The 131,334-nt window shown below is 57.8% G+C and overlaps 41 protein-coding genes across 41 annotated transcripts in view; 16 read left to right on the forward strand and 25 right to left on the reverse strand.

Annotated features, from left to right (window-relative positions):
* Nucleotides 1–2,895: 2,895 nt before the first annotated feature.
* Nucleotides 2,896–8,348, reverse strand: BKCO1_4200024 (chitin synthase; the record flags this gene model as incomplete). The annotated part of the gene is made up of 3 exons (XM_020275879.1): nucleotides 2,896–4,264; nucleotides 4,315–7,992; nucleotides 8,047–8,348. The coding sequence occupies 3 exons, from the start codon at nucleotides 8,346–8,348 to the stop codon at nucleotides 2,896–2,898; spliced, it is 5,349 nt and encodes a 1,782-aa protein (XP_020128273.1).
* Nucleotides 8,349–9,827: 1,479 nt separating this feature from the next.
* Nucleotides 9,828–15,519, forward strand: BKCO1_4200025 (chitin synthase; the record flags this gene model as incomplete). The annotated part of the gene is made up of 3 exons (XM_020275880.1): nucleotides 9,828–10,126; nucleotides 10,185–15,424; nucleotides 15,485–15,519. The coding sequence occupies 3 exons, from the start codon at nucleotides 9,828–9,830 to the stop codon at nucleotides 15,517–15,519; spliced, it is 5,574 nt and encodes a 1,857-aa protein (XP_020128272.1).
* Nucleotides 15,520–17,979: 2,460 nt separating this feature from the next.
* On the reverse strand, nucleotides 17,980–21,284 carry BKCO1_4200026 (eukaryotic translation initiation factor 5b; the record flags this gene model as incomplete). Its single annotated transcript, XM_020275881.1, has 2 exons — nucleotides 17,980–18,765; nucleotides 18,825–21,284. 2 exons carry the CDS (start codon nucleotides 21,282–21,284, stop codon nucleotides 17,980–17,982), a joined length of 3,246 nt encoding a protein of 1,081 aa, XP_020128271.1.
* A 1,454-nt stretch (nucleotides 21,285–22,738) lies between these two features.
* BKCO1_4200027 (mitochondrial 54s ribosomal protein 3) lies at nucleotides 22,739–23,971 on the reverse strand (the record flags this gene model as incomplete). Its single annotated transcript, XM_020275882.1, has 1 exon — nucleotides 22,739–23,971. The coding sequence occupies one exon, from the start codon at nucleotides 23,969–23,971 to the stop codon at nucleotides 22,739–22,741; it is 1,233 nt and encodes a 410-aa protein (XP_020128270.1).
* Nucleotides 23,972–24,351: 380 nt separating this feature from the next.
* Nucleotides 24,352–24,761, forward strand: BKCO1_4200028 (uncharacterized protein; the record flags this gene model as incomplete). The annotated part of the gene is made up of 3 exons (XM_020275883.1): nucleotides 24,352–24,374; nucleotides 24,468–24,650; nucleotides 24,710–24,761. 3 exons carry the CDS (start codon nucleotides 24,352–24,354, stop codon nucleotides 24,759–24,761), a joined length of 258 nt encoding a protein of 85 aa, XP_020128278.1.
* Nucleotides 24,762–25,047: 286 nt separating this feature from the next.
* BKCO1_4200029 (family carbohydrate kinase) lies at nucleotides 25,048–26,662 on the reverse strand (the record flags this gene model as incomplete). The annotated part of the gene is made up of 3 exons (XM_020275884.1): nucleotides 25,048–25,799; nucleotides 26,169–26,429; nucleotides 26,494–26,662. The coding sequence occupies 3 exons, from the start codon at nucleotides 26,660–26,662 to the stop codon at nucleotides 25,048–25,050; spliced, it is 1,182 nt and encodes a 393-aa protein (XP_020128277.1).
* Nucleotides 26,663–27,128: 466 nt separating this feature from the next.
* BKCO1_4200030 (adenylyl cyclase-associated protein) lies at nucleotides 27,129–29,040 on the forward strand (the record flags this gene model as incomplete). Its single annotated transcript, XM_020275886.1, has 5 exons — nucleotides 27,129–27,172; nucleotides 27,225–27,567; nucleotides 27,621–27,934; nucleotides 27,987–28,527; nucleotides 28,600–29,040. 5 exons carry the CDS (start codon nucleotides 27,129–27,131, stop codon nucleotides 29,038–29,040), a joined length of 1,683 nt encoding a protein of 560 aa, XP_020128315.1.
* Nucleotides 29,041–30,168: 1,128 nt separating this feature from the next.
* BKCO1_4200031 (glycoside hydrolase family 3 protein) lies at nucleotides 30,169–33,062 on the reverse strand (the record flags this gene model as incomplete). Its single annotated transcript, XM_020275887.1, has 7 exons — nucleotides 30,169–31,576; nucleotides 31,641–31,857; nucleotides 31,916–31,960; nucleotides 32,013–32,244; nucleotides 32,311–32,375; nucleotides 32,495–32,809; nucleotides 32,888–33,062. The coding sequence occupies 7 exons, from the start codon at nucleotides 33,060–33,062 to the stop codon at nucleotides 30,169–30,171; spliced, it is 2,457 nt and encodes an 818-aa protein (XP_020128316.1).
* Nucleotides 33,063–34,573: 1,511 nt separating this feature from the next.
* On the reverse strand, nucleotides 34,574–35,851 carry BKCO1_4200032 (gpi anchored cell wall protein; the record flags this gene model as incomplete). Its single annotated transcript, XM_020275888.1, has 1 exon — nucleotides 34,574–35,851. One exon carries the CDS (start codon nucleotides 35,849–35,851, stop codon nucleotides 34,574–34,576), a length of 1,278 nt encoding a protein of 425 aa, XP_020128317.1.
* A 1,154-nt stretch (nucleotides 35,852–37,005) lies between these two features.
* BKCO1_4200033 (cytochrome p450) lies at nucleotides 37,006–39,345 on the reverse strand (the record flags this gene model as incomplete). The annotated part of the gene is made up of 9 exons (XM_020275889.1): nucleotides 37,006–37,090; nucleotides 37,336–37,930; nucleotides 38,019–38,211; nucleotides 38,265–38,319; nucleotides 38,380–38,735; nucleotides 38,801–38,810; nucleotides 38,861–38,978; nucleotides 39,057–39,136; nucleotides 39,185–39,345. The coding sequence occupies 9 exons, from the start codon at nucleotides 39,343–39,345 to the stop codon at nucleotides 37,006–37,008; spliced, it is 1,653 nt and encodes a 550-aa protein (XP_020128318.1).
* Nucleotides 39,346–40,256: 911 nt separating this feature from the next.
* Nucleotides 40,257–41,614, reverse strand: BKCO1_4200034 (fad binding domain protein; the record flags this gene model as incomplete). The annotated part of the gene is made up of 2 exons (XM_020275890.1): nucleotides 40,257–41,288; nucleotides 41,342–41,614. 2 exons carry the CDS (start codon nucleotides 41,612–41,614, stop codon nucleotides 40,257–40,259), a joined length of 1,305 nt encoding a protein of 434 aa, XP_020128311.1.
* Nucleotides 41,615–41,705: 91 nt separating this feature from the next.
* BKCO1_4200035 (uncharacterized protein) lies at nucleotides 41,706–42,179 on the reverse strand (the record flags this gene model as incomplete). Its single annotated transcript, XM_020275891.1, has 1 exon — nucleotides 41,706–42,179. The coding sequence occupies one exon, from the start codon at nucleotides 42,177–42,179 to the stop codon at nucleotides 41,706–41,708; it is 474 nt and encodes a 157-aa protein (XP_020128312.1).
* Nucleotides 42,180–44,347: 2,168 nt separating this feature from the next.
* BKCO1_4200036 (uncharacterized protein) lies at nucleotides 44,348–44,892 on the reverse strand (the record flags this gene model as incomplete). Its single annotated transcript, XM_020275892.1, has 2 exons — nucleotides 44,348–44,645; nucleotides 44,720–44,892. The coding sequence occupies 2 exons, from the start codon at nucleotides 44,890–44,892 to the stop codon at nucleotides 44,348–44,350; spliced, it is 471 nt and encodes a 156-aa protein (XP_020128313.1).
* Nucleotides 44,893–45,314: 422 nt separating this feature from the next.
* On the forward strand, nucleotides 45,315–47,824 carry BKCO1_4200037 (acyltransferase-domain-containing protein; the record flags this gene model as incomplete). Its single annotated transcript, XM_020275893.1, has 3 exons — nucleotides 45,315–45,496; nucleotides 45,564–46,223; nucleotides 46,270–47,824. The coding sequence occupies 3 exons, from the start codon at nucleotides 45,315–45,317 to the stop codon at nucleotides 47,822–47,824; spliced, it is 2,397 nt and encodes a 798-aa protein (XP_020128314.1).
* A 1,088-nt stretch (nucleotides 47,825–48,912) lies between these two features.
* Nucleotides 48,913–50,164, forward strand: BKCO1_4200038 (uncharacterized protein; the record flags this gene model as incomplete). The annotated part of the gene is made up of 2 exons (XM_020275894.1): nucleotides 48,913–49,069; nucleotides 49,152–50,164. The coding sequence occupies 2 exons, from the start codon at nucleotides 48,913–48,915 to the stop codon at nucleotides 50,162–50,164; spliced, it is 1,170 nt and encodes a 389-aa protein (XP_020128268.1).
* A 1,776-nt stretch (nucleotides 50,165–51,940) lies between these two features.
* BKCO1_4200039 (uncharacterized protein) lies at nucleotides 51,941–52,273 on the forward strand (the record flags this gene model as incomplete). Its single annotated transcript, XM_020275895.1, has 1 exon — nucleotides 51,941–52,273. One exon carries the CDS (start codon nucleotides 51,941–51,943, stop codon nucleotides 52,271–52,273), a length of 333 nt encoding a protein of 110 aa, XP_020128301.1.
* Nucleotides 52,274–54,355: 2,082 nt separating this feature from the next.
* BKCO1_4200040 (guanyl-nucleotide exchange factor) lies at nucleotides 54,356–60,489 on the reverse strand (the record flags this gene model as incomplete). Its single annotated transcript, XM_020275897.1, has 3 exons — nucleotides 54,356–55,769; nucleotides 55,820–56,183; nucleotides 56,235–60,489. 3 exons carry the CDS (start codon nucleotides 60,487–60,489, stop codon nucleotides 54,356–54,358), a joined length of 6,033 nt encoding a protein of 2,010 aa, XP_020128292.1.
* Nucleotides 60,490–60,938: 449 nt separating this feature from the next.
* BKCO1_4200041 (dihydrolipoamide acetyltransferase component of pyruvate dehydrogenase) lies at nucleotides 60,939–62,572 on the forward strand (the record flags this gene model as incomplete). Its single annotated transcript, XM_020275898.1, has 4 exons — nucleotides 60,939–61,027; nucleotides 61,095–61,144; nucleotides 61,211–61,434; nucleotides 61,496–62,572. 4 exons carry the CDS (start codon nucleotides 60,939–60,941, stop codon nucleotides 62,570–62,572), a joined length of 1,440 nt encoding a protein of 479 aa, XP_020128291.1.
* Nucleotides 62,573–63,714: 1,142 nt separating this feature from the next.
* Nucleotides 63,715–64,614, reverse strand: BKCO1_4200042 (uncharacterized protein; the record flags this gene model as incomplete). The annotated part of the gene is made up of 1 exon (XM_020275899.1): nucleotides 63,715–64,614. The coding sequence occupies one exon, from the start codon at nucleotides 64,612–64,614 to the stop codon at nucleotides 63,715–63,717; it is 900 nt and encodes a 299-aa protein (XP_020128294.1).
* Nucleotides 64,615–65,533: 919 nt separating this feature from the next.
* Nucleotides 65,534–67,261, reverse strand: BKCO1_4200043 (cytochrome p450; the record flags this gene model as incomplete). Its single annotated transcript, XM_020275900.1, has 3 exons — nucleotides 65,534–66,563; nucleotides 66,616–67,109; nucleotides 67,166–67,261. The coding sequence occupies 3 exons, from the start codon at nucleotides 67,259–67,261 to the stop codon at nucleotides 65,534–65,536; spliced, it is 1,620 nt and encodes a 539-aa protein (XP_020128293.1).
* Nucleotides 67,262–67,876: 615 nt separating this feature from the next.
* On the forward strand, nucleotides 67,877–68,976 carry BKCO1_4200044 (sir2 family histone; the record flags this gene model as incomplete). Its single annotated transcript, XM_020275901.1, has 2 exons — nucleotides 67,877–68,366; nucleotides 68,429–68,976. The coding sequence occupies 2 exons, from the start codon at nucleotides 67,877–67,879 to the stop codon at nucleotides 68,974–68,976; spliced, it is 1,038 nt and encodes a 345-aa protein (XP_020128296.1).
* A 325-nt stretch (nucleotides 68,977–69,301) lies between these two features.
* BKCO1_4200045 (calcium-independent phospholipase a2-gamma) lies at nucleotides 69,302–70,903 on the reverse strand (the record flags this gene model as incomplete). Its single annotated transcript, XM_020275902.1, has 4 exons — nucleotides 69,302–69,947; nucleotides 70,025–70,273; nucleotides 70,325–70,568; nucleotides 70,621–70,903. 4 exons carry the CDS (start codon nucleotides 70,901–70,903, stop codon nucleotides 69,302–69,304), a joined length of 1,422 nt encoding a protein of 473 aa, XP_020128295.1.
* Nucleotides 70,904–71,609: 706 nt separating this feature from the next.
* BKCO1_4200046 (serine threonine protein kinase) lies at nucleotides 71,610–73,795 on the reverse strand (the record flags this gene model as incomplete). Its single annotated transcript, XM_020275903.1, has 3 exons — nucleotides 71,610–71,809; nucleotides 71,870–72,476; nucleotides 72,536–73,795. The coding sequence occupies 3 exons, from the start codon at nucleotides 73,793–73,795 to the stop codon at nucleotides 71,610–71,612; spliced, it is 2,067 nt and encodes a 688-aa protein (XP_020128298.1).
* A 439-nt stretch (nucleotides 73,796–74,234) lies between these two features.
* Nucleotides 74,235–77,317, forward strand: BKCO1_4200047 (serine threonine protein kinase; the record flags this gene model as incomplete). Its single annotated transcript, XM_020275904.1, has 4 exons — nucleotides 74,235–74,316; nucleotides 74,369–76,124; nucleotides 76,285–76,430; nucleotides 76,479–77,317. 4 exons carry the CDS (start codon nucleotides 74,235–74,237, stop codon nucleotides 77,315–77,317), a joined length of 2,823 nt encoding a protein of 940 aa, XP_020128297.1.
* Nucleotides 77,318–77,808: 491 nt separating this feature from the next.
* BKCO1_4200048 (mfs general substrate transporter) lies at nucleotides 77,809–79,428 on the reverse strand (the record flags this gene model as incomplete). Its single annotated transcript, XM_020275905.1, has 2 exons — nucleotides 77,809–79,037; nucleotides 79,089–79,428. The coding sequence occupies 2 exons, from the start codon at nucleotides 79,426–79,428 to the stop codon at nucleotides 77,809–77,811; spliced, it is 1,569 nt and encodes a 522-aa protein (XP_020128300.1).
* Nucleotides 79,429–79,827: 399 nt separating this feature from the next.
* BKCO1_4200049 (metallopeptidase) lies at nucleotides 79,828–81,416 on the forward strand (the record flags this gene model as incomplete). The annotated part of the gene is made up of 3 exons (XM_020275906.1): nucleotides 79,828–80,140; nucleotides 80,189–80,332; nucleotides 80,545–81,416. The coding sequence occupies 3 exons, from the start codon at nucleotides 79,828–79,830 to the stop codon at nucleotides 81,414–81,416; spliced, it is 1,329 nt and encodes a 442-aa protein (XP_020128299.1).
* A 459-nt stretch (nucleotides 81,417–81,875) lies between these two features.
* On the reverse strand, nucleotides 81,876–85,016 carry BKCO1_4200050 (exocyst complex component sec5; the record flags this gene model as incomplete). The annotated part of the gene is made up of 3 exons (XM_020275908.1): nucleotides 81,876–82,505; nucleotides 82,556–84,645; nucleotides 84,698–85,016. 3 exons carry the CDS (start codon nucleotides 85,014–85,016, stop codon nucleotides 81,876–81,878), a joined length of 3,039 nt encoding a protein of 1,012 aa, XP_020128256.1.
* A 374-nt stretch (nucleotides 85,017–85,390) lies between these two features.
* BKCO1_4200051 (isocitrate dehydrogenase) lies at nucleotides 85,391–86,770 on the forward strand (the record flags this gene model as incomplete). Its single annotated transcript, XM_020275909.1, has 4 exons — nucleotides 85,391–85,624; nucleotides 85,684–85,806; nucleotides 85,873–86,592; nucleotides 86,699–86,770. The coding sequence occupies 4 exons, from the start codon at nucleotides 85,391–85,393 to the stop codon at nucleotides 86,768–86,770; spliced, it is 1,149 nt and encodes a 382-aa protein (XP_020128257.1).
* Nucleotides 86,771–87,418: 648 nt separating this feature from the next.
* On the reverse strand, nucleotides 87,419–89,152 carry BKCO1_4200052 (siroheme synthase; the record flags this gene model as incomplete). Its single annotated transcript, XM_020275910.1, has 1 exon — nucleotides 87,419–89,152. The coding sequence occupies one exon, from the start codon at nucleotides 89,150–89,152 to the stop codon at nucleotides 87,419–87,421; it is 1,734 nt and encodes a 577-aa protein (XP_020128254.1).
* A 549-nt stretch (nucleotides 89,153–89,701) lies between these two features.
* Nucleotides 89,702–90,842, reverse strand: BKCO1_4200053 (nad-binding protein; the record flags this gene model as incomplete). The annotated part of the gene is made up of 4 exons (XM_020275911.1): nucleotides 89,702–89,964; nucleotides 90,062–90,215; nucleotides 90,317–90,726; nucleotides 90,815–90,842. The coding sequence occupies 4 exons, from the start codon at nucleotides 90,840–90,842 to the stop codon at nucleotides 89,702–89,704; spliced, it is 855 nt and encodes a 284-aa protein (XP_020128255.1).
* A 344-nt stretch (nucleotides 90,843–91,186) lies between these two features.
* BKCO1_4200054 (zinc-binding oxidoreductase) lies at nucleotides 91,187–92,304 on the reverse strand (the record flags this gene model as incomplete). Its single annotated transcript, XM_020275912.1, has 2 exons — nucleotides 91,187–91,715; nucleotides 91,781–92,304. The coding sequence occupies 2 exons, from the start codon at nucleotides 92,302–92,304 to the stop codon at nucleotides 91,187–91,189; spliced, it is 1,053 nt and encodes a 350-aa protein (XP_020128289.1).
* A 724-nt stretch (nucleotides 92,305–93,028) lies between these two features.
* Nucleotides 93,029–95,339, reverse strand: BKCO1_4200055 (galactose-proton symport; the record flags this gene model as incomplete). The annotated part of the gene is made up of 7 exons (XM_020275913.1): nucleotides 93,029–93,290; nucleotides 93,396–93,561; nucleotides 93,666–94,211; nucleotides 94,263–94,645; nucleotides 94,707–94,841; nucleotides 94,895–95,179; nucleotides 95,254–95,339. The coding sequence occupies 7 exons, from the start codon at nucleotides 95,337–95,339 to the stop codon at nucleotides 93,029–93,031; spliced, it is 1,863 nt and encodes a 620-aa protein (XP_020128290.1).
* Nucleotides 95,340–99,333: 3,994 nt separating this feature from the next.
* Nucleotides 99,334–100,510, forward strand: BKCO1_4200056 (phosphotransferase enzyme family protein; the record flags this gene model as incomplete). Its single annotated transcript, XM_020275914.1, has 2 exons — nucleotides 99,334–99,581; nucleotides 99,655–100,510. 2 exons carry the CDS (start codon nucleotides 99,334–99,336, stop codon nucleotides 100,508–100,510), a joined length of 1,104 nt encoding a protein of 367 aa, XP_020128252.1.
* A 2,306-nt stretch (nucleotides 100,511–102,816) lies between these two features.
* On the reverse strand, nucleotides 102,817–104,763 carry BKCO1_4200057 (uncharacterized protein; the record flags this gene model as incomplete). The annotated part of the gene is made up of 1 exon (XM_020275915.1): nucleotides 102,817–104,763. One exon carries the CDS (start codon nucleotides 104,761–104,763, stop codon nucleotides 102,817–102,819), a length of 1,947 nt encoding a protein of 648 aa, XP_020128253.1.
* A 616-nt stretch (nucleotides 104,764–105,379) lies between these two features.
* BKCO1_4200058 (mannitol 1-phosphate dehydrogenase protein) lies at nucleotides 105,380–106,690 on the forward strand (the record flags this gene model as incomplete). The annotated part of the gene is made up of 1 exon (XM_020275916.1): nucleotides 105,380–106,690. One exon carries the CDS (start codon nucleotides 105,380–105,382, stop codon nucleotides 106,688–106,690), a length of 1,311 nt encoding a protein of 436 aa, XP_020128279.1.
* Nucleotides 106,691–107,240: 550 nt separating this feature from the next.
* BKCO1_4200059 (s-adenosyl-l-methionine-dependent methyltransferase) lies at nucleotides 107,241–108,029 on the forward strand (the record flags this gene model as incomplete). Its single annotated transcript, XM_020275917.1, has 2 exons — nucleotides 107,241–107,373; nucleotides 107,422–108,029. 2 exons carry the CDS (start codon nucleotides 107,241–107,243, stop codon nucleotides 108,027–108,029), a joined length of 741 nt encoding a protein of 246 aa, XP_020128280.1.
* Nucleotides 108,030–108,295: 266 nt separating this feature from the next.
* On the forward strand, nucleotides 108,296–114,873 carry BKCO1_4200060 (cell division-associated protein bimb; the record flags this gene model as incomplete). Its single annotated transcript, XM_020275919.1, has 2 exons — nucleotides 108,296–111,426; nucleotides 111,477–114,873. 2 exons carry the CDS (start codon nucleotides 108,296–108,298, stop codon nucleotides 114,871–114,873), a joined length of 6,528 nt encoding a protein of 2,175 aa, XP_020128285.1.
* A 1,261-nt stretch (nucleotides 114,874–116,134) lies between these two features.
* On the reverse strand, nucleotides 116,135–118,227 carry BKCO1_4200061 (sorting nexin 3; the record flags this gene model as incomplete). Its single annotated transcript, XM_020275920.1, has 5 exons — nucleotides 116,135–116,350; nucleotides 116,406–117,008; nucleotides 117,062–117,442; nucleotides 117,498–118,135; nucleotides 118,191–118,227. 5 exons carry the CDS (start codon nucleotides 118,225–118,227, stop codon nucleotides 116,135–116,137), a joined length of 1,875 nt encoding a protein of 624 aa, XP_020128284.1.
* Nucleotides 118,228–121,120: 2,893 nt separating this feature from the next.
* Nucleotides 121,121–121,666, forward strand: BKCO1_4200062 (uncharacterized protein; the record flags this gene model as incomplete). Its single annotated transcript, XM_020275921.1, has 1 exon — nucleotides 121,121–121,666. One exon carries the CDS (start codon nucleotides 121,121–121,123, stop codon nucleotides 121,664–121,666), a length of 546 nt encoding a protein of 181 aa, XP_020128283.1.
* Nucleotides 121,667–126,558: 4,892 nt separating this feature from the next.
* BKCO1_4200063 (zn 2cys6 transcription factor) lies at nucleotides 126,559–129,020 on the reverse strand (the record flags this gene model as incomplete). Its single annotated transcript, XM_020275922.1, has 4 exons — nucleotides 126,559–127,358; nucleotides 127,432–128,661; nucleotides 128,715–128,947; nucleotides 129,001–129,020. The coding sequence occupies 4 exons, from the start codon at nucleotides 129,018–129,020 to the stop codon at nucleotides 126,559–126,561; spliced, it is 2,283 nt and encodes a 760-aa protein (XP_020128282.1).
* A 424-nt stretch (nucleotides 129,021–129,444) lies between these two features.
* Nucleotides 129,445–131,334, reverse strand: part of BKCO1_4200064 (fact complex subunit pob3) — a gene marked incomplete at both ends in the record, with an annotated part of 1,982 nt that continues 92 nt past the window's right edge. The window contains 5 exons of the mRNA XM_020275923.1: nucleotides 129,445–129,726; nucleotides 129,776–129,848; nucleotides 129,904–130,512; nucleotides 130,563–131,074; nucleotides 131,127–131,334. The exon at nucleotides 131,127–131,334 is cut by the window's right edge and continues 92 nt beyond it. Coding sequence (XP_020128288.1) covers nucleotides 129,445–129,726; nucleotides 129,776–129,848; nucleotides 129,904–130,512; nucleotides 130,563–131,074; nucleotides 131,127–131,334 — 1,684 coding nt within the window. The remainder of the gene's footprint in view (nucleotides 129,727–129,775; nucleotides 129,849–129,903; nucleotides 130,513–130,562; nucleotides 131,075–131,126) is intronic.

The raw sequence follows: 131,334 nt of genomic DNA on the forward strand, positions 1-131,334 counted from the left end.
GTGCGGCAGATCAACAAGGACGCGTGTCCTGCATTCCTACTTGTGATTATTAGCCCCAACCAAGGGCGAGTGCCTCCCGTACCGAACCCATCTGACTTAGACAGCACGCTACAGGTTTCCACCTCTTTAGCGAGCCCGAGTTCGCAGCCATCGAATAATTGGCCGAGCAAGTAGGCAGCAGGGCGTCGGGAAACAGCCTTTGCAGTCGAGTGCGGCAAAAAGCAAAAAGCAAAAAGTAGAGCGAAGCTGTACCACGCCGCAACCCGCTTTAGCCGGCCCCTCCCTCGCCCCTTAACCCGATCCACCCTCGACTTGGCGGAAAGGCACGGGAGCGTGTGCGCGCCGCCTTCGCTTGGCTACCGTTCCCCGGGCCGTCCTTGTGCGCAGGCATCTTCTCAAGCAGCTAGCTGAACAGCTGTTGGGCACCCGCCAGGCCGTTCTCGGGAAGCCCCCTACAGTTGTCCGACCCGCAGCCTGCAGATATTGTTCAACAGCCGCCAACGGAAATGCTGAATACGAACACATGCCTGCCGCCAAGACGCACATTGCGGTGGACTCCCGACGGACAGCTTGTCATCGATTGATGAAGCTTATTGAGATCTGGTTGAAGGGAGGCTTGGCACCGAGGTTGCTACAAGCTCATATAAATCTCACATGCAAAAGCGTCCAGTGATTGGCTAAGTAGGAAGACGTGCATTCAGCTTTGGACTTGTTGTCTCCCACTTTGCTTGCTTTGCGGCGGTGTGGGTGCGCAAATGCACCAAGCACCAGCAAGGAAAGCTTAAACATCATTCATTACAGCTGCAGACGGTAAGAGCGAGAACATTACGGTAACAAACGGTGAGCCCGCATCCTAGCTACAAATCGATGGTTGGTCGGAGCGTTCGCCACCACCCGCATCACACGCTGGCATCCCACCAAATGGGAGGCCTCGCTGGCCTGGCGGCACCAAGGAAAACGGGAAGGCTGTGCAAGCCATGGCAAGCCCAAAAAGAAGAGCCTCATCGACGGCAACGGCAACGGCAAGCCCAAGCCACCGCCCATCGTGCGCTCCGGAGAAGCAGCCGCTGGTGACCTGGTGAGACACAAGGCGCCTCTTTGCTACCCCATCAGCCCCAGCCACGCACCATCCCCATGCTGTCATTGGCGACGGCCACGCCACTATAGCGGCGGTAGTCGGGTAGCATGCGACACGAGACACCGCAATCCATACGACGTCCTCGGTCCGGCCGGTCGGTCGGTCGGTTGCAGCAGTCGCCCTTCTCACAGCCACACCGTAATGTGCGCCCAATGCCTGCCCCTCCATCCAATCGAGCTGTAAGCCCCAGCCTCCTCAGCACCGGCCACACGTCTTCTTCTTCTACACAAACAGGGAGTAACCCAGATGCCACGGTGGGTAGAGGGAAAAAATCACCATCGCAGATGACCAAGGCGTTCCGCTCCGGACCGGACGATCGCCTGTCTTCCGACGGGGCGATGGTTAGTAGCATAGCTATACAATCAGGATTGGACTGGTGACCACCAGCGACCCTGCTTGTTAGACGTGTCCGAAAACCGGCGCTTTCTCATTCGTCACGTCTCGTCCATCAACAAGGAAAAATAGAGGGTCCGCTACCCCCACCCAAAAATAGCTCTCTCGCAGATCCCCACTCCCATTCGGACGTCGCGCATGAACAACAGCGCGGAGGAAAACAAAAAGACGAAATGTCGCCACCCATACATAGCATAGTCTATGATGACAGCACATCATCCCGACTGAAAGTCTTCGGCCCGGCCGCATCCACTTGCATTATTGTAATCAAGTCCCTCGTCAAGAATGCAGCCTCAGCGAAGGAAATGCCAAGGGCCAAGCATTGATTCTTGTCCGCGTCTGTACCACACGACATGCATCATGCTATCGCCAAGGGTATGTGCATGCAATCAATCTAGGAAGGGAGGGGGCATTATTGTTCATTCACCTCCCACTCCGAGCTTGCCAAACGAGCTTAAGAAAGGAATCACGTCATTGCGGCTCCTGCCGCATGTGCGTGCTCTCTCGCCCTTCTTATCATCGCTCTCGTGCACGTGAACGATGACGCTCCGATGAAATGAGGGAGTGAGGGGGGGGTGGAGGACGATGATCACTCCACTCCCGAGTGCGACAACCACCCCCTCAGGATGTGTGTGCGTGTGGGAGATCGGAATGCCAAGTCCGATCAAACAAAGGGAACCCGGTGCGCTGGTTCTGGAGTCATCGTACTTTGTATGCAGCCGAGCGTTCTTGGAATATTCGAGTCCACCCCCCCGCAACGGATTTCTCCTTGTGGATGACAATTTGCACATTCTTTTCGCGAGCGAGGAAAAAATAATAATGGATTACAGACCACATTGAAACAAATTCTTCTGAAAGTTCACATGCATGTGGAATGTTGAATCCCCCAGCAACTGACATTAAACTATCTTCCAGCCAGAACTGCCCCGTCTCGCATTCGCGGTAACCAGTGGTCTTGATCAAAAAGAGGGGACTAAATACAATAAGGCTTGAAATGTCGCTCTGTATACACGATACTTCCTCCAGATAAAGTAAAACCCGATACCAACGCCTCCAAGACGGAAAACCACGCCGAAATAAAAAATGTACGTGCATTAAACGAAAGGACCGACCACCTCCCTCCATCTTCCGTACCAGACATACAAACACCTGATGCTACACTACCCAGGAGACGTCAAGAAATTGAATTAATGCCATCCTCAGCCTGCGTACGTGCGTGCATACATGCATACTTTTTTTTTGCACTAAATGACCCTTAGAAAATGCAAGTGGGAAGCCGATCCTGAACATCATGACTTTTGGACTGGTTTCTCTGTAGACGTTTGAAATTATTGACGGGCCGTAGTGGGAAAGAAAAAAATCGTCTACATGTTCGCCAGCTCGTTATCGATCATATGGTCTAAGAAGACCCTCCTCTCACCGCTGAGCTGCGTCTGCAGCCTCTGCTCGGTGAGCGCCTTGAGTTGCTTCTTCGTCACGTTGTCCAGGTCGACGTCAGCCAAGCACTCGCGGATCGCGTGGACAATTTGATCATCCGACGGGCCACTGGCTGCGCTCCGGAAGTCCATGTTACTGGCAGGTCGACTCTGGGAGAGCGGGCTTCTTTGACGTGGCGCGTTGTACGGGGTGCCGAGCAGGTGGTCGCCAGCAGAGAGGGAGTGCATCGATTGGCGTGCCTGGTGCTGATTTGCGCCATAGGGAGATGCGTTGTAGCTGTCCGACTGGTTGCCCATCGACATCAGGCGGCTGTGCTGACCCTGAGGATGGTCCTGGTAGCCACCGAGGTTCGAGTATGAGCTCTGGCGGTTTTGCATGGCGGCATACGGTCCGGGCGACTGGGGAGGCATGTGCATGGCGCCACGGTTGAAGCCAGTCAAAACCGTCGAGGCAGGCTTGACGGACGAGTAGACCGATTGCATGTCGTTCATCTCATAAGCATCGTCTTCATACGGCATCATGCCCTTCTCGGGAGCAAGACCGCGGCGGCCAGGGAGACTGTTTGCAGCTGCGTAGTCGTCCCACCTCTGGAGCGGAATGCTGCGCGGGTCGAAACCTTCATCCTCTTCTATGGCGACGATCTGCTTCTTACCCGTCTCGCCAACGACCATACGAGTGTTACCCCAAGAGAAATCGTCTTGCTTCCAGAATGAGTACACCGGAAGGATGAGGGAGTAGATCGGGTAGGCCATGATGTAGATGATCATCCAACCAATGTGCTGCCACTGTCTCTTGATAATGAAGATGATGGCTTGCAGACCGTACACAGCTGCAAGCATAATGACCGAGATGATGGGGAACGCGCCATCATTGGCAGCAACCTTGTAGACCAGATAGACCAAGTAGGCGCAGGTGGCGGGCAGGATGATTGTGCCGAAGAGATCAATGAAGACAACGAAGCGCATCGAGAAACAACAGAATCCGCAAAGGTCCTTGAGCCAAACCAACTCGGCCAAATTGTGGATTGTGGAGTTGATCCAACGACGTCTTTGCGACAGCAAGACACTAAAAGTCTCGGGCGCAGCTGTTTGGGCGTAGGCGTCCGGAACGAATTTGAACGACATGCTCGGAAAGTGCTTGGTCATGATGGTTGTGAGATAACGATCCTCGCCGAGGGACAGGAGGTTCTTCTTGTGAAGCGTGTCGACGTCGCAATCGGCATAGTCGTCGATGACCTTGTCCGAAATGATCAAAGGTTTGCCCTTGTCCGCTGTTCGCAACCGGTACATGCAGAAACTGGCAAGTGGTTAGCTACTGCAAACTACAGCATCGCGCGAGGGACTTACCATCCGGGCAAACAGGTGACGCTGCCGAACAAACTTTCGAAAGCCTTCGCCAAGTGATGGGAAATGTAGTACTCGTAGACCTGAATCATCGTCCACCAACTGCGCTCTTCGTTCTCCAAGCTGGTCTCACCGCAGATACCGACAATCTTGGAATCGTTGGAGCAGGAGGCCACCAAACGGTTAAGTGAATCTTCTCTGACCATAGTATCGGCGTCGACCATGAGGAGGTACTCGTAAAGCTCTGGATCTACACCAATGATGTTGTTGATTTGATGGAACATCTCCAACTCAAGCGGCGACATCGGAGCGCGGTGGTGGACCCGGTTGAGGAATTGCATGAGAAGAATCTGGGAGTCACGCTTGCCTCTGTTTCCAGGCTTGGACTTCTTCTGCTCAGATTCCTTCCCAACCTTGACGACGACGATATAAGGCACGACATTACCCTCGTATTCGTAAAGACCAGAGTAGACTTTTCCGTAGTTGAGCTGCTCGGCACCGCGACCGACCGATTTGAAGGGGAGAGCGGGTGGATCAATCTTGGGATCAACACCAAGAATATCAAGAACAATCTTGGGCGTAGGCCTATCGTTGCCACCACCGACGATCATACCGTCACAGATAACGCAGATGAGCTTCCGTTTATTGTCATATGCCAGAGCAGTCAGTGAGTCGAGACCCTTCCGAATCTGGTCCTCACCCTCGGTGTAAGCAGGCACCTGACAGATGACGAACTTGTCTTGGGCGGCAGGCCGTCTTTTGGAGCCCAGCTGGAGAGCAGACAAGAACTTGATCAAAATGACGGCGCAGAGAATAATGGTGAAGGCCAAAAGGATGTAGTTGTTGACTTGGCAACGAGCCGACTTTCGGAAATCCGTCTCGCCAACGTAGAACATGTTGTCGATGCATTGGAAATTGGGTAGACGGATGCTTTCGTCGAGCTCGTTCCAATCATCCGTGATGTCTCCGCCAGGGCTGTTTTTGAAGAGGTTCTCAACCTTGCTGTCGAGGAATTCGTAGGTCGAGTCGCCATTAAACGTGTCCTGGGTGTAGAAATAATCTGTCAAGTCGTACACCTTGTCGTCAATGATGGCCCACTGGCGTCCGAGGTTGTCGCCTTGCTTCTTAATCTTGTCCCTCGTCCACACGAGAGAACCCTTGTAGTATTCCTTCATTCTTGGGAGGAATTTCGCCGTGTACCAGTCGTCTTCGTGCAGTGCGGTGTCAACGTCAGCCTGGTTTCGCTCACCAGAGGTGTGAACAGCCTGAGGACTGTCCGTTGTGGCGGATGTGTCGTTGAATTGAAGAGTTCCAATGGTGCTGTTGATCTTGAGGTTGGGGCAAGCAAGTGCGAACGGTGGGACAATGTAGGCGTCGAGGTTCTTGCCCATCAGAGGCTCCATATTGGAAGTGGTGACGTCGTAACCAGTGCGGTCACTGTGCTGAATCTTCCAAAATTTCGAGATGTCGTAGACTTTACCGTGATGGCTGACATAGAAGTCATTGCTGGCTTGGTGGGTGCTAACTTCCTTCTCGTTCCAAGCTTTATCGTAATTCGGGCACAGAAGTTTACCAAATGCGATAATGTAGAAGACGACAGTGGCGTTCAGAATCAGGATGATGAAGACAAGGACGAGCTTTTCTCTCCAAGCCTGTCGCACATCGGGACGCTTCATTCGGCCAACATGTGCCAGGAGGAAAGATGGTATCCAGAAAGTCATGGCCCAACAGAAAGCCACCCAGGCGCGGCGGGACGTGCTGATGGGTTGTTCGGTGACCACCTTGTTATCACCGATTTCCTCGTCACCATAGTAGGTGACACCATGCTTGTCGTCACCTTTGTTACCAAGGCCATAATCTCCACGGCTGAGATTGGCATGTCCAGACATTTGGGTTTGGGCGATAGAGCGAGCATCAACGTTGCTGCGAGGGCCCTGGTTGATAGAAGGCTGTACTGTAAGCAAGTTGTCCCTGCTTCCTTGGATGGTGATTTCGTCTCCGTATTGCTGTTGGTTGCCAAAGAAGCCGCTTCCGAGACTGGGATGTTGAACGGAGTAGCCGCTTTCGAGCGCACCAGAGCCCATCATTCCACCCATTGCACCCATTCCACCCATGTCCATCATACCGACATCTGGACCTTTCATATCGCGCATGCTTTCAGCTTCCCACCAGGCTCCCTCGCGGATCCACACACGCTCAGTGCCGAGGACGACTTCCCCATTGCTCCATCCGCGCTCGAGAGTCCAGCTCTCGACACCCTCGCGACCTTCGGTGCAGCCAAGGGGAGCGTACCGTTGGATAAACTCCTCGTAATCGAAGTCAGAGGTGAAGTCGAGATTCCGATTCCGGCGGTTGGCCCACTCAGGTAAGCGCCAAGAGCGCAATTGGCGTGAGACAGAAGCTGCTGACCAGGCAGGCTGCCCGGTGGTGTTTTGTAGACTAGCGGGACCATCGTCGGTAGGGTGAAGGGCAAGATGGAACCAAACTCTGCTGCTGCTGATGACGGTTGGGAGATCAAAACGGCCGCTCTTGCCCAACGCGACGCCCTGTCCAGAGATGGGGAAAATGAGCTGCTTGAGAAAGCTCTCCTCCTCTGCTTCGTGAGCAACCTTTTCAAGGACAGCCTCTCTGGTATCGCGTTCTTGCTCGTACTCGCGTGCTGCAGCACCATCAGCTACACCGAGCTCGTTCGAGCACTCGGCAATGGCATCCTTCATTTCCCGGAGCACGGATGAGCCAGCGGAATCCATGGGAACGCCGTCTTCCTTCATCTCGGCATTGATGCCCTCTGAGTCGTCAAAGACGGTCCGGAGGGCGACTGCCTTGCCGACAGCATTTGAGGGAATTTCGACCACTGTGATGCTGACCGTATCACCGTCATCGTCTCCCGACTCAGGAGTGGGAGCACCAGAGCGGTCATCGCTGTTGCTGGACGACCCTACATTTTGGCCGCGGAGTTCAGCACGGATAGCGTCGTTGGCCTTTGCGACGACCCAATCGATGATGGCCTCGTAGAGACCGCTGATGAAGACCTGGCGTTCCAGTGTGTCGCACTTCTTCTTCATAACGTCCGGGTCAATATCGAGGAGGTCGGCGAAGTCGAGACAGGCCTCGTCCAAAACTTCCTCGTCGACAAGAAAGCCGAGGGTGTCGCCCAGTTTGAGAACACCAGCAAGGGCGCAGAGAAGATTGCGCCGCGTCTTGCCTTTGACACCAATTTGCTTGAGGTTCTCGCGCCAGTCTTCGGCAGCAGCAGCGTCATCAGCAGTGGGAAGATAAGATGGGGGGTAGTATGTGCCTGATTTCTTCAGGAGCTCATAGTCGGAGTTGGGCTTCAGCCCAAGCGTCTCCTTCTCCTCCTGAGAGGCGGAGTTGGAATTGAGGTAGTAGAAGACATCAAAAGCACGGAACCCGGCTTGAGAGGGGACGTCGACCAGACCAAGCTTGGTGTCAACGCCAGAAGTCGAAAGGGCGAGGTTTGCTCCGGTGAGGGCGCCTTCGAGATTCAAGTTGAAGGTGGCAGCGAGGGCCGAGTGGCGAGGCAGAGACGCGTTCTGCGGCGTCACACAATGGGTGAAGGGGCGAAGGACGTTGAGAGCAGTGTAGAAGGTTGTAGGCACGGAAAGAGGGAGAGCGGAGACGAAGGGGGCGACTAGCGATGGAGTGGACTCGTGCAGAGAGCTGGGTAGTCTATGTTAGCGGCGGGTACTTGGCAACGTCTCACGAGCAACATACCCCAAAACAATGCAGCCATCCTCTGCTCTTCTGCGGGCGTGTTCCCAGGCTTTGCGGCCGAGTTCCACATCCACGGTTCCTCCAAAACGGCCGTCGGGGCCGACCTCGCCGGCGGTTACCCAAGTGTTGACGACCAAGCTCGTGCTCGCCTCAAGATAGTAGGGCTCGCGCTGGGCGTAGGCGGTGTGCAGGGCATTGAGCAGGGTGCTGGTCGACACCTGGTGCGAGGGATTGTTGTGACCCGGGCGCGGCGTCGAGTTCGACAGCGAGGAAAATGTCGACATGCGATTGTAGGCCGCCATGGCGAAAGCGAGGGCGTTGGGCCCCGGAGACGCTGGGTGAGGCTGGTGCCGTATGCGGCCTACGTGGGTGGGCGGAGCGGGCGGAACAGCGGTGGGTGGGTTCTGGCGTGAGGGTGCTCAGAGGCGTGGGACGGAGGCAGCGGCAGCGCGTTGCATCAAGTTGTAGCGACGGTGGGAGAGGGCTGGTTCGATCGCCGGCCGGGGTGGCAGGAGCGGAGCGGCGCTCAGGCGGGCGGGCGATGAAGACGCAAAACGAGGGAATGCAAGAAGCGATCGTGGGAGAGAGCAGGTTCAGGGAGGGCTCAGAAGTGCAGAAGAGCCGCGGCGCGAGGCGAATGGTGGTGTTCAACGCGACGGTCTCGCCGGACGGAAGAGCGCAAGAGGCGACCACAAGCGGGCAAGTGGATCTCACGGCCCCCTGTGCCACTGGCATGGGCGAGTTGCACCCATCCCGAGTCTAAACTTAGTACGACGACCGGCCTAGCGCAGGTCAACACGAGCTCACCGCGTCACTCAATTCAAAACATTCACACCCGGCTGCATTTTCGCTGTAATGCTGTGCTTTACCGGCACCCCTCGTGCGCTCACCTGGCTCACGGCAGCCATTGCTCCAGCCCCTCGAGCTGGCGGGCGAGCCGCCATGTTGTGACGCGTCGCTGTGCATCCTGATCTGCAGCCTCTCCCGCCCCCGGCACTGGCCTGCGTGTTGCCAGGGTGAGGGCGGCGGCCTGCTCGCCTCGGCCGCGGCGGTCTGGCGGAGAGACACGCCCACCATCCGTGCAGAGGGGTCTTGCGCCCTCGGGCTGAGGCATTTGCGCATCCTTCCCATCCTGCGCCCGTGGTGTCCTGGCCGGCCGGCCAGCTGGCTGGCGACTGGGACGCGAGGTTGGGCTTGCCTGTGGGCGGCTGGAGAAATAGGTGATCGCCTTCCCCGGATTTCTCGCTCGGGTACTGGCGCCGCTCTGTACCAGCAAGTCTGAACGGTGCTGTTGCAAATTTACGGGGTTTGAGCGGGCGCATGACATAAAAAACCGCTCACCGTCATTCATGCCGGCGGCCCAGCTTGTGGCAATTCGTGATTCTCGTGTGGCCAGACGGCCGCGGCGCTAAGAATAGACTTAAGCAGCGATAGGGGGCCCGCCAATACGATCCGCCCGCCTGCATTGGCAGCCGTCCACTGTGTTTCGCCGCCTGGACGCCCGACCGATCATCTCAACACCACCGCCGCCCGCTAGCCGTCCCTTTGCGCCGGCTTTTCTCCCCTTCGTTTGGTTGTCGTTGTACTCTTCATTCCTCTCGTTCCACGCTCGCTTCGCGTCAGGTCGCCGCAAGCAGAGTGCATTCCTTGCACTCGGACCTGCCCTCCCCACCACCACTGCAGCTGCGCTTTTCCGCCCGTCCACCTCCGCTGCTGCTTCCACCAGAGCCCATTCGAACCCCTAGTTCCGCCCTCCCGCTCGCTGGGACGAGGTCGTAACCATGGCGCTCAACTCCATGGGCAGCAACGCCCAGTTTGCTCAGGCTTCCCTACCGTCGCTACCCGCCCACCTGCAGTCCGACACGCATTTGACCGCCCACCTGGCAAGCCGCTTCCATGCACACCACCCGACTGCCCAGCTGTCGTCCCATGCCGTCGTTGCGCTCAACACCTACTCGTCATCTGCTCGCGGTCCGGATGGCGGGAAGGAGGGCAGTGCCATGGATGCCACCCAGGACCTGGCAAAGCGGGCTTGGGCCAGGCTGGGACATCGCAGTGAGAATCAAGCCGTGGTCTTTCTGTAAGCTCGATTCCGCCACCGCCTTGTGCGCGCCCGCTTGAGTTCTAACAGTGCACAGCGGTGAATCCGGCGCCGGAAAGACGACGCTGCGATGCCATCTCCTCTCCGCGCTTCTCTCCTACTCCTCCACGCCTCTTTCCGCTAAGCTTTCATATGCATCCTTCGTCTTCGATACGCTTACGAGTACAAAATCGCTTACCACGCCGATTGCGTCAAAGGCCGGTCTTTTCCTTGAGCTTCAATACGACACAACTTCTTCCACACATCCCACTCTGATCGGTGGCAAGATCCTGGATCACAGGCTTGAGCGCAGCAGGATTGCGTCCGTTCCTACCGGAGAGCGGAGCTTCCACGTTCTTTACTACCTCCTTGCGGGCACCAGCCCGGCAGAGAAGGAGCATCTCGGTCTTAATGTTGGACTGGCCGAAGCTGGGAGCAGAATCTCTACGGGTGGTTCCAAGCGATGGCGCTACCTCGGCCATCCCACTCAGATGAAGGTTGGTGTAAATGACACCGATGGATTCCAGCAGTTCAAGAACGCCCTGAGGAAGCTCGAGTTCCCCCGTAGCGACATTGCCGAGATTTGCCAGATTCTCGCCGCCATTCTGCACATCGGAGAGCTTGACTTTGTCACTGGCAAGTCCACTACTCCCACTGGCGATGATAGCGGTGGTTACTCCCATGAGGGCGGAGAGGATGTTACCGTCGTAAAGAACAAGGGCGCGCTCCAAATCGTCGCTGCGTTCTTGGGTGTTGCCCAAGAGGACTTGGAGATCAGTCTTGGATACAAGTCTAAGACTCTTCACCGTGAACGTGTAACGGTCATGTTGGATCCCAAGGGTGCTCGCCAGAATGCCGATGAGCTGGCCCGGACACTGTACTCGCTGCTCGTCGCGTACGTCATGGAGACCGTCAACCAGAGGATCTGCGCTCTCGAGGACTCGGTCGCCAACACCATCTCCATCGTTGATTTCCCCGGTTTTCAACAAGTCTCCTCCACAGGATCCCGTCTGGATCAGTTGCTTAACAACGCTGCAGCGGAATGCTTTTACAACTACGCACTGCAAAACTTCTTCGAAAAACAGGAGGAGTTCCTGTCAGCCGAGGAGGTGAGCATTCCTCAGACCAGCTACTTCGACAACTCCGATGCGGTGAAGGGTCTCCTCAAGCCTGGCGTCGGTCTTCTCAGCATTCTCGACGACCAAATGAGACGTGGGAAGACCGATACGCAGTTCCTCGAGGCCCTGAGGAAGCGTTTCACCAACAAGAACCCGGCTATCCTCGCTGGTAGCACGACTACGGTCATGCCGGGTAGCAACTTCGCGACACACAATGCCTCTGCCTCTTTCACCATCAAGCATTTCGCCGGTGAGGTTGACTATCCAGTTGAAGGTCTGCTTGAGGAGAACGGCGACATCATCTCTGGTGATCTTCTCAACCTTATCAACAACACCCGGAGCGACTTTGTCCGCGAGCTCTTCCATCAGGATGCTCTTAATACCGTCGTGCACCCGAAGGAAAGGACCGCTGTTGTTCAAGCATCCGTCAGTTCCAAGCCGACTCGCATGCCTAGTATGGCAAAGAGGAAGGGTGATCGCCCGGCCCGGTTTGGTTCAGTCCGGAGACCTGCTGAGGAATCAGATGATGATGCTCGCAGCGAAGTTTCTCGGTCAAACAAGCGCAAGGCCGCTGCTGGCAAACAAGCTGGTGCAGCTGGACAATTCCTGGTGTCCCTCGAGAACATCACCAAGTCGATTGCTGTCTCGGACACCAACCCTTACTTCGTCTTCTGCTTAAAGCCCAACGACCGGAGAATCGCGAACCAGTTCGACAGCAAATGTGTTCGATCGCAGATTCAAACTCTCGGTGTTGCTGAGATCAGCCAGCGTCTCCGCAACGCAGATTTCAGCATCTTCCTTCCCTTCAGCGAATTCCTTGGCCTCGCTGAAGCCGAGACCGTTGTTGTCGCGAGCGAACGGGAAAGAGCCGAGATGATATTAGACGAGAAGGGTTGGGCATCAAACGAAGCGCGGGTCGGAGCCACGGGTGTCTTCATCAGTGAGCGCTGCTGGATAGAGATAGCCAACATCCCTGACGTTGTCCCTGCTGGCGGCAGCCGCTACATCGGCGGGGATATGGATGGAGCGAGCGGAGATGGCCTTCTTACGCCTGCCGACGCAACAAGAGGTTACGGCGATTCTCGGGTCAACCTGATGGGTACGCCGTCTCCAGGCCAACTGTACAGTGATGACAAAGCAAGCTACTTCGGCAGCCGCGAGCTTGATGCGCGCTCGGAGGCCGGAGCTTCTGCAATCAACGGCGGCGACATGTTCCGCAACCTCGAAACTCGCGAGCAAATGGCCGAGAAGGGCAATGAAATCAAGATGGAGGAAGTCGAGACGCACAAAATCTCCGGGAGCCGTAAGAGATGGATGTTCTTCGTCAAGTGCCTTACTTTCTGGACTCCCGACTGGGCAATCAGGAAGATCGGCAGGATGACTCGCCCAGATGTTCGTATTGCTTGGAGAGAAAAGCTCGCCATCAACATGCTCATCTGGCTGTTGTGCGCCATGGTTATTTTCTTCATGATCGGGTTTCCCATGCTTATCTGCCCTACTCAGCACGTCTACTCGGAGTCTGAGCTCACATCCTACAACGGCAAGAATGGCGAGGGTTCGTACATTGCCATTCGTGGCATTGTCTATGACCTGGCCGCTTTCATGCCTGTTCACTATCCCAGTATCGTTTCGACTACATCGCTGAAGAAATATGCGGGCAAGGATGCCACGAACATCTTCCCCGTTCAGGTGTCGGCTCTTTGCAATGGAAAGGACGGCACAATTCATCCATCGGTCCAGCTCGACTACAAGAGGAACAACTACTCGAGCAGCGACTCAACGGTCAGCACTACAGATGACAATGCCAGGTACCACGACTTCAGATGGGCCACAAATGACAGCCGGCCAGATTGGTTTTGGGAGCAGCAGACTTACATGAAAGCCAACTACATGAAGGGTCGCGTCGGCTACAGCGCTCAATATGTCAAGACTCTCGCCAAGAAGCAGAACTCGGTTGCTATCCTGAACAACAAGGTCTACGACTTCACGTCTTATCTCGTTGGTGGCCGTGACCCACAGTTCCCTTGGTGGTACAACGGTACCACGACCGGTATCGACTCAGACTTCATGGATAACGATTTGGTGACGCTGTTCCAAACAAGAGCTGGCCAGGACATCTCAAAGTATTGGGACGCGCTGAACTACAACACGTCAATGCGGGCCAACATGCAGGGCTGTCTCGATTACCTCTTCTACGTCGGTGATGTCGACACGCGTAACTCCACCCGCTGTGTTTTCGCCAAGTGGCTTCTCCTCGGTATCTCGATTCTCTTGGTCTCCGTCATCGGTTTCAAGTTCTTGGCTGCGCTCCAGTTCACCAGAAAGACTGTGCCCGAAAACCTGGATAAGTTCGTCATCTGCACGGTTCCGGTGTACACTGAAGATGAAGATTCTCTGCGTCGTGCCATCGACTCTGCCGCCCGTATGAAGTACGATGACAAGCGCAAGCTCCTCTTCATTGTCTGCGACGGCATGATTATCGGACAAGGTAACGACAGACCCACGCCCAGGATTGTCCTTGACATTTTGGGTGTCTCTGAAGCAGTCGATCCTGAGCCCTTGAGCTTCGAGAGTTTGGGAGAGGGTATGAAGCAGCACAACATGGGCAAGATCTACTCGGGTCTGTACGAGGTGCAGGGTCACATCGTTCCGTTCGTCGTGGTTGTCAAGGTCGGCAAGCCGTCCGAGGTCCAGAAGCCTGGCAACCGTGGTAAGCGCGATTCCCAGATGGTTCTCATGCGCTTCCTCAACCGCGTCCACTACAACCTGCCGATGACGCCCATGGAGCTCGAAATGCACCACCAGATACGAAACATCATTGGAGTCAATCCGACGTTCTATGAGTTCATTCTGCAGATCGACGCCGATACTGTCGTTGCACCGGATGCCGGCACTCGCTTCGTGGCATCCTTCCTTCACGACACACGCCTGATCGCCGTCTGTGGTGAAACGGCACTCAGCAACGCCAAGTCATCGTTTGTTACCATGATGCAGGTGTACGAGTACTACATCTCGCACAACCTGATCAAGGCTTTCGAATCTCTCTTTGGTTCCGTTACTTGCTTGCCGGGTTGTTTCTCCATGTACCGAATCCGTGCCACCGAAACCGGAAAGCCTCTCTTCGTCAGCAAGGAAGTCGTCGATAACTATGCCGTCAACCGTGTCGACACGCTCCACATGAAGAATCTGCTGCACCTCGGTGAAGACAGATACCTGACGACGCTCTTGCTCAAGCATCACCCTGCGTTCAAGACCAAGTACATCATGCGTGCGCACGCGTGGACCATCGCTCCGGACAGCTTCGCGGTTTTCATGTCTCAACGTCGTCGCTGGATCAACTCGACGGTGCACAACCTCATCGAGCTTATTCCATTGCAACAGCTGTGCGGTTTCTGCTGTTTCAGCATGAGATTTGTCGTTTTCCTGGATCTGCTCTCGACCATTGTCCAGCCTGTCATCGTCGGCTATCTCGTCTACATGATTGTTCTCCTAGCCACTCACCCAGATACCGTTCCGATCATGACGTTCATCTTGCTCGGCGCAGTCTACGGTCTGCAGGCCATCATTTTCATCGTGCGCCGCAAGTGGGAGATGATTGGTTGGATGCTCATCTACATCTGCGCCACGCCCATCTTTTCGCTTGGTCTGCCGCTGTACAGTTTCTGGCACATGGACGACTTCTCGTGGGGTAACACCCGTGTCGTCACTGGCGAAAAGGGCCAACAGATTGTCGTCTCGGACGAGGGCAAGTTCGACCCGAACAGCATCCCGAAGAAGAAGTGGGAGGAGTACCAGACCGAGCTCTGGGAAGCCCAGACTCAGCGAGACGACCGCTCCGAAATCTCGGGCATGTCGTATGGAACAAAGGCCTACTGGGGCGGCAACGGTGGTTCTGGATCTGAATACGGCTACCCGCCTTCGCGTCCCATGTCTCGCCTGGAGCCTCCGCGCTTCGGCAATAATTCTCGTCTTTCGCTCGCACACTCCAACTACGGCTACGGTGACGGCATGGAGATGTCCGACATGAACGGTCCGTTACCGAACGAAGATGCTCTGCTCGCCGAGATCAGGAACATCTTGAGCACGGCAGATTTGATGACCGTCACCAAGAAGAGCATCAAGGTGGAGCTCGAGCGCAGGTTTGGTGTCAATCTGGATCCGAAGAGGCACTTCATTAGCAGTAAGTCATGGCCTATATTTCTCCCACGCTGATCGGTTTGCTTACACAACCTCACCACAGGTGCCACGGAGGCCATTCTGAGCGGTCAGATGTAATTGTATATGCGGAAGAAAGATCTGCCTTCTTTCTAATGCTGGCTTTTCGTCGATTTTTTTTATGCATAGCTGAAGGCTAAAAAGAGATGAACGGACAATTTCTGATTTGGGGCTACGTTGCGGTTCTTGTTTTTTTTAACGATTGAAGTGGTAATAGGCGGCGCTTTTTGTGTGCATGTGTTGTTTCCCACCTTGGAGTAGTCCGTAAGTACGCAAACGAGATGATCTGATCGAAACTCACCCAACGACACCTTTTTTCGCATCGTTGCACATGCACCATCTCCCTTCCCCCCCACTTATGTTATTGTTGCTGTATCTTCTGTCAATATTGTTAGCATATCACTCCTTGCGTGTTGTTGGGGGTTGGGCAGGCGCCGGTTCTGGTTTCTGATTGTTCTGGAGGGAAGCATTTGTGTTTGGTTGTCTCTAGTCATGCGATTTTGGCTATTTAGACCTAAAACGCTGGCATTACGCAGTTAAAAAAAACAAAGCTCTTATTTCAGTGGTAAATGTCTGTCAATCGGTGATGGTTGTGAGTATCATGAGGTGAGAACCGAGCTACCAGTCGCGAAACTCCTCCCTGGTCTCCGCGCCGACAACTATGAATAGGGACGAGCCGTCGTATCGCCATAGGGTCTGGGGCCTAGGCCTGTCGGACAGTGGTCGTACACGGTCTCGAATATCGGCGGGAGAGGATCTCGTAAGACCAATGGTCTTCGACGTACGTGAGGCGCTTCTTCTGATGATGTGAGCTTGGTAATATGGTACGCATGTTGGTATGTACGCGGTGCTCATGCGACCTCAGACGTTGTTGCCGACATAAGAGCTCGGCGAGCGGGGCGCGAGTATAGTGTATTTATTTCTGGTAAGCGGATGATGATCAGTATGTTGGCTTAGCGATAGGGAGGTCGATGCGTGCTGCATGGTGATTTGTATCGCTGATTGTTTGTGTGCAGGCTGTGGGTCTGAGACGAGTAGTAAGCGGTGACGGATGGAAAACCAAGATGAAATGCTTGTACCCCGGCCATGGTTTCAATGGTATCGTGAGAAAATGGTTAAATATCCTCTCTAACCGAATCAGTTTGAGACTGCTTCTACAGGCCGCAGGAAAGAGTTCAAGGGATCACTATCATGCGACACTCTCAACACCTGTTACACGGACACAACCGGTGACTAAGTATGTATGTTAACATGGAGAGCTCAGCTTGCAACGAGTAGACCCTGAAACCCAGTGGTTCACTGGCCGGAGCGGGGCGGTCCAATGTCCAGCCTTGGAATACAGGTGGGGTGGGATATCCCCTTTTTGGTCCTCTGCTGTAAGGTCGAATCGCGTGTTGTTGAACCCGTATCTCTTAATTTCTAAATTTATCTTTTCCTTAATGACCTTGGAGGAAGTCCTGCAGCGATGACTGGGAACACAAAATGTATTGTCTGTAGCGTATCGTCGCTTGATGGATGTTTTATGGTGAGAAGCGTTTAAGTTTCTTGTAATAGACGATGGAGATGAGCCCTGTCGGATGCATTAAACGAACGGTATGTGTAGCGAAAGATAGGCAACCTAGTGAGTGATATACCGTGTTGGTGTGACTAAGTTATCGACGGGATCCTGGATCGTGTATTGCAATCTGGTTCTACCACAGCCCACCAATGGAGGCCAAGTGATATGCTCCGGAGGTTTTCCAACACTTCCAAATCGAGCTCGTTATCGTCACGTAAACTAGATATTGACGAGTAGGTTTGGAACTCGAACGGTGATGTTAAGGGCTTGCTTGAATGTCACCATGGATTTGCCAGAGACCTCCACTAAGCCCCTGAACATACTCTGCAGTTCCCGATCTCCATTCACCTGCATACTTCCTTCTACTCGAACCCGAAAGGATATAGCCGCACCGAGGGAAAGCACCGCCACATCCACCATCTCCTTCATTTACATTACACCCGCGACCTTGGTGACATCGACTGCGGCAACGCCTACTGTTGCAGCGCCGCCCAAGAACACGTCTTGGCTTCTCAGTCTCCTCTGTTGTCCTAAAACCAATGATCAGTAGTCCAGGCCGAGTCAGGATCAAAAAAGACCGTCGTACCATGTGACCAAAACATGCAATAACGTCTCTGAACCCAACGCTCTTATTGGTTATCGACCTTATACCCAAATCTCACAGAAGGTTGATAAGGAACCGACGTCGAATGGGAGGACCGATGGCTGCATGTTGGCCAAACACGCGCTTCTTCCGAATAGGAAAAGAGGAAAGAGAGAGAGGGTTTGAGAGGCACAAGTAGCCAGCCATTTTAACAAAAACGCCATGTTGCGGCAACTACAAGTAATGCAAATAGATATAAGAATGCCATTTCGTCCATATACATCTCAACATCCCATCAGGCATGAGAATGAGAGACACGGAGAACTTTTTTATGCTTCATCAAACGTACGTCCGCACTTCCCTCCTCCTCTCAATTTATCTAAGGAATATCGAACATCGGCTTCAACTTCTTGATCAATGCCCATTCGTCCATGCTGACATCGGCCCTGAAGAACTCCTTGAGCGTGTCGATGCTCTGCCGCGAGATCAGACTGTACAATGTATCCTTCTCCTCGAGGTGGCGGCCATACAGCGGTTGGTTGGGACCTTCGATCTTGACCGCGACCGAGGGCTGGCCCTTCTTGCAGACGGGAATCTGCTTGTGGTCGCGCTCGATAGATTGGACACGACCAAGCGAGATGATTTCCTTCTGCTTGGTGACAGGGTTTTCCTTGATCGCGCAGATGGGGGTGAGGAGCTTGAGGTTGCCTTCCATGACATCGACACCGACGACGATGGGGTCCTTCTTGTTGAAGACGGCAACGGGACGGAGCACGCAGGGGAAGACGGCGAGCATCTTGCTCTCCTCCTTGCGCTGCTCTTCCAGCTCCTTCATGTGGGCCGTGAAGGCGTCGAACAGGTGGTAGATGATGTCCGCCTCGAAAATCTTGACGCCATTCTGCTCCGCATACTCGCGCGCTTCCTTGTCGACACGCACGTCGAAGCAGAGCATGACCGCGTATTCCTTGGCCTTTTCAAGCATGATACCACACTGCATAACATCACGCTTGAAGACGGGACCAATCGAGATGTTGGCGACAGGAATCTTGGACACACGCAAGAACTCGAGAAGAGCTTCCAAGGAACCAAGAGTAGACGCCTGGACACTGACACCACGGCCAGTCTTGGAAATGCGGGACAGAAGGTTCTCAAGATCACCCATGACCTATTTATTGTCAGCTTTTTGGTTTGATTAAAACACGTTCCGGTGGATGTAGAGCTTACCTCTTCCTCCAGGTCCTCCTCGTCATCCTCAGGACCAACAACCATGAGACGCGAACCGGCCACAGCATTGTCGAGGCCGTCGGCAGCAACCTTGATACCCATGGCAGCCTTGATCGTCTTGTTGTGCACGTACTGCGACTTGATACGTAGCTCCTTCATCTCCGCCGGTGTTAGAAGAGCACGGATGTTCGTCGATATAGCTCCTTGTGTACCGCAGAGAACAATCCGATCACCTTCATTCAGCACACCGTTGGACAGGATGACATCGATAGTGGTGCCGAGACCTTCGACAACCTTGACCTCGAGAACTGTCGCCTCGACCTCAGAAAGATACATCAGGCTATTGGTCATACGTTCTTGAGTGAGGGTGGTGATAAGCTTAAGCATGTCGGGAATACCCTCACCCGTGTGGGCGGACGTGGGCACAAGGGAGACGTAGCGGGCCATGGACTTGTTCTCGTAGAACAGCTCAGAGTTGAAACCTTGCTCGGAAAAGGCCACCTTGGTCTTCTCGAGACGGTCCCTGAACTCGTTCTGGACAGCCTTGTTCTGGAAGGACAAACTCTCGCGGAAACCGTTGTTGTCAATCTTCTTCCAGCCGTAGAGACGATCGATCTTGTTGAGTGCGACAATGAACGGAGTCTTTTTGTCACGCAGCAGCCTCATGGACTCAAGAGTCTGGGGCTCAAGACCGTGCATGATATCGACAACGAGAATGGCGATGTTGCAGAGGGACGAACCGCGAGATCGGAGGTTAGTGAAAGACTCGTGACCAGGCGTGTCGATGACAAGGAGACCAGGGATCTTGAACTCGAACGAGCCATCCTTATTAACGACATTCGTCTTCTTCTTCAATGCGTCAACGGGGAAGTAGGTAGCACCAATCTGCTGAGTGATACCACCAGCTTCACCTTCCTGGACGTTCGTTTGACGAATCTTGTCAAGTAGCTTCGTCTTACCAGTATCGACGTGTCCGAGAATGCAGCAAATAGGAGAGCGCAGGTCGTCCTTCGACCGAGCAGCGAGGGCCGCCTCGTGCTGTTGCTTACGGCGCTCCGCAGCTGCAGCCTTGCGAGCAGCCTCCGCCTTTTCGGCAGCAGTCATTTCCTCCTCTTCAGATGAGGAATCTTCATCAGAGTCCTCTTCAGACTCGGAGTCCTCGGCCTTCTTGCCGTTTGCTGCTGCAGCGGGCTTGGCTTCCTCGTCATCGGTCTCAGCATCCCAGCTGTCTTTGACTCCGTCCAGGTTGACGCCCTCCTCCTTGTCAGCGAGGGCCTCCCAGTCCTCGAGATCATCATCATCCTCCTCAGCCTTCTTAGCCTCAGCATCTTTCTTGGCCTTCTCCGCCTCCTCAGCGGCTTTCTTTTCTTGCTCCTCCTTGAGCTTGAGCTCCTCGAGCTTCTTGCGCGCCTCCTCCTCGGCCTTCTCGTCAACCTTGGGCGCCTGAGGAGCTTGCTTCTTGCCCTTCTTCTTCTTGTCGTACGTGGGCTTTTTCTTAGTGTCGGGGTCCTCGAGACCGGCAACCTTGGCGCCGCTTGCGATCATCTGTTTCATGCGAAGCTCGGCCTGCCTTTGGGCTTCCTTCTGGGCCTTGGTCTGGTACTTGCCCTCACGCTTGAGCTGCTCGATCTTTTCCTTCTCCCTCTGCTTCTTCTGGGCTCTGGCCTCGGCCTTCTTTTGCTCCTCTTCCTCGTTCAAGCGTTCTTCCTCCTCGATGCGCTTCTTCTCTTCCTCAGCCAGACGGGCCTGCTCCTCCTCGAGACGTTTCCGCTCTTCCTGCTGCTTCTGAAGAGCGAGAAGGGCCGGGCTGAGCTTCTTCTTCTTACCGCCGGCAGCAGGCTTCTCGGGCTCCAGAGCAGGCGCAGCCTCGGGCTTCACCTCAGCAGCCTTTGCGGGCTCGGCCTTGGGGGCGGGAGGGGGCGCAGCGGTCTTCTTCTTGGCAGCCTGCTCCTTCTTCCTCGCCTTCTCGCGCTCCTTCTTCTCCTTCTCCTTCTCCTTCTTCGACTTCACGCGGCCGCCTTCTTCCTCCTCGTCATCATCCTCCTTCTCCTGCGTCTTCTGCTGCTGCTGCTGCTGCTTGCCGCCCTTGCCCTTCTTCACCGGGCCGAAGAGGTCGTCGTCGTCCATGTTGGCCTCCTCGGGCGCCTTGGCGGCGAGGTCCTCCTGCTGCGGGGTCTGCGCGCCGCTCGCGTCGCCGGAGCCGGGCGCGTCCTCGCCCTCGAGGAAGTCGTTGACCTTGCCCTTCTTGGCGCGCTTGCCCTTGTTCTTGCGCAGCGCGGCCATCAGACCGCCGCCGCCGCCGCCGCCGCCCGTCTCCTCACCGTCCTCGGCGGCGTCCTTGGCATCCTCTTCCTGCTTCGCGGCCTCGGTCGCGGCGGCTATCGGGTCGATGGTCTCGCCCAGCTCGGCCTCCCAGTCGTCCTGCTGGGCCTTCTTGCCGCCCTTCTTCTTCGGAGGCATCGTGGTCGGTGGGTGAGCGTGCGCGAAGTGGCGTGGGTGTTGGACGTTGCGGTGTCCGGATCGTCGTTACCGAGATGGGACGGACGGTCGACGGGAGCGAAGAGGCTGTGGCTCTGCCGAGCTTTTGGTGTGGGCTGGGGGCTGTGTCGACGAGCGAGCGGGGCGCAGGCAGGCAAGCTAAAGCTCTTTCTCGTAGGCCCGAGGCGTGGGTGCGAGAAGGCAGCGGCGTTGCCTGGGAGAAGCGATCAAGAAGCTGTCGAAGGGAGAGTGCGACGAGACAATTAAGGTCGTGCAGCTTTCCGAGTCTGGCGTGCTCCCGATGGACGACGGGTCGAGGGTCCTTTTGACGGGTGGCGAGGTGGGAATTTCTCGTGGGTCGTGGTGACGGCAAGGCAAGCTCGCCCCATTTTGGCGGGGATGCCTGACTCAGTGTGCGCTGCCAACCGCGGACCTCACTCAAAGCGCTCCTGCCTTTGCATCCTCCCTTCAAAGCTCTCTTGCATCAAAAGTTTTGGTCAATCGCATTCTAGGCTCGCTCGAGCCGCTTGGCCATGAGCGCGATTTGTTTTTATATCAAAAGAGCGCACCGGCGGACCATGAGCTTGCTTGCGATTTGCTGACTCGCAGGTGCTCGAATACCGCTGCCTTTGTCTTTGCTTGTCACTGGTGTCCAACAAACGTCATCTATGCGGCTTTGTCTGTCAAGTGACGAAGCTGGGACGGTCATATGATGCAGTTGGAGCTTTATAACCCTTGGGTTGAACTTTTGATTGCATTGCACCTCCATCTCAACAATATTCACATGTCTGGGTGGAATGACTTGGCAACGATTTTCGCTTCTTGTGCCTTGGTGGCCACCAATTCTCAGCTAGCTAGCGCCGGCTTGTTGCACGCTCGGTTATGTGGAGAGCTGGGTACCGCTGTACTCGGCACCAAACATTTCAGTGGCTCACTAAGCCGTGCATCCGCGTCTGAATAGACCACTGCTCTCGAGAACCTGTCTATTTATTGGTCCCTCGCGTTGGTATCCACAAGGACGCAAAATCCGCGGCACATGGTTAGCTGAAGCAGCACCAGGGACGGAAATATCAACTTCTCCTTTTGAGTTTTGCATATCCCGCGGTAGATGTCCACCATGTACTCTTTCTTCTCGGCCTGCTCCCCTCACTGTAGCACTGTTTCCAAATCATGTACTAATCCCTGAGCGACCTGATCACACATGCGCGGTCAAAATCCAAAAGGCTTTCCACGTTTCTGGTATGATACAAATGCTCGACCGCTTCTCCGTCCGATGCCGGTCTTTGTCCTCTTTCCATTTCCCTCATACATCGTTTTCATCTCCATGCTAGAACAGCGTGAGCAGAGAACATATCCCGCATACACATGCCACGCCTGTCCTTGTTCCTCAAGACATCCGAATATGATTTCCTTAGAAGTGAATTCCGTTTTTCCTCTTACACGATAATCTCACCCGGATCCACCATATTCGGCACCCACTTCTTGCCCTGGTTTGTGCTGTCCTCCACCTCGCTGGGCTTCGTGATTTCCAGAGGGCTGTAAAGGTACCAGCTCTTCAACGCAGCAGCCGTAGCCCTGAACCTAGCCTCCTCCAGACTCGCGCCCGGCCCCTCTCCCAACTTGTCCCGTCCACTGTACACGCCAACCACAAACACCGGATGTCTGCTCTCACGGCCCGTCTCGGCGAGCAGGCGGGCGACGGGAGCCTCGAAGCCCTCGCGGGCGCACAGCCGCGACAGGTCACGGGTGGGCACGGTGAAGTTGAACAGCTGGGCGAGGTCGAGGTGGCGGGAGAGGAAGTGGGCGCGGGCGAAGTGCTGCGCGGCGCCGCGGCCGGCGTGCGCGTACACGGCGCCGACGACGGCCCGCACGAAGCCGGCGGCCGCCTGCTGGAGCGTCGCGGCCTCGTGGCGCTGCGGCGCCTTGGTCAGCGCCCGCCCGCGCAGCTCGCCGAAGGCGTCGTCGTACACGATGCGCGACGACATGCCGCGCCGCCAGCCCATGCCCCGCGCCTCGTTTGGCCGCCCCGTGTGTTTCCGGAACGGCAGGAACTCCGTCTCCGGCTCGACGTGTGTGAATTGGAGGAGTCCCGGGTCGACTTCGCCGCCCGGCGCTGCCGCCGTCTCGACACCCCATTCGCGCGTGATGGTGGAGAGGGCGGCGTCACCGACATAGGCCTGCATGGCGGAGAGCAGGACGGGCATGGGGATGCGCGGGTAGGTGCATATGATGTGCTCGCTGGTGTAGTAGCCCAGCAGGTCGTTTCCGAGCGTTGCCAGCGCGGCATTGTTGAAGTCCGGGTTTGAGTCGGCCGACGGATCGACGAGCGTGCGTGCAAGCGTTTTAAGAGGCAGTCGCGCGGGCAGTGACAGACGGGCGTGGAGAGCAGCGAGCTTGGCCGAGTCGTCTGCCGCAGATGTCGGGGGAGACGGAAGGGCCCCGAGTTCTACTGGCTCCGGATCGATTGAGGCCGGAAGCTCCTCGGGTTCGATGGTCTCGTTGGCCGAAGCAGACGGATCGGTGGAATGTAACCGGTAGAAGGGTATTTGGCGGCATTGAGGCTGGAACTGCTGCTGTTGCTGCTGAAGGAAAGGGCACTGCGGGCGTGGTCGTGTGAGGCGCGTCAAGGCGCGGGCACTGCCGAACCGTTCGACCCGTAAGCGTTTCATGGACGGAGGAGGAAGGGAGGAAAAGCCGGCGGTAAGGATGGGGCACCGCTCGGACGCGATGGGTGGGCGTGGTTGCTGGTCAATTAACGTAGTCCTCCAAAATTTCCTCAGACACAGCTCGCCCGACTTCGACGAGCGGCAGAACGCAAGTGCACGGCCTAGCGTATGTTCCAGTGCGCGGTTTGCAGTTTAGCGCGAGGATGTCTGCTTACGTGCGCAGGTATCGTTACGCGACACCCGACTGCGACTGCCTCTCACATCGGCTTGCCCGCTCCCACCAAGATCGAGCTCCCCATCCGCACACCACCCCCGAGAGAGCTCCAACCGCTCGTCCGCCGCATCTCGACCCCAATCGCATACCGTACAGCATACTGCACACCATGGGTGGAGGCGGAAAGATCCCGTATGTGCCGCCCAATCGCATCCCTCGTATAATCAGCAACGCGCATCCCATCCGGCAGCAGGACAAACGCTGAGGGAACACTTCCATTCACAGGTACCCCAAGCATGTCTGGTCCCCGGCCGGTGGCTGGTACTCGCAGCCGAAGAATTGGAAGGGCAACACGGCGATCATGGGCGGTGTTGTCATTGGCATAACCAGCTTGGCCTGGTACACCAGTGCGCAGAGGGAGTACCGGTCTAAATTCCCTGAGCCTGGCAGGTTCTTCCCTAGCAGATAGTGAGGCTCCCTTGACCGCCGAAAATCGACCGAATATGCCGTTGACAAACGCACCACAGCTGGAGCAAGCAGATCATTGAGCACGAGCGCGACCAGAAGCAGGAATCATAGACACGGGCACGAAGAATCAAGAATTTCAGGGCGCAGTTCGATCGACTTTACACAACAGTGGCGATGTGACGGCTGCAAATGCCGCAGGCTAAAGCATTGATCGCGAAGGACCTCCGTTTGTGTAGCATTCACGGCAGATGCAGCTGCCCATACTTTCCGCACACACCCGGTCGTACCAGAACAAATGGGGTATCAATGATCGTCTATTGTCTATGACATAATAATCCGTAAGAAAGAATCCTAGAGTGGTAGGCAATTGCTACTTCCAAGGCTGTAATCATTACCTTCAGCTGCTTTCCAGTCTCCCCACTCTTTCTTTATATTCCCTCAGTCTGTCCTCTACTCTGGTACCATTCCATCTCTCTCCTTGCTCGGTGTCTCCCTTCTCCAGGACGGGCATGCCGACCTGCTCGATTGTGTAGCTGGCAGCGATGCTACCCCAAATGGCTGCCTCTTCGACATTCTCCACGCCCGGGGTGTTGCCTCCACGCACCAGGCCAACCGCCAAGCCTCCCAGAAAGCCATTGCCGCCACCGGTGGGATCGACGACAGCTTCTGCGGATGTATGGAAAGCTGGCAGCCAAGTCTTGTTTTCCCGCGAAGCGACATAGCAGCCGTCCTTCCCGCACCTTACGACCACAGCTCCATTCCCCCGCGCACCCACACCAGACTCCAGCCATTGCTCTGTGCATTCTTGCACCGCCGCCTTGTCCACATCACCGTCCGGGGTGACGGTGCTGCGTCCAAAGTACCCACCTAGCTCGCCGTGATTTGGACTCACAACGTCGACGTATCGCAGCGCCTGGAGACACTCTTCATAATCCTCGGGCGTGCACAGATCAGGCACCGGCTCCCAGATGAAGAGCGGCGGGTTGACCCACCGGTCGGGGGCCAGACATTTGCGCTTGAAAAGGATGTTGGTGACCAGGTCGACGCAACGCGTCGACGAGCAGATCAGGTGGTAAGATTTGGAAAGGAGCAGCTCCGGTGTGAGAGCGTCATGGTCGATGCGGAGCTTCTCCGTCATGTACTTGAAGGCTGCATGGAAAGGTCAGGGCAATGAGAAACACAATGACGTAAAAATTGTGGATTGGACGGAGGCGACGAGATTACGGGAAATGTGCAGTGTTTCGGGAGCAAAGAAGGCGGCTGAGACTGGGATGATGGTGCCCGAAAGGACGGATAGGTTGAAGGAAACAGGCCGAGACATGGGCAAACCAGCAGTTCGGATGCTCGAGGAAGAAAGGGGTGGGTGTGCGCAGACAAAATGGAATAGAAACGTCCAGTCGGTGGAGGTTGGCTTAGTGCGGCTTTGTTGGCGCACGAGCTCGCCGGAAGTGGGAGTAGGAGCACGTGAAGGGACAGACAACTGCAAGTTGCGGTGAGAAGGAAAAATCGTGATCGTACCTCGATGTTCGTTCTCGCCATAGCCGTTCCAGCCTCGGGTGGTCAGCCTGTGAGGAGTTTCTCGGAGGAGACAGCTGGTGTCCCAGTGCTGGATGGTGTCGCGGACGTCGTCAGGGAAGTCGGAGCCGCAGTCGACGATCCAGCCGACAGAGCGCGACAGCGGCGGCGGCGACATGATGCGTGCGCCGATGGCAGAGTAGGCGCCCGCACCGCCGACGACATCCTTGACGGGCGGGGTGGGCGGCTTGAACTCGATGTCATCTGTGGCTCTCAGAAGCTGGTCTGGACGAGGGTTGCTGTTTTGGGATTGATGGTTGCATCGTACCCAGAATGAACATGCCAAGCGACACAAAGTCGATGGTGACGTCCTCGTCGTCGGCCATGATGTACATGAGGGCGTCGAGCAGGACGTGCAGCGGGAGAGCGGGCACGGTGGAACAAGCGTGCTCGCGCTGCACCCTGGCGTAATCTGGAGAGGCGGCGTATTGCTGCATGAATGGGGTTTCTGTGCATGGGAGCGGGAGCAGGCGAAGCCACAGGCCACTCGTCGCACAGCACCGGCCCAAGCACCCTGGCGGCCCAGCACGGCCCAGCCCAACGTGCGGCCAGGAGAGCGGCGAGCCGGGCGCGCTCGCTGCCTCAACCCCAGCCTGACTCGGCCACCTCGCCGCGGATCGCACTGCTCCCTCACGCTCGTTCAACGTGTCAGCCTGAGCGACACGCCGTTTTCTTTGATCGCATTGAGCCGAACAACGTCTCGGAGCGACCCTTGACGCGCGCGGCCCCGGCCCAGATCTCCTGCAGCCCTCAAAGTCTCCTCCCGACGCTCGCTGACCCGCTCCAGCCGCGAGCTCTCAGTTGCTGCCCGCAAGCTCCAGCATCAGCGCCTGCCTCGCCTCGCCTCCCCACTGCCCTTGCTAGCACCTGCCGCCGCAGCAGTGATCCCCGCCATTGCCCATCATGGCACAGAACAACATGAATAACCTGACCACCCTCATCAAACGGTAACCTCGCACCCCCATCCCCAACCCCAAAGAATATGGCCCAGCACGACAGAGACTCGCTCCTCTACCGCCTCTCGTCGCCCGTTCACGTCCCGGACGACGCGTTGACAAACCTCGCCCTTAGGCTGGAGGCCGCCACCTCCCGATTGGAGGACATTGCCTCGTCCACCTTCGAGAAGCCCTCCGCTCTCGATGCCGCCCCTGGTGCCCTGGCCGCCGCCGCCGCTCAAGCTCCTGCAAGGGCTTCTGCGCCACCCGCAGCTCCTGGCGCCGCGCCCGCGCCCGCCGCCGCCGATGTTCCTCCCATGCTTGTTGCTTTCGACGAGCTCCTGGACAATGAGCTGAAGGAATTCGTGGAACTGAGCAAGCAGCTCGGTGGCCCCATCGCTGAACAGGTATGCGCTGCGGAACTCACGACAATGTGCTTCTACTGAGACAATCTTTCCAGGCATCGGCGCTCTCCGACGCCTTCGCCTCCCAGCGCCAGTTCCTCCAGGTCACGACGCTTGCGAAAAAGCCCGACATGCCCTCTCCTGTCTTTCTGGAAGTTCTGAAGGACCTGCAGGGCGCAATCGAGAAAGTCGATCAAGTCAAGCAAATTACCAGGGATCCAGAAGTCAAGAACCACCTGACCATGGTCGGCGACGGAGTTGGGGTTCTGGGATGGGTCACCATGGACTCTAAGCCTGGCGATGTGGCCGCCGAGCTTTTCGGTGGTGCGCAGATGTATGGCAACAAAGTGCTGAAGGAGTATAGGGACAAGTGGGTGCAGCAGAACTGTCTGATCTCGGATGAAAGACTAACGGGCGGCCAGGGATCGCACTCATGTCGAATGGGTCCAATCTTTCTACCGTCTTTTCAAATCGCTCATTCTCTACATCAAGAACAACCACGCGAAGGGCGTTCAGTGGAACGCAAGCGGCATCGATGCTGCCGAAGCGCTTCGTCAAGTCAAATCAGAAGGCACCAACGGTGCCCCTGCGGCGGCCGCACCGCCCGCCGGTGGTGCTCCGCCGCCACCTCCTCCGCCGCCGCTTCCTACGTTCGACAACGTCCCCCCTCCGCCGCCGGGACCAGCACCAGCTGGCAAGGGCGGTAGTGCCGCCGACATGGGTGCCGTCTTTGACCAATTGAACAAGGGAGAGGCAGTCACTTCTGGTCTGCGAAAGGTCGATCCCAGCCAAATGACGCACAAGAACCCGGCGTTGCGCGCAAACTCTACCGTTCCTGAGCGCAAGGACAGCACCGGATCCAGGGGCAAGTCACCCGCTCCGCCGGGCAAGAAGCCCAAGCCGGAAAGCATGCGCTCGAAGAAGCCCCCGAAGATGGAACTTGATGGCAACAAGTGGATTATCGTGAGTCATGTCCAACATTTGAAGATCGACGCCTAGGCGAGTAGGGTTGCCCCCTGCTAACGATGATGACAGGAAAACTACGAGGATGCCAGTGAGCCTTTGGTGATTGAGGCTACCCTTGTCCAGTCCATTCTCATCACGAGGTGCAGCAAGACCACGATCCAGATCAAGGGCAAGGCCAATGCCATCTCCATCGACAACAGCCCTCGTACCTCAATTGTTCTAGATTCGCTCGTGTCTTCGATCGATGTCATCAAGTGCCCCAACTTCGCGCTGCAGGTGCTGGGCACTTTGCCTACAGCCCTTCTTGACCAGGTCGACGGCGCCGCCATCTACCTTAGCGCGGAAAGCTTGAACACGGAAATAATCAGCAGCAAATGCTCCAGCATCAACATTAACCTGCCGCCTTCAGAGGAGAGCGAAGACTACACGGAGCACCCTCTACCCGAGCAGTTCAAGACCTACATCAAGGACGGCAAGGTGGTCAGCGAGATTGTGGAGCATGCCGGTTAGGGCTGGAGGGGTTGTATAATGTCGTTGGCAGAAGATGGTTTGCGCTAAATCCGGGAATGTGTATGAAGTATGAATGGAATGCATGGATTGGGGCAAGGCGTTGGTAAGTTTGGGGGACAAAGTCGTGTTTTGCAAACTTGCCGCTTTGCTGCTGTTTTGTATGGGGAGAGGGGAGGGAGGACAGAGAGAAGAGATTTCTATATAGCGTAGACAGACGACGTCTTGTATAAACCGCCACCGTTGGCATATACTGGATTTTGACATCGGTACCAGCTAATCATATTGAGCACCTATAGGTCTCCTGAATCCTTGGTACCCAGCGGGCTGGTTGCAATTGCACGTGCAGGTGCTTGCGGCGCAACAGGACCGACCGGGTGACACGGGGAACTGCCCTTTTATCCTACTCTAAGACAACGTTCAACTGATCCGGGTGGCGTGGCCACATGAAGCTCAGCGCTGCGGCAACACATTGCGTCAAGACACGCCATGAGGCCCATGCAGCTGGAAATATACGCACACACGAACAAGCATGAGGGAAAGCAGTGTATCATACGACACTTTACCAATCATGTGGAAGCTTGAGACCTCGCCACAACCACAAATCTTCTTTGAAATATAAAGAAGAGGCTCAACGTCGAGCGTCTAGCTCCTTCTCCCGGCAAAGGCAGGACTGCGATCATGCGAGTTCACCATGCATCCATATCTACTTCCCTTGGAGGAGATCTTAGTTCTACCTTGCTGTAATGCTCTGCGTTATTGCTAACAACAAGCGTAGGAAGGAGGGCAGCTGATGAGATTTCATAAGTTGGTGAGGGCTCGCCATTGGTGAAACAACGCTGACGAGCATCAAGATGCCGACAAACTGCCCAACAGTCTCTTTTTTATTTTTTCGACATCTTGAAGCATAAGCGTAGGTATAGTCGACGATCCTCACGCACGCCGGTGTAGACTCACCGTCCGTCACTGACACCAACAACGAAACAGGATGCCTTTTTATAATCCCTAAAAACCGAAACCCAAACCAATCCCATCACATTCAGGTAACGTGACCCCCACGAACCCCTCCTCCCTCCTTCCCAAATCCCCCAAAACCAAAAATCCCCGCTTCCCCGCCATCCATCCACACCTCTACCCCCCCACCACAAACCCCCCCGCCAACCTCACATCCTCCACGCTCGCCGCAACATACACCCCGTACTCGCCCCGCGGCAGCACCCACCCCTGGCTCTCGACGTCCCACACGCTGAGATCGCGCCTCGTCAGCTCGAAGCTCACGGCCGCGCTCTCCCCCGGCGCCAGCGCCACCTTGGCGAAGCCGCGCAGCTGTTTCGCTGGAGGCGGCGACGGCGGCGCTGCTGCTGCTGCTCCCGTGCCATTTGCGCCCGGCTGAACACCATCGGCCGGGATCCCGACGTACAGCTGGACGACCTCGGCGCCGGCGTACTCGGCGCCCGCGTTGGTGATGGAGGCCGAGACGGTGGCGAGGGGGGTCCAGAGGCTGGCGAGGCCGCCTTGGGTGATGCCGGCGCCGAGGGGGGCGGTGCGGGGCGGTGGGGGGGAGGAGGAGTTGGAGGGGAGGAGCGAGGCGGAGAGGTTGGTGTAGGAGAAGGTGGTGTAGGAGAGGCCGAAGCCGAAGGGGAAGCGCGGGGTGAGGCTGGCGTCGCCGTCGCGCTCGAAGCGGCGGTAGTCGAGGTAGACGCCCTCGGCGAAGTCGGCCTGCGTGTAGTAGTCGGACGCGGCGTCCGGGCGGACGGGGCCGTAGAGCCGGTCGCCGTAGTCGGACGCGGCCTTGGCGACGGTGTAGGGCAGCTTGCCGGAGGGCACGGCGTCGCCGTAGACGAGGGCGGCGAGGGCGCGGCCGCTGTCCGGGCCGGGGAGGTGCGCGAAAATGGCGGCGGTCACGTTGGGGTGGGCGATCCACGCGTCGACGAGGCGGATGCCGGCGTTGTGGATGACGACGATGGTGTTGGAGCAGTTGGCGGCGACGCTGGCGACGAGGGTGTCCGAGGAGGGGTCCGTCAGGCGCGTGCGGTCGAAGCCTTCGGTGGCGAAGGCGTTGATGAGGACGAGGCACGCGTCCGAGGCGGCGTTGACGCTGGGGCGGGGCGAGCGGAAGTCCCAGAGCAGCTGGGTGTCGGAGGCGCGGGCGCGCTGCGAGAAGGCTTCGTGGGGGGAGATGAGGTAGGAGGGGGTGATGGCGCCGCTGCCGCCGCCGCTGATCAGCGTGCCGTTGTAGGCGGCTTGCGGGACGTCGGCGTCGGAGAGGGCGGAGAAGTAAGAGGGGGCGAGGTCGGAGTCGGCGGCGGGGGCCGGCGCGTCGTAGCCGAACAGGGACACTATCTGCGGATTCTTCAGAGGGAGGGCGTTGTTGACGTTCTTGACCAGGACGTGGCCCTCGACGGCGCCGCGGTAGATGGCGTCCCTGGAGGCGGGCGACAGCGCCGTGACCTTCTGGTCGTCGTGCGGCTCCTCGAGGCTGTACGGCATGCCGGTGCCGGGCTCGAAGCGGGCGAGCTTGTACCATGTGGCAACGATGCTGCGGAGACGGAGTCAGCATGTGGGCAGGCCGGCCAGCCGTCGGACGACGTCTGCTTGCTCACCGCTTGGCCATGTCGTCGAGTCTGGACTGGGCCAGGGTGCCGTTCTCGACGGCGACGGTCAGGTTCCCGTCCCAGTACTCCGAGTCGGGCATTGCCATGTCCAGGCCAGCTTCGGCGCTTGCCACGCCTGTATGCTGTGCGCCCCAGTCGCTGACGACGAAGCCCTGGAAGCCCAGTTCGCCCTTGAGGAGCCCGTTGAGCGTCTTGCTGTTCTGGCCTGCACACAGAGTCAGCTCACGCCAGCAGCGCCTTGGAGACGGACGACGACGACGCACATCCGTACGAGTTGTTGATCCTGTTGTAGGAGCACATGACGGTCCCTGTCTATCACTTCAGCGCCCTGTGCAGCGACGGCCTCTGAGACGTACCTACCCGCGCCTGCCCTGACGACGTCCTGGAAGGGCCACAGATAGAGCTCGTGCATCGTCCGGTCATCGATGTTGGACGAGACCGAGGCGTTCCCCGTCGCCGTGACGGGATTGCGGTTCGTCTCCTGCTCGTTGCCGACGAAGTGTTTCGCCGACACGGCCACGTTCTCCTGCACGCCGGCCACCGTGTCGGCACTCAGCACCCCGCTGAGATACGGGTCGACCGAGAAGCCTTCCTGCATCAAAGCCGTGTGGTAAGCAAGCGAGCCGCCCGTCGCCCAGGCAATCAATCTCTCACTCACCCAGTTCCGGCCCCCCAGCACCGTGCGACCCAGCGGCCCCATCACAGGCCCAAGCCACACATTCACTTCGACGCCAAAGCAGCACCGCGAGTCGTCAGCCCTTTTCTTTGCACCCACCCAGCCAGAACAACACGGGTTCTCTCTCTCTCTCTCTCTCTCACTCAGAACTCACTCACTCACTCACCTCCCTTCGCCCTAGCCTCCCTCCCGATAGCCAGCCCCCGCTCCCGCGCCAGCTCCCTGTTCCACGACGCGCCGACGGCCACGCCGGACGCGTACCCGTTGACGAGCTCCGTCGCGCGCACGCCCGCCGGCCCGTCGTTCAGGCACAGGCCCGGGAACCCCACCCGCGGCGCGGCGCCCGACGTGCCGCTGCACCCGTTCGCCGTCGTGCTGAAGCCGTAGCTGAGGTTCTGCTTCTCCGCGTTCGTCATCTGACCGACGAGGTGCGTCGCGTAGGCGTAGGCTGGGGCCCAGTCGTCTAGGCCGGTGGCTGAGGCTGTGTGTGGGGGGCGTGTGAGCTGTTGGGTGGCGGTGATGCGGATTGAGGGCGTGGGGGGTTGTTGTCGTCACTTACGGCTGGGGTAGACGGGGGGAGAGCGGCCGTAGGACCAGAAGAGCTCTTGGGCGGCGATGGTCTCGGGGGATGCTGGGACGGCATCTTGAGCTGTGGCTGGGCCCGGGTGCAGGAACGGGGAGAGGGCGAGGAGCACGGCGAGAGGGAGGCGGGAAAGAGACGACGTCGCCGCCATGGTATAGGCCTCTGAGCGAGCTTGAGAAGCTCGACGGTCTGCAGCCTGAGGTCAATGGCTCGCTGGAGAAGAATTGACGAACCCCCCTCTTTATAGCTCCGAGCTCTCGGCCATGACGACGGTAAAGCTGCTTGTACTTCTTCAAACACCCCTCCTCTTTCCCACTTCTCTCTCCAGGAACAAGGGCGTGCGACGACCATGTAGTTGCAGCGCGCGGCTGCACCAGATGAGTAGGACGCGCCGAAGTCACGTCACCACTCTGTGATGGTCCTCGGGTGGCGTTTCGCCCCCTCCATCCTCCCCCGCGCAGAAGCCTGTCCAGGCGTGTTCTTCCCGCACGCGCGGGCGAGCCAGCTGGTCACACGCTTGCTTGGGGGGGTCGACGTTGCTGGCCACTCCCACCGTTGGCTGCCCGGCCCCGGACGTTCCGGTTCTTTGCCCAGTTGCGGCTGCAACATGCGCTCCAGATATTGGTGGTGGGAATTGCCACTACTGCCGGTGTGCAGGTCCTCCACACTCCCGACCCCGCATTCCTCGCGCAACCGCAGAAATAGCCGCATCCGGTTAGCACCCGCGGCCCGGGTCCACACTTTTGTCTCCTCGGCGCGGCCGAAACCACAGTCTTCCTGTCGAAACGATATATAGCCTGTTTGAGCAAACATTTGCCGGGACGTGGTGCCGGAGTGCGTACCGGCAGTTCTCCACGCCCGTTTTTGCTTCTTTTTTTTTGTTTGCTTTTTTACGCCTGGACGGATCGGAACGCCACGGCTTGACGGCCATCCGCGCGTGCAGGATACAAGAGTGCCTGTTTCGCCGCATCGCCGCTGTGCCGTATTGTCGGCGGCATTGCACCGAGGGAGCAGCTACCCATCTATTCTCCTGCGGCAAGTCCGCGGCACAGCATCACTATCACACTTACACACTCAGTGCGTCATCGGAAAAGGGGTAATATGGATGCCTGCGCATCCAGGCTTCTCCTCACCGGCTGAAGAAGTAGAGTCCGTGATGGACAGATCGAAAGTGACACCCCCCTCCATAGCTGCATCCAGCAGGCAAACCTGTGCGCGGTCACGCAAACCCTCGTTCTCGTGCCGACGGTCAAGTGTGCCGTGACGTTGCCAAGCTAGGAAACTTCAAAGTGTCGGCTGGACAGCAGTGCAGTGCCATGTGACTGAGCGCTCAAAGTACAGTCAGTGCATACAAACAAGCGACTCAACCAGTTGACATTTTTGACATTTTTGTTGATTCTTTCCGTCTGGAGAAATTAAAGGATAGACTAATAGGTACGTTCATGTATGTATATATGTATGTATTTACTACAGCCGGAGCAGGACGAATGCTGGTCCAACATTCCCGAGCCATTACCTTTTCTCACTCTCTCCGCGTCCCACCCTTCCAATTACCTTCCCCGCAAAAAAAAAAAAATCATCATCGCTCAGTCTCTTTCAGACATATAACTCATTATCATCTCTTTTTTCCCATCAAAAAAGAAAATCCGCAAATCCAGTGATCTAGCACTTGCGAACAAACAGCCCAATCGGGCTCGGATTCCAGTCCTGGAACCACTCGAAGCTCAGCCCAGCGCTGCCCTCAGCAGCACACATCTCATACGCCACCGTGCTCCCCGCGCGACACTCGCCCGTCGCCACGACGAACCGCGCTCCAGCCTCGACATCAAACACGCCGAGATCCCTCTCCTTCTCCGGCACGCTCTCCCACGCCGTCTTCTCATCCGCCGGCTCCTCCAGCGCCGCGAACGTCACCTGGCCGCTGCCGCTACCAGGTGTCGACAGCGTGTAGTTGCTCGTCTCCAGCTCGGCCTTGTGCGGCAGCAGGAAGACGGCGCTGCACGCGCTGCCGGCGTAGCTGGATGGGATGTCGAAGTTGAAGAGCGAGCACACGCGGGGCGAGGACGAGACTTCGCCGAAGTATTGCGTGCCGAAGGATTGGGATGGGGTGGAGGCGTTGACGGGGACGATGAGGTGCGGGTACTGGTAGTCGCCGGCGAGGTCGGCGGGGCAGCCTCCTGGTGAGCTTGGGCCCGAGCTGGATGGGGTGGGCGTGCTGGGCGTGCCGGGGGAGGTGACGCTTTGGACTGAGGTCGCGGTCTGCGTTTGGGAGGTGGTCGAGGTCAGGGTGGTGGGTGGGGGCGATTCGGGCGCCGGCTGCGTGTTGCTCGGCGTGGGGCCCTGGGCTGGAGGAGGAGAGCTCGCGACGGGCGGAGCGCTGGACTGGGGGGTCGGGCACTCGGTCGTGTACGACGTCAGGGTCGAAGTGACGCCCTCAGGGGTGCTGGCGACGGCGGGCGGGGTGGTGGGGGTGGGCGGAGCGCTGGGCACGGGGGTCGAGGCGGCGGCGCACTTGGCGCCCTCGGTGCTCAGCGTGATCTCGACGCACTTGTCCTGGCCGTCGACCTCCTTGGTGTAGATGTTGTACTCGCCGTCGGCGGCGGGGCAGGCGTAGAACTTGGTGCTGCCGTTGTACGTGACCTGGCCGCCCTCGCCGACGGCGAAGCCGGGCGTGGGCGAGGCGCCCTCGTCACACTGGAACTGGGTGGTGGGAGGGGTGAGGATGCAGCCACGGCCGTTCTTGTCGGTGATGGCGCCGTTGCTGAGGCAGTAGGTGGCGGGCGAGTAGCCTCCACCGACGCGGTTCTGGCCGTCGTTGAGCTGGCCGACGCTGCCCGACTGGCCGCCCGACGCGGTGAGCTGGAAGCAGCAGTCGGAGCGCTTGAGCGCCGCGGCGGAGGCGCCCAGGGTGAAGACGAGCGGGGAAAAGGCGTACTTCATTATGAGATTAAGGTCGGGATTAGAGTATGGCAAACGACGGGAAGGGGCAACGAGGACCAGCGACGGGTTGTTGATAGTAAAGACTCGAAACGGATTGTGCAAGAGGCATACTTATATGGCTGGGTTGCAGCAGACGTCAGTGAGAGCGAAGGCATCGTCGATGAGCCGGTGAAGCCATTGACGAAGGGCTCTGGCACCTGCGCTGCAGTAGGCCATTGTCTCCACTGCGATGCTCAAGTAACAGCAACGGGCCTGATTGGCACGGCGGCTGGCCGAAGGATGGTTCCTGCAGGACGGGCGAGCATCAGTCGCGGGATTTTCAGGCACTTTGCTCAGAACATGACGTTGACGCGAGGGGGATCGACGGCGGGCCGGTCGTTTATTTCGACAACTGCACAGCGCTGTCTTCTATTTTGGGCTTCTGCTTCGTTTTGTGGGGATCCAGGAGGGCCGCTTCGCACCGCCCGCCGCCGAACCGTCTTCTCGAAAGCCGTCAGCTGTTCGTCGACGGCGGTAGCAAATGTGGACTGCCAATGGCTTCGTGCAGCTGATCTTCTGGCTGGGCTACACGTCAGTGGTGGTCGAGGCTGAGAGAGAGTGGTTCCTCTTCGCGTATTCCAACACGGACCAGCGCCTTGACGTAGCCTGATATCATCTCACGTGCCCGCCGCGTGTTGTTCGGAACAGCAAGCCAGGGACCGACCGACATTTTGAACATCCTCTTGGCGAGACACAATTCAAAAAAAGATGAATCAATTTCCAAGTGGGTGTCGTCAATTTCGTTTTCTTGCGTGGCTTCTCGCCGCCAACTCACATTACCTCTGCAACCATTTCAACCCCCGCAACACCAATCGAAAGAGTCAGGTGCAACTGCACTTGAGGAATTCCAGAGCGATCGTAGGATCCTCACCGTGGCGATCCGTTAGGTAAACAATGGAGAACCCCGCACCAACACCTCCGCTTGATCCGCCCCGAGCCTTCTCCCGCAAGCACCAAAGAAGCGGGGTGAAAAGGTCGGTGGGAGACCGACAGAGCAAATCACCGTGTCAATCTTGTGTGCGGTCTGGACTTGGACAGCAATCATCAGCGCCGGCACAAAAGGGAAGTTCGAGGGCGGAGTGACTTACTCTTCCCACCCGACCCGATATCACTGATCACTCCCCGACCTTTGGCTTCACCAACACCTTGATAACCTTGCTGTCTGGGCTGACCGCGGGCAAGAACGCATCGTGATGATACCTGCGTTGCACATGTCGAGTCAGCCAGTCTGCACGCATCACGCCGCAGTCACGACTAGATCGAAAAAAAAAGGAGAAGACAGACGAAGAAGACGAAAGAAAACGACGGAAGAAGTAGACGAAAGAAGAAGCAGAAAAAGCAGAACCAGAAAAAGCAGAACCAGAAAAAGCAGAAAAAGCACAACCAAAAAAAGCAGAACCATCACAACAAGCAAAAAAAAAAACACAAAAAGAAACCCCACACACCTCACATCCTCGACCCCACACCCCCCCGCCAGCTCCAACCTGTCCCCAAACCACCTCACCCACATGGCCAACCCCAACCACAGCTCCGCGTGCGCCAGATGCATCCCGACGCACTGCCTGCTCCCCTTGGAAAACGACAGCAGACACCCCTCCAGCTTCTTCCTCCTACTACCACCACGCCTCCCCCCCGCCGCGTCGCCATCGTCGTCGTCCAGCCACCGCTCCGGCCGGTACTGCGTGCTATCCGGAAACACGCTCTCGTCGTGGTGCACGTGGTACGCCGACATGCCGACGGGCGTGCCCGGCGGGATCGCCCACGTCTTGTTTGATCCACGTGGCGACGATGACGAATGCCGTTCGTCCGTGTAGAGCAGCGTCTCCGTCTCGGGGATGCGCGGGAGGCGCGTGACGACGCCGTAGCCGAGGCGGAGGCCTTCGAGGACGCAGGCGGAGAGGTAGGGGAGCTGTTCGAGGGATTGCCAGGGGGGGAGGGAGAATGGGGGGGAGGAATCGGGGATGGCGGCGAGGAGTTCGGCGCGGAGTTTGGCGAGGGCGGGCGGGTTGGAGAGGAGGTAGGTTAGGTTGGTTGTGAGGCCTGTTTTTTTTTTGAAGGGGGAGAAGAGGGGGGTTGGTTAGTTTGTGTTGTGTTGTTGTTGTTTGGGGGGCTGAAGAAGAAGACGTACTCCATGATACGGTTTCGATGCCGGCTTGCACCATGGCTTGGGCCTCGCGGCTGAGGCGCTCCGTGTCCTTTTCCGAGTCGGGCATGTTGCTGGTGAGGATCTCGGTGAAGACGGTGGCGCGAGACGACTCCGACGGCTTGATGACGCCCTGGACTATGTCTTGCTTGATTTTGCGGACGTGGGACCGGATGTCCTGGGTTCCAGCACCGGTAAGCGCAATCTTCAAATTTCAAAGTGGAAACGTACGGTCCGGAACTCCCTCCACAGCTGCATGTCGGGATTCATCCACTCAATGACACACCTGGAAAGCGATTCGTAAGTGTTTTGATCACGACCTCGCCTCATACACCAAGGGACCTACGTCGGTAGGCTGTAGAACAATTTTTGATACAGCGGAAAGTGTCTGAACGGGATCACGGCCTCTATGCCGGTGTGAATCGCATTGTATAAGCTCTTCTCCATGTTTGGGTCGTCCAGGAAGCCGTAGCTGCGGCCGAAACAGTATTCAGTGATGATATCCGTCGCCATGCACGAGATGGCGTCGACAAGGGACAGCGGCTTGCCGGTTCCGGCCCACGTCTCAACGTTCTTGGCGAGTTTGACAACGTTTTGCTTGATGAGTGGCTCGAGCTTCACGACCATGGATCTCGAGAAGAGACGCTGTAGGGGTGCTCGGCGTGTCCGGTGGAGGTCATGGCTCAAGGAGCCGAAGTGTGTCTGCGAAGGAGATTAATGGGCTGATTCGGGACCCAGTGCAACGAGATGTCCTTGGGGTATCTTACGCCCTCGAAACTGGAGCAGAATTAGTCAATTGCGAGCATTGCATCTTTGCACAGACTCACTCGAAGGGCCCGGTAAGCCAAGTGGCTATCCCGCGTTTGGAAGTATACGAGTATAACGTATCGATAAACTTGGGATCACGGACGTGAAGCTCTTCTGGATTGATGCGTATGATCGGACCTGGTGAGCCGGTGTGTTATTGGCTCTGTTTTTGGTATATCATAGGGCTGTGGGAAAAGAGACGTTATATATGCTGACCATATTTGTCATGAAGGGTTGAGATCTGCTCCGTGTACTTGCCCCTTCGGACGAAATCGTGGTAGGTCTCGTACCAGTAGCTGCTGTTGTTCAGCTGTATAGCAGTCTTTGTAAGCAAAGAGACTTACGTCAATCCTGCGAGCTTGGGTCCAGGGAACTTTGCAATGGGATGGAAGAAAAGCCTGTAGATCCCAAGGCACAGGTACCAGAGAGCCACGGACGACGCCAGTACCAGGAAAAGGTGCTGGGAGAGGAAATCCAGGATAGGTACCTCCTCGGAGGCTGCCATGTTTGAAGGTACTTTCATGGTGGACTAGGGCCAGATCGTAGTAGACGAAGAGTGAAAGGCTGGTGTGCAATGATGCTGTGCGACGCGGTCACTTCAAAATATAAGGAGATGGCTCGCCGCCCGTTATTCGTTTGGCCCTCGTACAGCCCTTGTACTCTGTAAACGGTTTGCACTCCATCTGTCCCATGTTCAATTCCAAACCTGCTGCTCGTGGACCATATCGCACCACCGTTACCTGGGTGATTGTAAGCAAATGCTGACAAGGCAGGCCATTGCAGCCAATGTGGTGGCACGATCCCTCTCACTTGGTTGCACAAAGGCTCACATGTCGACATCTGCTACACCTGCCAGGGATGGGGATGTTGCTTACGCGCATAATCACAATGAATACGCGGACCAGGCCGGATGTCTTGAATCACCTTGGAAACGGCGCGACGGGCCAATGAAGACAGCACGATGAATGACATGAGATTTGCGTGCATTTGATCTGGTCAGGATGACGGCGCAATGCTGGCGGCCCGTTCCGTATCAGTGTAGGCGCTCCGTGATCCGGATAGACGCCACTGCCGTCGCGAGGCGATCCCCGGGGGATTTGCCCCACGCGGTGCGATCGAGTACGCCACTGTCGGACGTGGGGAGCAACTTCCCATAGAAACCCTGCACTTTCTTGATGACGAAGCAGTAGGTGGGTATCATGCGCAAAACAATGTAGTATTCGTGCAGTCTGAACCCTGTTGTATGGTAGCAAGCAAAACACCACCAAAGGAATACGAGAAAACGGAATGCAAAAACGTGTCTGACGCAAGAGGCGTACATGATCTAGCGGAGAATGGGAACGATACCGAGAGCGGCCGCCGTTAGAGGATTATACAAGATCCGGGAAGACATTACGTGGAGCGCAGCGAAAACGATTACATAAGAGTGCAGCTTGGTAGCCACGATTGTTTGCTTTTCAAATGGGCCTGAAGGGCTTCTCGAGCTTCCTTGACCGGGTTATATAGCCAGATGTAGGCGTCCGGATCTTCGGGTACGCTTCCGTTGGGCACATATTTTCTGAGATTCTCAAGTCTGGTGTCGGGATTGACGCCGGCAAGCACGCCGACTTCTGACGTGATTTTCAAAGTGACGCCCCTCTCGTATCTGAGCTTGTTGTATAGCCCCAGCCGCTCGGGAACATCTCTGGCCGTCGCATCCGAGGTGAACAGCTCGCCAAGACATGCAGCGTCCTCGACACCCTGGACGGCGCCGGTGGCGTGTGTTGGGTGCAGGGGATGTGCAGCATCGCCAATCAGGACCAGCCTACCCCTGACGAACGACTTGGGTACAGCGCGGGCGGGGAAGGCCCAGTGCTTGAAGTCCTCGCCTAGATAGATGAGCTCCTTGAAGAACTGCGGATGGTCGTAGAAGAGATCGACAACCTCGTCGGGGTCGCTGGGAGCTTGCCAGTCCATGGTTGTCAGGTCGCGCTTGGAGATACTGGCGGGAAACAGAAGGCCGAAGTTCAGATAGGTGCCATTTCTTGCAGTGTAGATGACGGACACAGAGCCGTTGGTGCCGCGAAAGCTGACATGGGCGTTCGGGTACCCGTGTGCATCGAGAAACTCGGCGGCCAGTGGGTTCTGGCGAGCCTTTTCCTCTTGGACGAAAAAGCGAAAAATGTTGACGCCGGCGCGAGTGGGCACGCACTCGGGCCCAGCAATTGCCTGCACCGTCTGCGAGTGGATGCCGTCGGCGCCGACGACGACATGGCCCCGGTGGGTTGTGCCGTCGTTGAGGGTGATGGTGCCGGCGTCGGGATCAACGGCCTGGACGCCTGACGACAGATGAAGGTGTGCATTGGGATACGACAGGGCCTTTTCCCGCAGGGCCGAGTGCGCGTCAACCCGGTGGCACATCACTTCGTCGCCCTCGAAGTGGAGCTCGCGGCGGCGGGCTTCCAGGTTCTGCAGAGGGCTGTCAGCACGGTGCCGAGCAGCTGGGGCGGGGGCGGGCTCACGTAGCGGTCGGGCATGGGGTCCATGACGCCGTCCTTGACGTTGTAGTTGTACCACCGCTCGACCTTGCAGGCGTGGAAGTCGCGGTAGGCGTCGATGCCCCATTGCGGGAAGACATAGGCGGTGGTGGTGGGGCCAAAGTGCAAGGCAGCGCCGACCTCGTTGGAGAAGGCAGAGCGCTCGAAGATGTGGACGTCGTGGCCCTGGCGGGCAAGAGCAATGGCGGCAGAAAAACCCGCGAGCCCGGCTCCCACAATCAGGATGCGGAGGGGCATGCCTGCAGAAGCGAGCGACAAAACAACGTCGCCGGAGAAAAAGCTGGGACTGCTGGCACCGGCAAACAGACTGTCGGGACTCGTGCACGACTTATCTGCTGGGCTCGGGACCCGGCCTCAGGGGGCCAGCGGCCGCGGTAGCCAGCGGTAGCCAGCGGTAGCCAGCGGTAGCCAGCGGTAGCCAGCGGTAGCCAGCGGCCATGCAGGCGGGGTAGACGCAGACCGGCGGCGACGGCCGCCAGTGGCTGGGTTCCAGCATGGACGGCGGCGTTACGCGACGTCGACGGGCGTTGGGCAGCTTGGAGCGGCGGCAGTGCTGAGCGGCGGCGCGCGGGACGTGTGGTGTGGAGCGCGCAGCAGAGGGCGCCCGAGGGCTAACGATTACCAGCAGCCCGGCTCGCGCGCGGCTCTCCGCCTGCTGCATGGTTGCTTTTGCCATCTGGCGTGTCCGCTGCCGCTGCTGCCTCTGCTCTGCCCGCGCGCCAGCACCAGCGCGCCAGCTCGCCCACGCCTGCGCCTCGGGTTCGGTGTATGGGTGCATGGCCGGGTACATGGCCGGGTGCATGGCTGGGTGCGATGGCTTGCATGGCTCATTTCGGTAGCCACGGGGCACGGCAGCTGCCGCCGCTATTGGCGGGAGCTCCAGTAGCGCTGCCAACGGCTGCCTGACAGGGCCTGACAGGGCCTGACAGGGCCTGCCAAGTCCGCCCGCCTCGCCGCTCCCTTGGAAACGGCCCTCACGCGAGAGCCACGGCGGCACAAACAGCTGAGCGCCATGTGCTTGACAGCGTGAAACGTCCCGCAGCAGCCGTCTCCAGTCTCCACGCCCACCTCGCAATGCTAGGTAGCCCCGACAATCCGCCTCCCGTGCCCGCCTCCCGCCTCCCGCCTCCCGCTTCCCGCCTCCCAACTGCCAGACGCCTCCTCGCAAACAAACTTTCGACCTCGCACGCCCCGAGAACAAGCCGCACATGAATCAGTCACCGACAGCCCGTCTCACCAGCTGATGCTTCTTTGCCAGCTTACTGCATCTGCCCAATCCTCCTGGCTCATCCTGCTGCTCCTGCCCACCGAACCATACCTCTCCTGCCGCCCTTCCATGTCCACTGGTCTCACCCGCGTCTGCCGCAAATGTAGGGTCGCCGTTGTTAATCGTAAGCCATGGTTGATGCGGCACGTCCACTTTAGCAACGCCAAGGTTGCACATTCTGGCCCCAAGGTGCTGACATCACGCCCTGACGATGCCGTAAACGGCATCTGCTACAACCACATCCGTGCATGGCCGCTGCCATCCGAAAAAGCATCCCTTCATCGACACCTCAATCCGCGACGCCATTAATATCTTCCTCGTCCCGTCGCCAACCGAGACTTACAGGAGCAGAGAACGGATCCTGCGCCTGTTGCGACTTCCGGATATAGCCACGTGTGCCGCTGGCTTGCCCAGTGACCGTGGACGATGCAATTGCTCCTCATTGACTGGTTTTTGCAGAGACCCGCGAAACCCAACATCTCCAACGCGCGTGGCAAGTTTTGCTTTTTTACAAGGCGCGTGTCATCACAATGGGCCGCTCGTGGCTGGACATGGATTAATGTCTCAAGGTTGACTCCGACGACCGAGCTATCGAGACAGGCATCTCAGACGCGCGGAGGTGGCGGCATGGTCAATCCATCTGCCGTGTCCCCCATTGTCATCTGACGCGGGCGTGGTGGGTTGACCTTTCATCTATCCAAAACCCGTGTTCCCCGGAAAGCTCACTGGTTGGCATGTCGCGCCCTGGCGATTATTGGCTCTCTGATGGCTCTACCCCATGTCCAACCTTGGACAAGCTCATGTGCCAATCATTCGCCATTGGGTATCTTTGATAGCTTAGCTTGTTGTTCGTAGCAATTGTTTAGCGAGCGATAGGGTGCGTGTTGTTGAGAATGGAGGGAGGAGAGAGCGGCGGCGAACCGTCAGCTGTCTGGCCGGCGAGAGCCCCATATGAGAACTACATGGTAAGGATCCCGATCTCCGTTAGCTTCCTCTTCCAACATTTGGTTTCCTCTTCGGAATGAATCATGTTGGACTACGGGGAAACCCTCGTGGTTGAGGCGGAGTCAAAGTATCATTATCCGTCAATGCTTTGATTCACGATGAAGAAATGTTATTTTTCAGCACCACGTTCATCATCGTTGAGGAGCGGTGTGCAAGAGGGGATAACATTGAATGTGGGTAAAGCTTATGAGGCAGCATTTTCCTTGGGCTTCGCCGTGGGGGTTGGCCATTGCGGGATGTATGTACCGTATAGCACCATGGCCGAGAGCTACGATTTGCGCGGAGCCACAGTGGGTCGCTCATTGACTGCGGCTGCAGATCATGGACAGTGGGACAGATCATCGTGGCGCAGATCAAAATCGACGGGAAGCACCGTTGATGGTCACGGAAGATTGGAAGGATTGATCAAAGAGCGATGGTTTCAACTACTTTGGAAAGAACGATAATCGGACTCGATCGCAAGAGCCCTTACATTTCCAGCCCGAACCAAATTCCCTCGAGTGACAGAGCCAAGTACCAACCTTCCTCCACATGACACTGAATGCACACCCGCGTCGTTCGTAGACCATTCATGTAAAAATGCTCGCGGTAATCGATTTGATTTTGAGAAAGGCCTTGAAAACCCTAATGACCTTGAAACACCAGATTACAATTCCTTTTCATATGACGTCGTATCTCGTTGCATTCCATGACAACCTTTAGCCGCCCTGCCTGGCCTTCTCGGCACAGATGAGGGCGATGACCTTGCTCAGCTCGGCGCTCTGGGCGAATTGCTCCTTCTTGACATCCTCGGAGATGTTCTCGTCTTTGGAGAGCTCGCTGCCGAGGTGCAGCATGCGGTTCTGCAGGGCCAGCATCTTGGAAAGCGTGTTGTCGAGGAAAGGCGCAGAGAAGGACACAGAGTCGGGCGAAGAGTTCTGCAGCCGGATTTCAAGCTTCCGCGGCTGCTTCTTGCCGTTGGCCGTCGTCGGGTCTTGTGCGGCGGGTGCGGGTGCGCTGTGGAGCGGGCCTTGTCAGCGGGCCGGGGTGCCAGAGGCAAACAGCGCGGAAAGCGGAAGGGAGCCTCTTACGCTTGGGGGCGCTCGATGAAAGTCATGCTCTCAGCCATCTCGGCAACGCGGTTGGCGATGCGGGCGGCCATGATTTCGTAGGCGGACGGCCTGCTTGAGGCGACGGCCGGGGCGGCCGACTTGGCGTGCGACTTGCGCAGCGCCGTCGACTGCTTCTGGAGTTCCGAAGGCATTTTGGAACAGGAGGAAGAGAGATTGGGGGAGGCGGATTGGAGAGGAGGGGGCGGAGAAATAGAAGCAAAAGGGTACAAATACCGTCTCGGGGGGGCCTAGAAGGTCTGCGGGGTGGAGAAGCAAGGACATGTCGGCGGCGTCAGCGGGTTGTGTCGCAGGCTACCTTGTTTGCCCCCTGCCCCTCTGGCGTCATCGCACTGCGCCCGCGCCACAGCAGCCCGCATCCACCATCCCGGCGCCGCTCATCCTTTCCCACGTCGCGCACCCAGCCTGCAGTGCTCACGACATGTCGCCGTCGACGTCGCGGTCCCAGATGTTGCGAAGATAAGAAGAAAGGGCGAACCGTGAACCGTGAGTGCGACGTGCGCGCGCGCCGGCGAGACGAAACGGTCGGGCTAACGTCATCCGGCAGAGCGCGACTATGCCGACTCCTTCCTCAGCGCCCTCCGACCGGAGAGGCAATCAACACGACCTGGGCGCAGGCCTCAACCTCAGGAGCCCCGAAATCGACAACCACCCCTCGGGGCCCCCCAAGCATGGCGACTTCGGCCAGGCCGAGCGCGGCGTGTCCATCGCCTCGACCTTTTTGTCGGGCATTTTGGCGTGAGCACCCCGGCACCCCAGCACCCCAGCACCACCCGGCGAACGAGCCTACTGACACCGCCCGCAGCATCAATGCCGCCCAGTTCATCGGCCTGCCCTTCAAGATGATTGATCCCAAGTTCTACAACGAATACATCGCCTTCACCAAGCAGTCCTTCGCTGTCCTCATCACCACCATGACGCAGTGGTGGTCTCCCACCAAAGTCCATGTCAGTGGCGACGCGAGCATTCCCAGCCAGCTGTCTTTGAAGCCCGACGGGAGCCTTGAGTGCAGGTTTCCCGAGCGAATGGTCCTCATGGCGAACCACCAGCTCTACACCGATTGGCTGTATCTCTGGTGGATCGCCTACACCAGCAAGATGGCCGGCCACGTCTACATCATCCTCAAAGAATCAATCAAGAACATCCCCCTGATCGGCTGGGGTTCGCAATTCTACAACTTCATCTTCCTTGCCCGGAACTGGGAGAAGGACAAGCCGCGCTTCCAAGAGCACCTGCAGCAACTCAGCAACCCCAAGGATCCCATGTGGCTCATCATCTTCCCTGAAGGCACCAACCTCTCGGCCTCTACCCGCGAGTCGAGCCGGAGATGGGCGGAGAAGAATGGGATCAAGGACATGCGCCACCAGCTCCTTCCGAGAAGTACAGGTCTGAAATTCTGTCTGGAAAACCTGAAGGACTCCACCGACTGGCTCTACGACTGCACCATTGCATACGAGGGCGTCCCGTAAGTCTTCAAGTCTTGTTTGCTGCTTTATGCTGACCTCTTTTAGCACTGGTGAATACGGCCAAGACATCTACACCCTCCAGTCTTCCTTCTTCGAAGGCCGGCCCCCTAAATCGGTCAATATGCACTGGCGCCGCTTCCGCATCTCGTCCATCCCGCTGCATTCAGACAAGGCGTTTGAGGCCTGGCTGCGCAACCGCTGGAAGGAGAAGGACCACTATCTCGACTACTACCAACGCACCGGCGCCTTTCCGTCCACGGACCCCTGGAAAGCCTCTTCGCTGGCCGAGATGAACAAGATCAAGCCGGCCAAGTCGCTCGAAGCGCAGGTCAAAAGCGGCAGCTGGGGCGAGTTCCTGGCCATCTTCGCCCCCATCACGGCCTTCCTGACGGTATTGTTCCTCTTCTACGGCGCTTCCGTCACAGAGATGGTTGGAACAGGCGCGTCTGACATGCATGCTCGAGTCAAACAGGCACAGCGTGAGGGCAAGCTGCAAGCTGACGGCGGCATGCCGCCCTCGCTGGCGAAGAAGGCGCTGAAGAACGCGCGCGCCGCGGACCCGAACTACAGCGACGCGGGCGCGTCGGGCACCAGCGCCGGCAAGCCGCAGTACGGCGAGTGGGACGCGATCCGCAAGGCGTTGGCGCAAAAGAACATGGAGGGCGTCAAGTCGTTCGCGCCCAAGGCGCCGTCGACGGCCGACTCGGTCTCGGGCCACCGCTCCTTCTCCCAGCCCACAAAGAAAGCGCCGACGACGACTGTTCCCACCACACCGTCGACGCACGCCGCGGCGGCGAAGAAGACCAAGGCGCCCCTGAAGTTGGACACTTCCAACGAGGCGCTGACGGCGCTGCTGAAGCGCAACCTCGGCAAGGCGCAGAACAGCACGCAGGTGGCCCAGCAGACGATCAAGCTGGCCAACGGCCAAACCATCCGCGCCCCCGCGAACGAGCCGGCCGAAACGAAGAAGGGCCCAGTGAAGCTGGCCAACGGCCAAACCATCCGCGCCCCCGCAAACGAGCCGGCCGAAGCGAAGAAGGGCCCAGTGAAGCTGGCCAACGGCTTGTCGATCGGCGGCGAGAAGAAAGCGGTGCCGTCCTCGCCGCTGAAGTTGGCGAACGGCTTGGCCGTGGGAGCGAAGGGCCCGCAGCAGTCGTCGACACCCGCTCCGAAAACAACGACGACGACCCCCGCCAAAAAGGCGTCCGACGTCGCGACCCCGAAGCCGCTGAAGAAGAAGCCGACGCCGCTGGCGAAGAAGGGCCCGGCCCTGACGTCGACGGTGCTGCCGGCGGACAAGAAACCGCAGCAGAAAACCAACGGCGGGGGCGCGTCGTCTACCGCAAAGACGCCGTCGTTGGCGAGCGGACCGACCAAGTCGACGGCCAGCGTCGCAACGCCTGCTGCGCCGTCGTCGGCGGCGGCGAGCAAGAAGCCGGCCCCGGCTGCAGCGGTGAAGAAAGCTCCGGCCCCGGCTCAGGGCCAGAGCAATGCCCCGAAGCCGAAGATGCCGCTGGTCGTGCAGGAAACGAGTAGGGGGCCCAAGGAGAAGATTGCGCCAAGGAAGCTGGATGCTGTGAGGGCGAGGAAGGATAAGTGAAGTGAGTGAGACGTGGGGTATGATGAATGAGGAGTTTAGCGGCTTATGTGGTTTTTTTTTTTAACTTCTCTCCCTTCTTCAAGCGGAGATGCGGCATGTATCTTCGTACTTTCATTTCACGATACCCGTTTATCTAGTGTGCTGCAGTTGTCTGGATAGCTATATGATCAACGGTCGTTTTCGCAATCAATCGTCTTCTCCTTCCTACCCGGGCTTTCAGTAAGGACGTTTCTCGAATTTTTGAAGACGGTTGGAAGGGAGAGGCCATTTTTCCCACCATGCCAGCCAATCATCGATGCTGGCGCCTTCTCCTCAAATGCTGCAAGGGTCCCCCCCTGCCCAGCGCAGAACCGAGCACCAGCCACAGGCGCGTATGCCGACGCCCTGTGACATCACTCCAGACACCGGTCGGTCGTCGTCTCGCCACAACCTGCTGTGGGACCCAGACCTTTTTGCCCAAAAGCAGGTTCGGTACTTGTGTGGCTACGTCAAGAACAGTCTTTTCCCTCGCACCCCCTCCCCGCGACTGATTGGGCGGAGATGATAGGGTGGTGGTCGCCGTTGGCCGGATGCGGGCTGGGGGAATTGACGCAATAATGTGCCGTGTGGTGTGTGTGAGACCGGGAGACGGACGGGAGGGCTGGCTACTTGTGTAGCGGGGAAATCCTGATGGGACACGCGGGGCGATCTTTGGTCGCCACGATCTCTCTCTCGCTTTCTTGTCTTTGATCGTCTCGTCTCCACGCACCCCTCTCTCTGCTTCTAGTCTCGAACAACCTCCCCCTCTTCTACGCTACGCACTTTCTTCTAGAACGTGCAAAACGATATTCACTTTTTCCCCTTTTCGATTGAGACGAGAAAGAACGGTTGACAGCCTTTTTACCTGGGGACCCGAAACTACGTCATATCTCGGGGCATCCGCTCCATCGTAAAGCACCACCTGCTTGCGCCTTGCTCTCCCTTTCCACAACTCGAATCCTCTCGGATCGCTATTTCTCGACAAACCCCCCGGAACTCTCGTTTCCGTGTGTTTATTCTCGCTTCGTCCCGATTCTGAGCGAAAAGAAAAAAAAAGACACACAGCAACCATGGCAGGCTTCATCCAAAACTATGTCATGGGCATGGTGCAGAACGCCGCGACGGGCGCCGCGACCTACGCCATCACGACGGGCGGCCGGTACGTCGGCGACGCCGTCATCGGCGCGGGCGACCTGATCGAAGGCGCCGGACGCAACGTCGGCAACGGTACGTACCTGTTTTCCTCCCCTCAAACATCTCGATGACGAAAGCAACCACGCATTCACTAACCGCTCAACCCGGCCCACAGGCGTCGAAGGCTACATCGACCGCTACGGCAACTGGATCCGGTCCTACGGCGACGGCGCCATCGCCGCCACCGCCGCCTCCTCTTCCGGCAGCAACACGGCCGTCAAGAAACCCAAAGCCGGCGCCGGCACCGCAAACAAGAAGAATCAGCAGCAAAAGGCGCTGCCGAGCAGCAAGACGCCCAAGGCGCTCCCGGCACCACCGGGACTCAAACGCTCCCAGTCCGACTCCAAGACGCCGCTGTCGTACGACCCTTCGAAGGCGCTGCCCGCTTCGGGCGTGCGGAAGGCGCTGCCGCCGGCGACGGGAGGGAAGGGAGGTGGGACGCAGGGGCTGAGCAAAGGGCAGTTGGCGAAGCTGAGGGGGATCAGGGCGGAGGATTTGAAGAAGGGGGCGGAGGGTGGGGTGAATAAGGGCGTGGGGGGTGCGGTGGGGGGTGCGGGTGCGGCGGCTAAAGGTGCTGCTGGTGGGGTGAATAAGGGCGTGGGTGCTGTGGGCGGGGGGCTGAACAGGGTGGGTCAGGGTGTAGGTGTGGGTGGTGGCAAGAAGAACGGCAACGATGCGTCCAAGGATAAGAAGGATGGCGGCGGGGCGAAGCCGTCGTATTCGGCGAGCGTGGCGGGGGATTCGACGGCCGCTGCGAAGAAGCCGTCGAATGGCGGCGGCGGCGGCGGCGGCGGTGGGCAGAAGCAGTATCCGAAGCCGTTCTCGCCGACGAGACCGGATGGGAAGGTTGTGGTTTCTCGTCAGTCCAAGCCCGGTGGTGCGGCGAAGGCTGGCGGCGGAGCGGGGGCGGGGAAGAAGGATGATGGAAAGAAGGACGACGGGAAGAAGGATGACAAGGGCGGGTTTGACTTTATGAGGATGTATGCGGAAGACGCGAAGAAGAAGAAGGGCCCTGGGAGCGTTGCGGGGAGCGTGAAGACGAACGCATCGGCGGCGAAGAAGAAGACGGGCGCAGCTGGCGGAGACAAGGGAAAGCAAGAGACGCGCGGGAAGTATGACTTCTTCTAATGAGCGGGTGCTGGGAAGAGGGTGTTGGACGACGGAACGAAGGCTTTACGATTTACGCAGAACCAGAGCACTGTTCTTGACACTGGCGTTTGGTGGGTAGGTGTAGGTATCTAGCATTTGACAATCGAAGGAACGAAAAGTTGTTGCCGTCCCCGGCTGCCCGCAGCCCACGACTCTGCAGCCCGCGACTCTCCGCAGCCCACAGCACTCCACGCATCCAGACCGCGCCCACACCAACGTGTCACCGCCCTTAGCCCATGCATCTGCTGGGCTTCTTCACCGCCATCTGCGCCGCCCAGCTGGCCGTCGTTCTGCATGCACGCCGTCCTCGGCCAATCGGCAGCCCTCCCTCCATCAACCTCCACCACCGTGCGCGATCGCGACCATGTCGATCTCCGCTGCCTACGCTTTAACGCCAGCCGCACCCCTCCCAACGCGCATATGCGCCTTTTCCATTCGTTGCCGTCGCGTCCACGTCTGCTGCTGTGCCGCCAACCCGCAGCTCGCCCATCCCGCACCCTGGCCCCGCGCACCAAACACCGCCAGGAATAAGCGCGTTGAGTCCCAACACGCTGGTATCGATGCAAGAATAGCGCCTGCCACCAGGCCTGCCATTGGGCCGGTTGAGCGTGCTGAGCCTCACCTCGCTTGTTTATTTTCGTGCGTGGCATGGTCTTGTGCGGCGAGGGAGTTCGCCGCTTAGCGTGAGGCACAGCAGGACACCGGCACTGTCAAGTACCTGGCCCGCGGACTTATTTTGAGCAAAATGCCCTCATTCATCCCGGCCTCCAACGCACGGCCCGGAGACACAGCCCGTTTCCGCACGTCGAGAGATTATGCTGAGCCTTGCGCCTTGACTATCATGGAAAGCCATCGCCGGGCGCCTGTGCCGCGTCGGACGCTTGAGTCGGGATGGAGCTCAAGGGCATGGGGGAGCAGGGAACCGCTACAAACGCCTGGTCCGTTCATCGAATGTTCCGTTTGCAAGGCTGGTTGCTGCCTTGCGGCCGTGGTGGAGACCAACAGTCGTGCACCTGCATGTGGGCGCCAAATTGATGTGACGATTCCCAAATGTCGGTAACCATATCGCCATCTTCCCGGAAGCTGCCCTTCGTTTGCGCCTTGTCGCCGGGTTGCTGCCTGCGCTCGCTGGCAGCCCGGGGGGCGGTCTGCCGTCTTGTCACATTTCCGACTTCTTGACTTTTGCCATGCGATATTAGTGAGCGGCGAAGTGTCCTGTGGTGTTGGCGCCGATATATTTATCATTTCCACCTTATTTTTGCTATCTTTCCACTCTCCAGCCGCCCATCCCTTTGGCTTCCCTGTAATAACACCTTCAACCCCTCAACCTTTCCAGTTTCACTATTGCTCTATACATTTAAAGTCGGAAGGCATCGCGCCCAGCCTTGTCACCATTACTGCCACAACCAGAACTTCCTACCACTGGCTTCCGGCGTTTCTAATTTCTTTTTCCGTCCTCAACGCGATTGGTGCTTTGTCTCCTTGAACGGGAATATGACGAGCCGGTTCTCCTTCTCCTCCTCCACCAACTCCTCGCCCACCGACTCTACCTTCGTCTCCTCGCCCGAATTCTCACCGGCTCTTCCCACCTCATCAACAATCTCTTCTAATGCCTACTCAACCGCTCCTGCTCCTCACCACGACAACCGCCGAGCACTACGCTGGCAACCCCTCTCGCAAGACGGACTCCCCAGATCTTCCAGTAGCAGCGTGACTCGTCCGCACCGTTTCCATTCGCCCGGAACAACACCCGCCATGAGTCCATCGCCGTCGCCGCGACTCTTCACACCCCCAGCTGCCACCACTACCGCAGTTGCACCGTGTCCAGCGCAGCCATCTGCGCCGACACACCTCTGCTCGCCATCACCCTCCCCGGAAACCCACAACAACAGCAACGCCCCTCGTGATGCCTTGGGCATGGAAGAAGGGCAGAGCAGCAATAACAAGAGGAACAAGACTGCTCTTAGAAGAGTGGGGAGGTCAATGGGGAGGGGCTTGAGGCAATGTTCGGGCTTTTTCAAGAAGAGGCCGGATGCGCCGGATGAGGTTGAGCAGGTGCCGAAGCCGGTGCACTGGTCGGAATTGTGAGGCGTTGACATGTGGGGGAAACGAGGGAAAGTGATGGCGGTAAAGAAACGAAGTGAAGCCATATGAACCATGGGTAGAGGGTTCATACGTGGCTGATAGCGAGTGGCGGGATGCTGCTTTGCGAGACTTGATGACTGGGCGGTATATTGAGCGTTTGTTATGCCTTTTGCTTTTGCTTTTTGATGGAGGTCCTCTGAACTCGATGGGAATGGATCCGAAGGACCCAGTGGTACTATCCCTCTTTGCCAGCTTTGCATGTGCCCTGTCATATGTCTGATACAGTACGTGATCTGCAGTATGCACGGCGTTGGGATACTCCATCATCCAAGCATGTGACTAATGCGCCCAGTAACATGTTCAGTGTCAATGAACGGAAGTATAAATATAAAGAGGCAACTTCATTTCAATGGAGAGAAACGAGGTATTTCCGGGCGCCCTTTCTTCCTATGGAACTAGTTTACGAGGCTACTCCGGGGTCGTCATCACCTCCCGAAGCGCCGAACTAAACCCACATACCGTTTCCTTCTAACCTACCCTGCTTATCCCCCTCAGCAACAACCAAGAACGCTACGCTCCGCCACCTTTAACGATAACGAAGCCCTTCATCAAAACCAATCTTATCTGCCCACCGACAACGAATGAGGGAAGACGATGCGCACTGTGCCATCCGGACTGAAATCGAACACAACTCCTCAGACAGTAGCTCATATCTTAACTTTCATCATCTACCCATGGGAACGCCAGAGCAGGAGACAAGACAAGTAACACGTTAAGCAAGTCCTTCTGCCCTGGTGATCCGATAAGGACAGAAAGGGTTGACTGTTGATCAGAGAACAGGGAGGTGTCGCGCCGCAGGATGGTTTATGTACCCCGATTACTAAGCGCTAGCTTGACAAGCACGCGGCCTTCGAATCCCGCTTGACAATCCAGGCGCTTAAATTGCTAAGGGCGATCAATCGGAATACATGGGATTGCTTGCAATCCGATTGCTTGTTCGATTGCAATCGGCGAGTTTCAATCGCGAACTCTGGCGCTGTGGCTCGAGTCGGGTAGATCGGCTCTGCCACTAAAAGTGTAGCACCACGTAGTCTTCATGCTATCTATTAACGAGTTTATATCTGATGCTGTCCACCATCGGCAGAAGACGGTGTCCTGCAGCAAAGGATGGATCGATGACGCGACCCGTAATGGACCGCCGTTACTGCTCACCGCAGAACATGAAGCAGAGAACGAGGGGGGGGGAAAGAAAGAAAGAGTAAATGAGCGACACATGGGTTCAAAACTGACGCTGTTGTCCTAAGTGTGCTTGCGAGTTGTCATCAAGGAACGCGTATTGTTTATATCCTACTCCAGGCCCGAACGACCCTGATTCTCGTGAACTGTACACTTGACACGTCACATGGACGACGTACAGCAGGTGCACAGTCACACCTGATACATGAAGAGCAGATGTCGTCGCCCGATTATATGTTGTCAAAGTGCTTCATCTCCGCGGGCATCTCGAGGGGCATCAATACGTATCACATATCCACACCAAACGAACAGCGTACCACAATTTCCGTCCCATCACCCTTGGCCCCAGTAAAAAAACATCATCTGAATAATAAAGATACAACAGCCTGAAGTCTGAAACTACGCTCACCCTCCAAAACTACATAAGATACTCAAAACGATATGAAACGAACAGTAGAAAGGAGAAACAAAAGATTCTCCCCAAGATATATAACGCCCCAAACGACAGTCAGCCAGACAAAAAGGGGGAAGAGAAAGAAAGCCTCGCAAGCCGGGCAAAAACCCGGGGGCCGAACCAGCCTCTGAGCTCGCGTATTACATGCCTCTTTTTTCTTCCTCTCCTTTCATCTTCCGGCTGTCTCTGATGCATGCAACAACGACAGTTGATTCCTCGCCACCAAATTCCTCCCCCCCTGCCTTTGCCCCCGCCCCCCACGCACACAGAAATGACCGTAGTCGCATAATCCGTCTCATTACAATGGGCATCATTAACCAGTCGTCCAACGACTCTTTCCATGTCCCCCCCAATCCCAACCCTCTAACCACCCCCTCTTTTGTGGCGTGCGTGGTCTACTTGTTCACCGACGCCTTGCTCCCCCTCCTCCCAAACACGCTCGGCCTCCTCTCGCCCATCGGACTGCCCCGCTCGACGACCAGCCCGCCCGTCTCGATCCCGACCTTGACCTCCAAGATGCGCTGCAGCAGCCCCTGCACGCTCCGCTGCAGCTCGAGCCCCATCTCCCTGTTCATGAGGCCGACGACGAGCGGGGCGAAGACGCGGACGTGCTTGTCGAAGTCCTGCTCGGGGAAGCCGGCGTAGCCGTCGAGCACGTCGATGACGACGGGGCGCCAGGTGACGATGTTGCGCTGCTGCGTCTCCTCGTCGAGGTGGATGTAGCTGGAGACGATGTCGACGCACAGCGGGATGAGCGCCTGCTCCGTGTTGGCGCGGTTGAGCCGGCGCTCGCTGCTCGTGTCGTGGTACATGCGGAACAGGATCGACACGTACACGGCGGCCGAGCCGCTCTCCTGCTTGAGCAGGTTCGGCGGCTGCTTCATGAAGCCTTCGCGGAACAGCTTCGTGCGCAGCTCGCGGTCCTCGTTGAAGCGCTTCGCGAACTGGTACGACTTCTTCAGCAGCGTCATCAGCCGCAGCAGCTGCGGGGACGGTATCTGCGCGTACACGTCGTCGTTGGAGAAGAGCTCGTTCACCGTCTCGATCATCAGGAGCTGGAGCACGCATTTGGTGATGATCTGGTTGAAGAAGCGGCGGCGGGCCGCCGTCACGACGACCGGCGCTTGTTGGATCGCATCCAGAGGCTTGTAATCTTCGAGGTCTGTACGGGGGGAACCGTTGGTGCCGTCATCCGAGACAGCTGCTGAACCGCGCCGGGGGCTCATGAGACCGTTGATGCCCAGGGCATTGGGGTCCTCGACGTCACTTCTATCGTCCGAATCTAAAGGCAAGTCGGACATACTTGCGGTATCAGACATTGCCCTCGATGACTTTGATCCGTTGATCGTCGGGGTATATGATCCGGCCGTAGCGGCGGAGAACAGGGCAGTGGCTTCAGTCCGATGGAAGAGATCGACAAAAGCGCTCACGATCTTCTCCCAGTGTCCTTCACTGAACTTTGTGACGTTCTGATGAACGAGCTGCTGCAGACAGTTGCTGCCAATTCTGGCAAGGGTATCATTCTCTTGACAAATGCAAAGAGCCAAAAGCTCGAGGAAGCGATCGAGCATGTACTCGAGAGCCCCAAAGAAGTGTGTGAAAAGGGCAATCATGTGCCTGAGGGCCTGGATAAAGGTCGTCGACAGCCAGACAGTGAGTTCTTCGTGGTTGAGTGCATTCGACATTTCGGACTTTGACCTGAGGACCATGAAGATGGGATAGAGGATTTGGCGCCATAGGGTGTCCCAGAAATCGCGAGGGAAAGCAGCGCCGTATTGCTGTAGCGTGTCGAAGAGGTAGGTCAGAGCCCTGGAGGATCCGTAAGCAGCAGCCTTTGTAAGTAGCAACACGAAACTTACCGAGATCGGACTTCCAAGTCTTCACCAGTCATCAAAACATCATGGTAAGCGAACAGTACGGGGAACCAGAATTGTTCTTCTTGCGTCTGGCGAGTAGGCTGTTTCGGTACGCCGGTGGCCTGGGGCTCATCCTTTGGTTTGTCTGAGCCGATAGACAAGGGGCATTCGGGTGTCCTGAGCATTTTGGGAACTGTGGACTTGAGAGTCTCGATTGCCTGTAGTGATTTCCTCTGGAACTTGTGGTTCTTGGAGAACTCAGTCAAGCAGACAATCAAATCGGCAAATGCGCCCTGCGAGATGACAACACCAAATCTAGTGTTATAGATCTGTGTGATGTTGTCGAACGCAAGATTGACAATGCCCTCTGCGGATAAGGTCAGCATACCGGTCTGGAACTGGGTATAGATAGACTTACCATATGGCTCCTTTGCAGCGACTGTGAAGACGCCAAACATAGTTCTCCAACCACTTCTGATGTTTTCTCCTCTTGCTTGGATCATTTGAATCAGACATCTGAGGACCATGTCCTTGACAGGCACGACGCCCGTATTCTTCATGATGTGTTCAAACGGCTTGAGGAAGTCCTTCTGAAACTTGAAACCAGGCAACTCTCCAATCTCCAGGAACTTCATTGAGAGCTGACGCAGGGAGTTCAAAGCAAAGAAGACAACGTTGGTGTTGGTGTGGCAGCCGACCTGGTTGAAGTGTTCTCCCAAAATTTGCCAGATGTTGGTCCACTCAAAACGTACACGATTCATGTTGTAGCTTGAAATCTCAACAAGTTTCTGGAGACTGTAGGTGCGTGGCGATTCGCTTTGTCCTGATGACTGGATTTCCTGCCAGCTGACTTGCGTCAGCGCCCTGACAAACTGCACGATGGCTTCGCCGGACAGATTGGCAGTATTGGTAAAGATCCTGTCCACTGCTCGAACCATGTCTGCCGAGCGACTCTCGACGGCTGCCTCCGAGTGATACAGAGCCGCAGTCCCTGACCTCGGTCGACTCTTGTTGGGAGCCTGGAGAGACTTTCTCGACGGTGCTGTCGAAGTCCTGGAGGATGCGGAGTTACTGCGCATCAGATCAGGTACGGCAGTATCCTCAATTCCTGCAGAGATCAGCTGGAACCGATCCAGTTGGCTGATGCACGTGAGAATCTCTCTCCAAGACTCCTTGAGAAGGTTGCCTTCGTGCTGGGCCACTTCCAAGAGTGCGTACAAGGCCTCGATATTCTTGGCCTTCATCTCGGTCAGGTTGTACAGGTTGGTGAATCGGGACAAAGATGTCACAAAGGCTTGGCGAGGGTCCTCAAGGTCGAAAAGGCAAGAAATGCGGATTGCCAGCTTCTGGCCTTCCATGCAGAGCTTGATAGTCTCGAGGTTGTGGGTATCCTGAGCGGGACCAGAAAGGGCAGTGAGGAACGGCATCCAAGTCACTTCAAACATAGGTCCGGCATGCCTGAATGAAGAAGCGGGGATGAATTTGGACACAGGGAACCGAGTCGGACCTCGTCGTTGTGCCCTCAGCAAGCTCTTATAGAGCTGTTCAGTCCTGTTGGCCATCTGCTCGGAGGCCTGAATGTAAGCTTCCCTCTGCAAGTCTCTGCCAACATTGGCGAAGGCCTGTCCAATGTTCCCAAGTCCGCCGCCCTGGTTGGGTTGGGGCAGCTGGCCAAGATTTGCTGCTGTCTCGCGCTCGGTGTCAAGAACGATCTCGTTACTCGCGATCTCGTCATAAATACCCTTGAGGTACTCATCCGGCAAATCGGCATTATCGTTGATTCCTCTGTTGTTCTTGATGAAGTCTTCGGGAGTCATACGAGGGCCTTTCATCTTGCTGCTGTGCTGATCAGTGTTCAGCATGATGACCGAGTAGGCGAGAACGTAAGCAGTGTCAGCATTCGCAAAGGCGGTCGGATTGCCAGTCATGTATCTTTCAGCAAACTTGAGCATGAAGCGATCGATCTTTTGCGCCTCTCCCGGAAGTCGGAAGCTCTGAAGGAACCGTCGTAGAGCATCAACGAAGCGTGTCTTTGCGAAATCCATCAGATCAACGAAGGCATGCATGATCTTGACGTTTTCCTCGTCACCCTCTCCAAGGAATTCACCGAGCGCGTTCTTGTGTATCTGCTCGTTGGACAACAGGAACCTGCCGATTTCCTCAGGAGAATCTGAAGGTATGAAACCTTCCTGGAGCAGGAGCTTCATTCCCTTCTTCGGCTTGTAGTTGAATTGGCGGATGGCGTGGTTCAACGCAGTCTTGCGTTGCTTTGCCTTCTCTAGTTGGCTGGGGTCATCCTCCGGCGCTGGGGTACCCGGGCCATTGGGGGAGTCTAGCGCTGGAGAGGCTGTAAGATTGGCCCGAGTATCCATAGACTCTCGGAGGTCCTCGTGTGATGGTCTTCCATCGTTCACACGCAACGTTGCAGCAGCATCAGAAAGACTCTGCTGAGACCAGTTGACCAGCGACCGGAGAATCTCGACCAAAGCTTCGAGCGACTCTTGCTTCAGTGAATACTCGGGCGGGAAGCCTTGATCGATCTCGTTTCCAGCTGGAAGTGAATTCGTCGCGAGCGAGGGTGGGAGCATCGCACGGGTCTGCCAATCTGTCGGGCTAGCTGCTTGATGCTTTGCGTGATGTTCCTGATATGCCAATTGTTGTTGTGGGGTGATTGCAACCGGTGTGCTGCATATCCTTGCCAGGTGCTCCACGATCTTCTGGAAGTGATTGTCGAGTGCGCTCCTGTCGCAGTCATAATTAAGATATATCTCGACCAGTGCTCTAGGATCGCCCCCTAGTCGGTGGAGGATTTGGAGGATGTACTGCTTCTGGAAGGTGGGCGCGCTACGCTTCTCCAGAACTGCCAAATAGATTTCCTTCATGAACACCTCGATCTCTTTCTTGAGCATGACCCGCAGCTGATGCAGCATGAGCCAGAAAATTTCACAGCTGATTTCGAAAACCTGCTTCAATGAGCTAGCTCCATTTCGGCTCAAGCTGAGACAGAGGTATTGCTTAATGGCCTGGACAAAGGTCGTTGGCTCGGCAGTGTTGCTGCTTCTGATCGTGGCGTAAGGGGAAACAAAGACAGCAACGTTATTGTGGAGAATGGTGTGGATGATGTGAAGTGACAGCAATTTCGACCTCATGCTCTGAGACCGGACATTCTGAGCCTCTTCGAGAGGAACGGATTTCGTGCTGAGGCGGCACATGGCACGGAAGACAAGGTACGCATCCTTGACGTAGATCTCGTCTTCCTCCTCCTCTTCGGTGGGGTCTGTGCTCTCTTGGCCATCGTTAGATTGGAGAGTGTTTGCACGGGAGGGAGTACGGCGGGGTTTGTTCCTCGTGACGAGCGTGGGTGCGTTATCCGCAATCCTTGCGTCGTCGAAACTCTTGCGATTTTCGAAGCTCTGAAGAGTTATCTTGGCACCCTCATCCTTCTCCACGGGCAGGTCCGAAGCATTCTCCGACGTCTCAGCATCGTCCCCATTAGCGTCTACGCCTCCTATGTCGCCGCCCTCCGGGGACACATCGCCAGAACTATTCTTGTGCAGGGATGACTTGGACAGGTTGATCCTTGCTTCCTTTACGCGTAATCTCGACTTAACCCTCTCGAAGACCGTCCCAACCATTTGAGTCAAGGCGCCCTGGGCAACTTGCTGATTATTGCTCGATTTCGAGTGCAGGAAGACATTGTAGGTTTGTCTGACAGCCTTTAGAAGACCGGCTCCGTGCACGACAATCTTGTCGTTTAATATCGCGGACAGCAGAGATTTGAGAATCTGCAACTCGATGTCGGCGTGAGTGGCATCCAACTGGAAACAGTCGCATATCGTGTCGATGGCGCGGTCGATGAGGGCAGGCTGTTCCGGGGTGCCGGCGGGCTGTTCGGAGGGATAGGAAAAGTAGGAGTAGCTAATGAGCTTGCCGATACAGTCGAGGGCAGTCGTGACCACCTGGATCGTGTTTGCCTCTGTCGCCAACTGTAAAGGCTCGAACAAGACCTCGGGGTCGATGCTGGATGGATCGCCATCGCCCTTGATGGCCGACAGTGCCTTCTGAGTTGTGTCGGCCAACTTCTTGGTCTTCCGCGCATCCTTCGACGCGGCAATAGTCTCCAGCGCCGTCACTACGAAGACGAGCGAGCTGCGTGTAGTTGTTCTGGCGGTCGCGGTGGTGGCTGCAGTCGACTGGGAATCGGTGCGCAGGCGGGCGGATGGCGACGGCGGCACGGTGTGGTCGGACGAGGTGGTCGGTGGTCGGTCTTGCTGGTCGCCATGTTCGCTCGAGCCCTCCGGTAACGAAATTCTCGGGGGAGCTGGTTGCCCTGTCCGTGGCGATTGGGGCTCGTTCTCATGAGGGCCATCTTCAACAGTCTCCGGGACCGGCGCAGATGGCTCCGTGGAGGCCACGGGTTCTGTTACCTCGAGCTCTTTCTCCTCGTCCTCCTTCTCTATTTCCTCGGGAGCTTGCGCGGGCTCGGCGGACTCTGCGGGCTCGACGGACTCTGCGGGCTCTGCAGGCTCTGCAGGCTCTGCATCTGCCTGGGCGGGCGCATCCTCCTCGGCTGGCTGATCGTCCTCGGACTCTGCGGGATGCGGAGCTTGCTCCTCCTTATGCTCGTCTAACTTGGTGTCCTGGTCGTCCTTGGGCGGGTCGGTGTCGGCCATGGTGTCCAATTCGGGGCGTGGCGGGAGAGTGCGGAGGCAAGTCTCAGCGCATCGCGTGGTTCTGGCGGAACAGCAGCTGGGGCTGCGGTGGCATGAAATGTTCCTGGGAGGCCCAAAGTGCAACGTGCCGGGAGGGCTAGTGATGTAAGCTGTCCAGTCCCTCTGCGCGGGAGCCAGGGCCTCGCGTCCTAGCGCTGAGCCTTGGCGCGGCGACGGCCGGGCTGCGTGCTCCGAAGCGGAAGCCCCAGCAAAAGTATTGCGTTGAGCCGCTGTGAAGAAGACAACACCCTCCACCACTCTTCGTTCCATCCTCCTCACCCCCCAAAACCGCAAAGGGTCTCCAGGCTTCGGAGCTGCTCCTCCCTCCGACTCTCCGCCCGCTGTTTTTGCGCCTGTCGCGGCATCCTTCTCCCTCCGACAGCCTGCCACCACCCGCCCGCGCCGCCAACATGTCCGCCGCCGCCGTCCTCTCGCGTAGCTCCTGCCTGCGCGCCACTGCTGGCCTCCGCGCTCTGCCCAGGTCGCAGCTGTTCTCCGCGTATGCTCAATCAATGCTTGTCAATGGCACCCGACTTTTGCTGACCTGCGGCTTTTCCGCGCCCCAGACGATCGGCGCCCGCCATTTCAGCTCTCGCCCGCTACTATGCATCCAAATGTCGGTCCCGCGCGCTCAACAGCCCTCAATGCGCGACCTGTGAGCACTGACATGATTTTCCGACAGCTTTCCCCCCGCACTCGGTCGTGAGCATGCCCGCGCTGTCGCCGACCATGACGGCCGGCAACATCGGCGTGTGGCAGAAGAAGCCGGGCGACACCATCTCCCCCGGTGAAGTTCTCGTGGAGATTGAGACGGACAAGGCGCAGATGGACTTTGAGTTCCAGGAGGACGGTGTCCTCGCCAAGGTCCTCAAGGACTCTGGCTCCAAGGATGTCGCTGTCGGCAGCGTAAGCACGATTCCGGTCCCGATAAGCAGCAGCTCGAGAGTTTGGGTTAACAGGACAACAGCCTATTGCCGTCATGGTTGAGGAGGGCGGCGACGTCTCTGCCTTTGCTGATTTCACCGCTGCGGATGCTGGTGGCGACAAGGGCAGTGCTGCCCCGCCCAAGGAGGAGCCCAAGTCCGAGGCTCCCGCTCCTTCTGAGGCTCCTAAGCAGGAGGCTCCCGCCGCCCAGGAGTCCGAGTCCACCGGTGCCCGTCTCCAGCCCGTCCTTGAGCGTGAGCCCGTCATCTCTCCCGCTGCTAAGAAGCTCGCGCTCGAGAAGGGCGTCGCGATCAGCCAGATCAAGGGCTCCGGCCCCGCTGGCCGTGTTACTCTGGCCGACGTTGAGAAGTTCCAGGCTGCTGCCCCGGCTGCTGCTGGCTCCGCCGCCTCGTACGAGGAGGTGCCCGCCAGCGGCATGCGCAAGGTCATTGCCACCCGCATGGCGCAGTCGCTGCGCGAGAACGCGCACTACTACGTTTCTTCGTCCATCTCGGTCAGCAAGCTGCTCAAGCTCCGCACCGCCTTGAACGCCACCGCCGATGGTGCGTACAGGCTGTCGGTCAACGACTTCATCATCAAGGCCTGCTCTGTCGCGCTCAAGAAGGTGCCCACGGCCAACGCGTCTTGGATCGAGGAGGGCGGCCAGGCCGTCATTCGCCAGCACAACAACGTCGACATTTCGGTCGCGGTTGCCACGCCCACTGGTCTGATCACCCCCATTGTCAAGAACGTCACTGGTCTCGGTCTTCAGTCCATCTCGGCGCAGGTCAAGGACCTGGGCAAGCGCGCCAAGGAGAACAAGCTCAAGCCTGAGGAGTTCCAGGGTGGCACCTTCACCGTGTCGAACATGGGCATGAACGACGCGGTTGAGCGCTTCACGTCGATCATCAACAGCCCCCAGGCTGCCATCGTTGCCATCGGCACGACCAAGAAGGTTGCCATCCCTGCTGAGACGGAGGAGGGCACCGGTATCGAGTGGGACGACCAGATTGTGATTACTGGTTCTTTCGACCACAGGGTCGTTGATGGCGCGGTTGGTGGCGAGTTCATGAAGGCTCTCAAGAAGGTGCTTGAGAACCCTCTGGAGCTTCTCCTGTAAGTGGGAGCGGCTAGTGTGGATGCAAGCAGTGAAGCCGAGCGGAGCATCAAGGCTTTCGTTGGCAGAGAGGAGGGATGAGGAAACGAAGGTTATGAGGAAGTTGGTGGCCGAGGTGCTTGGGTATTTTGTGTACATCTAACCCAGCTTCGCTAACGTTATCGTGGTGCATTTTGGGGTTGTTTGCGAGAAGAAACCCTATTCCCCCCAATTACTTCTTCTTTATTAAGCCTCGAGTTCTAGACTTCTACTTTTTATTCTCTCTTTTGTTGTACGAATCACGTCGTAGGCAGGCGGGCAATTGCGGAGTGCGCGCGCGTTTCTGCGGTTTTTCTCATCTCTCTTATGGTGGAGCTTGCTGCACTGGCACCTCGCGCGCGTGTAACAAAAAAAATAGTCATAGTGCCATCTCCATCTTTTGAAATGCCACAGCCGACTCTTGCTGCCCGCGCCAGTGACCTTCACGAGGTGCGCCCCTGTTCGCCCTGCCAGACAAGTGTTTTTCGGGGGGTTTGTTTTGGTTTTGTTGGCGAAGGGTTCGTTGGTTCCGACTTCCTGCTTTTTCCGACAGCTTCTGGGGCGGAACGGGCGGCTCGGTTGCCAAATTTAGCAATCTCCGACGCAGGCGGTCCGCGTCGGACTTCGGAGAATTGGTTGGGGGAAGGCATGCACGCTTTTTCGCCCTCTCATTCTCACTCGCTCACTTTCAGCTTCGTACTTCCTGCAATGCATGGCTTGATCCATTCGGCCGGGGATCCAATTGTGGAGCATCCTATCAATCTTGCTTGGGAAGTTGAGAAAGAGTTTGTTAGCTCTCGGCTTTCTACTGGTAAGTAGTCCGTTTTTCCTTTCTGCTTGTTGCATATGACACGATGTATGTACAATAGGGAATTCATGGTCTCAAGACATAGAGATGCCGAAAATATAAGAAAGTAACAAGGGAGCAACGGCAAATCACGGTGATTTCGAAGTATGATTCATGGTCATACATCACAGGACAACCACTTCACCATGGCACAAGCCCTAGTAAAATAGGAGAAGAAGAGAGAAAAAAAAAATATACAGTTTCCGAATAACGCCTAAAATACACACAAGACCAAGTCACCCACATCCCCAACTACCAACCAATCAAATCCCCCAAGCCCTCATCTTCCCCCTTCAGGCCCCGCCGCCTCCGCCTCCTCCGCCGCCGCCGCCCACCTCTTCAACGCCTCAATCCTCTCATCCAACAACCACATAGCATACACCCGATGCAGCCTCGCCACCCACCCGGGTATCGTCTTCTGCTGATCCTTCCCCTCCTCCGCCACGCGCTCGTAGTCGTGCGCGCACCCGAACCGCACCTCCACCAAGCCCTCGGCGTCCGGCTCGCCGTCGCTCACAACCGCAAACTCGTGCCGCCCCCCGCTCATCAGCCGCCACGGGTAGCCCCACCGCACCGCCGCCGTGTGGAAGAAGCCGACCGCCGCAGGCGGACACGTCCAGCGCACGAGCAGCGGCTGCGGCGTTGTCGTCGTCGGCAGCGCCACCGCCGCCGCGATGGGGCGCAGGAAGCGTGAGGACAACAGCGACGATGACGACGAGGGGGAAGAGGAAGACGGCGATGGTGCCCGCACGACTTCCAGCACGCCGTTCAGCAGTTTCTGCCCCGGGTGGAAGCCGCGCTCGCCGGCGTCGCCGTGGTTGCGGGTGGAGAAGCCGCCGAACAGCCTGCCCTCGAGGCGGAGGGCGGGCGACTCGAGGAAGAAGCGGGCCCAGGCTTCGTGCGGGCTGAGGGGATGGCCGTGGCGGCCGTCATCGTCGGACGCGTAGTAGTCGGCCAGCGCGCGGGCGGGGACCTTGCCGCCGTAGATGTCGACGTGCGGCGTGTGGTGGGTGATGGGGAAGTCGGGGGTGCGGAGGGCGGGTGTCGAGGTGGAGTCGTCGGAGGGCTGGAGGCGCGGGTATTTGGCTTCGAGGCGGTGGGCGGTGTGGACGGCGTAGTAGGCGGGCGGGGCGACGGCCAGCGTCGTGAGGAGGACGGTGGCGCGGGCGCCGATGGGCATGGTTTGTGGTTGGTTTGGTTTGGTTTGGGTTGGGTTGGTTTGGTTTTAAGTCCTGCCGAGACAGACTGCCTTTTAGCTGGTGGGCATTGTTGGTTGGATGGCCCGCATGCGCAGATGGGGGAGGGGCGTTTGTTGTTCTTTATGTATGCGTGCGTGGTGTGAGAGGGTTCCCGGAGCTCGCAGCGATGTCGGGTGATCGACACGGCGTGGGTGGGTGGAGCATCTCCCCGCTTCCGTCAGAAGTCGTTGCCTGCTTGGCGGCATCGGACATCGGACCCCGCCCCTTGCGTTGGCGGTAGGTAAGGTACTGTGTGTGTCATGATTCACGTGGATCGGATGATGGATGTAAACAGTGTTCAATTCAGACTCAATTTCCAGGCTAATCCTCGATGCCCTCTATTCAGGTTAGACCTACCTTTTCTTATACCCATCATCATTGGGTTTTGCAATGGCTGGTATGCTGGGACCCGCTGCAGCGACTGCACTTGAAGTGCCAGCACTCGCACATGTCGTCGGACGAATTCAAGCCGCCACACTGGCAACAGAGCCATCTCCTCGGCCTCATGTCATTAATCGGGACATTGCTAGTCTCGGTATCGTCAGACCTGCACATGTTGGACCTGTCCGTGTTGGTAAGTGAAGGGTGGCCTGGCGACTCGAAAAGTGGAGTCAATGAGTGAGTTACTGGTCGTTAGCAACTGCTTGTTTGGTGAATGATGCTAGATGGAGTGTCCAGTGCGCTTATGTATGCCGTAGACCACGATACACAATGTCATTGTCCGACGCCCGGCATCAAAGTCTCTTTGTACTCTACAACGTCTTAGAGGCCTTTGTTTCCCTGAAAGCGGGCTATATTTACTTTTTATTCTTTATTGTTCTTTGTCGTTGGAACGACTCGACTCGTCCAGTCAAGCCCGCATTACGAAGTCCTTTCCACCACCTTGATTGGCATGCCCTGGTTCGGCTTGGCCGTACCGAACAGCACCGGATACGCCTGTCCTCCCAAGAAATCAAACTTGCTGTCCACCTTCTGCGTGTAGCTGGGTATAATGTCAAACTTCCTCAGCATCAACGCCATGACGATCTTGACCTCGATCATGGCCAGCTCCTGCCCGATGCAATTCCTCGGGCCGACCTCGAACGGCCTCCAGGCATGCGGGTCCTTCAGCCGCGGCTCCAACTCGTCCGGGCAGCGGTCGCGCAGCCAGCGCTCGGGCCTGAACGAATGCGGGTCGGGGAAGTAGCGCTCGTCGCGCATCTGGGCGAAGCCGGGCGCCCACACCATGAAGCCCTTGGTATCGAACGTCTCGCCCGTCTCCGGGTCGACGATCGGGTAGGGCACGTCGCTGCCGCGGAGGGTGCCGGCGGGCGGGAAGACGCGCAGCGTCTCCTTGATGATGGCGGTGGTGACGGGCAGTTCGTTGATGACGTTGGGGCGGGCGGCGATGGCGGCGGCGGCGGCTGACGGGTTGGGTCCCAGCACGCGGTCGTGCTCGGCGCGGACCTCGTCGAGCCATTTCGGGTGCTTGTGGAGAGACCAGCTGATGTAGCAGATGGTGCCCGAGGACGTGTCGTGGCCGGCGAAGACGAATGTCTTCATCTGGTCCTGGAGGATCGTCATGTACTCGGTGTCGATGGCGACAGTGGTAGGATCTTGGCCCATTGCTTTCTTGTCGGCCGCGTAGGCATCTAGGGCGAGGTCGATGGCGTATAGCGCCTTTTTGCCTGACGGACCGGCCTGTTGGCGCTCGGTCCAGCGCTCTTCGATGACGTTGCCGATGGCCTGGTTCATCTTTTGCTCGTTGGACCGCATCTTGAAGAGACGCCACGGGTCGAGGGCGCGGAGTGCGGAGAAGCCCGGTAGGGAGCCAACGGACACCCAGTAGATTTGATCACGGAGGGCTGCTTTGTAGCCCTTTGCCCCGGCCTGGGCAGTGAAAGCATTGCCTCTACGATGGCTATCAGCGAAGGTGTCGTCGGGGGTTGGCAAGCAGGACTCACAGAATGACATGGCCGATGATTTCCACAGTGAGATCGACGACGGCGGGCTCCATTTCAAAGACTTGGCCAGAAGCAGCGTTGGCGGAGAGGAAGTCCAGGAACTTCTCCGTCTCGTGCACGATTGCCGGGATGTGCTTGGAGAGATTGGCGGCGGAGAAGGCAGAGTTGAAGATGGCGCGCCACCTCTTCCATTCGTCGCCTTCCATGACGACAAGATTGCGCTGACCACCGAAGGGCTGCAGCATGTACTTCATGCGGTTGAACTTGGGGATGTTAGGCTTGGTAGTAATCTGCTCGGACAGTTCGTTGGCGGTGACCAGCAGCCACGAGTCGGAGAAGGGCCAGAGGTCGACGTAGAAAGCACGGGGCAGGTTGTACTTTTCCCTCAACAGGTAGCTGTAGACGGCAGGGTGGACACCGGGCGGAAGCTCATCTGCCAGCTCCTTGATGATTTTGGCATGGCCGAAGAGCGGGTCGTGGCCAGGCGGCTGCGGCTGCATAGGCTGTGAGCTTGGAGCCAGCGGCCTTGATGGGATCGAACTGGACCTACCAGCCCTTTGAAAAGCGCGCGTTTTTGGCGCCAGAGAAGTACGACGTAGATGACGGCTGCGGAGAGCAGGGCGACGAGGAGGAGGCCGGACGCCATGCTGCAGAGACTGATGTGACCGGTGGACAGGTGTCGCACCGAGGAAGGCGGAGGGGAGGAGGTCCAAGGATAAATGGTCAGGCTCGCACGGGGTAGCTCGGTTTCGCATTGCAGGGAGCGCAATTGGCGACGCACAATTGGTGGATAGCGGCCGTTTCGACGCAGATAGGCCGATTGGCGTCACATTATTATTGCCGCGTGCTCGACGGCAATACCGTCGGAAGGAGGCGGCGCTGCGCCTCCTCGCGTCGAAGGCGTAGCATGGTAGGCGTCGGGGCGACGGGCGGCGCTGCAAAGATGAAAGCGACGGGTTGGTGGCACATGTCGCTTACCGCTTTGGGTCAAGCGCAGCAGAGTCAGGGTTTTGTCCATCCCCGATGCAACACCTCGACATGCACCCACCATGCTCAAGCTTAAGCTTACCGCCAGCTCACCTACCCTTCCTCCGCCAAGTCCAGAACGTCCAGCCGTCCAAAGTTGCGTCGATGAAGACAAAGCCTCTTCTTGGCCGCTGTCGCGGAGACGGGTGTGGGGGAGGCGTTGCTGCCTATTCTATATGTAACCACCGAGCCGTTGCTGCCTGTTCTGCAACCACCCATATAGTCAATCTCTGTCATGGCCGTTGACCCGCACCTCTGCGAGATGGAGCATTTCGAGGCCAACCAGCAGGAATCGTCTGCCGCTCCAGCCAAGCTCCCTTCGAACTTCAAGAAAGAGCTCTCGAAATTCTACATGAAGCAACAGAAGCGCAAGGTCCCCACCGACACGCTGCCTTCGGCCTCTGTCGACATCCCACTGGACGACTATGTATCTTTTGCCAACCACCTCAAGTCGTCCAGCCGCATCATGGCCCTGTTCGGCGCCGGCCTGTCAGCAGCCTCGGGCGTGCCCACTTTCCGCGGTGCCGGCGGCTTCTGGAGGGAATATGATGCCACCACCTTGGCCACGCCCGCAGCTTTCGCCCACGACCCCTCTCTCGTGTGGCAGTTCTACAGCTTCAGGCGCCATGCCGCCTTGAACGCCCAACCAAACAGGGCCCATGTGGCGCTGGCTAAACTCGCCAAAACAAGGCCCGACTACCTTGCTGTGAGCCAGAACATCGATGGTGCTTACATTCCTTCCCCCGGCCCCCACGTCGCGACAGGGCTAACGAGTAATGTCCGCCAGGCCTATCTCAACGCGCGAACCACCCGGCCGAGAACTTGCAGCTCGTCCACGGCTCGCTGTTCGACATCAAATGCTCCAACGCCAAGTGCTCTTACGTCGAGGAAGACAACTTCACGGACCCCGTCGTCCCCGCTCTTCAGCTGCCCGACGACGTCGACCTCTCCGATCCAAAGATACCGCTGAAGCATGTTGCCGTCGAGGACTTGCCGCATTGCCCGCTCTGCTCGTCGCTCCTCCGCCCGGGCGTCGTGTGGTTTGGCGAGTCGCTGAAACGGTCCTCGATTGACCGCATCCACGACTGGATGGACAAGGGCCCCATCGATCTGATGCTGGTTGTTGGAACCACGGCCGTTGTCTACCCCGCCGCCGGCTACATCCACTCGGCGAGGATTGCGGGTGCGAGGGTTGCCGTCTTCAACATGGAAGAATCCGAGGAAGAGGGGGCTGCATCGAACCTCAGGGAATGCGATTGGTTCTTCAAAGGAGACGCCAGTCGAATCATACCCGAGGTTTTGAAAGAAGTCATTGGTGTGGTGCCAGGTGTGTGATCCTGTATCTTGGCGGTGGCTGAATATGCACGTGCAAATCATCTTCCTGTGCAGTCGAGCCGCCGTGTTTGGTGTGGGTTGTAGGTGCATTTGGTTACGTCAACTTGATCGGGATTTTCCACTTTCCTTGAGCTGAATTTCACATCTGATTACGTCGAATATACGGGGGCATGGAGTGGAACCGTACTTGGTAATCTGTGGTACTGGTACGCACGTGGTAACCACTTCTGTTCGTATCGGCACGGGACTCTTTGGATCACTTACGTTCTTTTTGTTTCATGGCACAATTTCTTCATTCAACTACCTACGTAGCCCCACCGACCCCTCAACATTGTTCGACCCCTGGCTCCTGAGCAACGGCCACGGTCCGGAAATGTCTCAGGATCTCGCAATAGGTGTCAAACCGATCATCATCAGACGGTGGTGCACGATGCTTTGTCTGCAGATGTTCGATCAACAAATACTGGTCGTACGACCTCTCCGGGTCCTTCGGTCGGCCCTCGGCCACGCAGTAGCCGCATCTGTAGTCAGTTCCCAGGGCAAATCTTTCCCAATTCGCAGTCTGTGCTCGCCGCTGTCGCTTCTCCACCAGATATTCTGCACATTTACCGATCTGCTCCAGCCACCTGACGGCATTCGCGTCGGATGATCGGTTTTTCTCGAGCAAAGAGAGGATGTCCGCCCCGGAATCCAACGTGTCGGCGCCTTGTTCGATGAACTTCGGGACGTCCTTCGTGGAGAACCTTTCGAGCGTGCGCGTCTCGGCGCCCTGGCTCCGGCTGATGCCCATTAGGAAATCAGACTTTGGCGAGCCGGTTTTGGTGTTCCTCCGCTTGGGCATCCGGAGAACCCAGGTCCTCTTCGGTTGGTTGATGATCTTGCACGCTGCATCGATGATTTCTTCCCCGCGCCTGTCGTCTGATTTGCAGGTGCTGAGGTCCACTTTGCTGCCAGCGTCGTCCCTCAGGAATCTTGGTCGAGAGTTAGCAGGAAATTTTTCTTCTTCTTCTTCTTCTTTTTTTTTTTTTTTTTAGATTGGAGCACTTACGTTTTGCACATGTACGGGCCGGAGGCGAGTTTGGTGGAAATGGGCACGTTCTTGACCATGGTGCCTGGAAGCCGCATCACTGGCCTCTTGACAGCCGAGTCGAGTCGTTCCCTGAATTCTTTCTCCTGGTTCGAAGCCCTCCTCTTCGTGGGGGTGGTGGTGTACTTCTGGAATGGATTCAGATCCTCGTACGCGGTGATGGCTTCATCCACCGTCATCCTTAGGCGTCCGAGGAGGATTGCGATGAGTCTGTCTTGAAGTCAGCTGTTGGCCGCCTTTGCATACGATGTTGCAATTTACCCTCCGGTGGAAGTGCCGCCGGCGAAGTCGAAATAGTGGCAGGGGAGGTATCCTGCGTCGTGGTTTTTGGGTGTCTCGTCGGGTGCTGCACCAGACAACCCCGCTGGATTCTCGTTCCTTTGACAAAGTATCAAAGGCGAATCAAAGCTCGACTGTGCGTTGTTTCGCACCTCAAGTTTCTCGATCTCAGACATGAGAGCCTTGAGAGCGAACAGTTGGATCATAGCATTTGATCGTCGTCCGCCTGGTCAACTCTGTCAGCAATCGTGGTCTCTTAACGATACATCTGTGCTTACCTAACAGGAGCACTGTGTTGTACTCCCACGCATCATGCTCGTCTCGGAGCAAATCTCTGGCATTACGTTCGTCCGGGATCTTGAGGCCATCTCTCGAGACTGTAGGTGACTTCTTGTCCTTCGATTCTTTGGCTGTGGACGCTCTTCGATCGCTCGTGTTTGTAGCTTTTCGAGAGAAGAAGGCTCGAATGCTTTCCCTCGATTTACTAGATCCGGAGCTGGCGTTGGATCCGCGGCTTCCGTGAGACTGTTCGGTAGAGCTTGTATTTGTCCTGTCCACCATGGTTTGTACAGTTGGCAATGCACTCAGTCTCCGAGAATTGGAAACGGAATCAATGCCAACGAGGTCGATGATAGTTTAAGACGATATCTGATGAATGTCGGAAGGGAATAGGGCGGCTGGCGGGCGTTGGTGCCGAGAAATAGAATGATAGAGAGACGATCATCACAAGGCTGTGTCCGCCTCCCAACGCCGCAAGCAGCTCTCGACGAACACAGGCCCCTATGCTCCCCTGTTGGTGTGCTCAGGTGTACTCGTTCCGGAGCGCCTGGATTACTCGCAGGCAACAGCTTAGACTCAGCCGTGGGACGCCAAACTTGCTCGTGGGTCAGACGAGGCAAACAGCATCGGCCGAATGACAGGCGCAATCGGGAGATCAGTCACACGCTTGTGAGACAAAGTGGTCCAGCCTCGCATAACCACTTTGCACTCATTGGCTGCATGGGCAGAATTCAGCCTTGCTGGTCGTACGGGGGCTGGACATCTTATCCGAATCCAGCCTTGCCTTCGAGTACGCCTTGGGGAGGCGCAACCTGCATCGCAGCTGCGCACTACTGCGTGTCATGATTACATGTGCGTCGCACCGATTTTCTTCTTCTTTCCTTTTTGAGATTTGCCTTGTGCGGCTGCTATCACATTTGCATGGCTCAGCACGGGCTGCGGAACGAAGGTCTCCCTTCGCCACCCTGGAGGTCTGGAACGGTTGCATTCAACTTTCCAGGTAGTCTTTGTATCTTTCTTCCGACCTTTCCGATACGATGAGGAGCAGCTGTATCTTCTCGCGCCAACAACGAAATATCTTGACGACGCTTAGCAGCGTGAACAAATTCAGCGATCTGTCGTTCAAGTGTTTGATCTGTACCGTTTCTCGCTTTCTCCAATCCGAAATGAACAACACTCCACGCTTGTCTGCAATTCACAACACAGGTTAGGACGGATTTAGTCTTGGAGGGAGTGTTGAGGACTTACAATCCAGTAGGTAATCCTTGTCCTGTATCTCTGTTGTTTTTTTCTTTACATCCCATACAATGACCTTCTGGCCTGGTAGGTCTTTTAGCAGACTGGTGGTCTGGTAGAACTGTCCTCTGTTTCGTTTTACGCAACGTAGCGACTCTTGTTGTGGTGTGCCGGTGGAAGCGCCGTCTCTCATCGAAATGCTTGATGGCGGTGTGCTCTGGTTCGACGGTGAACCGGACGTGGTAGTGCGCTCGGAAATACTGGAGGGATTGTACGTCACGTCCGAAGGGCTTGGTACCTCAAGCCCTCGACCTGTCCTCGACGGCTCGCTTGAGTTGAGTGCTTCGGACGTATGACCACCTGTCTCAGGATTATCCGTAATGTCCACCTTCGCTCCCAGAGACAGCGGTTTTATAGCTTGTCTCTCGACTAAACCTTTCATGCATGGCTTCTCAAGGATTGGCGTGCCAAGCGGCGTGGCCACGATTGTTGATGAAGTGAATGCTGAGCTGGGATGTGCTGTGTTATGCAGGGCATGCGTTGCTTGATGACTTGACTCGGCATGGTTTTCAGGCACTGTTGGAGATCTCTCATGCTGATTTTCTGGGGGTAGCAAGCTCTGGTGGGTGATGGAAGGGTTAGCATGTTGTCTATCCTTGTCGAAAAGGTATCACTTACGTCGATGCTGGTGCAACGCTCACAGGTGAGCTTGGAAACTGGCCCAAAAGCATATGCACTTTCCACGACACTCTTGAAGCACTCATATGCATCCTTTGCCTCGCCTCGCGCATGGGCTTCTTTCGACATCATTATCTTCACCCTTTCCAGTCCGTGCGTGAGTAGCCTTTCGGCAGCGGGATGCACCTTTTCCCTCTTCTTTTTCAAATCCTCGACCCAGTCTCTTACCACTTCCGGAGAAGACGCATAGCACTTTGGGCGCGCGCCCTGCGGGGTGGTACGGTGCTTCAGCCGCTTCGTATACTTCTCGGTCGGCTCGCCACAAATGACGGTGGCCATCTCGAGAAAGACGCAGGCCAGCGAGAACAGGTCGGCCGAGTAAGTGCGGTCGGTCTGGTCGATGACTTCAGGAGGGGCGTATGTCATGGTGTACCCCGTCTGGCCACTGGAGATGCCAGCGTCTTCCCTGTTGTCGTAGATCCTCGAGAGCCCGAAGTCGGCCAGGACGATGGACTGTTTGCAGTCGATGAGGATGTTGGCGGGTTTGATGTCCTTGTGCTTCGTGTTCCGGGAGTGAAGCCACGCGACGGCACTGGAGAGGCAGAGGAAATATCGCAGCAGAGCCCAGAAATGGTGATGATGGGAGAAGCCATCCAGCTTGTCCCTATTCTCCCAGTTGTGGTCCGAGACGTTTTTGAGCAAGAGCTCGAGGCTGTACTTTGCAACAGGGAACATGGCAATTCCCATCTCTTGGCCACTCTCGTAGGAGCCGATGAAAGAGATGATGTGGTGGTGTCGATCGGCTGATAGGGTCTGCATGTTCCTGATTTCGTGCATGAAGCGCTTCTTGGCTTCGTTGGTATCCTTTTCCGTGCCGTGCAGGCGGACGATTTTGACCGCGATCCAGTCGTTGGGGAAATTGTTCCTGTCTCGATGCTTCGCGGCCATGATGGTGCAACTGGGGTTGTACGGGTCGATCCAGTCACCTTCTCGGATGGGTTTGTTGGTTGACGACGAGCTCCTGATGACCAGATGGTTCAAAAGGACGTCGTCGAAGCGTTCTTGGTGCCATTGTGGCGACCGGCCGTTGGTGATGTACTCCAGCAGGGACATGCGCGACGTTTTAACATGGCCGCTTCCAGTCAACCCTGTCTGCCGCTCCCCGACAAACTCGTACGTCCCGTTGACATGGCGCGTCTTCAAGTCGGGGAAGCCAGGGAGCGGTTGGACTTTGTCGTTGCTGAGCTCGGGGCGATTCATTCTGGAAACTGTTGGTTGTCCGTTCATGCCTTGCGGGCTCAAGTGGGGGGCCAGGACTGGATGTAAACGGCAGCTCCCGTCGGGGTCAGCCCCAGGCCGAGAAATATACTAAGCACTGGAGCCGCGAGGGCGGGATTTAGGGCTTACACGGGCTGTGTACGTAGGCAGCGATCGGCAAGGCTGAACCCCACACCGCAGCAGTATCAAGGCGGAGCCAAGGCTCCCATGATTAGGTGACCAGACGAAAGGGGATGTGGGGAAACCACTTTCCTCAATGCTTTTGTTGCCTTGGTGGCGAGGCTAGAGCTTGTGCGACCACCACATGCACTATCAATCGTATATTAGCCTTATGGCTCGTTTGAGCCGCATGTGCAGTCTTACAAATTGCGTTGAAGCTTCCGTGTCCCTTTCCTCACTGCAACCGATATCTGCAACAACAATGGCTGACCCACTTTCGGTTGCGGGACTTGGTGTTGGTGCTGCTTCACTGGTGATTCAGCTGTGGGGTGGAGTGAAGCAAGGTTTGTTCCCGCGGCTGGGCTTGGAGGGTCAAAGCATCTAAATGCATGGCAGGGTACACGTACTTCGAGTCAGCAGTCAACATGCCGTCTGAATGCAAGTCTATCCAGACGGGCCTGAGGATGGAGTATGAGCGGCTGCGGGTGTGGGGCGAAATGGCAAAACTCACGACAGGAGACGGCTACGATGGCTTCGATCAAAGCGTCAAGACGCACTTCGGCGTCGTCCTGGCCGTTCTGAGCGAAACCGATGGCGTGTTGCGCGACATGCACAAAAGAGCTCTCCACTTCCCCGAGGCTGCCCTGCCCGACGAATCAGCCAACGACCAAGTCGAGTCTGCGGTGATGGACAAGTACGACGAGATCATCAAATTCCCAAACGAGGCGACTGAGCAAGAGAAGGGCTCAAGGCTCGTCCGTCGAGCTCTGTGGATTGCGCGCGGCGTCCGCGGCGTTTCCACCGACCCGAGGCGCATTCGCTGGGCCATGGGATCCGACAAGACAAAGCTGGAGGCCGGACTGCGGAGGCTTCGAACACTTACCGGCTACCTCTATGACACCGCCGAAGATCAGAAGCTGGACATGCTGCTCCAGGACACGCACGAGATCCGCCTGGCATTGCTCCAGCTACTGCCCAACGGTACAGCAATCGAGTCCATACGACAGGACGACTCGGCCTTCTCAGACAGCAGCACCATGGTCGGGAGCGAGTCGCGGACAAACGTCATTGCCACGAACAGGCAGCGCCAATCTCTGTTCGACCGTTTAGCCATCTTCAGCAACCACTTCGCCCAGACAAACGCGCCTTCTTGGGACGAGAACGAGTGCCTCCCTCTCCTTCTCGACCTGCCCGGTCTGGCCAGCGCGGATGGACTTGCGAGCCGAGCCATCACCACCTTGGGCGGCGAGCGCGTCTGGATTGAGTGGAGACCCTACGACGTGGCCTACTTTGCAGACGCCACCGACGCCCATTCATACCACGCCGATGCCAGGCCCGAAGTCCAGAAGTGTGTTCGACGCCTCGCACAGCTGCTCCACGATGACGCAAAGCCTGCCGAGTTCCAGGTGCCCCACTGCCGCGGCTTCGTCCAAGACAAACACCGGTCGCGCTTCGGCTTCGTCTATGACCTGCCCAGTCCCTCGGAAGACGCCAGGTTGACGACCCTTTTCGACCAATTGTCCTGTCCCGACAAAACAACCCCCTCCTTGGACAGCAGGCTCGCCATGGCCCGCAAGCTTGCCACGACCGTGTTCTGCCTCCATGCCGTTAAGTGGCTGCACAAGAGACTTAGCAGCCCCAACGTGCTTCTATTCACAGACGGAGGGAGACCCGACCTGGCTAGTCCATACGTTTCCGGCTTTGAATCATCGCGCCCAGATGAAGGAGCGACCATGACCATGCCGTCCAAGGACCCCGACTGGACGCTGGTCTACTGCCACCCAGACTACATCGAAGAGAAGAGGCGTGTGTTTGGCAAGACGTACGACCTCTACAGCCTCGGCCTCATTTTGTTGGAGATTGCGTACTGGAAGCCCGTGGTCGAGATATTCGGGATCAGCAAAAATCTGGTGGTGAATCGAGCCATGGTTGACCGGATCCGAGACAGTCTGCTGGGTCCAAGTAGCGAGCAGCTGACCCACGTCCAGGCTGCCATGGGAAAGCGGTATTGCGACGCACTTCGCACCTGTGTCGGCGGCCTGGACGGCTTCAGCCTCAAATCCGACGCCGACGAGGCCGATCCCGTCATCGCCGCCATGGTCCAGCAGGCATACATGCGCTTGGTGGTTGATGTGCTGAATCATATCACCCTGTAAAACACTGGTCCGTACCGTTAACAGGGTCCACACACTTCTACCCAACAGGCCGGTTGGGAGTAGAAATTTTGACCAACCGGTTGGAGAAGCGCCACTAGTAGGGCCCCACGCATCATTATAAATAAGAGGCTGCCGTGGCCACTGACCATTTCCAAGTCCTCAACTTTCATCGCCCGTCATGTCCGCGGAAAACTTCGCCCTTGAGGGCGACTGGGACATCGTCTCCATCGACGAAGACTCGTCTGATGTCGCCAGCGAACATGACAGCTCCAGCGAGCAATCATACGACTGCTGGGTAACGGGTAAGAAAATCAACCATGACTGTTGAGTGCACTTGCTGACCTACCCAGCTCCATCTCCCCCAGCTGGATCCGTTACTGCACCCGCGCCGGCTCCCACAGATGTTCCTGCTCTCGCAGCTGTCCCTGTTCCCGCGGCTGTCCCCGTTCCCGCGGCTGTTCCTGCTCCCACGGCTGTTCTTGTTCTCGCGGCTGTCCCTTCTCCCGCACCGGTCCCTCCTCCCGCAGCAGCAGCAGTTCCCGCTCCCCGTCCCGCCGCCGTTCCCCGTCCCGCTCCCCGTCCTGCAGCTCCCCGTCCCGCTCCCCGTCCCGCCCCCGCCGCTGTCCCCGTCCGCACTGCCGCCCCCGCTCCCGCAGCAGCAGTAACAACAACAACAACAACAACAACAACAAACGGCCCCCCCCACCCCCCCACCAGAAGAAGATCAAGAACCGCGGGCCCGAGGACCCAGAACGACCGCGACCACGACCGCGACCGCGACCGCAACCGCACCTACGCCATCCGCCTCCGCGTGCGCCTCCCCTCCCCGCTCCTCGTCCGCGGCCTGCGGATCTTGCCGGTCGCGTTGGTGGTGTGGCTGGGCGCGGAGCTGGGCCGGAGCCTGGCGCTGGGCTTGGTGTGCCGGAGCCTGGCGCTGGTGCTGGTGCTGGCGGCGAGGCTGCTGCTGCTGGAGCTGGCGTCGGCGGCGAGTGTGCTGCTGCTGGAGCTGGTGCTGGTGCTGGAGCGGGTGCTGCACGACGACGACGAAGTCGTGGCGGCGCCGTCGTCGTCGGAGGGGGCGGCGTTGCGTCACGGGCTTTTCGTCGAGGGCGACGATGCCGTGGTGGAGCTGTGGGTGCCGGTGTTCGCGCTGGATTTGGCGCTGATCGCTGCGATTTTTCTTTTTTGAGATCGTGGGCGTGCGTGCTTGCACGATGGTATTTCTTTTTTGGTCGCGGGAGGATGTTTGTTTGTTTTTTGGTTTTTTTCTTGGGGGGAGCGGAGGGGGGCTTTACTTTGCTGAGCAGCCTAAACCTATACACTCTACGGCTACCTACTACTCTAAACCGATCATAATGGATTTTTCGAGTTCATCGTTTTCACCTGAAATGTGAGCATTGGAAGCACATACATATCCGGACGTACATACGTAAAGTCGATTTTCAACCCCCCAAACAAACCCCATCCAGACAGACATTGTGGTGGTGGAGCATGGCCACCACCGGCCTCAGGCAGCATTGGGCAGCAGAACCTCCGGTGATATAAGCGCTGGTGGACAGCCAGTCGACCGACAGGTAGACTGAACCGGCGTACTCTTTTGCCCGGTGGCCGAGTGGCTGCTGTCCGCCCTCCACAGCTACAACATCATCCAACGAGGGCCAGGCCCCAGCGCGCCCCAGCCTACAGCACATACCGAAACATGACGTTCTCCCCATCCGTCACGTCTTCAAATCCCTGCACCCTGCTCTCCTCCTCCATCGCCGCAATCTCGCCCTCGCTCTTCCCCACCAGCAGCCCATCCCTCCTCTCATTCTCCCGCACATACAACCACCGCAACACCAGATTCAACACCAAGTTCAAGCAGAACCCGCACAGCATCGCCACGATCCCGCTCTTGTACGCCGGCGCCTCGGCCGCCTTGAAGAACTGCGGCCCGGCGATCTGCCCGACGCAGTAGCACACGAAGACCCAGCCGCTCGCGACGCTGCGCTTGGTGCTGCCCGCGACGTTGGTCGCCAGCAGGCCCAGCAGCACCAGGAAGCCGACGGGATACGACCCGAGCAGCCACAGGCCGACGAGGCGGCCCCAGCGGCTCGCCTCGGGGAGCTGGTTGATCAGACAGGTGCCGACGATGGGCGGCGCCATGGCGAGCGACGCGACGTACAGCCGGGAGCCAGCGAGGCGGGCCGAGCACGCGCCGGCCGACAGCTGCGCCGCCGTCTGCACCGCGGCGAGCGGCATGTTCATGAGCGTCGTCTGCAGCGGCGTGAAGCCGAAGCCTTGGATGATGAGCGAGCCGAAGGCGAGGCCGCCCGACGCGAGCGCGTTGACGAAGGAGATGAGGCCGAGGAGGAGGATCTTGGGGTCCGTGGCCGCCTCGGCGACTTGGGCGCGCGAGAAGGTGCGCGTCTTGGTGCCGGTTTTGTTGGCGGCGACGCGCTGGACGGCGGCGACGCGCTCGGGGGGCGAGAGCCAGCGCGTCGTGCCGGGCGAGTCGGGGACGGTGACGAGGAAGAGGATGCCCCAGAGGATGGTGGCGGCGCCGAGGATGAGGAAGATGTACTGCCAGGAGGCGAGGGCGGACGAGCCGCTGGTGTCGATGTGGCCGATGCCGAAGGCGATGAGGCCGCCGAGGAGGGAGCCGATGCCCAGGAAGGAGATCCAGAGGGCGGAGCGGGCGGCTTGCTCCTGACGCGTCCACCACATTCCTGTGATGGCGACGAAGCCGGGGGAAATGGTGGCTTCGGTCACGCCGAGGAAGAAACGCACTGTGGCGAGGCCGGCGAAGGAGGAGCACGTAGCTGTGAGCATCAGGATGGCAGCCCACAGGATGATGTTGGCGCCGAGGAACTTGGCGATGGGGAAGCGTTGTATGATGGCTACGCCGGGGTATTCGGCAATGAGGTAGCCTGGAGGAAAGTAAGCGTTTTGCATTGGAGCCGTGGCACATTCAGGCTCACCAAAGTAGAAGATGCTGCTCGCCCACGAGTACTCTTGTCCCTTGAGGTTGTTGTCGTCGATGATGCCGTAGACAGACGAGTAGCTCAGCGATGTCTTGTCGATGAATTGCAGGGCGTAGGTAATGCACAGAAACGGCAGGATGTACATGTCAATCTTTCGCAGCACCTTCTTGGACATCTCTGGGTCAAGCGGGCCGCTCGTCAGCGCTTGAGTGGCCAAATCACCGGCCTCATCATCGATGCGCAGGCGCGACTTTGCTTCAACCACGCTGTCATCAACGGCGCCCGTCTTCTCGCTCGTGGGGTCACTCGAAACTGCCAGTTCGTCCGGGTTGGCCATTTGTACTCCAGGGTGTCGGCTTGCAAGCTGCGGGGAATGGATCCATGCTGGCGGTGTATATGTAGTATGCTGGGCGCAGTCAATCAGTCGATAAGACGGCGCGCGGCCGTCAGGGAACCCAGCGCTCTGATTGCTGCATAGGTTATCGTCCTGGCTGGTCGCATCCGGCATGTGGCAGCTCGGGCCGGGGTGCGGATGCAACCGTGCGGTGCGGCATGTCTTCGAAAGTGGGGGAGATGTGAGGTGGAACAGAAAGAGGAGGGATGCGTTCTGGCGTCTGGCGTCGTCACCGTCTGGAAGCGAGGCTCGCTTTGGATTGGCGCTCCTTCCCTCGCTCGACCTCCGTCCTGCTCTCCTTCACTCTCCACGTTCCGTTCCGATTCTCAGCGGATATCTACAATGGCAGACGATTGGGTTCTTGTGTCTGCAGACGTGGCGGCAGACGCGGCGTCATCGTCGCCCGACTACCTCGGCGAGATCGGCCACTACATCAATAGCATGGCCGACACGCTGTGGCCCATCAACAAGAAAATCCACGATAACCCTGAGCTTGGCTACAGAGAGTACATCGCCCACGACACTCTGACCTCCTTCTTGAAAACGCAGAAGGGATGGCAGGTCACGCCGTCGGCATACGGCATGGACACGGCATTCGTCGCCGTCTTCGATAGCGGCAAAAAGGGCCCTGTTGTTTCTTTCAATGCCGAGATGGGTGAGTTCTGCCATATCCCTGGCAGCATTGAGCTGACACGTGCGTTAGATGCCCTGCAGGAGATCGGACACGCTTGCGGCCACAACTTGATCGCCTCGGCTTCCCTGTCGGGTGCCCTCGCTGCGGCTGAGACCATGAGGAAGCACGACTTAGCTGGGAAGGTCGTGCTGTTTGGGACCCCAGCTGAAGAAGGTGACCCAGCATTCTTTCATTCCGCTCTCTGCGCCAATCTCTGGTTCTTATGCCTTTGAACCCTTGAATCTACTTTTACATACAGCATTTGCCTCATCCTCATCTCCATCCCCATCCCCATCCCTACCCCCAATCCACACACACACACACACACACACACACACACACACACACACACACAACCACTAACATCCCCCCTCTCTCCCTCCCAGGCGGCGGCGGCAAAATCCGCCTCATCAACGCCGGCGCCTACACCCAGCACGCCTGCTCCATAAACCTCATCTCGCACCCGGGCACGACGCCCGCCTGCGCGCTCATGCGCACGGCGGCCTACCGCGCCTTCACGGTCGAGTACCACGGGCGGGCGGCGCACGCGGCGGCGAGCCCGTGGCTGGGCATCAACGCGCTCGACGGGCTGCTGACGGCGTACGCGGCGCTCAACGCGCTGCGCCAGCAGACGCGGCCCACGGACGTCATCCAGGGGCACATCACGCACGGCGGGCTGCGGCCAAACGTCATCCACGCCTACGCCGCGGGCAGCTTCGTCGTGCGCGCCGACACGAAAGCCCGCCGCGACGAGCTGTTCGAGCGCGCGAGGCGCTGCTTCGAGGCCGGCGCGCTGAGTAGCGGCGCTACTGTGGTTATTACTGATGGCGGTGCGTATGCTGATCATGTGCCTAGCAGGACGATGGCGCGGTCGTACAGGGCGCATTTCAATAGGTTGTTGGCGAGCGATGGTGGTGTCGGCGGCGGCGAGGACGGCGACGGCAGCGTACCGATATCCGTGCCTGAGCTGGACGAGGTGCGCGGCCGCACCATGGCGAGCACCGACCAGGGCGACGTGAGCTACGTGCTGCCCAGCCTGAGCGCCGGGTTTTGGATCCGGCCGGGCGCTCAGGGGAACGGGCCGCACAGCCCGGATTTCGAGGGCGCGGCGGGGACGAGGGAGGCGTTTGGGTTGAGCTTGAGGGTGGGCAAGGGCTTGGCCGCGACGGCGGTCGACTTCCTGACGACGAAGGGGTTGGTCGAGGAGGCGTGGAGGGAGTTTGAGAAGGAGGTCAAGGGCAAGGCTTGGACCTGTTGACCGTTCTGTTTCGCTTCCGTGAAGAGTCGGGGACTTGACAGACAAGCGCCGTGAAGACGGTGTAGACTAGGGGGGTAGCATGAACAGCATCTTGTTTACGATCGAGAATGAAGAACCTTTGGCTGAGCAAAAGACCCACTTGAGCAATGGGCTCATACCTGATTGCAACACTAAGTGAATCAACTTCGTAACAGCCACAACAACTCAGGTTTGATGCCAATTCACCTACTGCAGAAAAGGGGGTATTGACTACTTGCAAGAATCTACAGCGGCTCACACGTACAGGATGGCCCCAACAACACCACTCGTTCACACTTCCTGTGTCATTCTATCTCCAAAACAACTGGACTCTTTACGAACTAGGTCGTTCACTCTTGGTGTGACCCCTGGCCCGTTTAAAGCAAGCACTGAAACCGCCATGGTTAGCATCTAATCGCAGCCTGCAAAAGGAGGGGAAACTCACAATTCACTCTTCGTCGCCTCCCTCAACTTCTTCAAAATCACTCTGAGCTCACCCAACTCCGTCTGCAGCTTCACTCTCGCATCATTATCCGTGCGCTCGTCTAGCGCGATGTATATGGCGCTCTGGATCTCGCTAGCCTTTTCCGTAGTGTAGTTGCCCAGCGTCTGGGCCAAGAACTCGACGTCCAACGTGGCCTGCATGAGTGCGGCAAGCGTGTAGCGCTGGCGAGCCTTGAAGTTCTCGATTAGGTGTTTGCTGACCTGCTCGAGGAGGTATTTGAGAATCTGGCTGGTGAGTGGAGCCGCAGTCGTCGAGACCTGCGTGTGCACGACGACCAATTCTAGGAGGACATCGTACACGTAGGAGCGTGCGTCCCCAGGACGGTCAGTATCAGGCTCCCACCCTGGTGCGGCGATACCAGCTTTGATGATGGCACCAAGCTTGTTACTGATGGGCGAAGTGTATGACTGGAAGAGGCGAGCGTAGATTTGGGAGAGAGCGTCGTCGATTTTTGCGCCTTCCTCGAGCTTGACCGAGAAGTGCTGTTCGTACTGTGAAATCAGTTGAGGAATGAGATCGGTCCGGAGGGCCTGGAGGTTAGACAGAGTAAGAAGGATGCGGATACTCTGTTATGCGTCAGCTACTGTGCTTGGACTTCTCATATGAATACTCCTACCTTGTCCGTCGCATCAACGACATTTGAGCTGAAGTCACGGTTTGTTAGGGTGCGCAACGGTAGCGTGAGGCCATCGACGTCATCCTCCCATCCAGTATTGTCCAAGTTCTTCGGTCGCTCCACGTTCTCCACCATACCCTGTAGAACTTTGTAAATGCTGGTTACGAACTGACTCCGGACCATGGCCAGAAGCTTGCTTGATGGTGGAACGACGACGTCTCCAGCGCTAGATCTGGTCATGGCCTCGGACAAGTACAGCATCTTCTGCACAGTAGCCAAAAGGGAATTGTCCAAGCCAACGAACCGGAAGGGCATATGGGTCAAGTACTTATTATCAGACCATCGTGTCCAATCTTCAAGCAACTTGGCATAGTCGGCATCCTCACCCCAGGCACCGCAGACCGCTTGCACACAACGTTCGCGGACAGTGCCGACAAAGATTTTGAGCTCTTCGCTTCCGCGGTCGCCACGCGTGATGCGCATCGCTCCAATCTCACTTGCGGCAGAACCAACCAAGATCAGTATCTTGCTAAGGTACTGCACGCCACTCAGAGAGTTGGAATAAGGCGCCCAGAATGCGAACTTTTCCCATCCAGCACCAGTCCTGGGAGAGGGCGGAGGGTTGTTGGCATCGATCTTGAATCGGGCGTCCAGACCGGGTGTCAACGGGCCACCAGGCATGGGGGTTCTCGGAGTCGCGGGCGTGTCCGGAATAGGAGAGTAAAGCAGGGAGATGTCTTCAAGAGGGGGTTCGGTAAAGAAGGACTGCACGCCCTCTCTGATCAGATTCACAAGCTCCTTCGCACCGCTCTGTAGATCCATGACACCAGATGATGATAGGCGATGATGCGCTTTACTCTTGCCGTCAGGACCAATTGGCAGTGTCCGTTGAGCTTTGCCGTCAATGAACGACTGTGCGGTCTCCCAGTATTCGATGACTTCTGCCAGCACGCCACCTTGGGGAGAAAGAAGCGCATTGAGCGATTGAAACTCATAGTCCCAGAAATCAATGACCTTTGACGAATCTATCTTCCCCGTGTGATTGGGCTTATCCAGCGTTTCGGCGGCTCGCAAGTGTGTGGCGATCTGTCGTGGGGTCGGCCTTTCTCCGTTTCCAAGGCGGCGACGCAATATTTCAATTTCGACCTTGGAACGTTCAAGAGTCGCCGTAATCTTGGACTTCAAGAAGTCGTAGCGACTGAGTAGCCAGACCCAGATCGGGTTGTCCTCAACACCTAGTTCCAGAAGCACCTTGATGAGCGTCATGTGCTGCTCTGGTTTCTCATCCTCCGATGGCGACTGCTTTGTAAAATGCGTTCCAGCCAGCCTCTTCCAGACGTCGCGCTTGAACACTGTAAGCTGTTCTTCAACATCGGTCCACATCCTAGCCGTCACAATGACCTGATGAATCTGCGGGTCCGTGAGGGGAAGACGGTTGTCCGTAGCGTTCTCCACAATTCTCTTGGCATCGTTTGCATATCTACGCGCCTTTCCGTACTCCTCGGGGAGCATATCATAGTCCCTTCTCTTAATGCAGTCCTGGATGGACGCGCCAATCTCGAAAAGGTTTCGGTGCTTCTCAACAGATGACAAGATGGACTTGAGCATTTCTCCACGCTCACGACCACCCAAGGCCGGACCCCAAATTTCTTCGGCCTTGACAGCGACTTCCAAGAGAGGAGTCTTGATACCCTGGACACCATATTCGCTCTCCTTTGTCAAGGCAGTCTTCCTCTTGTCGCCGACAGGCACCTGACCCGGAGCGATAAGCGCCTGGCTAGCTCTCCGATAGTGACCGCTTTGGCGGCCGCTAAACTGGCGGGATCCTGTCCGAGAGTGGCTTTGTGGCTGCGCTGGATCTCGACCCTGGTCGCGCATTTCCATGTATACATTGTCGATTGTTGTCTTGGCGCGCACGAAACGCTCAAAGTTGGATTCGACGAGGACCTTGAGCGAGGCGGACTTCTTTTCAATGGAGCGCGACAGGAAATCCAAGCCCTGGAGGAGCGATTCGGTGGAGGCATCGCTGTGGACTTGCGACAGGAACAAGCCGGGGTTGAAGGTGGTGGAAGACAGCAGAAAGCGATTGCCTGTACTGCGGTCAGACAGCTTGCAGGGGAAAAGATCGATGTCAGTACACACGGAGCTTCAAGTCATCTTCCACAGGCAGTCCCCTCGCGCGCAGCACGTTGACGACGCTCGAGGCATTGCCCAGGGGATCGGCCTCGTCCTTCTGCACAAGCGTGTCGACGCCTTCCTTTGTCTTTTCGGTGTTGGGAACGCTGTTGCGCGAGGCGGTGCGCTCGAGGGCCGAGTAACGGGAGCGCCTGCGCTGGATGGCTGTGGACTGCCGGCTTGGCTGGGGTTCGTCGTCGGAGTCCTCCGCTTCGTCTTTCTCGGCAGGCCACTCGGAGGGGTACAGAGTCTTGAGGTTGTAGTGCTCGAGGAGTTGACGCTCCATCTCGGCGGCTCTGGCGCAGCCGCGGGGTCGTGGTGTGGAGAGAGCTCGGTTTGGTGGAGGCTCTTTGTCGGGCGGCAGCGCAGCCTAGCTGCCAGTTGCGGCTACGTTAGCTCCGGGCGACGCAGGGCACTGAGAGGGAGCCACAGCGTAACGCGGGCGGTGCACGTGCCGGGCGGTGAAGAGGAGCCCGGGCGTTGGTGCCGCGCGCGCAGCCGACCCGAAGCATTTCCCTGCTGCACCCGGTTTGCGCCTTGGCGGATGAACTAATTGCGCGCTCCAAGCAGAGCAGCAAAGCCTCCTCCGTCAACACCAGCGTCCCGCCGCACCCACACGCCCTTCCGCCCATCGCCTCTCCGCTCACCCACGCGTCCACAATGCTGGCCACCCGTTTCGCCGCTCCCGCCAGGCAATGCCTGCGCCAGGTCCGCCCCGCGCCGCGCTGGGCGCCCGCCGTTGCGAGGGCCTACTCCGCCGCCAGCCAGGATCGCGTGGCCAAGTTCACTGCTCAGAAGGGCAATGACGGCAAGTACACCGTCACGCTCATCGAGGGTGATGGTATCGGCCCTGAGATCTCTCAGTCCGTCAAGGACATCTACTCGGCCGCCAACGTACGCATTCCCGTCTGCCCGCTCGCCGCAGAGCATGCGCATTGACAGCAAAACCGCAGGTCCCCATCAAGTGGGAGAGCGTCGACGTCACCCCCCGTCTTGTCGACGGCAAGACGACCATCCCCCAGGATGCCATTGACAGCGTCAACCGCAACAAGGTTGCCCTCAAGGGTCCCCTCGCCGTACGCAGTCCCGCAACACCTTACCCGACAGCCTTCCCAAGTCCCGCCTAACCACCATGCATGCAGACTCCTGTCGGCAAGGGCCACGTCTCTCTCAACCTGACGCTCCGCCGCACCTTCAACCTCTTCGCCAACGTCCGTCCCTGCAAGTCCATCGCCGGCTACAAGACTCCCTACGACGACGTCGACACCGTCTTGATCCGTGAGAACACCGAGGGCGAGTACTCGGGAATTGAGCACGTTGTCGTGGATGGCGTCGTCCAGAGCATCAAGCTCATCACCCGCGAGGCTTCTGAGCGTGTCCTGCGCTACGCCTTCCAGTACGCCCAGGAGGTTGGCCGCAACAAGGTCCGCGCCGTCCACAAGGCCACCATCATGAAGATGTCCGACGGTCTTTTCCTCAACACCGCTCGCGAGCTCTCCAAGGAGTTCCCCGACATCGAGTTCGACGCTGAGCTGCTCGACAACACCTGCCTGAAGATGGTCACCGACCCCCTCCCCTACAACGACAAGGTCCTGGTCATGCCCAACCTCTACGGTGACATTCTCTCCGACATGTGCGCCGGTCTGATTGGCGGTCTTGGTCTCACTCCCTCGGGCAACATCGGTGACGAGTGCTCCATCTTCGAGGCCGTGCACGGCTCCGCCCCCGATATCGCCGGCCAGAGCCTGGCCAACCCCACCGCTCTGCTCCTGTCCTCCATCATGATGCTTCAGCACATGGGTCTCCACGAGCACGCCAACCAGATCCAGAGCGCCATCTTCAAGGTTCTCGCCGAGGGCAAGGTATGTGACGTCCCACACTCCACCCCATTTTCCCCCCACGCAGATCCCTGTCCCCATTTGGTCACGAGGCCTCAAAGCGGCATCGGCTAACCACTCATTGTTGTAGACGATAACCGGCGACCTTGGTGGCAAGGCCAAGACCCACGAGTATGCCGACGCCGTCATTAAGGCTTTGTAAAGTAGTGCCGAAGTCTTGAAAATTTCATAAAATTTTTGGGAAGCTTCGCTTGTTGCGTTTTTCAGTCAGTTGAGTATAGAAGGGAAGTCGCATTCTACGGCCGGCTTAAAGCGCGTGTGGGGGGTCTCACTTGTCATCATGTAACTTTTGTCGCGGCCTGTATCATAACCCTGCTGAAGTAGAAGGAAGAGAGCATTGGAAGGCATATAGAAGGACAGCCGTGGGGCATTCTTATCATTGTGTTTGTGTCGTATATCCGTCAGGGAGACGCCTGCGACATCTCTCCCTCCTTTTTCTCTTCCGCTACTGCGGGTAAATCCGAAGAAGTCATGGAGAAACAAAAGCAGTTCGCCTCGGAGATCGGCAAGCGAAGAAAGAAAAAAGAAAAAAACACAAATTGCCGTACAGGGTATATCAAAACAATCAGATAAGACCGATCTCAGGCCGGCCCCCAAGCAAACGCCGAGGTTCGCCGCCCGACCCGACCACCCCATCATAGCCGACGCCCGATGCATAAATCATACACACCCGTTGCAAGCCAGTCGTCGTTGTAGCAATGCATCCGTAGCCACCTCCAACATCCAGCAGCAAAACAAGAAAGAAAAAGAATCATGTGCCGCGACTCTCCCATCGTCTTGTGCTGACTGTTCACCGCACGATCGCCGGGTCATGCAGCTCGTACGGTGGCGGCGGTTCCTGCGGCACGCTCGACCTCCCGGCAGCAGTGCTGCCACCGCGGGCAGCCGTCGTAGCAGGAGCAGCAGCAGCAGCAGCAGCAGTCCTCTTCCGCAGCGTCGACGACGACGCCGAACTGCCAGCCGCCTCCTCCTCCTCGTCGTCGTCTGTGTTGTCGTCGTTGCCATGCTCAAAATCTTCTCCCTGCTGCTGCTGCTGCTGCTGCTGCTGCTGCTGCTGCTTCTCCTCCTCCTCCTCGGCGGCGGCGGCGGCATCCCCACCGACCTGGCTCCGCTTCCGTTGCTGCTGCTGTTGCTGCTGCCGCCGCCTCCGCTTTTTCCCTCCAGGAGATGCGTCGGCCTTTTTTCTGCCTCCCCCACCACCACCACCTACAACAACATTCGCGTCCCCTTCGCCCAACGCGCGCTTCTTTCCCTTCTTAGCAGACGACAACGACTTCGTCGTCGCCTTCCTCGCCTTCTCCTTCTCCTTCTCCTTCTCTCTCCCCTTCCCCTTCCCCTTCCCCTCCCCCTTCATCAACACCAACCCCGCCTTCTCCTTCCCCTCGCCCACGTCCACGCCCTCCACCACCGGCGCCCCGCACGCCGCGCGCAGCAGCGCCGCATAAAAAGCATCGAGCACGCGTCGGAGCGCAGCGACCGAGACGGCGCTGGAATCGGGCGCGGCGATCGCGGCGGCGGCAGCGGTGTGCGGGGAGAAGAGTTTGACGCGGGAGGCGCTGTTGCTGCTGTTGCTGTTGTCGGCGGCGGCGGCGGCAGCGGAGAGGGCGAGGAGCGGGGGCAGGGCGAGCTTGGAGATGTGGACGTCTGGGTGGGCAAGGGAGAGGGCGAGGTGGGATTGGAGGTAGTGGGAGAGGGCGGCGGTGAAGGGGCCGGTGATGTTGGTGGTGGTGGTGGTGGCGGTGGTGTTGTTGGTGTCGTCTGTGGTGGTAGGTAGGAGCGCGGTGCCGCGGGTGAGGAAGGCGGGGAGGTCGGTGCGGGAGAGGGTGATGTCGAGGGCGCGGAGGGCGGCGGTGGGGCAGGCGGCGGGGAAGGAGAGTTGGAGTTGGAGCCGGGAGAGGATGGATGGGAGGGGCGAGGCGGTGGTTGCGACGGAGAGGTGTGAGAGGATTGTCTCGAGGGTTGAGGAGAGAAAGCGGGAGCGTAGCTTCATGGGGGCGATGCGCGCGTCGAAGGTGGAGGCGATGTAGGAGGTGAAGGTGTCGCGGAGCGCGACGGGCATTCGCACGAGGAGGAGCGGCAGCGCTGTGAAGCCTTTTGGTGCTGGGACATCTTCAGCCTCTGGGTTGCGCAGCAACAGCGCAGTGTAGCTGGCCTTCTGGTAGCGCAGCTCGATGTGTACGCCTCGTGCTTCCGAGGGATCGAGCGATGGCGCATCCAGGAGGTCTCCGGGCTGTTCATCCTCTTGCGCTTCTGCATCTTGCCGGTGTAATGTCTCCCATGATTCTTCGTCCCCAATCAGGTCCCAGGTACAGCTCTCTAATATGCCGGAAGCGCCGTCGGAGGTGCCGGCGCCGACGTCAACGCCGCGCAGAATATCGCCGCGCAGGATGTCGCGCAGCCGGCGCGCATGCATGCGAAGTGTAGTCTCGTCGAGTAATGTGTTTGCACCATGGTAGAGAGGCGACAGACGATATGCGGTGTAGGTTGAGTCGTACAGCGGGTATTTAGGGATGGGGTCGGTCATGGCCGGTGGTGATGACGCGTGGGTCGCAGAGCGCGTCTGCGGGATACGCGGGCGTCGTCAAGGGTTGACAAGCACGTCAGGCGGGAGGGTCAAGATGCCTTGGGTAATTGAAAGTTATTTCAGGCCAATTTTTTGCAGAACGAGCACATTGGAAGTTCGGACAGGGTGGAGGTAGCTCTCCGCGGTTGCTTGGGCGTCTGTTTACTTTACGGCGAATCATCGGCAATGCCTTCACTCAAACTACCCGACGATCCTTTCCCTGCTTTGCCAACACTTATACGAGACCCCGAGTCGCTCGTGGCCTTTCTCAGAGGAGTGGGTTTGCTTTTGCTGTGAGATCTATGAATCGAGTTGAGCATACCAAAGAAGCCTTCTGTCACAGTGGATGCGAACGTATATGGATGCTGTGCATTTCTGCCTACCACCACGACCGCAGTCACTGGTCGAGCTCTCTGCCACATCACGTACACCTGGCAAGATAGCTCGTCCATACTTTTTCCGGCGCTACATATACCCATTTTACTTCAACGCATGAAGAGCGCAAAGGGCCTACTCCGGCTTCTTGTACCCGTCGACGTCGGTGCTGTTGCTCAGCTTCTCGTTCTTCTTCACGTTGTCGCGATATTGATCCAACTTCTCATTGATAGCGGCGTAGGCGTCGGTGCCGACGATGCAGCGCAGCGGCGGGTCGGACATGACGGCGAGGTCGTAGAAGGCCTGGGCTCCCTTCTTCGGGTCGCCCGCCTGGGTTCCGTGCCGTTTGCCCATGATCTCCTTGGCGTTGAGGTGGTCGTACGCAGGGTGGGGCTCGCCTTCACGAAATGTAATTAGAGAAAAAAAAAAAACAGCAGCTCTGGGGGTTAAAAATAGAGTAACGATGAACGATGAGAGAAAGAGAAAACCACTTACCAAAGTCCATGCTCCTACCCGCCCAGTCCGTCCTGAACCCACCGGGCTCGATGCACGTGAACTTGATGCCCCACTCCGGCTTGACCTCCTTGGACACGGCTTCGGTGAAGCCCTCGACCGCCCACTTGGAGGCACAATACGTCGAAAACAGGGGCTGTTCACATACCTCGGAGTCAACTTCGAACGCGCACTAAACGCCCGACGAGAGGGGAATGCACGTGTCTCGCAAAAGGAAAGAAAACAAAAACCACTCACCACACCCCTCTGCCCCCCAATACTCGTCACCTGCTGAATCACACCCCCCGGCGGACTCTGCTCGTCGCGCATGACCTCCATCGCCCGCCTCGTCACGTCGATCAAGCCGAAGAAGTTCACCTCCATCTGGGTGCGGATCTGCTTCTCGGACAGCGTCTCGAAGGCGCCGGCCAGGCCGTAGCCGGCGTTGTTGCACACGACGTCGACGCGGCCGAACTTGGCGAGGGCGGCGCCGAAGGCCGCGCCGATCGACTCCTTCTTCGTGACGTCGAGGTCGACGAGCAGCAGGCTCGAGGCGTTGGAGATGGACGCGAACGAGAGCTTGGACGAGTCGCGCGCCGTGGCGACGACCTTGTGCCCGTTTGCGAGACAGATCTTGACGTACTCGTTGCCGAAGCCGGTCGAGGTGCCTGTTTGGGTGGGGGGGATAGGTGTTGGCAGGTGATTACGTTCTTCCTTCCCCCCCTTCATACGGAACGGGAGGTTTCAATGGCTTACCGGTAATGAAGAAGACGAGGGGTGCCATGGTTGCGGATGTCAGCGTGCGGATGTTTAGAAGCTGGAGTGAAGTGGCCAAGGGTGGTGGTAAGTCAATGGTTCAAATAGCCACCGCGTCACCCGGGGATAGCAGGGGTGCCGTCATGGATTTAGCAACGCTTCTAGTGCGGGACCGGGGTGAACAAAGTATCGTCATGGCGGATCGCAACTGCTTCGTAGAGCTCTCGAGATGACTATCTCCTACCTCCGCATAGCTCCGTCATTACGTCATCTTTGCATATTGATAAGCACGTTTGATGGTCTGACATTATTATGGCCCAAGTCTGTTTCGAAAAGGTCTGACTTTTCGTTCCTCGGGAACACGTCCCTTGCTTACAGCTTGTACACCAGCTTCTTGCCGCTGACCTTGCCCGCCTTCATCTCCTCCAGGCCCTCCAGCACGCCCTGCAGGCCGCCGCCCCTGATGTCAGGCGTGTGCACGCTGAACTTGCCCTCGGCCAACAGCTTCTCGGACAGCTGCCAGAACATGCAGCCGAACTCGTAGTCTTCGCGGTTAGCGGGCAGCGGCTTGGGGATGAAGGGCTTGACGACCTCCTCGCCGAAGATGGTGTAGCCGAGCGTGTACTTGGCCTCGACGTCCTTGCGCGGCAGCTCGATGTACAGCAGCGCGCTGTACACGGGCTTCTTCGCGCCGCTGTCCGACGAAAGGGCGTCGGCGCAGATCTGGGCCGAGTTGCCCTCGGCGATGCAGTCGAAGGCGTGGTAGAGCTTGTTGCCCGTGTGCTTCCGGATGTCGGCGCCCACCGTGGCCGAGCCGTAGTCAAAGACGGCGTCGGCGCCCAGCGACTTGACCTTGTCGAAGTTGTGCGGCGAGCACGTGGCGATGACCTCGAGGCCGGAGCTGGATGTCACATGTCAGCACCGCTTTCTTTCCTGCTCCCAAGCCTTGGGGGGAAGACGCCTCACAGTTTCGCAAACTGGACGGCCAGAGCGCCCGTGGCGGTGCTGCCGCCGTACACGAGCACGGGGAAGCGCTCGCTGGCCGGCTTGCTGGGCAGCGGCAGCTTGAGCGACTGGTACAGGCCCTGGCCGATGGTTGAGATGCCGACGCCCAGCGTGGCCGCCTCCTCGAAGCTCACGCCCTCGGGGATCTTCAGCTCGATGCCCTCCCTGGCGATCAGGTACTCGGCGAAGGAGCCGTCCTCCTTGTTGTTCTGGTTGCCGCCGTGGGACCACCCGGCGATGCGGTCGCCCTTCTTGATCGTCGTCACGCCCGAGCCGACGTCCTGCACCACGCCCGCGTAGTCGCAGCCCGACGTGCAGCCCTCGGTGCCTCCCACGAACGCGATGTGCTTCCAGTCCGTCGGGTTGAGAGCGAGCGCCACCGGCTTGACCAGCGCAGTGCCCGGACGCACCTTCGGGATGGGCGCGTCGACGATGGCGGCCTTGCCCTCGCCCTGGATCTTGATCGCCTTCATGGTTCCAGACATGGTGGGTTATATCTGGGGAAATGTAAGCTTCTATGAGCAAAGGGAGATGCTGATGGCCGGTAGCTTACGGAAAAGTTCAGCGAGATGGGGAGCGGAGGATTTCTTCGTTGAATGAAGCTTCTGGAGCTGGCTGCGGCATCAATTGAGCTGCGCAGAGGGGCTTTTATAAAAAAAGATGACAAAAGTCGCGTAGCACATCCCTGCAGCAATTGAAGCTACTACGTAGTACATCTGTGGCTCGACGCACCCCACCTGCTGCGAAATGCGAGCGGGGTGATTAGTTAACGGAAGGCGCTATGTACGTCATTGATCGAACCGAGTCAGGGGCGCTCCAGGCTGTCCCGCAACACCATCGCCCTCTCTCCAGATCCTCCACCTCGACGCCCATTTGATTAGTTTAGGATCCTGACGTAGCTTGTTAGTCAGCCCACAGCATGGGCGCTTATTAGTAAGGCGAGTCGGCCTGCATTCGTAAGCAGCCACTACCCCGCCTGCAATGCCGTGATACAACCGTTTCATTCAACACGTCCATGAGGCGAGCAGTTGTGTGATAGGTCATTAAGCTTTGCTACGTGGTATCTCTTCTCTCCTCTCTTAACTCCCTTCACAAACCCTTATCGTTTACTGTATACCGTTCCACCCAACCGAGATCTCTCAAGATAGAATGGCAGACATCTCCGTATGGCCGGTCCCTTCTCTCGGAGAGAACAATCTCTGCTCTGCTCTATATCTTGGGCTTCACGGTCCTCTCGGTGTCGGACGCGTCCGCGTCGATGCCCTTGTCGAAGTGGTACAGCGGTTCGAGCTTGGCGTTCTTCTGCATCAACACCCAACGCTTGATCCACCACGGCAGCGCCTGGCCTAGCTGGTACGAGATGAACTTGCGGACCGGCACCGCGAAGATGTAGTCGAGCTCTTCGAGCGTGCGCTGCTTGGTTTCGGGCACGAAGAGGAAGATCATGACGAAGGCTATCACGTTGAGACCCCTGCATGCACGTCAGTAAACCGCTATTCCGTTGCAACTCTCCGGCTACGCTTCGGCAGGCACGCCGCCACGTCGTCCCGGGAGATATGGGCTGGGGGAGGCTTACGCGTAGAAGCCGAATGCGCCTGTAGACGAGAATGCCTGCAGGATGGCCGGGAACGAGATGGACAGGACGGCGGCCCAGAACAGGCACGTCGCCACCGCCCAACCCATACCAACTTCTCTGTGGGAGAGTGGGAAGCACTCTGCTGAATAAGTGAACGGTACCGGGCCTAGGCTTGGTCAGCGAAATGTCCCTAAAAAAAAAAAAAGAAGAAGAATCTTCGAATCTTCGACGCGAGTTTTTCTTCTCCCCATTGTTTGGCGGAGTGCTTACCTTCGCCAGGGCTGTAGAACGCTGCGAACACATAGATGAAGAAGGCGACTAGTCCGAGATGTGCTTTGTTGTCTTGCGGGATGTAGAAGCAGAAGCCGGCCGCCAGCAGCGTCCACGCCATCTGCGGGAACGTGAACAACAACAGCGTACGACGGCCATACGTGTCGATTGTCCAGATGGCTGGCCAAGCAAAGACAAAGTTGACAAGGCCGAAGCCGAAGGAAGCAATGAGGGCTTCGCTCTGGCTGGCACCGGCCTCTCGGAAGACGGTGGAGGAATAGAAGGCGATGATGTTGATGCCGCACATCTGCTGGGCGATCATCACGACGAAGGAGGCCAGGGTACCGCGGCGCACGCGGGGAATGGTGAAGAGCTGGGCGAACCTGGTCAGGTAGTTCGACTTGCCGACGATTGCTGCCTCGACCTCAAGCTGGGCGTGGATGTAGTAGAGATCGCGGGCGGCCTGGATCGGGTGGAAGCGGAGCCGGAGAAGCGAGTTGTACGCCTTGCGGTATCGGTTCTTCTTCATGTACCATCGTGGCGATTCTGTCGCGGATTAGACAAGAGCCACTGAGCATGGGGGCGCACATGACTTACCGGGGCAGAAGAAGATTCCCAGGACCAATGGCACGGCCGGGATGAAGGCAGAGCCGATTTGCAGGCGCCAGGCAATCTTGTCGATTTTGTACACTGCAAGATTCGCGCAGAACCCCAGGAAGATGCCAAAGGCGGTCCACATCTGCCACGACATGACGAGCGCACCACGGATCCTGGCGGGCGCGTTTTCGGCAGCGAAGATGGGCACGGTGGCACCCTTCAGACCCATGCCGATGCCCATGAGAAGACGCGTGATGAAGAGCTGCTCCCAAGTCTGGCAGACGGCACCTCCGATCGGAGTGAGGACGCAAAAGACAGCCGAGATGAAGATGGTACCGCGACGACCGAAGTAGAAGTTGCAGGGGTCCGACAGCCAGCAGCCACTAACAGTCAAATGTCAGCAAAAGCCGTCGTGCTGGTGCTTTTCCAGGGTAGCAAGCTCACATGAAAGCAGATCCGATGTAAGGTCCGGCGTTGACGACACCAACGAGCCAACTGTCACGAGTGTAGTTGGGGTGGCCCTTGTCCTCGCCATGGCCGATACCAAATTCCTGAGGGAAAGAAAGATTGGCACCGTTCCTGCACCGTTTGTCAGAAAAGTCCACGAAAGGACACTGGGGTGCTTCACTCACGATCCGGTCTGGTCCCAGCCCTGGACGGCAGCACCAATGGAGCAGACGATGATGGTGAAGTAAAGAGCAAACGGGTGCTTCCACTTGTGGTCGTGTTCGCGCTGGAGCAGGTGCCTTTCCTCCTCGGTCATCCCCTCGACCTCCTGCCACCTTGACGGATTCTGGGCGATCAGCGCGCCCTTCTTCAGGGTGTCGGTGAGGTCGACGAGGTCTTTGTCTCGGGCGAAGTCTTCGACATTTCTCATCAAGATATCGTGCGGAATGTCGGCAAGAGGATTTGCGACTCTGCATTTCTTGTCAGTGCTAAGCGGAAGCTTTTGCTTCTCGGCAAAGCAAGAAGCGGGTCCGGCGAAGCTCACTTGGCGTCAAGATTCTTAGCCAGGTTCAAGGTGGTGACGGCCTCGTCATGGTAGATCTCGTCCTTTGCCTCGATCTTCTCCGACATGTTTGGCAGATCGATGCACCAACGCTTTGGTGCCAGCCGGGGGGGATAAAGAGGAGCAGAGAGATGCGGAGCAGAAACAAACGCCAAACCCAAGCTTCCCCCCCGCCTCATTATATGCCTACGACCCTAGCTGGGGGCGCTCATACTTCCGGCCCTCGGGCGATCTGGCGCAGCCATGCCGTCCGGGAGACGGGCCCAAAACAGCCTCGAGGCTTTCTGGGCACAAGAGAATCCTTTCAGCCACGGTGATGCAGGCCGCCCGAAGCGGTCTGGGGCTGGGGCACGGGATAATCCCTGGCGACGGAGAGTCAAGCGACCTGGCCGGCGGTGAAAGGGCGAAAGAGGCCTTGATGGGGCTTGACGTTGTACCGCCGCGTCTCACAGCAGCTTTCACCGAACCCAGCACGGCCATGCGGAGCGCAAGCCTTGGCCGGCCTTGGCCGCTCTTGGCTCAAGCTGTGCCAAGCCCGTGGAGAGAGGCACGTGTAGCGCGGGGGAAGAGAGCATCTAACCCCATTCGGGGTGGTCCGTCTCTGGGGTGCGGAGAGCAAGGGTGGGGCCAGGGGCGTGTTCTGCAGCCCGAATGTTTGTTGCTAGACATGATCAGCGTCACCGTTTCCCTGCACTGAAGTGAAGGGGGGTGTTTGCGCTACATAACGCATTACCGGATGGGGTACCGTGCTAAGGCGTTCGGACGAGCTGACGGAATGGCGGAGAGAAGGTCCCGTTCTTCAGACAGCTAAGAATTCCTAGCCTAGCTAGGTTTCAGTTACCGGAAAAAAAAAAACATACCTATCTTTACTCGTATAAGTATTGCTTTCTTTATGGGCCTCAGAATGGCATTATGTGGAAAGCAAAAGATTGTGTCATACACAACAGCCTTTATGTACGCGATAGCCGTTGCACTGGTTAGCTGTGGTGCATTTCATCCAAACCACGGGTACGAGACAGAGCGATCAGACCATTCATACTCCTTGTTTAGTAGAAACCTCTCATTTTCTCATACCAGTGATGCCAAACATGCCCTCAGTGAGTAGTGTGATGAGAGTGAGCGATTTGTGCGAAATAAGGGGTATAAAAATCTCTCGTCTCCACGGTTATGGTTCAGACAAAGGCTGTGGCCATGCCGGAGAGCCCTTTACATGTGAAGTCTCATGCAGTATTAATAGCCTGTTGGCAGGGGCGTTCTTGGTACAATCCAGACCACCGAGTACCTCGGGGGATCGCTATACGACGTAAGCAACTGCTCTCATGCCAATGAGTTGCACTCATTCTGGAACAGGTAACCTGTCGTCCCTGCAGGATCGACACCAGGCCAGTCGAAGGCATTCGGACACCGCTTGATTGTGAAATAAGCGCCCGTTCATCTGTCATGGTGCAAAGCACCCCCGCGTCGTATCAGTGTGGGGTATTCATGGCGCTGATCATGTCCAATTGCAGGCTTACGGCGGAGAACGCCATTGCCGCCCGATGTCACTGTTGGATGGCGATGGTGCCATGGCTGACGCGTTGGTTGTTTTGCGATCCTCAGTCTCGCCCTCGTTCGGTGGGGGCGGTTTGATTTATTATGGCTGGTCCGCTGCAGTGCCGCTTGCATGCATGAGCTAGGCCGCCTTGCACGACGGCAAATCACTCAGGATGGGCGCCAAAACGCGCATTTGGCCACGAGGCAGGAGCCGGTGCGTCGGGTGCTCCGATTCATGGCTTCGGCACATCTGCGGAGCCGCCTGACTCCGACGCTGCCAGCTGACAGGAACTTGGCCGCAAAGCTGGCTCATGTTTCGAACTGGATGCCTGACGCTCTGTAGTGGCCGCTGCGCCGGCTGCGGCCATGGAAGCCGCCATGGCGGCCGACATTCCTTTTCCGGATCCCCTTCGCCCACGGGGCCCCAGAGCAGCGGTCCGCCCAGGCCATTGGCCAAAGATACGGGGCCAGGCTGCAACATCGCTTCAGCTGGCGTAGAGCTGTGCCGTTGAGCCTCGTCGGCCAAGACTCGGATCCTTGGTCGCATCTTGACTTTTCTTCTGCCGTGTAAGCACCCTGCAAGCATCCAGAGCTCTCAGCTCCAAGCCGTGCCGAGCCTTCCGCAATCTCACGCCATGCGCTACCCACCAAAACTCCTCATCGGCGTTGGCCGAGCTCTCTTGGCCCCAGGACATCCGACGTTGGGATTCTCTGCAAGCAGAAGCACGAGGGCTACATCCAGATGTCGTCGTGCGAGCGGAAGCTTTTGTCCCTGCGTCAGGCCCAGAGAACTGAGTCACGTCCGCACTCCCCGATTCCACGGACCGAGCTGAAGGTGCCCACGCGGCGGCTGCAGCGAGAGGCACTGCTGTGCTACCGAAGGAAGACGTGTGACATGCCAGCATCAGCACTTAAACTGCACCTAAAATGAAGTGCAACCCAGGAATGATTCTAGGGTCGTTTGTCGGATTTCAGTTACGAATCGGAGAATCAGAGCAGAGGCGAAGCCTGAGAAGTCCACCAGTAGACGACCACCATTGATGATGCTTGTACTGCTGTCAACAACAAGCCCACGTGTGCGTTGAAGTAGTGCCCTGCTGAGGTTTGTAGTGGGCCGTTCATTGGGCTGAAGTACCACGCTGTTGATTTTTCCTGCACAGGCGTGAATCGACTTGTGGATGACGAAGGCAGCCATTGTATGGCCGTTTTGCGGCGCTCGCAGATGGGACCGTGCTGTGGTCTACTTAGGACGCCACCCGCGCCCAAGCTTCCCCAGCAATCGTGACGGCGGCCAGTCGTTAACACGTCGAGTTCAGGGACAGGACGGCTGGCTGGCTGCATAATCGTGTACATGGCGTCTCCAGCCTTGTATTTCGTCCAGGGCCGCGACAGTACGGTCCGACTGTGCCCCCCGTACACAGCATCATTCCCTGTGTGCCGACGTTGGTAAGCTGCCGCAGAACCGTTCTCTCCGCACCGCCAAGTGACGGCGTCAAGCCAACGCCTCGGCGTCGTCAGTGTTAACGAACGCCTTCAAGCTAAGGATTGCCGGGCGTAGCAGCGCTTGCGGGGGAATGTCCAAGGGTAGAGGTTCCGCGGGTGATATTCGCCACGTCTGCATTCCAATGATCAGCGAGGATAGCTGCGAAGTCTCTGACAGCAGCCTGCTGGGGTTGGGCGAATGTGCATCTGCGTCGGAACCGGCCGCGAAGGCACGGTAACAGCTGCAGGTAGCGATAACGGGAGCGGGCACCGGGGGATGCTCCGTGCGGAACGTTGAGGTCAAAGGTAGGACACTCTATTTTCCCCGACGCTAATGTGAATGTCGGAGTTTTTGGGAGTAAGATTTGATAGCTTATCTAGCATGTGTGGCATAGATCTCAACGGACGCCGCCGTTTCCACTCTTCCAGGATGCATAGAAGAGCGTGAAGGTGATGTGCCACGACAGAGGGTGCGTCCCGACGCGCGCACGAGCGAAATCGACGGCAGAAGGGCGTTCTGACTGTATTCCTCGACGGCTCTGTGGACTTCGATGCGGAAGGCTGTGGGTGAGGAGAGTTGAAAAGGTGGGGAAGACTGGCACAACCGGCGTCACTGCGGCTTTCAAGCAGCGGCCACAACTTTCTCGTCCGCATCCTAGCGCGCGCGTATCACGTATCACGTATCACCTCGCTCCATCCACCATGTTCCTAGAGATCAACTCACAAGTAGAACCCTTCGGCCAACAGCTATTGTGACAATTGCGAAACTCCGAAACGGCGCGCCCTGGTACTTCATCACCGTACTTTCTTTCCTTTTAGCTCTCAGCGCTATACTCCTGCACATGACTCATACCCGTACGCTACTGGATCTCCAAGCACTTACCGCAACACCGCTCCTGCCGAATCCGGTAAGCGTCGGTCTAAGCATTATATAGACTTACCATCCGACACTCCACTTCATTGTCCCCACCAGAGTTTCCGTCTAGATTGGTGCCACTATCCTGTTTCCTCACCAAGCTCCGCCCGCCATCTCGAAGCTTCTGCACAATGAGCCTTACAACAACATCTCAGCTCGAGGTCTACCTCGCATCAGTGGGGATTGACTTCACATCTGTCGAGCAGTTGCCCGGCGGCACAGGCAATTTCGTCTGGCGCCTCACGCTACCATCCGGCGAAGCACGAATCGTCAAGCACGCCGAGCCATACGTAAAAGCCAACCCATCCATCCCCTTCAGCGTCGACCGCATGCAATTCGAAGCCAGCGCCCTATCGCTGCTACCCCAGACCCTAACCTCGTCCGTCTCCCCTTCCATCTCCTCATCCCCTCCCCCCATAACTCCCCTAACACCCGCTCCCCCACCACCACAGCACCCAACTCGACCCCACCGCCCCCAGCCCCACCGTCCGCCTCCCCACCCTCCACCACTCCGACCCAGACGCCCACATCCTCATCATGAGCGACGCCGGCCCCCACAACCTCAAAGCCTGGTACCCGACCGCCGCCGCGTCCACCACCACCATCCCGCGCGTCGGCGCCGCTCTGGGCGCCTGGCTCGCGCAGCTGCACCGCCGCACGCGCAGCCTGGCGCGGCGCTCGTTCGACAACGCCGCCGCGAGGGGCATCGGCCGCCACGCCTACGCGAACCTCGCGGCGGCGTTTGCGCGGCACCACGGGCTGGATCTGGATCCCGCGTATGCACGGGCTGTGGACGACGAGTTTGGCGCTCGGCTGCAGGCGGAGGCGGAGGCGGCGGACGGTGTGTGCGTGTGTCATGGCGATTTTTGGCCGGGGAATGTGCTTGTGAGGACGGGGGAGGAGGAGGATGGGCCGGCGGCGGTTGTGTTGAGTGTTGTTGATTGGGAGATGACGCGCAGGGGGACTGGGACGACGGATGTGGCTCAGTTTGCGGCGGAGGCGTATTTGCTCGATCGGTTTTGTGGCGGGAAGGGGCTGCTGGAGGCGTTTCTGGAGGGTTATGTCCGGGCGGCGAGGGAGGACGGTGGGGTCGGTGGGGCAGCGGGGAAAGAGGCGTTTGTGCAGAGGTTGGTTGTGCATTTTGGTGTGCATTTGGCGGTTTGGCCTTCCGTCGTCACGTGGTGTGGGAAGGAAGAGACGGGTGAGCTGGCGAGATTCGGAAAGCGCTGTATTGAGGCTGGGTGGGATTTGAACTGGGCGGCTGTGAGAGAGGGGCCGCTGGCACCAGTGTTGAGTTTACTAGAGTAGTCTCATTTGACAAGGAATGACCGAACGAGCTTACTGTGGAGAAGCAATCCGTAACTGCTCGTGTACTACGTCTTAGCCGACGTAGCCTTGGATGCGTAAAGTTCCTCATGTGGCGACTGACCCCCCTTGAAATGGATTTTCGTTCCTCATCAGCCGCCAGAAATTTCTTCCGTTAACCCATGCCATGTCTCGTGGATTGAGGTTTCCATCGGCACTTCGAACGGGTAGAGTATGCGGTTCAGACCAGGGTGGTTCGCTTTGGTGATTGCGTTACTAAATTGGCCCCTCACCTTGACGATATCAAAGGCCAACAGCCAATGTAAGATGATGATGGAATTGCCGCATTCGGCAAAGTGCTGGCTCGGACAGATGCCACGCCCAGCGCCACAGTGTGTGACGAAAGAAATTAACTCACCTACATCCATCTCACATGGGCTGTGGAATCTTGTATCTGGATGTATTTATACATCTTTAAACTTGCATCTACTTCCGGATATCTGCTTCAACCGCCCGCACAAAAGCTAGCGCTCTCACTTAGTCCCCAATAACCGGAACTCTGCACCAAAGGATTGCCGTAGGTCAATTTTCTGTAACTCACGGTGGTATAAGCCGGTTGTTCATGCCCCGGTTTAACGTTCAGACTCTCAACCCTGTATTTGGTTTTTTTTACCACTCAGTTCTCTCCTCGTTCACTCCTTCTCACGCATCAGTCCTTTCACGCAACCCACTTACTCCACCTCACATCTCATCCTTCTCTGAAAACGGCTACGATGCCTTGGCACACACTAGCTCATCTCTTGTATGTTCCTCTTACTGGAACGGTTCTCATCGAAGAAGTGGGCGTCCAATCGTTCCCAGTTGACCCAGCGTTGCGGCGTTGGACGGTCCTTTGCCTGCACCCCTAAACAGCCATTCGTAGTGTCGCGCATGTTGCCGTTCTTGGGACCGTTAATCTAGTACGTACCGGTGAGTTCTTAGGTAACCATTTCTCTTCTTAGCTATCCGCCCAAGAAACGGTGGTGCCGTTCATGCTGGCGCAAGAAGGAACTCCAATAATGTCCGGTAAATGTTGACGTTCTTCTCGCGTGGGCCATCAACGCCAGTATCCAGACGTAAATGCGAGGTTTCAGAACGTTGACATTTGTACAGAGAATTCCTTCCACTGTCTACGTGAGCATACCCCAATATCTCTGCGATGGGCGCAGCTGGGCTCAATATTTTCACAACCCGCCACACCCCTCAGGTTAATCCAATTTGTAGGTTGAGAAATGTCTTTGATAAATCGAAATTCCTTGAGGAATGGGATACCAGCTGTTGCGCAACTTGGATTTTACCCAACATCCCTTCCTTCGTCATCCCATTGGCCGTTACAGTGGAGTTACGACATGTGGTTACTTAAAACCCACCCGAAAGGCAAAGAAATGAGACGAGGCTTAGTTAAAAGAAACGAAAACTTTTGCCCATACTTTATGGGTGAGTTTAAATCATCTGTGAAAGGAAGTGATCGAAAGGTGTGGAGGAAACACTCTCACAAGAACATCAGGAGATGCTTCGGGTAATATGAAAACAGTGAATAAAAACAGGGGGATGTCAGCTAGAAAATCATCTCCGAACGCAATTGGAAGATGAGGGATACACAGATAAAGGAAGGCAAGTCGGAACCTTCTGTCTGGTACTACGGATGAATATCTGATGTAGGTAAACTTTCGGGTGTGCGAATGATACAGACTGCGACAAAACGTATGATACGTCGACTGAAAAGATGCCATGGGAAGGGGTATAGGATGATTCAACAAGTGAAGAAGAAAAAAAAAAAACAAGGGAGAGGGCCAAGCATAGAGGCGACCCCCACAAGCCTCTCACCATTCCAGAAATGGCCGCGGCGGAGCAAGGATAGACGGCGAAAACACCCGAGAGGAGAGCTGAATCTTGCAGGCATCCCGGGCGCATGAACTGTCTGAGGCCCTGCTCTTGCCTCCCAGATCAGAGACCCCCCGACCAATAAATAATCCCTGCGTGATCCGGATCGCAATCCTCGTCTCTCCTCTCGGTTATGCATTCCCGCATCGCTCAAATCACGCAGTCATTACCCCACGAAGAAACCCGGAAAAGAAGCCTGCAGCTCATCACACCACGAACCAACCGGGGAAAGAGAGAGAGAGAGTTAAAACCGCTCAAACACGTCACGCGAGAGAGAAAGGGGGGAGGGAAGAAAGTGGGGAGCCACAAACAACCTATGCATGCCAGAAGACACACCGCTGACATCGGCATCTTCCGCGCCCGCGCGCTCTTTTCCTGCCTTTTCTTCAACGAAATCCGGATGCGAACTGCATGGAGCCTTCGCCGTACCCTGCACCTTCTTCCTCTTTCAGCACCATGGCCACATCACCATCGCAATCCGGCGCGACGCCCTCACACGCGGAAACACGCCCGCCGCCGCCGCCACCACCAGCAGCAGTACCAGCAGCGGAGTAATTCCAATCCCACCCCGCCACCCACGACCCACTCCCGCGCGCTCCACCAACCATTCGTCCGTCACCACCACTGCTACTACCACTACCCCCGCTCATCTGCAGCACCGTATTGGCGGTCAACCCCACCGGACCGCACTCCGCCGGCGGACTCGCCAGCTGGCGTTGCTGCTGCTGCTGATGCTGCTGTTGGTGTTGGTGTTGGTGTTGGTGTTGGATCGCAGCCAGCCCAGCCACCGACCCTGCCGCATCTCCCCCTGCTGCACCTGCTCCTTCCAGACCGGACGACGACGACGACGTAAACTGCGCGTCCCACGGCCCCATCCCGCAGCAGCCCACGGCGTCGACGTTGTACATGTCGACGACGAGCCCGTTGACGCGCGCGAGCTCGCGGTACCGCTGCTCCAGGTGCGTGTTCCAGCGCCGCACGAAGCCGTTGCGCGCGGCGACGAAGGCGTCGAGGTCGGCGTTTTCGCGCGCGACGCGCGCGCGGTGCAGGTAGTTTGAGGCGCCGAAGGGTAGGGGTTCGGTGGTGGTGGTGGTGGAGTTGGTGGTGGAGTTGGTGGAGTGGGCGGAGTTGGCGGGATTGGGGGAGAGGATGAGCGAGGCGCATTCGAGGTAGACGCGCTTGAAGGCCGAGAACATGCGCGCGATGGGCGGTTTGGGCGGGACGGGCTCGGCGCTGGCGGTGATGGACTCGAAGACGCGTTTGTAGGAGAGGAATTCGGCGTAGGTGTTGGCTTGCTGTGAGGTGGGGGGGATGAAGCGTCCCGCGATGCGGTAGCTCCATGAAGGCGGAAGGGGTGCGTCTGCGATTGAATCTGGTGTGGTGATGTCGGCAAAGGTTGAGGTGGGCAAGTGTCTTTTTGAGGAATTCCTATGGTTGGAGGGGAACCAAAGAAGGCCCTTGTAAGGAGGCTCGAGAAGCGGGTGCATGACGTTGCGGAGGGACATGAGGGGCTGGGTGATGAGCTTGAAGTTGGCAAGTGCTTTGGCCGGGGTCCAGCGGTCGAAGCGCGTGCAGACGACGCGGACGTTGAGTTTGTTCAAGCTTCGTGCGCGGGCAAGGTAAGGCAGGATGGCGGAGATGCTGTCGCGCAGGTCATACATCTCGACTTCTTCGGACCAGCCGACCAGCTCGCTGCAGTTGACAACGGACACTTCGAGATTGAAATTCTTGACCCGCGAGAAGTTGAGCTGCTGGCGGATGTCTCGGTATTTGTTGACAACGGCGCCCCCTTCGTCATCGTAGCGGTATTCAGCACCGCACGGGCGATAGAGGTAGCGGCCGTTGATGGTGGCTCCCTGCTGGCCGATCTCCACATGAAAGGTGGTGCAGGCGTACAGGTGATCCTGGGCTTCGGAACCAACCTGTTTGTTGACCAGGAGCAGGGGAAGGAAGGGCCGGAATGTTTGGGCCTGGTGTTCGTCGCCGCACACGGCTCCCGGTTGCAGGAAGTACTTGTATACCTCGATGCGCAGCTCGACGGGGAGGCGGAGGAAGTGACATGGACCCTGAGGCGTGTCGGCGTGTTCCGGACACAGCTCCAAGTACGGCGGCGGCGGGTCGTAGACGAAGCGGCGCTTGCAGCGGGCGGCCGTCTTCGCATTGACGAGGTACTGGCAGCAGCCCGGGCGCAGCAGCTGGTCACGATGCTGGTGGCAGGTGGGCAGATGGCCGGGCGGGGCGAGCTTGGCCTTGTTGGCGCAGCGGCGGTTTGTTTTCTTGCTGGTGCCCCAGCAGATGTCGGCTTGGGCGGCTTGGGCGGCGGAGGAAGCCATGCTGCGGCATGTGAGGGCAGGCTCGGTCGAGGGGTTTAAGTAAAGGGCGCTGGCGATTGAGGCGGCGGGTGCATGGAGCCCCAAAAAGCCGGGGTAGCGATCGACGCGGCCACATGCAGTCGTTGTGGCACGGATTCCTGCAGACGCTGGTTTCCGGCGGGTTGCACGGCGCGGGTTTCAAAGAGCAGCGCGTGGGGTCGTATATCTAGTGCGCTGCCGGGCGGCCTCGCAACACCTGGTTTCGGAGGCAGCAGCCTGCCACGCCCGCGCGGCTGGCGCCGGGATTGCCTCTTTTCTCGCCCTGCAGCCTGCAGGAATAATTATAATCTCACAGCAAACCCCACGTGACTGCGACCCCCGGCGAACCGCTGAGAACCGCTGGCCCATCCTGGCATGTGGCATCAAACGCGCAGCCCGCACTGCCCGCGTCATCTGGCTGATAGGCTGCGCCGGTCCGCCGTCGATCGCGCCGCTAGCCCCCGCTGTGCCGCCCTGGTTACTTACATATCAGCAAGCACGCAACCATGATGATAAGCCCACCCAAAGGGCGGAGTCGGCCGCATGCACTGAGCGCGCGCATTTAACCAGACGCGGTTTTGCAGTCGTCACTTCGCCCATGGCCTCGCCCAAGCCCTTCACTGTCGCCATCGTCGGCGGCGGCCTGGGCGGCGTCGTCCTGGCCATTGGTCTCCTTGCCCAGCGCGTTCCCGTCCACATCTACGAGGCTGCAAAGGGATTTGGCGAGATCGGTGCCGGCGTCGCCTTCGGTCCAAACTCTGTCCTCTCCCTCGGTCTGGTTTCGCCCGCCCTGCTCCAAGCCTACGCCAAACATGCCACCTGCAACGCCGCCGCCAGCCTGCAGAGCACTTTCGTCTCTGTCCGCTACGGCATGCAGTCACCAACGGCCCGGGAAGCGGTCGATGGAGGCGAGCCAGGCGAGCCAGGCGAATGGTGCTTTGATGTGAAGACTCATGGCCGTGGCCCCACTCCAACCGGGTTTCCCGCGAGATGCTGCGTGCACCGTGCCAAGTTCTTGGAAGAAATCATTCAGCTGGTCCCTGAGGGCACTGCCTCTTTCGGCAAATCCCTGGCGAACATCGACGAACTCACCGCTGAGGGCGGTGGCGTGCATCTGCACTTCTCCGACGGCACGTCGGCCACCGCGAGCGCCGTCGTTGGGTGTGATGGCATCAAGAGCAAGGCAAGGTCCTTTGTCCACGGCCCAGACGCCCAGCCCGTATTCACCGGCGACTACGCATACCGAGCCATGGTGCCGTCCGACGCGTTTGAAAAGGCCATGGGCCCCGAGCTGACTTTCAACGGCCAACTGTACGTGGGACACGGTGGATATATCATCACGTACCCCGTCGAGCACGGTCGACTCATCAACGTGGTCGCCTCTCGATGCAAGCCCGGCAGCACATGGGGCCATGGATCATGGCTCCTGCCGTCCACCGAAGAAGAGATACGTTCCGAGCTCCGCGGGTGGCATCCGCGGCTGGTTGGGCTGTTGTCTGCCTACAGTGCCAAAGAGAAGTGGGCGCTGTTTGACTACCCTCATCAGAAGCAATACTGCCGCGGCCCGGTTTGCCTCTTGGGCGATGCCGCCCATGCAGCTGCGCCGCATCTCGGAGCTGGGGCGGGGCAGGCCATGGAGGATGCTTATGTCCTCAGCCGTCTTCTGGGAAAAGCGGAGAAGGCGGATGATTTGCCGAGTGTGTTTCAGGCATACGACGCCGTCCGCAGGCCGAGGACGCAGCAAATCGTGCAGTGGAGCAGACTGAGCGGACGTGCGCTTGCCTTTCTCGAAGAGGGCGTTGGGGACGACTGTGCAAGAATCGAAGACGTGTCGAATCAAAGATTCCGGGCGGTGTGGGACGAGGATGTGGAGAGGGAGTTGCAGCAGGCGATTGCTCTATGTACGTAGGTAGCCGGTGGCACAGGAGGAGCCCTGACTGTCTCGCCAAAATTTCCCAGAAGCGGGGGATTCTGTTTCGTTTCCTGGGAAGGTCAAACGGGCCGTTCCTCTTGAAGCGCCTTGCCCCTCCGCCACCATGGCCAGGGCGAAAAAACAAGTCGGGGGCCAGAAAAGAGCCAGCAGGGTCGGGAACGCAGAGTTCATGGAGCATTGCTCGTACCCCGGCGGCTGCACAGCACGTCGGCTTCTGGACAGACCCGTTCCACATCGGGCCGCTTCTATGAGGTCGACTTCGCTCCCGGATCATTGTCGAGGCGACGGTCGATTTGGAATCCTGCGGCACGCTCAAGCCGGGCCCTAGTGCAGCGCGCCGGCTCCTACACGTAAGCGCCCGCCTTCTCAACCCCCCTAGCCATCGTATGTACCCTTCCTGCCCGCAAATCAGCTGGGAGAAGCCCGTACCATACCCAGTATTTGGCCCTCCTTAGATTCGCAACATCGCTTTGCACAAACGCCATTTTCTTCGCTGGCAGTGGACGGCCAGCATACTCAACCAGACATGGCCTCCAGCACGACCCGTTTCGATCAGGTCGCCGCAGCCTGGGAGGCGGATCCAACCTGCCGCCGCAGCTGCGAGCTGGCGTACACGGCTCTTATGCAGCACACCCCGCAGCTGCAGCCAGGGGCGAAGAGTACGCCCGACCATCGTTTCCAACCTGGCCGGCGCTAATATGCGACAGAGCCCGATGTTATGGAAGTGGAATGCGGAAGCGGCATCCTGTCGGCGATGCTGGCGCCGCATGCCCATACCCTCACTGGCACCGACACTTCCGAAGCAATGGTCGCCGCCTTCAACGCGAACGCTGCCGCACGAGGCGCAGATCATACCACGGCCGTCCGCTTCGAGATAAACAATCCGGACTTTACCGCTGCGCCAGCAGCCGTGGCCCAGCTGATACAGAGGGTGGACGGCAAGGCAGCGGAGGAGCCTGTGCGATGGGACCTGCTCTTCTGCAGCACGCTCGCCCATCAGCTCGTCGACATGAAGCAATGGCTGCAGATCGGCTATTTCTGCCTGGCGCCTGGCGGGAGTCTGGTCATGGTCGATGTCGACAACACTGCGGCCGACGCGGCACTGTTCCGCTTTGCAGGCGAGCACGGAGACGTAGCAATGCCTGGGCTTAAGCCAGATGAAATGGAAAAACTGCTGGAGGGTGCGGGCTACGAGGACGTGTTGGTCAAGAGGGTGTTTTCGATGGAAAGGGCTGTGGACCCAAAGGAGGCGGGCGGGCGGACGTCGATCGAGTTGCCATTTGTGTTGTGCCGAGGCACAAAGCCGTTGCGATAGCACAGTTCAAATGAAGCGATAGGTATTTCGGATGCGCAATGCGACACGCGCGAGACGTGGACGCGGGGCGCGTGAGTCCATGACAAGTGGGTGCAGCGCGTTGCTCCGCCAACCCCACTCAGCTCCCGTCCCCGTCTTGGCGGCCGCCGCTTGCGCCGCTTGCGCCCAGCCCACCAACACTGCTGCGTCACGCCTCGAACCCGAACCCTCATGGTCTTTGCCTTCTACACCACCCCGATCGCGTCGCCCTCGCACATCCCGCCAGCATGACGGCAATCAGCGCAAAGCCCGTGCGCCCCGACCTCCAAGCCCTCAAACAGGCCCTCGCCCACCACCAAACATGCTCTGACGCTGCCGTGCACGCTCTCCAAGAGCTTCTCGGCGCCGCCGGAAAATCCTCCGGCGCCCAGGGCAAAGAGAATGTCAGGCCGAAGGCTACTCGGACACAGGACGCAAAACCCACACGCCCACGCGCAAAAACGAAGACGAAAGCCGACGCCGAAGCTCCTCCCGCCCTCACTCCGCGCGAGAAGTTCCTCCTCGCCACCGAGGTCGTCAATTCTTCTCTCAAGGCACTCAGTGATGCCTCGAAACTCCAATCGAAATCCCACTCCCACGTCGCTTCGACGACGACACAAAGTCAGCGCTCGGACTCGAAACGACCCGCCGCGCAAAGAGCACCCAGCCAAATATCCATCGAAACTACCAAGTCTTCGGGAAAGCCCGGGGCCCCCGCCAATATTGTGGCTGTTGCTGAGTGCGCGCGGTTGGCCTTCGCATATTTGAGGACCCCGGAAGCATGGAAAACCTCGGGAAAAGACATGCCGCCATTGCAGTTAGAAACTGGCATGTTGTCGCTGGTCGGAAAGCTGCTTTCTCAGAGCTTGGATACTCTGGCCGTCAAGGAACTGCGCGTGTTGAAGAGGCGGCTGGAAAGTCACCTGCGTCCCATCAAGGACGGTCTTGAAAATGGGAGAAATGACAGCGACCAGGCAGAGAAGGAAACCCTAGCGAGCTTGCTGAATTTTGGGCAGATCGACGTGGCCAGCCCGGCTTTGCAACTCACCCTCAATCACCAGCTTTACGTGTTGAAGGTCATCTGCTCCAGCAAGCGTCCGTCAAGCATTGAGTCGGCCCTCGAATTCCTCCGGCCATCGACGCCTTCGTCTCCCATAAACATTCTCTTGCAACTTGCCGACAGACCCGGAAACAAAGACAAAGCTGCACGCCAATTGGAAAGTGTCGCCCAGATGCTTCTCTCCCTGTGTCCCAGCATATCAAGCTCGGAGGATACCCGCGCCTGCGATGCTGCCACAAGCCCGTCCCCGGATGTTGCCTTCCAAATGCAGGCTCTGGCATTTGACGCTCGCGCACAGTGGTGGAAGCTTTCCGGCCACCAGGGAGATGCTGAGAAAGAACTCCTCGAGCCTTTCTCCAAGTGTGTTGCGGCTTTCTCAAGGCGATCTGATTCGCTACCATCGGAAAAGTACAGCTTGGCGAGTGCGAAGTTGGAGGCTTTGGAAAGCGCCACTGGAGTCAAGGCGAAAGACCGGAATTTGTGCAAGGTCATGAGCTCGTTGGCCCAGTCCGCTGAAATGGGCGAAGTCGCTATGAGGTGGATCAGAAACCAGACTGCATCATCCTCCAACGGCCGCCAGGCTTCGGATGCAGCTCAAGCAGCATCATGCATTCGGATTGCAACATTATCCCTCGAAAATATATCTTCAAGCGGGGAAACTGAGGAATTTCACGTGAACATCGATTCCGCTCTCAAGGCCTTGGATGGAAGTTTGAGGGGTGACTCCGTCGATTTGGATACTTTGCTAACGGAGGTCTCCGGTCTCCGAAGAGCAGCAGGCAAGGTTGTGGTTGAGAAGAAGCCGGGTTTTCAAGAGCAATGTTTCTCTATCATCTCTGCATGTACCCATTTTCTGGCCAGGTACATCGGAACAGCGCCAACAGAGGGATCAGATCCGCAAAGCCTTACCAGACACGCAGAAAGACTTCAAATCGCGTCGAAAGTCGTCAAAGGATTCATTGACTCTGTAACAGCATGTTGCAAAATTCTCATGTCCTCGGAATCCATCAACTGGGATGATTTGGACCGCACGTTAGAAGACTGTCGATTTATCCTTGGCCAACTCGAAGCACCGTATCGGGACAACTCCAAACAACTGCACCAATTTTCTGCCAATCTTGGGCGACCTTTTGTCAAACTTTCCGGTCTTTATTGGTTATTATTCGCATATTTCAGAAAGAAGACAGCTTCCGATGAGACTTTGCTCCAGTCGCTCCACAAGTCCGTCGACATTCTCTTGGACCGTCCGGAAGAAGAAAAAAGCTCAGGCCTCCTCCTTCTGAAGCTTGAAAAATTTGCAGAGGTCCTTGAAGAGAGACGCAAGTATGAGGACGCTGAAGAAGCATACGTCAACTCCATCCGCACGCAAATTGGCTCTGGTGCGCTTAGAGAAGCTGCAGAGAAAGCGTCGACTGGGTCATTCCAACAAGCGATGCTGGAGGGCAGATTGGCGGCTTTCTTGAAGACAGCAACCTCTCTTCACCTTCTCTTACTTCGACAGAGCGAGAAGATCAGTGACAAAGTCCTGCATTTTGACCTGGAAGGACTTGAACCAGTGGAGAGAGCAATACTCTTGGAGGTGCAGCTGATACTCTGCTGCGAGACACACGCCAAGGTCCGGAAATCAAACGATGCGCTTAACAAGTCTATTCGCGACCTTGTTCGGTCTCTGTTTGGAATTTACGATGCCTCTCAATATCCTCTACGACGCCAACGGATTGCTACACATGTCCTCCGGCTGGGAGTGGAATGCCAAGAGGTCATTGGCCAAGAACTCTTGTCCGAGGCTGTTGCGTGCAATATCGAGGTTGAATCGTCTATCAGTCTTGACGCAGGCCTCAGTCAGTATCAGCAACACTATGCAGCATCTCACCAGATGAGCATTGCCCTACTGAAGTCCCCACCGTTGGTCGACGAAGTACAAGAACCGCTTCGTTCCTGGCAAAACATGTTCGATCGCGTCGACTCGTGGGCTCATTTGGTGACATGCGTCGACGCGTTTGAAGCCTGGATGTCGCAACTTCAGATGGTGTCCGACTTCTTGGGTATGAAAGGCATGGATTTCCTAAGAGTTCCGGTCCTGTCGATCATGAGCAAAGCTATGGAGTTACAAGTACCCTCGAATGATGGCAAAGTGGTTCAAGCACTTGCCAGTCTGGGGGCGCAATACGCACGCCTTGGATACTCAGGAAAGGCCGGCACCGTCCTGGCTAAGGCTCAGGGACTTCTGGAAGCCGGAGACGTGCCAGCTGAAGCTGCTCTGCAGTGGCATCTGGCCTATGCAGAGTACATGCTGGTCCTCGGCAATCTGGATAAGTGGTATGACCTCCTACAGTGCCCGTAAGAAAATCGACGTTAACCATTTCCAGTGGCGAAACCTTGTCTGCAGCGCGTGAGTTCGCCGAAACCGATCCGCTCATAATGTCAATGACGGCGCCCAAGGCATCCTTCTCGACCAAGCTTCGGCACTACAAGCTGCTTTCTGAGGCCTCCCATGTCTACTCCCTCCTCTCCCTAAGCTCGGGTTATCCTAGCGAGGCCTTGGCATATGCTAAGCAGTGTGTCAACTTGAATAGGAAGATCTGGCTCACAGTGGAGAACCGTAAGCCGAGAAGTGATGTAAAGGAGGCCAACAGCATTGATGTTTCCCCGATCACGATGTCCATGACGCATGGGGCGCTCACGGGTGCTGCGTTTTGGGCTTTTGTGCCCTCTATATTCCGCGGGCTTACTCAGCTTGCTAGCATATTCGCTCACCAAGGAATGCTGCAAGAGGCTGTCTACTTTTCGGAGCAGGCTTCCAGGATCGCGGCTGCCGTGGAAGCAGATTCTTTCATCGTTCAGAATCTCAGCCATACTGCGGAGATGTACCTAGAGAGCAGCAGGCTGGACGATGCTTCGAGTTGCTTGGTAAAAGCCGATGCTAATGCTAAACGACTCCCCCCAAGCATTGACCTCGCGAGATTCCACACGACTGGTGCTCATCTCCGCCAACTGGTGGATAATGACGATGATGATGCGGTGGAAGAATATGACATGGCCAGCAAGATTATCCAGGCTCTTTCAGATTCTGCCTTCGTACGAAACCTGGAGAAGCTGTCCAACGGCGAGACCGAGATCTCGGAAAAGATGTCCGACATGAAGCTTGAGGATGAGCCATCACGAAACCGCAAGGGTCCCGCAAAGACGGCGACGGCTAAGAAGACGACTACCAGAGCAGGGAAGAAGGCCACAGCACGCAAGGTTGCTGTCCCCGCCATTGTGCCAGAAGAAACGCAAGATATGGCACATGCGTGTCCTACACTTGAGGACATTCAGGCAACCATCATCTGCCGCAAGGCTTCCGTGCTACTTGCAAGGGACCGCCTTTCGGAGGCCATCGCTTTGATAGAGGAAGCAGCGGGATTGAAACTCGGCCAAGAGGCAGCAGTTCAGCACCAGTCTACCCGTTTCCGGTCACTGATGTCGGAGGCCATGAGGGAGATCGCAGCTGACTTCACATTCAACGCGCTCCCCGAATCCACAATCTCTTTCCCTGCTCTCTCCAGAGGTGACCGCAAACTTTCGGAGCCATCACAGGCAAGACCATCCTATCTAGCCATTGCCGATACTCCATCTCCAGCTGCTCCTGTCTCCAAGAAGGGCGCCAGGGGGAAGAAGGCCAGCAAGGAAGATTTTGCCGTCCTCCTCAAGAAAGCGCGCGACTGCATTGCCGAGGTCCAGAGCCAAGCAGTTCACACTTCATCAACATCAGCGGTGCAGCGTGTCTGTAGCATGCTCAATGAAGTCACCATTCTTCTTTCCGCCACGACTCCCAAGGGCGCGAAGGGCTCTCTACATCCTCTGTATGCTGCGTATCTCACGGAGCTTCCGAAAACGAACGCCTCCAAACTCGAGCAGGAGGCCATCTCGATTGAGCACCAGAAGACCGACCGTGAGATGCTTCTGACCTGGCCCGGCGTCGCAGATGACCAGGAAAGGCCACTTCAGCTCACTGCCGCCGACTTTCAGACCGATTATGTCAACATCATCCCTCAAGATTGGACGGCTATTTCGTTGTCCTTGAATGAAGCACGAGATGAGCTCTACATCACGCGCTATGCGCCTTGGCAGTCACCGTTCATCTTGAGACTTCCCATGGCTCGCCACAATTCGCGTGATATGGACGAAGAGATTTTTGGCTTTGAGGAGGGTAAAGCCGAGCTTGCGGAAATCATCGAGCTTTCAGACTTCAGCACGCGACACGTTCCAGACTTGAGCAAGAAGGGAGCGAAGACAGCATGGTGGGCTGAGCGCGAGGCTCTCGATGCTCGTCTGGGCGATCTGCTTACGAATATCGAGAACATCTGGCTCGGTGGCTTCCGTGGCATTTTCAAAAAGAAGGGCACCAGGGCTTCACTCAGCAGTTTCTCTAAGAGCTTCGAGAACATTTTGGACAGACACCTTCCCAGCCGACAAGGTAAGGGAACGAAGTCGAAGACGAGCCTGGACTGGAGAATCTTGGAGCTGTTTGTGGGGCTTGGCAACCCGGACGACGGCGTGGACCTTGACGAGCCCCTCATGGACCTGGTCTACTTCGTCGTGGACATTCTGCAATTCAATGGTGAGAGGAACGCCTACGATGAGATCGACTTCGATTCGATCATCATCGAGATGCTCGACGCCTTGCGGTCATTCCACGAAGAGGCGGAGCCGATGCCAAACCAGCACACCATCCTTATCCTGGACAAGAACCTCCACGCCTTCCCTTGGGAGTCTTTGCCTTCGTTGCAATCACTCTCCATCTCGCGTCTTCCTTCAATGTCCGCGCTGCGAGAGCGCCTACTCGTCGCACGCGCAAGCAAGAAGCACAGCAGCTCCGCTCCGTCCTCCTCCTCCTCCGACGAGGACGCAACCGACAACGACGTGATCCGCGGCGGCCACCACATTTCCATCTCAACCCTGACCGGCACGAGCGTCCTCAACCCCGGGGGCGACCTCACGCGCACACAGGAGACGCTCGCCCCGCACGTCAAGGCCGCGCCGGGCATGTGGTACCACCTGATCGGCCGCGTGCCGGACGAGACGGCGCTCGAAATGTCGCTCGCGAAGAAGGACGTCCTCCTCTACTTCGGCCACGGCAGCGGCGCCCAGTACATCCGCGGCCGCACCATCAAGAAACTGCTCTGCAACAACCGCGGCGAACGTCCATCTTCCCAACCGTCGTCGTCGTCTTCCCCCACGCCCGATCCGGGACAGCAACAGCAACAGCAGGAACAACAACAGCCGCCGCCCCTCGCGACGTCCCTCCTCTTCGGCTGCAGCTCCGCGCACGTCACGGCCAACGGCGCCTTCGAGCCCAGCGGCATGCTGTGCGCCTACCTCACCGCCGGCGTCCCCGCCGTCCTCGGCATGCTCTGGGACGTCACCGACAAGGACTGCGACCGCTTCGCCATCGCGACGTTGCGGAAATGGGGCTTGTTCGAGCCGGAACAACCGTCGGAGGAGGAGGAGGAGGGAGAGGAGCTGGAAGAGGAGGAAGATTTAGTTCCAAAGACTCCGTCCAGGAGGAGAGCGGCCTCGCGCTCGAAGACGCCGAACAAGAGCCGCAGTCGGAGTAGGAAGGGGGGGAAGAAGAAGGAGGAGGATGGGAGGGGTGATGGGAAGAGGGAGGCGAGGAGGATGGGGCTGGATGAGGCGGTGGCGAAGAGTAGGGGGGCGTGTTATTTGAGGTATTTGAACGGCGCGGCGGCGGTGGTGTACGGGATCCCGGTGTTCTTGGAGTGATGAGGGATGGTTGTATCTCTGGTGTCTTTTTTTTGAGGGGGCTAGGAGGAGTTCTGGTCTAGTTAATGATCGGACTGGGGTGTTTGGATTTATGGAATGAAGGTGTGCTGTTTTTCTTCGCTGTCCCGCTGAAAGTCTGTCAAGTGGGCATGAGGGGCGAAGTGTAATGGCAATTATTGTTTCTCAAGACGTTCCATCTTCAAACGCGGAGGAAACATTGAGGAAAGAAAGCGCTTCCTTCCCGCCTTGAGCATCATCACCATGGACGTTGGGTGTTTGCTGGCTCACTCCAGCGCCCCGAATTGTTGTAGTTCTACATCTACCATGGTCTCTCCACGATTCATTCTTGACGCATACAGGGTAGTCACATCTCAAATCCATATGCACTCGCAGACTCAGAATTCACATCTATGTCCGGATGCTTTTAATTCGCCCTATTTACATATGAATAGCATAGCATCATCTACGGGGCCATGAAAAGCCAAGTCCTCCTCAAACCAAGCGCGAGAGCTCTCTCACTACTCCTTACCGGCAATGGATCCACCCTGAAGAATATTCCACAGCGCTCTTCCCCCTTTCCCCCGCCCACTCTCGCCCGAGGCCCACTTTGATATATCGACCAGCGCTACATGTCGCATGACTATCTGCGTGGGTGCGACCGTCCATGTTCATGTCGGTTGAGCGGAAATGGTAGGGAGGAGGGATAGCCGTGGAGAGAGAGAGTAATCCGTGATAACTTCTTCCTGGCTGGTAAATGGCGAGGCTTTTGCGCGCTAGGCAATCATGTTTCAGGTCTGGATTGGAGAGATGGCAAGGAGTTTTAATCATCTTACAACTATAGTCCCAGAGGAATAGTAGAGGCAAATTAGCTGTTCGAGCCGAATGCTCGGGACTCGCGAAGTAGCCTTGTCTCACCCTCGGAAAATGAACATTGTTGAATGGGGATCGACATTTGATCTGCACTTCAACGATGAACTGGCTGACTCGACCCTTCCAGGCAGACGAGCCAGCACATTCACCGCATTGCTTTTGACAGTCACGTGTCGTGCCAACATGCTCACTGGAGCTTTCCTGGTATCCTCACAATACGAAGGACAAGAAACAAAAGGCGATAGGTTTTTTTTTCTCCTTCAGACATCAAGACAGCATTGATGTAAGAATGTATTTACTTAACATCCCCTTTCTACTAACCCTTCATGGATCGTTCAACTCGTCGCTCAGAACAACATTAAACCACATTCAACTCGAACCGCGCCTAAGGTCACTCCGACTCCGCCGTGTCAGGTCGGTTGTTTTCGGTTTCGCTGCTTTGTTGGGTATCCTGGCTCTGCGCCGTTAGAGGCCTGTCGCTGATGTTGCTGGTGCTTGTCTCCAAATCCGCAGCCTTGACACCAGCCGGGGGGCTGGTGGCACCAAACGGAGCATCCTCGTCCTCGGCGTCCATCTGCATGAGGAATGTCTCCCAAATTTCGATCAACTGTTGCACTGTTAGCCTTTCCACGTCCCGAGATTTGCGGACGTGTGGAACGAACCTCCTTCTGCGCCTCCACAGCACTCTCCAGGTACGTCTCAACTCCGCTCTTGAAGTCCTCGACCTTCTCCTTTTCAAATTTGTCGAGCTCATTTCGCATCAGGCGACCCATATCCTCAAACAGCAGACGCGCCTGGTTGGATTTCCGTTCTGCATCCGCCACATCGGCACTAAGTTGGTTCAAACGATCCTGCTGGCTTCGGCCTTGTCGCAGAAGCTTATCCTGAGTGGCCTTGCGCTTCTGCAATTCCGACTCCGCGGTGTGCCACGCGTGATAAGCCTTCTGCCGTTGCTGGAATGCCATCTTCACAGAGCCCACCAACCGGATATATTCGTCAATCACGATGCCGATAGTGAGCACATCCTGCTGGGCTTGGCGCTCGTAGAGTTCTCGGATGCGAAGCTGTAGGTCCGAAAGGCCGTCCAAAGGTCCCGAAAGGGAAGGTGATAACTCGACAGTAGCCAAGGAATGGAGAGATGCGGAGAAATCACCACATGCTGCTGCGAGACCCTTGCGCTGGTCGACAACGGTATCAATAGCTTTAAGAAGTGCCTTCAGTTGTGACTCGAGTGCATCAAGATAGACCTTGCGATCATGGAACCACTGTGCAAACGTTAGCGGAACTTTCACGTGCAAAAAAAATGAGCCAGCCTTACATCATCATGCTCGATGAACTTTCCAGTGGTGCTCACGGACAGACCAAAGGAACCCAGCATGCCCTTGTTTTCCTGCAGCAGGGGATCTTTCCGCTCCTTGTGCTTGATGTCGACATTGAACGCCTCACTCTCAAGGAACAGCTTCAGATCACCATCATGCTGCAGGATCGGATGCGCAGCGCACTTGTTGAGCATACGCTCCAATGCCTGCCTTCTCGATTCGACAAAGTCCGCATCGAAACGGCCCACGGCTTGCTTCTCCGGAGGTGGAGGGATGACTACGCCGGGGCTGTTGTTATGGAGCTGATTGTACAGCCACAGGAAATCGCGGTAACGACGGGAGACGGAGAATTCAGGGTTCCGGTAAGCCTTCGAGGTGGTCTCGGCAGCGTCAGCCAGGCAACCACTATTGTCACACAACCATTGCAAAACATACCACAGTCCTGACTTGGTATTCCGTATGAGAGCTGGTCAGATCGCCGACCTTGTGCGGGTCCCCGACGGTGATGTGGAAGGTAGGCTTGGCAGCCTGCTCGACGCTCACGCTGGGCTGCTTCTGTCTCGGGGGCCCATTGTTGTTCGGGGGTTGCACCGGAGGCGGAACCCTAGCCCCGGCCATGGTCGGGCTCTCGAGGCTGTCGTCCAGATTCACGGACTCCATCATCCCGCGAATGGACGACTGCGACGTGGCCGTCGTGGGGCGCGAGCCGCGGCCAGCGGCGAGCTCCTTCTGCGGCGGCGCAGGGGGCTCATCGACCTGGGAGTCCCCGAGGGAGTCGGCGGGGGCTCCTAGGGGGCCGAGGGGGTCATCGACGCTCTCGAGACGCGTGGGCTGCGGGACGCCGATGCGGCGGTTGGGCTTGGGCCTGCCGGGCGACCTGGGGGCAGTCGACGCGCTGGGCGCGGCCGCAGCCGGGGCGGGCTGGGCAACGGCGGGAGGGGCATCGTCTAGGAATAGCGCAATGTGAGCTACGGGACGCAATCGAGAGGGGCGCGGAGGGTGGGAGGTGGGCTCACCGGCGGCGGGTTGGTCGGTGGTGATCTGGGGCACCTCTTGAGTCGAGGACGGGACGTCTGGCCTGGCGCATCAGCATGCAGCAAAGGGGGCAGGGTGGGCCGGCGCACTCACCACCCCAGGCGTCGGCGCCTTCGTCGTGGAGGTCCATGTTGAGTGGCGCCTTTGTTGCTGCACAATGGATTGCGGAGCTGTTGCTTGGGATGTCGTCGACGCCGGCTGGCGGCGGCCATGGCCCGTGCCCGCGCGCTGCCTTGCCGCCTTGCCCTGCAGGCAAACCTGCCTCAGCCCAACCGACCTCAACCTTGAGCCTCAGGGCCAGCACGGCGCCCTTACACGCTTGAGGCCCGGGACAGAGCCTGGCGCTCAGCTTCCGGCTCGACGCGCAACCCGCGGTCCTGCCATGCTCTCCGAGCCGCTGCGACTCATCACGCCTTCTCCTTTCCCAGACACGACGTCAAGCTCAGCTCCCTTTGGCTCGTCTTGCTTCGCCAGCCGTTTCCATCCGGTCCCGTCCCATCGGCTGCGTCCTGCCAAGTCTCACACATGAAGTCTCTCGAGTCATCACTGCTAAACTCTGTTTTCCCTACGGTAGTCTACGGACAGTATTGACACCCCGGCGTTTCACGGATCGCCTGATCACAGTCGTTGTGATGGCGCTGGAAATGGCGCATGTGCAAAACCGCTCTTTGGACCCTGAGGCTGTTTCACGGCGCTCAAATGTGCGAAGGAGCCGTTTGATGCCTCAGGTCTGGTGTGCTGTCGCGGCGCAGGCCGGGGTATCGCTGCTCTCCTGAAGGGCACAAGCCAGCAACTGGTCTCCAGCAAAAGCTACACCTCACGGAAGCCTTCTCGAAGTCGCGGGCGAGCACTATTCCCGACCGTGCCGGGGCACGAACGCGCACAGGCTGCTGCCCGGCGGTGGTTCGGCTCGTACCCCAGGGTCTGAATGACTGACCGGACCGCTTGGGCAGGCGAACAGCTCCGTCTGGTGTCTGACGGTCCGGGCGTGACCAAAAGGGCCGGTCCATGAGACTGCGTTGCACGTCCGTTGATGCCCCGAGTCACTCCGGCAAGGCTTTATCTAATGCTGTCTCATCACGGCCCACAAAGCCTGAGAGATGGCTTATGTTTATTAAAATCATTGGGAACACTGGGCAGCCTCAGACGCCCCAAGGGCACCTTGAGACCGAGCGCGATTGAGGTGCTGCTACAGCATGTTGTGAGCACGTGTGCCCCCACGCCCGACTAGAATATGTTGAAAGCCCTCACCAAGCGGGGCTGCGCAGGAGCCCCCAACTAAAATGCGACCGCTCATTCTGGTTGCGGCAAAGGCTGTCTGCGCCCTTACAGGCTAGACAGCCCAATTTGCTTTGTTGTAGTACTACCCGACTTAATCCCAAGTCGGACCACCCTGCAAATTGACTCATTTTGATTCCAGACGCCGCTGCGTTGGGGCGAAGCGAAGGTGCGAGAAAAAAAAAACCATTGAGCATGGTGTAATAATAATCTGCTTACACGTGTGCCGCAGCATGCTGAACGCGTCTTTCCCAAGCCGCATGCGCGGCTGACCCATAAGCCGGAGCTGTTTGGGCGTCGCTAGGCGCCAAGCTCGTCAGCAGCAGTTGGGCGCGGCGCTCACGAAGCACGGTTGAGAGGCGGGCTGGAGCGTTGGCAGGCGGCTGACCCATTACCACTGCCACCGCCAACAGCCCAGAGGCGTACACAGCTTCACGCTGGGCGAACTCATGGCCTGCACGGCGGTTTGGAGAGGCTGGGGCGTGTTTGCAGGCTGGAGTCTAGACCGCGGCGGCTGCAGGCCGCCCTCTGGCAGCAGCGTGGGAACGTCGAAACAGTAGTAGTCTGTGAGCGCTTTCTCCGCATTGGCGCCCGGGAACACCAGGTCCGGACCGCGGCAAGGCAACGTTGCTCTAATCAGCACCCCGGCCCCTCAGGGTCCATATCTTGCGTGGAATGTCTTTGCGTGCAGGGGAGACCCGCAGGCTGCAGCGGGCGCAGCCAAACGCCGCGCGGAACATCCGGGAGCGCGGCCTGAGGGCGTTGGTGCGAGATCACAGCCCTGCGCATGATCCGTTGAGAGCCGCCTGCGCCGCCAGGTCTCCTCAGGAGATGGTCGTAGATACTTCGAGGCGTTCGCCGCGGCGGCGGCGGCACGGGTTTCCAACGGTTTCCACACATTCTGCAAAGGCCTAGACCAGCACAACCCGGGCCGGGCCCAGTCGTCGCAGTTGCTATGGGCGCTCTCGTTCCATGCTCTCGTTCCATGCTCTCTCCGCGGAGTTTGCTGCAAGACTCATAATGCCTCAGGGGCATGCCAGCTGAGGGCCAGCTGCGCCGGGGGTCGGGCAACAGGGCGGCGTGGAGGCGGGCGGGCGGTGGGGCGCAGCAGTTGCGAGGCAGCTCGTCGCAGCTGCGCTGGTCGTGCGAGGAACTTGTCGGGTTGTCACTGGCTCCGCAGAGGCAGCGGTGCAGCGGCGCAAGGGCGCAGGAGGTCCGGAGGTGGATCCAAAGCCACGGGAGAGCGTGGAGTCGGCGGGTGCTCACCGGAGGCCCAGCGCGCTGTTCCTGGCCGTGCAGGCGCAGGAACCAAGGGCGAGGGCGGGGCTGCTGAGTCGTACGCGGGAAGCCGCGCGAGGCATGTCCGGGAGTCGCTGTTGTTGGAGCGCGAGAGGCAGGCGCGGAGAGCGACGGCAAGGGCTCCCGAGCTGGTTCGCACGAGATACGGAGGGAAGCACCGGCGGGCGGGGCGGGCGGCCACAACGGACGATGGATGCGCGATGGGTTGCAGCCACACGACGATCAGAAGCTAACCGCGAGCGTGTTGGGCGGGACAAGGGTGCTGGCTTAGGGCTCGCAAAGCTTGGGCTGCCTAAGCCACTGAAACAGTCGATGCCGATGCGCGAGACGATCGCTGATGCTCTGAACCCGTCCCATATATGACCTTCGTACACCCACATGCGCCATGCCATCACCCTCACACTCTCCACTGCTGCCAGGCCAACTTCCAACATACCATACACAGGATGCACTCGTCATCAGTGACACCAACCGAGTCGACATCCAACGCTCTCTGCTACTTTAGCTTCGTCCCGCCTTCCCACCCTGAGACCAGCTTCGTCGACCACTTCTCTTCCGAGACTCCCTCGCCGGGCCTGTACTCGGACGACCTTTCGGTGCAAACCCCCTCGGAGCCCACCAACCCGCTGCTCGCCGCCCGTCCTTGGTCTGTCTCCTTCACCGTCAGCCCGGCCGCCATGGACGCCTCCAAGATCCTCCAGCTCCAGACGGCTGCCGCCTACTCGTACCAGAGCCGCCCGCAGCCGCAGCCGGTGCAGGACGTGCTGGACCTCAGCCCCATGAGCAGCCGGTCCGGTTCGGACGCCTCGTCCAGCACCTCGTCCTCGTCCCGCACCTCTGTGTCCGGAGAGGTGCCCACCGTGCAGTTCATCCGCTGCTCGCGCTGCCACCGGACGGACACGGCCGGCTCCAAGAAGATGATCGGCTACGGCATCAACTCTTATTACTGCGTCCGCTGCGCGGACATTGTGGGCTACAGCCACACCGGCTGAAGGGCAGCGGCGCCGGCCAAACGGCCACCCGCAACCGAATAAACCTAACCAACCAACAACCAACCAACCAACCAACCAACGACGACTATGCGCCGGCACGGCGACAGCCAGTTACATACCCGCTTGGGCGATACCAAAATCTGGTAGCGACGGACCGATTGCGACGGACGCGCACAGAGCTTGATCGACGCCCGGAATTTAGACCGACGATGGCTGTTACAGCCCGTTTGGCTCACGATGGAGAAGGACTGGGAGGATTATCATTGTAGGGGGATTGGCGCAGGGGGATCAGGACTTCAGGAAGAATCGAAGGGAAGCATGCAGGGTACCGTTGATCGGTGACAGACACGGCCTCGGCAAAGGCGAGATAACGCAAGAGCGAGATACCCCGGGGGACAGGAGTTAATTGCGCGGCTTTCGCTGTGGGGACGGAGCCAAGGGACAGGTAGCAATGCATCCTCATCAATCAAGCCTATCAACACTCAAATCCAAACAATTGCATTACTCGTCTTACTCGTGCCGCTGCTGATCGGGCCCTTGGTGCCCTTTGGTCCCTCGCGTCGATTCTCGGCTAAGCAGCTGCGCCGGCCTCGTGCGTGAGGCGCGCCACAGCAGCCGCCGCCGGGCTGCCAGACGGTGCATGATGGCCGGGCTGGTGCTCCACCACCACCCACCTCACAGATGCCCAACCTCGTGTGTTGGCATCGTGCGACCCTTTGTCATGCCGGCGGTGCGAGCTTGCTAGCAGCGGGCGTGCGGGCAGAATTTTCCCGCCTAGAGGGCACCGGTGCGCGGCCGACCCCAATTCCACGTTAAGTCCGTGGCTCCGGCGCCAATCGGTCCCTGAGCGGCAGGAATGAGCGATCGCACGACGTGCCTACCTACGATCCCTGGAGAGCTGCGCTGCGCTTGGCCGGCGGAGCTGCAACCGGCGCGAGACACGGGCCGCGCTCCAGCATAGGTGGTAGGTAGTGAGGTGGGCGAGCTGGTGCATCCGGTCATGTATCCGCTCGGCGTCGCCAGCCCTGCGGCCGATCCCAGGCCAAGCGCGCTGTGCCACCTGCCAACCAGAGGGCGCGGCGCGCTGCCTTCAGCTGCAATGCTTCACAGACTTTCATCTCTCGATGCGCTGCGCCTCTCGTGCCAGTGGCCGCGCCTAGCGGGCGAGAGGAGCGCTGCTCGGCGCTTTTGCGCGTGCCGTATCTGCATCGCTCGATGCGACGATTCCGCCACCAAACCTTGTGCCGATGGGCGCCGCAGCCTTCGATCCCCCGCCGGATTGTCGCTGCAGACTTGGGCGTGCCCACGAGACAAACCATCCCGCTGGGCAGCCCCCGTGGCTGGAGCCTGACCTCACGATGGCTTGTCCCCGAGGGCGATGGACGGCCATGGACGGCCCTGGACGGCCCTGGACTGCACCATGCGATCGCGAGGTGACTCACGCGGATGCTGCGGACGCTGCGGATGCTGTGATGAGCTGATGGTCATATGCCAGACGCGCCATGCTGACCAACGGCCATCGCAACGTCTTGAGCGCGTACGCGGCCCGGCAAAAGACGGTACCACGTTTGAGGGCATCGCCGCTCGCGCGCGCGCGCTCTCGCTCTCGTCTGCCCGGTCACCTGGCTTTCTGATGCTCTTGCAGCGGCAGAGGCTGGCGGCATGGCGTATCGTGGCTGTAGCACTAGCGAAGTGGGAGCAGCTCGCGCTCAGCAAAGCTCCGCCCGAAACGGCTGGGCCGATGCTCCCCCCGCATGCATTCCCGCCGGCCTTGCGGATGCCGATCTGGGGAACCACTCTACTAGTGTGTTTCGCAGCTTGGCCAGACGAGAAGACAACAATGCGCGTACCTGTGGCGGTGTCCGTCACCGGTGTCCGTCACTGGCGCTGGCGCTGGCGCTGGCGCAGGGCTGAATGACGCAACTGCGTCGCACCCCATAGCGAGTCGACGACATCATGGCCGTTGCCCGAACCAAGACACCCCATCGAGCAGCTGCATGCCCATCATCCTGCCGAAAGCGGCCCTGCCCGCGGCACTGTCGAAGCGACCGCCACAGGGCCAATGGGACTCGACTGAGACGAGTGTTTGAACACGATTGAGATCCTGATGGATGCCACATGCGCAATCATGGCACGCAATCCTGATCTCTTAATGCGGGGATCGGCCCGGGCAGCATCGTCGATTGATCAGCATTCGCCACGCGGGTTCCTCCAACAAACCAACTTGCAACTGGCCAGACGCAAGAAGACTGTTGTGGGACCTGGAAATCGGGTCGTCGCTGATCCGCCGACTCTTTTTGATCCTTCGCTCTGTGGCATGAGCCTCATCGCCGATGGAGGTGCTGTTCGCATTTGTTGCAGTGACACAATGCTTGGCTTTCATTGGGCCTTCAACCCCATGGCTTGAGACTGGCGTTGGAGCTCCTGAGAGCAGGCGAGTCTCCGATAGAGGACCTGCGTCGTCTGAGTTGCGCATACGGCCCACTGCCGTCCGGCATCCATCGAGACAGCCGCATCCCGTTCCCTGCGTCTGCCAGTGGTGTTGTTCTTGATCACGGAGCATTTGTGCGCCCCCAGGCAAAGCTCCTGAGCTCGGATTCGCCACGGTTCTGCAAGCAGCCAAGCTTACTAGCCACAGCCGCCCGCTTGCATCACACATCTCTCGATCTATCCCTGGCTCCCTGAATACTGCCGCCACCCGAGAAGGCGGAAGCTTGCTTGATCACCGATGGAAAACATGGAGAGATCGATATCGATCTCGTTCCACTAGAACAACAATGTGGACGAGATCATCGATCTGAGCCGCACCCAAGCTTTGTTGGCGTTTTCGACCCACAGAAGTGAGCCAACCACCACCCACTGCTCCAAGAAAAGGAGAGGGAGAAGAAAAAGGCCCCGTACAAGGAGTCACCGACATTAATATTGACGCCTCGATCTGTGATCGTCATGATACCCTCGTGCTGCGCACATGGCACCATCGAGCAATACCAAGCAACAAGCCACACACGCGGCTCCCCACGTGGGCCCGCGGCCGGCTTGATCACCACCTGCCACCACCTGGCACGAGTACGAGGGCGTTAAAAATGGACAAAAGAGGAAAACGTAAGAGGCTGGTTGGCGCCTGCCCTTGGCACCCGAAAGCAAAAAAAGAAAAAGTACACACCTCCCCCAACCATCAACTCCATCGCCGATGCTTCCCACCGCAAATGTTCCCCGATTCACCCACGCACCTCCCTACCCCGTTTCAGCTTGCACTACTTTATCACTAGACTCCCCTTCCCCTTTTACGTGCCGGCATCCTTCTTTCTCGAGCTGCGTTCCATCCCCTCCCGAATTGAGCGGTTTGTTGAACAATCCTCCTCCTCCTTCCTATTTTTTCCCTGCTTCCCTTGTCTCCGGCTGGTAGGGGTAGGTACGTGCACTGCCCTAGTGTACCATCGGAAGAAAAAAAATAGGGCTGTCTGTTAGAGGACGCGTTTCAGCACTAGCTGCAACGGGAGTCTGCCGCACCGGCTGTAGCAACACCGCTCTGTAACAGCGCTAGGGGAACTCGATCCGACCTGCCTGTTGTTGGTTGTCGCGAGACGTTATACCGCCAAAGCAGCTAGCCTCATCGGGCTAGCGCATCTCAACCTCAAGCACAACAGCACTTCGTGCACGCCCGCTCCAACGTCTTCTACTGAGTCATGGTATGCACGCAGTTGTGGGATTAGTCAACTATATGCCGCACTCTTAATCGTAGATCTTTCTCGCTCGTGGATGTAGGCCAAAGTCAGCGACTCGAACCGGCTGCTCTCACTGATCGTCCAAAGCCCCGTCCATCCCGTAACTCGGCGGAATAAACTACTAGCGTCAACCATGAAAGTCAAACAGTTAGAGCTCTCGAATCGCGGTCCGGAAAGGGTGTCCTTCGAAGAAATGGCAAGAAGGGAACCCACCAATTGAGCTCAGAAAAAATAATTAACTTTGGTATTACAATTCTTCCTTTCCGTCAATCCCTCCAAAATCTTATGCTTCCTCTGGACCATGCTATTCTACATTTTGATGCACCATCTCTCATATGCATGTCGACAACGAGGAGTGGATTCTTCTCAACCCCCTTCGTTTTCCAATCTCGGTCATTCCAAACCCACCCAGTCACTTCGATATTGATCCCCTCAGTCCAATCAACCACTTTCCCCCCCATTCGAATCCTCTTCCTAAAACGAGAAGGTTTTGAGCGAAGTAAATGCAATACGTATTCTTAAGAATCTTGAAGTGCTAGGCCCCGCGCGAGAGTGGGCTCCTGGCCATTTACGTTGTTGGTGGCTTCCTGGTCAATGATCGATCCAAAAGCACTCCCGAAATCTGTCAACGACGAGCAACTTGACAAGCGCATTTATTGCAATGGCTTCGGGTGCCTTCGTCGTCTCCAGTCGTCCTTTGTACATGATGTGTTTCCTCTGGCATGGTTTGTTGCCAACCATCAGTGTCGAGGCCTGAGAGGTGCGCCTTTCGCCTGATGGCGGTTATGGCCATCACTTGTTGATCCTGGCGATGGATGGCCGTTGTTGTGCTGCGTCCCCCGGTCGCTACGAATTGAAGCTTGGTGACCGACACGGTAGAGACAGATCTACTACTTTCGGTTGCGGTTGGCCTCTCCTGTAGATGGTTGGACGTCGCCGTCTAATAGCTGAAAGAGGGGCTGTGAGAATGACTTGTATCCTCAATATCGACCTTGTGGCACTGCATGAGGGGCTTTAGTTCGCTTCACGTGCTCTCATTCAGTGCATGGCTGCATGAAACCGCCATTCACACCAGGGAAACAATGCCGCTGGCATCATGCAGACCAGCTTCCCTTCCGATCGGTCAAATAGCACGAATGTGTTGTCTCCCACTCAGACAGAGATCTTTCATGGAATGTCACCCTCGCCCCACTCCCATTGTTCGATGAGCTGGTTCACTCGGTAGTCGGTAGCCCAGCCTGTGTCAGCCTCGATCTCTCGCAGCAGCTTTATGACAAGCCGGCGCTCCCTTGGATCCGTAAGACACTGGCCCGCAGTGTACAGTGGCTGGACGGAGTTGATGCGAACGGCAGCATCTGGTCTCGACAGAGCGATACTGACGATTTCTCGGCTGTGAATCTGGCTTTCTTGAACGGCGCTTTCGTAGGAGTTGAACCGGGCAAATATAGTCGATCTTCCCTGGGTCGTCTCATGCGGCTTGTTCAACAGAAGCTGGACCTGAGACATGTGGTACGATTGCATTGTGGAAGCGCACATAGACAGACTGTACCATACCTCGGGGAGCACGGCATCAAGGTCGTCCTCGACTAAGGAACTAGGGATGCGAGATGGTGGAATCCGTGCGCAAGGCTTGAAGGTAAGAGGGAGGCCATCGTACCAAATCTGGAATTGTCGTCTGAGGTAGACCCAGTAATCAAGCAGCGTCCTTTGCGGTACTCCTTGAGCCCAGGGAGAGTCTGGTAGCGGAGGAAGCTCATCACCAGCTGCCATAAAGTTGACCAACTTCGACATGAGCCAAACGAGGGAGTTAGATATCATGTCTTCTTTCATCACATTTCCGCCCTCAGGGTAGCCACTAGTGGTTGCCTCGACGGGCATGATGAAACCGTTGTCGTCAATCTGCAGTCCGGCATCTTTCCACATTGGCAGATCTTCAGTGTCGAGCCGAGTTTGCGTGTTGTTGATGACTGCGACGAGTCAGCATTGCTGGTTAAGTAGGGAGACAGGCGCCAGAAAAAGCACATGCAAGGCAACACTTACACGCTGAGAGCATGTCCTGCCGGGCTACGTTCCAGAAGGTCGCTTTTCTAGCCTTGGAAAGTTTCACAGACTGTGATTGAAGCGCTATACCAGGGGAAGGAAGCTGCAGGGGCATCATGCTGTCTTTCGCAATATCAATCAGGGACTTGGCTCCGCTCAGATGACGAGACCATTCAGGGCCAGATGCATCAAGGAACTCGTAAACACAGAGGATGGCAGTGGCTGCCAGAAGCTCATCCGAGCTGCATCTTGAAACTGGAAATCCCGACAGGCTGGTGCGCTTTTGGTGTCCGAAGCTCCCATCCGAGCCGTCAGCCGATCTCCACTGTCCCTCGCCACTGGCACTCTCTTGCGAAATGCCGCGAGAGTCTTCCTGCAACGCTTGCCGGAGGAGGGAGACAGCGTTGTCGTAGTACTCGGTTGCTTTGTGGTACCAATCGATGGAATGCGTATTCGGGTACAGCTCGGTGCGAGAGTAACGAATTGCGTTGCCGCCCATGGTTGGACGTTTGCCCTTCACGCGGCCAAGCGCCTTCGCAGAATAAGCGATGGCTGCGTACTTGAGTACCGGATTTGTCTGCGCCTTGACCGGGACGTAGGACGCAAAGTACGAACCCAAGTCGAATAGGTCCATCCACTGTCCCGGGCCTTCGGAATAGTAGCGCAAGAGGTACGTAAGCTCATGGTCGTTTTCTACATTGTGTTCAAACGAACTGGATCCCATTGAGATATGTGAGCTTGCAGGCCTCGCGTGCAACACCTCCCTGCCCGAATGCGCGTATGGAGAGTGTAGACTGGGGTCCAATGGCGGGGATACGGCCGACGGATGGTTCAAAAGAAAATCGATATTGTGGTTTGTAGACGAGGTCATGGACACGGGCGGCGAAATGGGCGAATCGACTGCCTGGCGAGTAAGCGGCGTGGGAGGGTGCATGGCCGACAGGCCATTGCTCGGTCTCAACGGCGCGTCCGGAACGGGGGTGCTGTCGTGCCTATTCACGCGCGGATGCAGGTATGCATAGTGGTCGCCGGTGGCTACGGCAGACAGAGCATGCAGAGCGTGGGCAGGCGACTGGGCGTCGGAGTGCGTGAACGAGTCGGGGAGGGGCCACTGCATGGTCTGCGCATCGTGTTGTGAGGATGGCGGCTGTTCAGGCGCGCTGGCCGGCGACGTCTCGGACGCGGGCGACATGGGCTCATTATAGGGGTCGGTGGTGTTCCAGAATCTCACTGCAGGCTGTCAGCGCCTGGCGGCGGCTGCACGCGTGGGCGGTGCGACGCACCTTGCTTGGGAATGTCCAGCCAGACGGCGTCGTGGCCAAAGGTGTTCTTGTAGGCGTAGAAACCCTTGAGGCCCTGCTCGGGGCTTTCGCCGTCGCCGCCATTCATCGAGGCATTTTGCTGGTGGCGGAAGATGAGGCCGGAGTTGAAGACGCATTCGCGACTGGCCTTGGTGCATGGCCCGCAGACGGGCTTCCGTTCGTCGCATTTCAGCTTTCGCACGCGGCACGTCTGGCTGGCGACACCATGTCAGCTGGAGGGCGCAAGCTCGGGGGGTGGGTGGCGTACCAGCCTGTGCGCGACCTCATCTGTCCAGCTGTCCGCAGAGACGCACGCTCAAGGAGCCCTTGGATGTAAAGCGCATTCCGGAGGTGAGAGCGGCGCCGGATGGAGGTGGTCTGGGTGTGGGTGAGAGGCGTTCCCTGGTCAAGCGCGCTTGACTGGCGCACAGGCAACACTGCCCGGGCACGCGGCGCATGCACCAAGTGCGGGGCGCCGGGGACGCCGCATATTCTCCGCTCCCCAGCTCGCCCTCCGCCGGCATAATTCCAGTTTGCATGGGCCGTGTCCTGATTCGCCAGCAATTAATCCAGCCGGCCATGGCATCCATTAAATGATGAAAACTGTCTTTCCCCGCGCGGCCCCCAAATAACGCCTGTGGCCCTTCGCTCTGGGTACTCTGGAACTACGACTTCAGGAATCGAATCCCCCACCAACCTTGGATCCACCTGCTCAGTTGTCCGTCTTCGCCTTCTTCTTTGGCCGTTCCACCATCGACGTGTCCTCGTCGCCGTCGGCATCCGCATCCGCATCTGCCATTTCCTCGTCGCCGTCGCTGCCGCTGCTCTCGTGATCTGAATCGAACTCCTCGGCCACTTCCGACTCGCTCTCGGCCTGGAAGTCTTCGTCCAATTCTTCCGAGTCCTCGTCTGCGCTGCCGCGGTTGACTGCCACCTGCTCGTCGTCCGACTCGTCCAGGTCATCGTTGAGAGCTGCCGCGAGGAGGGCGCCAGACTATATTTTTGTCAGCAAATGTCCCATGGTGCAAGACCGTGCTACTTACATCATCCACCATCTCGTTTTTGGTCTTCAGGTTCTTGATCTTGAAGAAATCCTCCAGGGGCGTCTGCTCCTCACTGTGCCACAGGATTAGCTATGCAATCATCGTTTTTTTTTTTTTTGTCCACGTACCGGTTGATGTTGCTGAACTGGTGATCTGAACCGTTCTTCATCCTAATCGTGATGTCGAAAGTGCGGCTCGACGAGAGGTTACCACCGACACGAGACATGGTGATGATCGAGATCTGGTCGAAAGCGATGTAGCTGGCCGGCTTAGGCACGAACAAGAAGCTCTTGTCCATGCAGTAGAGGTGTCCTTCGTTGGCCTTGATCGAACACTTGATACCACTCTGCTGGTGGTGGCTGACGAAATCCCTCGACGGCGCGATCGTTTTCCTTCCTGACAAACCACGGAGCAATTGTGCAACGACACGGTAGATCGGTCCCTCGTACTGGGCCTCGAGCTTTCCCTTGTATCTCTCCTCCAGCACGTCGGGCTCGATGTTTAGCGGAACCGGCTCGTCCAGCTCCTCGTCTTTCTTGAACTGCATGACAATGAAAGGGTATCTGGTTTGACCTTGACGAAGAGGCGGGTCGACGCCGATGGTGATGAGTTGGTGGATATCGTCGGGCTTCGGCAGTACAAAGAATTTCTTGATCGCATCGTACTGGATCTTGTAGTCGTACGTTTTGCCACGAAGACGGAACGACGTCTCGTACATGTCCAGACCAAAACGACCTCTACAAGGGAGTCAGTAAGCGATACATCAACATGGATGTAGGCTACGTACCTGGGCGTGAGATGCAGGATATCTTCGAATGTAATGAAGGTGTCGCCCGCAATCTCGCCAATCTCTGCCTTTTCGATCAGTGTGTTGTAGAACAGACTGGCAGCGTTGTGCTCCTCCTCCTCGTCGCCCTCAGACACGTCCTCGCCATCCTCTTTCTTCTCCTTCTTTGTCACAGTTCCAGGGATGTAAAACCGCATCTCCACGAGCTGGTCCCTCGCACCGCCCGATTTCTTGCCCAGAGCTCTGGCGCCGCCTAGATGACCGTTCGTACCGGTATCCTCACCATTTCCGGTGAGCGAAAACTCGATGGCAACTTCGTTCTTTCCGGCGAGGTTGGTATTGGCGATCTCGGAGTAGGGCAGCTCGAAAGCGGGGCGGCTCTGGACGTTGAACGACAGCTCCGACTTTCCAAATTCGGCCTTGCCCCAGTTGTATCCACGCAGAGCGTGCTCCTTGCTCTCGAGGTTGATGCTATACCACATCTTGAAGACCTTGGCCAGACGATCGAAGTCCTACGCAGGTCAGCGCCATTGAAACATTTGCGGTGGACGCGCCTGCTCTTACCTCGTGCTGGAAGCCATCGAGCTGGATGAGACCAGTGTTCTTGGTGTAGACCCTCAGCTCGTAGCCACGCGCAGCGCGACTCCATTGTCCCAGCGTAATGTTATCTCTGTCCAGGGTGAAGGTATCCCCTCCGGCCGAAGGCTTCCAGCCAAGGCCGCCTTCAGCGAAACGGCATCGTCCAGGCAGCGTCGAAAGGTCCAGGTAAATG

The sequence above is a fragment of the Diplodia corticola genome (assembly GCF_001883845.1).
Source record: "Diplodia corticola strain CBS 112549 chromosome Unknown scaffold42, whole genome shotgun sequence".
NCBI lineage: Eukaryota > Fungi > Ascomycota > Dothideomycetes > Botryosphaeriales > Botryosphaeriaceae > Diplodia > Diplodia corticola.